Here is a 122,714-nt window from a genome sequence, read left to right as displayed (position 1 = left end):
ATCCCATACACGTGCTAACAGGCCCTTCAGGTCTACAGTGTGTGACACCCAGGCAGGAATCCTGGCTATAATTTCCAGTTTCTTCACACGATCTTGCTCCTTTCAACAAAAAGATGGAGGTCCTGGGTCAGCCCTTCGTAAACATAGCTACTTGACCGGTGGTGGCAGGAAGAATTTCTTCCATCCCTGAGGTTCCCCTAGCTGGAGTAAGAAACAGATTGACATGAAACAGATTAACAGGAGAAAAAGTAACAAAATTTAATTAAGTACATACAGGGAAGCCATAGACATCTGTTCCACAGACAGGGTGTGGGTAAAATTGCAATATTTGCAGAATCTCTTGGCCTGGCTTTAGTGCATGTCGGTATCAACAGGGGTTTCCAAGGGGTGGAGAGAAGTAGTCTGTCTCCATCAGTGGGTGATTACGTGGGCGAGCGAGGGCTTATCTGGACCAGAGAGCTTGGTGGGAGTATTGGCTCTCTTCTACTGCAACAGGAGAGAGAGAGAGAGAGAGAGAGAGAGAGAGAGAGAGAGAGAGAGAGAGAGAGAGAGAGACACACACACACACACACACACAGGGCGACTCCTTGTATGCAATAAACGGCCTTTGAACATCATTTCTCCCTTTGCCTGATTTCGCTTTCAAAGGTGTTTTGCCCTGGGATCTCCCCTCCCTGGAGTTACGCAGGGAGAATGAGGTCTGTGTGTCATCTTGAACCAAGGAGAAGGGGTGAGGGTCTGCGACTTCAAGGGAAAGGGAAGTAATTCACAGGAATATAAAACAGGAAACGTCTGATAAAATACTTGATGGGACACAGAAACAATGCGGGGGCAGAATGGGGAATTTTAACAGACCAAAATGATACCGGGGTTCTTGTTCCCATAGTCAAAGAATGAACTTCGCAACATGATCAAGGTAGGAAAGAAAGCCAGGGAGGCTTTTATTTAGAGAGAAAGTAGGAGAAAAGAGCTCCTGGGGCATGCGGGGGGTGGGGGGACAAGAGAGTTCGCGGCCGCCTGCCCCTCCCGCCCGCTCACCGCGGGTGCCCCCCCTCGCCCAGCCCCTTCCCTGCCCCACCGTGACCACCTGCGGATGCCGGGCCTCGTCCCCCACCCCCACACGCGGTCCGGGGGCTGGGGGTGGCGGTGGGCACACCCGCCTTCAGCCTGGCATCCCCGCCCAGAGGCAGGGCCAACCCGCGGGCAGGCCGGCGGGTCCCCCACCCCGCAGGCAGGCCTTGGGCTCCCTGCGCAGCGCGGAAGCCCCTAAGCCCTGCGCTCCGATCGCCTCCACTCGCCCTCACCCGCCGGCCAGCGCCGGCCTTAGACCCCCCGTCCCCGGGCCCGGGCTGCGCTCCCGGAGGCAGCGCTTTTCCCCTCCTGGCCACGGTAGGGAGGTAGGGCAGGCCCGGCCCCACAGGAGGGGACCACCGTCCGTGGGCCCGTGGTCGCGCCCGTCTTTCGAGGGTGGTGTCCGTGGCCTCGAGCCCCGCCCCCCACCCGGGCACGGAGCGGGCCGAACGCCCCAGGCCACCGGCGGCCCTGGGCACCCTGCTGCCGCGCGTCCCGCGCTGCTCTCCCGCAACAGCAGGTGCGCTCTGCATGTGCCGGGGCGCCCGCGCGGAAGACACGCAGAGGCAGAGGAACCGGGCCGCGCGCTCACACCCTTCTCCATGCATAATGATGAAAGTATAAAGTCACCAAGAAGATATATTAAAGCACCTACTAAAAGCACCCCAAAATGCTAACAGAAAGAAAAGAAAAACTAATATAACTAAAGGGAAAGCACAGACAAGTCCATCAATCTACTTGGATATGTCAACACTTTTTTTCTCAGTAACTGACAGAACGAGTAGATAATAAACTCAGCAAAGATGCAGAAAAACTGAATGGTATCCACCAACTAGATCTAGTTAACACTAATAGAACATTCCACTCCACAACAACAGAATTTTCAGGAGCATTAACATACTGATCACATAGATCACAAAACTGAACTAAATTTCAAAGAATTAAAATCATACAAAATATGTTTGTTCTCTGACCGTAGTGCATTAAATTACAAATCAGTAATACAAAGATATGTAGAAAATCCCCAATCCCTTGAAAATTAAATAACTTAATAACAGGTGAGTTATTTACAATAGCCAAGAAATGGAAGCAACCTAAGTGTCCCTCAGTAGATGAATGGATAAAGAAGATGTGGTGCATATACACAATGGAATATTATTCAGCCATAGGAAAAAAACGAATCCTACCATTTGCAACAACATGGACGGAGCTAGAGGGTATTACGCTCAGTGAAATAAGCCAGGCGGAGAAAGACAAGCACCGAATGATTTCACTCGTGTGGAGCATAAGAACAAAGCAAAAACTGAAGGAACAGAACAGCCGCAGACGCACAGAACCCAAGAATGGACTGACAGTTACCAAAGGGAAAGGGACTCGGGAGGGTGGGTGGGGAGGGAGGGAGGGACAAGGGGAATGAGGGGCATCAGGGTCAGCACACATAAGGCAGGGAGGGCGCGGGGAGGGCGGTACAACACGGAGACAAGTAGTGACTCTACAGCGTCTCACTACGCGGATCGTCAGTGACTGTAATGGGGTGTGGGGGGGTATTGCATAATGGGAGGAGTCTAGTAACCACATTGTTGCTCATGTGATTGTGGATTAAGGACACCTAAATAAATTAATTGATTAATTTTTTAAAAAACTAACGCGTCGGTCATCTCGTGAAAAATCAGTATATCGAAGAAAGTGACAGCCCGCGCCTGACGGCCCTCGCGGCCAATGAGCGCGCAGGTCGCCCGCAGGCCCGCCTCCGACTGACGGCACTCGTGGCCAGTAAGCAAGGCGGCGCCGCGGAGCAGGCAGCCATTGGGCGAGCGCGCGGAACCAGTGAGCCCGGCGGCTGCTGAGTAGCTGCAGGCGCCGCCGCCGCCACATTCAAGAGTCGGTGGCCTCGCGAGCGCCGTAGGCAGAGGCAGCTCCCGCGGCTCCGTCCATGCTCCGAGCCGCCGTCCCGTCCGCGCAGCGGGCCCCGCGGAGACCGCGTGAGGGTGGTGGACCCGCGCTGTGCTCGGCTGCGCCTTCCTCCCGGCGGACCTGCGGCCGAGCGTCCCGGGCGGGCCCCGCTTCAGGGGTGAAGGCGACAGCGACGGCTCTGCGGGCCGGAAGGTAGGTGGCCGCGGGGCGCGGCGGGGCCCGGACGGGGCGCGGGGACCTGTGCCTCGGCCTGCGGGCGCGGGGGAGCCGGTGAGGGTGCGGCCGTGCGAGGGCTCGGCGGGCGGCGCGGGTGGTGGGTCCTCGCTGGGCCCGGCCGGGGGCCGCGCCGCCGCCCTGCCGCCGCCGCCCGGGACGGGGGTCCGGGGGCCGCGCAGGCGGGAGGCCGGAGGGCGTCCTGCCGCGTGTGGAGGTTCTCGGCGGCGGCCTCGAGGGCGAGGGCCGGGCGAGCTGAGGCGCCCGGCGGGACCCGCGGCGGGGCGGCGGGGGTCGGGCGGCCGGGGGCCGCGCCTTCGGAATTAGAAGTGTTTCCCGAGGTGCCTGTCGTCCTTGCTTTGCCGTCGGGGATTCCCGGGTCAGTGTCCCTGCCGGTCCCTGGTGTGTTCAGGTTTTGTTTCTTCCTGGCTCAGCCGTGGGAGGTTGCGTTTTTCTCGAAAGTTGACCATTTCTCGAAAGTTATCCAGTTTCTTTCCATACAATTTTTCAGAGTATTCTCTCATAATTCTTCATATTTCTGTGGTGTCTGTCAGTTCTGATTTTTCCTTTCTCATTTCTGATTCTGTTCATGTGCGTTGACTCTCTTTTTTTCTTGGTAAGTCTGGCTAGGGGTTTACTATTTTGTTTATTTTCTCGAAGAACCAGCTCCTGCTTTCATTGATTCTAAATAGTTTTATTCTTCTCTATTTTATTTATTTCTGCTCTACTCTTTATTATGTCCCTCCCTCTACTGACTTTGGGCCTCAAGTTTTCTTCTTTGTCTAGTTTGGTTAATTGTGAGTTTAGAGTGTTCATATGGGATTGTCCTTCTTTCCTGAGGTAGGCCTGTGGTGCAGTATACTTCCCTCTCAGCGGTGTCTTTGCTGCATCCCACAGATTTTGCGTTGTTGAATTATTGTTGTCATTTCTCGCCATCTATTGCTTGATCTCTGTTTTTATTTGGTCATTGAGCCAGTGGTTATTTAGGAGCATGTTGTTAAGCCTCTACGTGATTGTAGGCTTTTCCGTCGTCTGTGTGTAATTTAATTCTAGTTTCATACCCTTGTGGTCTGAGAAGCTGGTTCATACATTTTCAGTCCTTTTGAATTTACTGAGGCTCTTTTTGTGGCCTCGTATATGATCTGTTCTTGAAAATGTGCCATGTGCCCTTGAGAAGAATGTGTATCCTTCTGCTTTTGAGTGGAGAGTTCTGTAGATGTCTGTCAGGTCCATCTGTTCCAATGTGTTGTTCAGTGCCTCTGTCTCCTTACTTATTTTCTGTCTGGTTGATCTGTTCTTTGGAGTGAGTGGAGTGTTGAAGTCTGCTAAAATGAATGCATTGATTCTGTTTTCCCTTTTAATTCTGTTTGTATTTGTTTCACATATGTAGGTGCTCCTGTGTTGGGTGCATAGATATTTATAATGCTTATATCCTCTTGTTGGATTGACCCCTTTATCATTATGTGGTGTCTGTCTTTGTCTCTTGTGACTTTCTTTGTTTTAAAGTCTATTTTGTCTAATACAAGTAGTGCAACACCTGCTTTTTCCTCCCTATTAGTTGCATGAAATATCTTTTTCCATCCCTTGACTTTTAGTCTTTGTACGTCCTTGGGTTTGAAGTGAGTCGTCTCTTGTAGGCAGCATATAGATGGGTCTTGTTTTTTCATCCATTCAGTGCCTCTGTGTCTTTTGATTGGTGCATTCAGACCATTTACACTTAGGGTGATGATCAATAGGTATGTCTTTATTGCCACTGCAGGCTTTAGGTTCGTGGTGACCAAAGGTTCAAGGGTGCCTTATCTTCCTTACTATCTAAGAATCTAACTTAACTCAGTTAAGTATGCTATTACAAACAATCTAAAGGAGGCTGTTTTTTTAATTTTCCCTCCTCATTCTTTATATATTAGGTGTCATATTCTGTACTCTTTGTCTATCCCCTTTTGTTACTTCTGGTGACAGCTATTTAATGTTAGGAACACTTCCATCTGTAGCAGTCCCTCGAAAATACACTGTAGAGATGGTTGGTGGGAGCTAAATTCTCTCAGCTTTTGCTTATCTAGAAATTGTTTAATCCCTCCTTCAAATTTAAATGATAATCTTTTTTTCCCAATTTTTTATTAAGTTGTTATTATGATTATTTTTTGGTATCAAGCTTCAGTTACATGAGCAACATTATGTTTACTAGACTCCCCCCATCACCAAGTCCCCCCCACATACCCAATTACAGTCAGTGTCCATCAGCGTAGTAAGATGCTATAGAATCCCTACTTGTCTTCTCTGTGTTGTACAGTACAGCCCTCCCTGTGGCCCCCCTATGTTATGTCTGCTAATAGTAATGCCCCTTTTCTTCCACTGATCCCTCCCTTCCCACCCATCCTCCCCAGTCCCTTTCCCTTTGGTAACTGTTAGTCCATTCTTGGGTTCTGCGAGTCTGCTGCTGTTTTGTTCCTTCATTTTTTTGCTTTGTGCTTATGCTCCACACGAGTGAAATCATTTGGTACTTGTCTTTCTCTGCCTGGCTTATTTCACTGAGCATAATACCCTCTAGCTCCGTGTATGTTGTTGCAAATGGTAGGATTTTCTTCTTCTTCTGGCTGTATAATATTCCATTGCGTATATGTACCACATCTTCTTTATCCATTCATCTACTGAGGGACACTTAGGTTGCTTCCATTCCTTGGCTATTGTAAATTGTGCTGCGATAAACAAGGGTGCATATGTCTTGTTCAAAGTGGGCTGCTGCATTCTTAGGGTAAATTCCTAGGAGTGGAATTCCGGGGTCAATGGTATTTCTATTTGGAGATTTTTGAGGAACCTCCATACTGCTTTCCACAGTGGTTGAACTAATTTACATTCCCACCAGCAGTGTAACACGGTTTCCCTTTCTGCACATCCTCGCCAACATTTGTTGTTTGTCTTTTGGATGGTGGTCATCCTTACTGGTATGAGGTGATGTATCATTGTGGTTTTAATTTGCATTTCTCTGATGATTAGCGATGCGGAGCATCTTTTCATGTGCCTGTAGGCCGTCTGAATTTCTTCTTTGGAGAAGTGTCTGTTCTAATCCTGTGCCCATTTTCTAAATGGATTACTTGCTTTTTGTCTGTTGAGGTTCGTGTGGTCTTTATATATTTTGGATGTCAACCCTTTATCGGATATGTCATGTATGAACATATTGTCCCATACAGTTGGATGTCTTTTTGTTCTGTTGATGGTGTCCTTTGCTGTACAGAAGCTTTTCAGCTTGATATAGTCCCACTTGTTCATTTTTGCTTTTGTTTCCCTTGCCTGGGGAGATATGTTCATGAAGAAGTTGCTCCTGTTTCTGTCCAGGAGATTTTTTCCTATGTTTCTTTCTAAGAGTTTTATGGTTTCATGACCTACATTCAGGTCTTTGACCCATTTTGACTTTCCTTTTGTGTGTGGTATTAGACAGTGATCCAGTTTCCTTCTCTTACATGTAGCTGTCCAGTTTTGCCAACACCAGCTGTTGAAGAGGCTGTCATTTCCCCATTATAAATCCATGGCTCCTTTATCGTCTATTAGTTGACCGTATATGTTTGGGTTAATATCTGGAATCTCTATTGTGTTCCACTGGTCTGTGGGTCTGTTCTTGTGCCAGTACCAAATTGTCTTGATTGCTGTGTCTTTGTAGTAGATCTTGACTTTTTATGCAGATCTAGTAAGATTTGAAATTTTGGAAGTGACATGCCCCCGGCTTTATTCTTCCTTCTCAGGACTGCTTTGGCTATTCGGGGTCTTTTGTGGTTCCCTATAAAGTTTAGAACGATTGGTTCTGGTTCGTTGAAGAATGCTGTTGGTATTTTGATAGGGTTTGCATTTGAATCTGTAGATTGCCTTAGGTAGGATTACCATTTTGACAATATTAATTCTTCCTAGGTTACTCACAAGTATCCCAAACCTAAAGTCTTCCAAACTTAGTCCATTATCTTCCTCTGCCCACAGCTTTCTTACCGGTATCGGTACCTGTCCTCCAGCCATCCCAGGAAGAAACCCGGGAGACGGCTTCGCCTTCCATCCTGCGCATAGCGAGTCAGGCCTGGTTCCGCAGACTTTGCTCTTTCTCACGTCTGTGTCTCCTCTCAGTTCTCACCACCGCACTGGATTTCCAAGCCCTCACCGTCTCTCCCCTAAGCTGTGCAGTGGCCTCCTACTTGACCCCCAATCCTTCAGTGCCTCCCACTTAAATTCTTTCCCCTCACTACTGCTAGATGACCTACCTATAAGAAAGTGATCATATTTCGCTGCTCAAAATCCTTCTCTGACCCTGTATTGCCTACGAAATAGAGTCTGCACTTCTTAATAAGGTGCACGGGGCTCTTTGGCACCTTCTGCTTGTCCCTTCCCTAGGGTAAAAATAGCAAACTAAGAATATAGGCATTCTTCAGTGAGATCAGTTAAAGTTGCAGAAGCCAGGAGTAACTGGCCTGGAATGCTTGGGTATTCCCCAGACAAAGGAAGGTCTCTCGGCATACCCTTGTCTTTATTGTGTTTAGTAAATCGTGTCATGGTAAGACTCACTTAGCCTGCTTAAAGGCCCAGCTTATTTTTTTACCTTTACCTATATGCTGTTTCTCCTCCTCCTCCATCCCCACATCAAGTAATTTGTGGACTGGACAGTTCACTTAGCAAGCTAGCTCAGCCATCACAGCACAGTAAGACAGGAAAGATTCGATCTTAAAGCTAAGATTGCATTTCAAAACCCAGGAAGTGAAGAAGTAAGATTTTTAATGTCCTGCCAATGGGTTTCAACCCTGGGCAAGTTCGCTATGGATTCAATGTGACCAAAGAAATGACAGTAAAACATTATGGGGGTGAAAGGGCTATACCCAACTTTATTTCCACAGTGGCAGGTCAATCCCTAACATCCCGTCCAATCAGAGCGAGTCTGCATGCAGCAGGCAGGTCTCTGCCTCTGGGCCTCCCTGCCTACACAGCCATCCCACACAGCCATCCTCTGGGCCTCTGACCTCAGCACTGCCACCACTCCAGCCTCTGCTCTGCTCTCCTGCAGCATCACTGCCGTGACACTGTGTCACCCAGAGCACTGGGTGGGAGCTCTTTCTATAGAGTCAATAGCAACCTATTGCCCACATGAGTGGTGAGCTAGCCGACTAGGCCCAGGTGAAAATCCTGGCCACAGAAAGTTTCATTTTATCCACTCTTAACACAGTCTTTAGCGAACATACAGTAACTCAGCCCACCATGGAGGCAGGGAGGGCAGTCTTAACTGATATGCTGCCCAGCCAGGAAGCTGCTCTGCTGGAGGGAATCCGAGCAGGGGGAGGACTGATAAGAAACTTCATGTCTCATCTTGAGACCACTTCACAGGTCCACACCCCTAGCCCTTTGTCACATTCCTGAGAAATCCTTCCAAGGGGGAGCTCCCACCCTTTCAGTGCGCCTCCCTCTCTGAGGTAGCCCACACTCCCCTCTCTCTGAGTGTGCACTTTCTCTCCGTAAATAAAACCTTTACTCTACTTGACTGCTGCGTCTCTGCCTCTCAGTTCTTTGCTGCGGCAGGGACAAGAACCGAGGAGAATGCACAACGCCCTCCTAACAGGAGTCCCAGCCCAGGGGAGGGGTGGGGGAAGGAGAAGGCTGGGAGGGCGGGGGGAGAGGGGTGCGAGCATGGGAGCAGAGAGCTTGGGGAGTGTGGAAGGGAAGCCTGGAGGAGGAACTAGGAGGGAATGGCAGCTGGGGAGGAAAGCCGCGGAGCCTCGGTGCTGGTGAGGCAGGGACCGTGGGCGCAGACAGAGCAGGGTGAGGGCCTCCGGAATAAAACCCCTACTGAAACTCCATATTAAACAAGGAAGCAAAGTCAGTCACATTCATTCTCTAAAGTAATATAAGCATTCTTGTGTGAGATTAATTAAAACCAAACATCCAGGAGTAACTTGGCCTGAAATGTTTGAATATCCCCCACATAAGAAAAGACCGCAGCATAGCCCATGTCTTCACTGTGTCAATTAAATGAGGTTATTGTAAAATGTACCGTAGCCTGATAAAAGGCCCGACTTATTTTCTTTATCTTTACCCAGATGCTGCTTTTCTTCCTCTAGCCCTAATCAAATGATATGCAATGTAGGCAAGTAATAATGGCAAGTATGCAAAATAATCCGGAAGACTGATAAGAAACTTAGTGTCTCTTCAAAGATAAGCATTTGGGGACCATTTAGCAGGTCTGCATCCCTGGCCCTTTGTCTCTCACCTGCCTATAAATTCCCTAGACTGTGCATCACCCCAGGGCTATCTTGTCCCCTCCGGGCAGGGGCAAGCCAGGAGCTGTGTCCTCTGCTTTATCTCTAAATGAAAGCCTCGCACATGCTCTCCTACCTTGAGTGTTTGCAAAGTTCATTCTCTGAGCCTGTGAACAAGAACTCCATCATCAGCTTCTCTGAAGAGCCCGAAGACAGGGAGCCCCCAGAGCCCGTGCCTGGGTGCGGAGTAGCGCACCAGGGGCCAGAGGGCCCTGCCACCTCCCCAGCACATGCCGGGTGGGGAAGGTGCGCTGCAGCCCACAGCCGTGTGAGCCTGGTGTCCCAGCACCAGCAGCCCAGGCCGTGTTGCGCTTGGGGCCCCTGCACACACCATTTGAGGACGGACCGCTGGCCCAGTGACCACCCACCGGGCCCAGGGCTGCTGCTTTGTTTTGGGGCCCAGAAGCTCTTCTGTGTCAGGTTGAGGCTGGTGGGCCATGCGGATGACAGGTCTGACCTGTGCCACAGCCCTGCCAGGGGCCCGCCTGCCCTCCTCCTGCCCAAACCTCCCTCCCTTTGTGGCCGGGGAGCCTGAGGTCATACCTGGGACCACCGTGTAGGCAGATGGCTCTGAGCGTGCTGTGGGAAGGTCCAGGGGAAGGGGGGTGGCCTGGGTGTCCCGATTTTACCTCCTGTCTCCTGGTCACCTGAGGCTGTCAGGAGGGCCCACGTCTGCTTCCCCAGTCCCAATCTGGGGCTCCACCTGCAGCATAAGGCCTGGAGACTCTCTCCATCCTGGAACCCCCGAAGGGGGTGTTTGTGCTGATCCTGGAGCTCCCCTCCAGGCCAGGCCTCCCCTCCTGGGAGGGTGAACACATCCTGAGAGTCCTGGGAGAGCGTGTGGGGAGAATCAGAGCCAAGTGCCTCCGCTCAGCCTCCCCAGCCTTTTGTCGCAGACATCAGGCCGCTCAGCCAGGACCCAGGAGTGGGACACCAGGGGACTCACACCAGCCTGGCCTGGGGATGGGCGGCTGAGGGGCACCATGGGGGAGGACTGGGAACCCGGGAGCTTTGGGGGGTGCTCCGAGGTGTGAAGCGTGGAGAAAGTGGGCTCAGACAAAGCCCCCCAGTGGAAGGCGTGCACCTCTTGGAGGTGCTTTGAGAGACCAAGAAGTTTTTCGCAAAGGTATTTTCTGGAATGTGTGGAGCAGCTCTGTCTCATTAAGTGGGACAGTGCTAGACTGGCACCCTGCAGCCCTGGGATCTACTCGAGTACACAAGTTTCCGTGTCTGATCATAATCTATAGGTGACAGGAAGTAAGGTTCAGTTTCTGTTTGAGCAGCCCTCCCCAGTGTTGCCGAGGTGTGCCACCCTGGGGCTTGGAGCACCATGCTCCTCCTCAGCACCTTACGGGGGGAGGACAGAGGATGGAGGACAACCTGGCAGAGGTCAGGGCCCCCCTGCATCAGAGAGTTTGAGGCTGGGGTGGGGTGGGCTGGGGCACACGATGTCCGCAGGAGGGGCAGAGCTTTGAGAAGAAAGAGCAGTGTGGTGGCAATCCGTTCAGCATTTATTACATTCTGCACAGGGATGACCCCAACCCCCAGGAACTATAAACCTCAGAGACAACACCCAGAGCACACTGCGCCTGGGGGGGCTATTTCTCAGGGATGAGGGGAGGAAGTTGTACAGGGGGCTCCCCTGTAAGCAAGTCCCGGTACCCTGTGACAGTCGGCCACCCCTGCATCCTCCGATGCCTCCGCTGGGTACCAGGAGGCTGTGGTCCCTCGCAGCACTGCGCCGTGTCTATGTCCATCCCGGGAAAGGCCGGGCCTGGTGAGGACAGCCCCCACCTATTCCTGGAACCCTGTGGCTACGACTCGGTGGCTGACGGCGCCCAGGCAGGAGTTGGTGTCACGGTTGGAGGCCACCTGCCGAAGGGGAACATCCTCCACACGGTGGGGCGGCTCGCCTCTGTCCAACGGGCCACAAGCAGAGGGGACGACACAGCACGAAGGTGGCCAGGTGCACCGCAGCTACATACGGGTCCTTGAGGATACAGTGGCAGCCTGGGGAGCTGCCCGAGTCGGCCGAAGGAGGAGGTGCCAGAGCAGCTGCCCCGGCAGAGGCTCCGGATGAGCAGCGGGAGGAGGAGGAGCAGCAGGCAGACTGGGGCCCTGGGGCGCCGGGTGCCGCCTGCCCGAAGGGGAAGAAGGTCTCCTCCACATGCAGCCAGGACACCAGCAGGGCCGAGGGCCCGATGACAGCAGCTACAGGGCCACGCGGGTGAGCAGAAGAGACTGGTTATCCCGGGCTCCCCCCATTATCCTGCTTCCACCCCGTCCCCACTGCCCTCGGGGCTCCGGGCCCTGTGCGGAGGGTCCTGTCAATCACCAGCACCTGGGAGTCCCTGTCACAGAAAGGCTTCTGAGCGTCACCTACTCACAGAGGAGGAAACTGGGTCCCACAGGGGGCGGGGAACCACCCTTCAGTCTGGGACAACCGATCGGCAGTGGAGCGGGATTGCAGCCGCACCGGTTTTTAGGACGCCCCCACACCCTGCATGGCGCAAAGTTTCCTTGACACTGGGTAACAGCCCACCCCCTGCTGAACACCCCAGCCCAGAAACTCACCTGGCCCTGGCCAGTAAGTTTAAATCTTGCGGGACCTGAAGAACTTTAACAGTCCTTTTCTGCCTGCCCTCTGACCTTGGGGCTCCAGATGGTAGGACAGGCCGTAGCTGCAGGACAGAGGGACACCTGTGAGCCCCTGGAGCCACATGGCAGGGGACCCTTCTCCCAGAGCCTGCCGGCAGCTACAGCCCACACTCCACTCCTGGCAGCCTCACCACTGGTCCTCTCGCAGGATCTTCACTCTCCGGAAAAAGGACAAAAAGTGCTCCTTGGGCTCCAGGTCATACTGCCTGGCCAGGAACTTGTATGTGAGGAGCTCCACTATGAAGTCAGTGGCCTGGGGCAGAGGAAGGACAGGATGCAGACAAGGAGGGGGTGAGGAGTGGGGCACTGGGATGATCCCGGATCTCTGCTCACGGAAACCCTCCTTCCTTCCAATGCCATCTAGCCCAGCCTGTTCCCACTGTTGGGTCTCCAGCTCCTCCTCCAGGAAGGTGACCTTGATGCCACCTCATCCCCCACCTTACAAAGCCTTTAGTGTCCTGAGCTCTGTGTGTCTTAACTCTCAACACACGTTAGACCCAGGGGATGGCCAGGACAAGGTCCTGCCCAGGGGGTCTTGACTACATCCCTCACCTTTCATGGCTGGGCAATCAACTCTCTCTGTTTTATACCATCACCCTGGAAGGCAGCAAGGCGGCCAAACTACATCGGAAACAGCCCCTTAAGCCCAGAACGAGGCCAGAACGTTCCCACCCTTTCTCAAGGTGCAGGACCGCTAGTGCCCTCCAAGGGGCAGGCCTGCCCACAAAACAGCACCCGGCCCTGTCCCGGGCTCGGGGCTACCGAGAAGCAGGGACTGCACTGGGGAACTGAGGCCTCAGGTGGGAAGGCACTGCCAGCCCGCCCCCCCCCCCCTCATGTGCTTTCACTGCACCCCTGAAGGAGCAGCATCCCTCCCACTAGGGCAGGGCCTGACGGGGAGACCAGTCCTGCCCAGAATGCTGCCCCCTGGAGCCCTCAGCCCCGCCTGCCCTGGGGCCAGGATCGGGCTTTAGGTGGGCCCTTCTGGCAGTCCTCTCCAAGAAGCCCAGGTCCTGGGGTGGAGGGGAGACGCTCAGGAATGGGGGTGGCCCGGTGCTGAGAGGTCCGGGCTCACTGTGGGATCTCCCCCTCCCTAAAGCTCACCATCCAGCCCCCCTGAGCCCTGCTGGGTCACTCACGTCCTCATGATGTTCCTGGTGTTTCTCTAAGGCGTCGTACAGAATCAGTCCAAGGAATGGGGACCATGCCCTGTGCCACCGGGGTGGGGAGGTGATGAGTCCCCACCTGCCTCAGGGGTGCCCACAGAGCCTCCCCTGAACCCCACACCCGCAGCCCCCAGCTCCCTTGGACCACCCTGTGCGGCCTCACCCCCTTCCCTTCGCCCTGCTCTCCCCTCCTGGTCCCTCCCAGGGCTGGCTTTCGGCCATTCCCAGGACCTGTGGGCCCTGCACCTGTCCTCCTACTTCCCCCTGTACCCAGCTGCTCTCGCCCTCCTTCTGGTCACACCGGAGCTGGCAGTTCAGAGCTCGTGGGACCAGGAGCAGGTGCAGGGTCACCCCCACCGCCCTGACCCTGGCCGCGCCACTCTCACCTGCTTCTTCATACCCTGGGATGCCCTGGGGGACTGTGGCCATTTCCTCACCATGGCCCTCGCCTCCTGCAAGGTGCACGACACTCAGGTGCTCATGCTCCCCTCCCACGTGCCTCCCACAGCCAGACCGTGGTGGATGGATGCCTTGCCCGAGCCCCCTGGCACCTACGCTGTCCCCACCTCCACAGAGGGACTGTGACAGGCTCAGGGGACCCAGGGGAGAAGCCGACCTTGCTCAGCCACAGGCCCCAACCCTGCTGCAACCCCATGCCATCCCCAGCCCCTGACTGGGGGTCTGTCCCCTGCGTCCTCAGTGGATGCCAGGCCCCCAGTCAAGTGGAGCCAGGGAGGGAGACAGACGAGGCCCTCATGGGCCTGGGGGACCCTACTTTCCCCATCAGCTTGCCCGGCTCACCCCGCACTCCTCGAGTCTTCCCCAAATCTGTGCCACAGCACGGCAGAGGACTTGCCCCAAGGACCCCTCCCTTCCTGACCTCCAGCCCCCATTTACCTCGAGGAGCTGCTTCCTTTTAAGCCCCTTGTCCCTCTTTTTAAGTTTTCTGTAGATCCAGGAGCTCTTCCTATGGGGAGGGGAGAGGAGGAGGGACACATGAGGCCAGCAGGCGGAGAGTCTCGGGGCCGACCCCTTTTCCCGGGGATCCTAGAAGGCCCACTAGCCCGCAGGAGTCTTCCCACCACGGCCCTGAGCCCTGGGAATCCGTGGCCTGGGGAGGGGCTGCGTGTTTCCACCTGGGGCCTCCATTCCCTGCTCTCCCGGGCGCGAATCTGCTTTGGGCCAGGTCGCTGTCCTTGGGGCAGAGACCTCCTGCTGCAGAGCACAAGCTCCAGATCTCCAATGGGCTTCACCCCACACCTGACATTGCAGGGAACTGATTCCTGCAGGGGTACCCGTGGCCTAACCCACAGGGGGCCCCCAAGAGCCCGCCATCCCTGCCCCTAGACTCTGCCGCCTCCCAGGAAGTCCCAGCCCACTGAGGGACACTGCCAGACGTAGGGTGTCCCTGTCCACTCAGGTGGCCTGGTCCCGGAGACAGGACTACCCACCAGGAAACTTGTCCCCAGGTTCTCTCCAGACGACGTAGACCAGGGAACTCCAGGGCGTACATAATGGTACGGAAGGACTCGAAATTTCTGAGAGCCAGACACTCCTGGGAGGGAAGACAGAGCTGAGAGCGTGGCCTGCTTCTCTGCTCTATTCCCCCATGAACTCCTGTCCTTAAGGAGACAGACACCCAGGGAGCCTAGCACACCTGGTACCTGCTGAGCGGCCCTCCTGGGTGGAGGACTATGGCTCAACCCAAGGAAGGGGCCCAGGATGGCTGTTCCCCCCCCCCCACCCGGGGCCTGCGAGTCCAGATCCACACGCCCCTGGCAGGAGGGCCCAGGGACCATGCAGGGCAGACCGCAGGCACCCATCCTGAGAGCTGGCGAAGGAGGGGACCCTGGGGACCGTCCCATGACACACCTTGGCCACGTGTATCCAGAACTCCACCACTCGGGCCCTGTCCTGGGCCGTCGTGCTCGGACCCCCGAGGCAGGAGGAGATGACCAAATAAAACGTGGCAGCACACTGCTTGAGGACGTTAAGGATGTTGGGGGCCAGGAGCACAATGTCTTCCATCAGTGGGTGTCTCTCTACGTAGGCCTTGCATTCTCCATGTTCAACCCTACTGTACAGCTCCTGGGGATGACAAGAGGTGTCATCCAGCTGTGCCCCTGGTGCCCCTGTTCCCAGGCAGGGTCACTGATCAGAGCTGGGTCCCAGGCAGCTGGGGACGTGCTGTGAGCCTTGTGGCCGTCTGGACTTCAGACCCCGTCCACTGAGGCGCCCAGGACCGCATGCACAGGACCCCACAGTAATGGGGCACAGAGGGGCTTTGCTCACAGGCCCCCTCACTCACGTCCTCCCTGAGGCACTAGGCAGCTCTCGCCGGCCCAGTCTGGGGCATCTGCCTCCCATGCTGCCACCCCGTGGATCCCGCTCCCCACTCAGGTGCAGTTTCCCCTTAAACAACTCCACCAGGACCTTTGATGGTGTCTATGTCTCCCACGCAGTCAGATCTATGGCAGGGGCCTCTGAAGTGCGGAGGCCATAGGAGCCTGCCAGGCCAATGGCCCGAGGACCTAAGGCCCTGGCAGCACCTCCCTGAGCACCCCTCCCCTGCCCTGCCCTTCCCAGCCCGGCCAGGCCCTGCCCACCTTCCCTGTGCTCCATCCTCCTCATTGGTCTGCAAGGATCCCTAAGGGCCGGCCCTACTGTCCCCATGTGGACATTGAGGGCTTGGGGGTGAGGAGATTCTCTCAGGGCACATGGTGAGTCCGTGGGGAAGCTGGGATGTGGGCCCACATCACAGGAGTCCACGTCAGGGGAGGGCAGGTGTGGGGTAGCCCGTGACACAGGGAAGGCCCACCCCCGACCCCGAGAGCCCGCTCCGCTCACCGCACACATCAGGGTCAGCTGCTTGGCCACCAGGCGGGGAAGAAACGCCAGGATGGTCTGCTCCTCCTCCCTCGGCAAATCCCGGGTGCTCATGGAACAGGGGGTGGTGGGCTCCAGGGCCACCTCTGGCTCTTCCAGGCCCTGTGCCATTCCTGCAGGTGCCACGGGCCCCGCACCCGAGGACTCATGGGGCTCCAGCTCGGGGCCTGATACCAGTCCTGGGATGTCCCAGGGGCTCGCAGCACAGGGGTTTGTGGGCTCTGGACCTGGACCTGGCTCTGCCACGCCTGGTGCCATTCCAGCAAGTGCCCTGGGCCCCAGGCCCGAAGGCTCATGGGGCTCCAGCTCAGGGCCTGGCCCCTGGGCTGAGGCCACTGCTGGGACATCTTTCAGCTCTGCAGCGGCTGAAGCAGGTGACACCGGCCGTAGCTCCAGCACAGGGTTCTCAGGGAGCTCCTGGACGGGCTCTAGGCACGAAGGTGGCGCTCCGCGTGTCCCTGGAGCCAGCTGCATCTGCCGTGGGTCTGGAGCAGGACACAGAGAAAGGGTCACCCTGGGCCTGATTCCCCGCGCCTTACAATCACAGAAAAGCCCTCACTGCCTTGAAGGGAACCCCAGTCCGGGAAGCCCACCCTACTTGGTTCCCTGGCTGCAGCCCCTCACCTTCCAGCTCTGCCACCGTGGGCCCCCGTTGTTCCTCCTGGACCAAGTGGTGGAGTTCTTGGCCCACCACGGTGGGTGAAAGCTGGCTCGCGTTGATGATGCTGGGTACATGCTCGGGCTCCCAGGCAAGGCGCCTAGCCCATCCAATTCTGGGACTGGGGGAAGGCCAGAGGGTGGCAGAGTGAGAAGCCTGGTCTTACCCGCCACACTGCCCTCGCGGCCCACCCTTGTGTGGGCCTGTCCGCTGTGCACTCCCCTGCCTGTCCAGGCACCTGCCCCTCCCCCTTCCTGACCCTGCGTCTCTCTCCTGGGACCCCATCCTCTCCCATCCTCCCGAATAGGAAGTCCCCATTCGTCAGCCCGCCCGTGGGATCCCGAAGATGAGTGACCTGCTGGGCTCTGCTGTGCGCCCCCTGCCCCAAGGCCTACACGCCTCCTCCACCCACTTTGTGCACACAGGCAGTGCCCCCTCCTGGCCCAGTGAACGCTCACTTTCTCAGATTCTCCTCTGGCCCCTCTTCATGCCCCCCATTACATGAGGAGGCGGTGAGGGTATCGCCCGTGACGCTTCCCGGCTGTGACCTGCGGATGACGCCTGAAGTGACTGCCCGACTCCACACGGGCCAGGGTCCCAGTAGTGTGTCCGCTTCCTTCACTGTTACGCTAAGTTTCCCCAAAGGGTCTGCACAAAGTGGGTGCTGCATACCTATTGTGGCTGAAGGAAGTCCTACCCGAACCTTCCCAGGTACCGCTCCTCTGCTGTCCCCAGAGGTCCCCCCATGTGGCCACGGTGGGGACAAGGTCCCGGCACAGCCACAGGGAATTGCGAGCCTCCGTTCCAAAGGCTGCTTCCCATGTGCTTTTCCAAATGAACCAGGCTCCAGGCCACTGACAGGTGAGGCCAAAGGCTTTTCATCGGGTACAGAGAAGTGAGCCCCAAAGTGGCCCATTGGCTGGCAGTCCTTTCTCCACTGCCGGGCGCCAGGGGAGCCCCTCTAAGGCCTCTTCCGTGTTTCCCATGGGCACTCTAACAGGCTGATCGCCAGTCACCCTGCCTGTCAGAGGAGCACACTGAGGCTCAGACACATGTGGGGACACTCAGGATACACCACGGGCTGTGGGCAGAGGCCCGTCTGGGCCGAGGAGGGGCTGGATGCTCACCGGGGGAGCCGCTGGCCCGTGGCTGGCTGGTCAGCATCCTTTGCAGAGAGTAGGGGCCAAGAAACATTCCGGCTGAGGGTTGCCCCTGAAGATGACCTTGCCGTGAACAGTCCCTGCTTCTCTTTCACACGTGTGGGCTGGTCAGCGTCCTGGGGAGGGAGTTTGGCCTCGGGATTGCTCCGGCTGGTGTTCGGAGCTGGTTCCACTCGTTCCGTGCGCTTTCTCCCCTTCCTCCTCACGCCTGTCCAGGGAGCCCTGCGCCTGGGGACCTCAGTCCCATGGACAGATGGCTCAGGTTCACGCTGAGGGGGGCAGCAGAGAGATAGTCAGTGGGAAACCCAGGAACCACCAGGACAAGGGAGGTTTGCAGCTCACCCGAGAGCCCCCAGCCCTCTGGGATGCAAGCAAGGAGCGGCACGGGGTGCCCCCGGGAGCGAGGTTCCAGGCCCTCTGGAGTGGGTCTGTTGACCAATCTTGTGGGGCAACCCTGGGAGGGCCCTGGCAGGTTACCAGGCTTGGAATGGGGTCCTGGGGTGTAGGCAGCCTGCCCCAGGTCCAGGGAGATGGAGTAGGTAAATCCACCCATCAGCTCCTCCATGCTCCCCAGAGTGGAGCTCTGCAAAGCCAGAGCCTGGTAGCAGGTGAGGAGGCACCCGGGGCTGCGTGGACCTCCCCGCAGGGGGTAATGTGGAACCCAACCCCTGTCCCCGAGATCAGGCACACAGGGCCATCTGCCTAGATATCCAGTCCTGGGGGAAGGAGAGGACACCCCCCGGGCTCAGGATTAACATGTGGGTGGAAGTACCTGGTCCCAACACTCACCTCCACTACTGAGTGATGAGACCAGAGCTGTGACACTGACTGCCCCCCTGCTCCCCAGCCTTCAGTCCCCGCATGCCCCACGCCCACTGCACACACACAAGGAGCCGGGGGAAAGGTCAGCCCGGGATGGGTCACACAGTGGCCTGGTCCTGGAGGGGCCCGCTCTGGGCTGCCCTGTGTTACCTCGGGGCTCCTCGGGAGACACGGACAGAGGCGTTGGAAGTGTTCTCTCAGCCAACGCCCACAGCGAGCAGGAAGACTCTCCGTCTCGGCTTCCCTGACTCCCACGCCTTCAGAAGGCTCCGCACAACAAGACCGCATGTTGCTCTGTCGAGCGCCTCGGGTCAAGTGAGCAGGACTGGGGTCTGCGACCAGGAGCTGGGTTCCGTCCGGGTCACAATTCAGGTTCTACTGGGCGTGTCTTCAGTGACATCACTTCTTCAAGGGTCCATTTCCTGGGCCGCTCTGTGAACTCAGATACGCCCACATGCCCGTCTGGGCTCCTGACTGCCCACCCTCCTGGCCCTTGCCATGCATGAGTACACAGATCTCCACCAGATCCCTCCCCTCGCTCTTTGGCAATGACACTAGGGTCCCAGCTCCGAGGAGACAAGAGCTGAGCTCAGGCCACTTTTTGTCACCAGTTCCCTGTCCTGCTGAAGCCATAGCACCTCCCCGGAGCTGCCCAATGTCCCAGCCTGCACAGGGAGGGTCATGCCAGACATTCCTCCCTAGGGACATCCCCAGGGATACATGAATGACCCCTCCAGCTTCTGGGGGCTGGTGTCACGTGTGTGCGACGAACAGACTCAGAGATGGAGGAATGCCGACCAGGCTTGGCACGGAGCGTGGAACAGCACGCAAGTCAGGCTGGGGACTGGGCCTTGTGATCTTGGCAGGCCAGTCCCCCGCTAGGCCATGTTCAGGTGTGCACCTGGAAGGGGCAGCAAGGAGAGGGGATCCAGGTGTTGTCATCTACTGGCATCCACCTTCCAAAGGTCCAGGCTGCTCTCAAACTAGGTGCTTTTCAGACCAATCAGTAAATGGGTCAGAGTAGCACACTGGACATGAGGTCTATGCTCTGAAATGCGAGGTGGTCTACCAGGCTGCTGTGCCCTTTGTGTGTGGGGGGTGGAGGAGGGTCCAGGTACAGCACCTCGTTCATCACCTTAGGAGAGCTTGGCATGCCCACACGATAGAATTCTCGAATCTTCTCAAAGACGAAAGGCCCCTGAATTTTTGTTGGATTTATTTCCCACCTTCTGACCCGTGACTGCTCTATCAATGTGCTTAGACAGGTTGTACTTCCTGATCACTGTGTCCAATCGGCGTAGTGCCATCAATGGGATGGGCCAGTGTGACGGCTTCTGGAAGGAAAAGGAGATGAAGGTTCCTTCTGACTAAGTGACAGCCTAAGTCAGGAGGTCTGATATGCCTCTGAGATAGTTTTGTCTCCTTGCCGGCTGAAAGCTGACTGCCCTGCTGGTCTTTACTCACAGGAAGAGAACAAAGAGCATTTTCGTGACCAATACTTACACACTGGGTGCTTGGGGACCAAGTGATGAAGCCCCATGTGCAGCAATAACTGCAATCTGAGACACTCCGATCACGGTGACCATCATGCACTGTCATCTCCAAGAATTGTCCGTTTTCTGAGTAGGCCACGTGGGTGACTTCAATAAGGGTCTGTGGAAATCACCACCCCGACATCTTCCAAGTCCTTGGTGGTCACTCCAGTCTGTAAGCTCTCCTGGAAGGCAGTACTACTTTCAACATGTACTTTGGAGGGAGTTCTAGAGGCTTGTGCTTGACCCGCCACACAGCAGGCACTCCTGGCCGGCACAGTCCCCTGTGGCTAGCAAGGAGGAAGCCGGGAGCTCTGCGTCCCTGACAGCTCGGTCCTGTGGCCTCTGACACTGAGGGAGCGGCACTGCGGGCACTTGGTCGGGGTGAGGGGGTGCTGCTCCTGATACCAAGACCCGGTCCTCGTCCCTGAGGTCAAATCACAAAACACAGTGACAAGCTTTTGAGGAAAGGAAAGAATAGTTTGTTGACTTGCTAGTAAATGAGGGAGTGGCAGGCTCCTGCCTTAGAGAACCACCGTCCTCCTGACACGCGAGCGGTCAGGGCTTTTCGAGGGGAAATCGTGGTAGAGAGGCTGGGGTGCAGACACATGAAGTAGCAGCCTGCAAGGGTCCAAGCAGATATTCCTGTGCTGATTCACTAGCGTTTTGTTTTTCTTTTCTGCTCCGCCTCAGTCCCCTGGGACAGAATGGTTTTTGAGTCCCTTTCTTAGTGAACTTTACTGGCCTTAATTCTCTCTCATCCCGCTCATATCTATTTTTCTGCCTAACACTCCCAAGACTGACCAGCCTCTCTGTAAACATCCCATACACGTGCTAACAGGCCCTTCAGGTCTACAGTGTGTGACACCCAGGCAGGAATCCTGGCTATAATTTCCAGTTTCTTCACACGATCTTGCTCCTTTCAACAAAAAGATGGAGGTCCTGGGTCAGCCCTTCGTAAACATAGCTACTTGACCGGTGGTGGCAGGAAGAATTTCTTCCATCCCTGAGGTTCCCCTAGCTGGAGTAAGAAACAGATTGACATGAAACAGATTAACAGGAGAAAAAGTAACAAAATTTAATTAAGTACATACAGGGAAGCCATAGACATCTGTTCCACAGACAGGGTGTGGGTAAAATTGCAATATTTGCAGAATCTCTTGGCCTGGCTTTAGTGCATGTCGGTATCAACAGGGGTTTCCAAGGGGTGGAGAGAAGTAGTCTGTCTCCATCAGTGGGTGATTACGTGGGCGAGCGAGGGCTTATCTGGACCAGAGAGCTTGGTGGGAGTATTGGCTCTCTTCTACTGCAACAGGAGAGAGAGAGAGAGAGAGAGAGAGAGAGAGAGAGAGAGAGAGAGAGAGAGAGAGAGAGAGACACACACACACACACAGGGCGACTCCTTGTATGCAATAAACGGCCTTTGAACATCATTTCTCCCTTTGCCTGATTTCGCTTTCAAAGGTGTTTTGCCCTGGGATCTCCCCTCCCTGGAGTTACGCAGGGAGAATGAGGTCTGTGTGTCATCTTGAACCAAGGAGAAGGGGTGAGGGTCTGCGACTTCAAGGGAAAGGGAAGTAATTCACAGGAATATAAAACAGGAAACGTCTGATAAAATACTTGATGGGACACAGAAACAATGCGGGGGCAGAATGGGGAATTTTAACAGACCAAAATGATACCGGGGTTCTTGTTCCCATAGTCAAAGAATGAACTTCGCAACATGATCAAGGTAGGAAAGAAAGCCAGGGAGGCTTTTATTTAGAGAGAAAGTAGGAGAAAAGAGCTCCTGGGGCATGCGGGGGGTGGGGGGACAAGAGAGTTCGCGGCCGCCTGCCCCTCCCGCCCGCTCACCGCGGGTGCCCCCCCTCGCCCAGCCCCTTCCCTGCCCCACCGTGACCACCTGCGGATGCCGGGCCTCGTCCCCCACCCCCACACGCGGTCCGGGGGCTGGGGGTGGCGGTGGGCACACCCGCCTTCAGCCTGGCATCCCCGCCCAGAGGCAGGGCCAACCCGCGGGCAGGCCGGCGGGTCCCCCACCCCGCAGGCAGGCCTTGGGCTCCCTGCGCAGCGCGGAAGCCCCTAAGCCCTGCGCTCCGATCGCCTCCACTCGCCCTCACCCGCCGGCCAGCGCCGGCCTTAGACCCCCCGTCCCCGGGCCCGGGCTGCGCTCCCGGAGGCAGCGCTTTTCCCCTCCTGGCCACGGTAGGGAGGTAGGGCAGGCCCGGCCCCACAGGAGGGGACCACCGTCCGTGGGCCCGTGGTCGCGCCCGTCTTTCGAGGGTGGTGTCCGTGGCCTCGAGCCCCGCCCCCCACCCGGGCACGGAGCGGGCCGAACGCCCCAGGCCACCGGCGGCCCTGGGCACCCTGCTGCCGCGCGTCCCGCGCTGCTCTCCCGCAACAGCAGGTGCGCTCTGCATGTGCCGGGGCGCCCGCGCGGAAGACACGCAGAGGCAGAGGAACCGGGCCGCGCGCTCACACCCTTCTCCATGCATAATGATGAAAGTATAAAGTCACCAAGAAGATATATTAAAGCACCTACTAAAAGCACCCCAAAATGCTAACAGAAAGAAAAGAAAAACTAATATAACTAAAGGGAAAGCACAGACAAGTCCATCAATCTACTTGGATATGTCAACACTTTTTTTCTCAGTAACTGACAGAACGAGTAGATAATAAACTCAGCAAAGATGCAGAAAAACTGAATGGTATCCACCAACTAGATCTAGTTAACACTAATAGAACATTCCACTCCACAACAACAGAATTTTCAGGAGCATTAACATACTGATCACATAGATCACAAAACTGAACTAAATTTCAAAGAATTAAAATCATACAAAATATGTTTGTTCTCTGACCGTAGTGCATTAAATTACAAATCAGTAATACAAAGATATGTAGAAAATCCCCAATCCCTTGAAAATTAAATAACTTAATAACAGGTGAGTTATTTACAATAGCCAAGAAATGGAAGCAACCTAAGTGTCCCTCAGTAGATGAATGGATAAAGAAGATGTGGTGCATATACACAATGGAATATTATTCAGCCATAGGAAAAAAACGAATCCTACCATTTGCAACAACATGGACGGAGCTAGAGGGTATTACGCTCAGTGAAATAAGCCAGGCGGAGAAAGACAAGCACCGAATGATTTCACTCGTGTGGAGCATAAGAACAAAGCAAAAACTGAAGGAACAGAACAGCCGCAGACGCACAGAACCCAAGAATGGACTGACAGTTACCAAAGGGAAAGGGACTCGGGAGGGTGGGTGGGGAGGGAGGGAGGGACAAGGGGAATGAGGGGCATCAGGGTCAGCACACATAAGGCAGGGAGGGCGCGGGGAGGGCGGTACAACACGGAGACAAGTAGTGACTCTACAGCGTCTCACTACGCGGATCGTCAGTGACTGTAATGGGGTGTGGGGGGGTATTGCATAATGGGAGGAGTCTAGTAACCACATTGTTGCTCATGTGATTGTGGATTAAGGACACCTAAATAAATTAATTGATTAATTTTTTAAAAAACTAACGCGTCGGTCATCTCGTGAAAAATCAGTATATCGAAGAAAGTGACAGCCCGCGCCTGACGGCCCTCGCGGCCAATGAGCGCGCAGGTCGCCCGCAGGCCCGCCTCCGACTGACGGCACTCGTGGCCAGTAAGCAAGGCGGCGCCGCGGAGCAGGCAGCCATTGGGCGAGCGCGCGGAACCAGTGAGCCCGGCGGCTGCTGAGTAGCTGCAGGCGCCGCCGCCGCCACATTCAAGAGTCGGTGGCCTCGCGAGCGCCGTAGGCAGAGGCAGCTCCCGCGGCTCCGTCCATGCTCCGAGCCGCCGTCCCGTCCGCGCAGCGGGCCCCGCGGAGACCGCGTGAGGGTGGTGGACCCGCGCTGTGCTCGGCTGCGCCTTCCTCCCGGCGGACCTGCGGCCGAGCGTCCCGGGCGGGCCCCGCTTCAGGGGTGAAGGCGACAGCGACGGCTCTGCGGGCCGGAAGGTAGGTGGCCGCGGGGCGCGGCGGGGCCCGGACGGGGCGCGGGGACCTGTGCCTCGGCCTGCGGGCGCGGGGGAGCCGGTGAGGGTGCGGCCGTGCGAGGGCTCGGCGGGCGGCGCGGGTGGTGGGTCCTCGCTGGGCCCGGCCGGGGGCCGCGCCGCTGCCCTGCCGCCGCCGCCCGGGACGGGGGTCCGGGGGCCGCGCAGGCGGGAGGCCGGAGGGCGTCCTGCCGCGTGTGGAGGTTCTCGGCGGCGGCCTCGAGGGCGAGGGCCGGGCGAGCTGAGGCGCCCGGCGGGACCCGCGGCGGGGCGGCGGGGGTCGGGCGGCCGGGGGCCGCGCCTTCGGAATTAGAAGTGTTTCCCGAGGTGCCTGTCGTCCTTGCTTTGCCGTCGGGGATTCCCGGGTCAGTGTCCCTGCCGGTCCCTGGTGTGTTCAGGTTTTGTTTCTTCCTGGCTCAGCCGTGGGAGGTTGCGTTTTTCTCGAAAGTTGACCATTTCTCGAAAGTTATCCAGTTTCTTTCCATACAATTTTTCAGAGTATTCTCTCATAATTCTTCATATTTCTGTGGTGTCTGTCAGTTCTGATTTTTCCTTTCTCATTTCTGATTCTGTTCATGTGCGTTGACTCTCTTTTTTTCTTGGTAAGTCTGGCTAGGGGTTTACTATTTTGTTTATTTTCTCGAAGAACCAGCTCCTGCTTTCATTGATTCTAAATAGTTTTATTCTTCTCTATTTTATTTATTTCTGCTCTACTCTTTATTATGTCCCTCCCTCTACTGACTTTGGGCCTCAAGTTTTCTTCTTTGTCTAGTTTGGTTAATTGTGAGTTTAGAGTGTTCATATGGGATTGTCCTTCTTTCCTGAGGTAGGCCTGTGGTGCAGTATACTTCCCTCTCAGCGGTGTCTTTGCTGCATCCCACAGATTTTGCGTTGTTGAATTATTGTTGTCATTTCTCGCCATCTATTGCTTGATCTCTGTTTTTATTTGGTCATTGAGCCAGTGGTTATTTAGGAGCATGTTGTTAAGCCTCTACGTGATTGTAGGCTTTTCCGTCGTCTGTGTGTAATTTAATTCTAGTTTCATACCCTTGTGGTCTGAGAAGCTGGTTCATACATTTTCAGTCCTTTTGAATTTACTGAGGCTCTTTTTGTGGCCTCGTATATGATCTGTTCTTGAAAATGTGCCATGTGCCCTTGAGAAGAATGTGTATCCTTCTGCTTTTGAGTGGAGAGTTCTGTAGATGTCTGTCAGGTCCATCTGTTCCAATGTGTTGTTCAGTGCCTCTGTCTCCTTACTTATTTTCTGTCTGGTTGATCTGTTCTTTGGAGTGAGTGGAGTGTTGAAGTCTGCTAAAATGAATGCATTGATTCTGTTTTCCCTTTTAATTCTGTTTGTATTTGTTTCACATATGTAGGTGCTCCTGTGTTGGGTGCATAGATATTTATAATGCTTATATCCTCTTGTTGGATTGACCCCTTTATCATTATGTGGTGTCTGTCTTTGTCTCTTGTGACTTTCTTTGTTTTAAAGTCTATTTTGTCTAATACAAGTAGTGCAACACCTGCTTTTTCCTCCCTATTAGTTGCATGAAATATCTTTTTCCATCCCTTGACTTTTAGTCTTTGTACGTCCTTGGGTTTGAAGTGAGTCGTCTCTTGTAGGCAGCATATAGATGGGTCTTGTTTTTTCATCCATTCAGTGCCTCTGTGTCTTTTGATTGGTGCATTCAGACCATTTACACTTAGGGTGATGATCAATAGGTATGTCTTTATTGCCACTGCAGGCTTTAGGTTCGTGGTGACCAAAGGTTCAAGGGTGCCTTATCTTCCTTACTATCTAAGAATCTAACTTAACTCAGTTAAGTATGCTATTACAAACAATCTAAAGGAGGCTGTTTTTTTAATTTTCCCTCCTCATTCTTTATATATTAGGTGTCATATTCTGTACTCTTTGTCTATCCCCTTTTGTTACTTCTGGTGACAGCTATTTAATGTTAGGAACACTTCCATCTGTAGCAGTCCCTCGAAAATACACTGTAGAGATGGTTGGTGGGAGCTAAATTCTCTCAGCTTTTGCTTATCTAGAAATTGTTTAATCCCTCCTTCAAATTTAAATGATAATCTTTTTTTCCCAATTTTTTATTAAGTTGTTATTATGATTATTTTTTGGTATCAAGCTTCAGTTACATGAGCAACATTATGTTTACTAGACTCCCCCCATCACCAAGTCCCCCCCACATACCCAATTACAGTCAGTGTCCATCAGCGTAGTAAGATGCTATAGAATCCCTACTTGTCTTCTCTGTGTTGTACAGTACAGCCCTCCCTGTGGCCCCCCTATGTTATGTCTGCTAATAGTAATGCCCCTTTTCTTCCACTGATCCCTCCCTTCCCACCCATCCTCCCCAGTCCCTTTCCCTTTGGTAACTGTTAGTCCATTCTTGGGTTCTGCGAGTCTGCTGCTGTTTTGTTCCTTCATTTTTTTGCTTTGTGCTTATGCTCCACACGAGTGAAATCATTTGGTACTTGTCTTTCTCTGCCTGGCTTATTTCACTGAGCATAATACCCTCTAGCTCCGTGTATGTTGTTGCAAATGGTAGGATTTTCTTCTTCTTCTGGCTGTATAATATTCCATTGCGTATATGTACCACATCTTCTTTATCCATTCATCTACTGAGGGACACTTAGGTTGCTTCCATTCCTTGGCTATTGTAAATTGTGCTGCGATAAACAAGGGTGCATATGTCTTGTTCAAAGTGGGCTGCTGCATTCTTAGGGTAAATTCCTAGGAGTGGAATTCCGGGGTCAATGGTATTTCTATTTGGAGATTTTTGAGGAACCTCCATACTGCTTTCCACAGTGGTTGAACTAATTTACATTCCCACCAGCAGTGTAAGACGGTTTCCCTTTCTGCACATCCTCGCCAACATTTGTTGTTTGTCTTTTGGATGGTGGTCATCCTTACTGGTATGAGGTGATGTATCATTGTGGTTTTAATTTGCATTTCTCTGATGATTAGCGATGCGGAGCATCTTTTCATGTGCCTGTAGGCCGTCTGAATTTCTTCTTTGGAGAAGTGTCTGTTCTAATCCTGTGCCCATTTTCTAAATGGATTACTTGCTTTTTGTCTGTTGAGGTTCGTGTGGTCTTTATATATTTTGGATGTCAACCCTTTATCGGATATGTCATGTATGAACATATTGTCCCATACAGTTGGATGTCTTTTTGTTCTGTTGATGGTGTCCTTTGCTGTACAGAAGCTTTTCAGCTTGATATAGTCCCACTTGTTCATTTTTGCTTTTGTTTCCCTTGCCTGGGGAGATATGTTCATGAAGAAGTTGCTCCTGTTTCTGTCCAGGAGATTTTTTCCTATGTTTCTTTCTAAGAGTTTTATGGTTTCATGACCTACATTCAGGTCTTTGACCCATTTTGACTTTCCTTTTGTGTGTGGTATTAGACAGTGATCCAGTTTCCTTCTCTTACATGTAGCTGTCCAGTTTTGCCAACACCAGCTGTTGAAGAGGCTGTCATTTCCCCATTATAAATCCATGGCTCCTTTATCGTCTATTAGTTGACCGTATATGTTTGGGTTAATATCTGGAATCTCTATTGTGTTCCACTGGTCTGTGGGTCTGTTCTTGTGCCAGTACCAAATTGTCTTGATTGCTGTGTCTTTGTAGTAGATCTTGACTTTTTATGCAGATCTAGTAAGATTTGAAATTTTGGAAGTGACATGCCCCCGGCTTTATTCTTCCTTCTCAGGACTGCTTTGGCTATTCGGGGTCTTTTGTGGTTCCCTATAAAGTTTAGAACGATTGGTTCTGGTTCGTTGAAGAATGCTGTTGGTATTTTGATAGGGTTTGCATTTGAATCTGTAGATTGCCTTAGGTAGGATTACCATTTTGACAATATTAATTCTTCCTAGGTTACTCACAAGTATCCCAAACCTAAAGTCTTCCAAACTTAGTCCATTATCTTCCTCTGCCCACAGCTTTCTTACCGGTATCGGTACCTGTCCTCCAGCCATCCCAGGAAGAAACCCGGGAGACGGCTTCGCCTTCCATCCTGCGCATAGCGAGTCAGGCCTGGTTCCGCAGACTTTGCTCTTTCTCACGTCTGTGTCTCCTCTCAGTTCTCACCACCGCACTGGATTTCCAAGCCCTCACCGTCTCTCCCCTAAGCTGTGCAGTGGCCTCCTACTTGACCCCCAATCCTTCAGTGCCTCCCACTTAAATTCTTTCCCCTCACTACTGCTAGATGACCTACCTATAAGAAAGTGATCATATTTCGCTGCTCAAAATCCTTCTCTGACCCTGTATTGCCTACGAAATAGAGTCTGCACTTCTTAATAAGGTGCACGGGGCTCTTTGGCACCTTCTGCTTGTCCCTTCCCTAGGGTAAAAATAGCAAACTAAGAATATAGGCATTCTTCAGTGAGATCAGTTAAAGTTGCAGAAGCCAGGAGTAACTGGCCTGGAATGCTTGGGTATTCCCCAGACAAAGGAAGGTCTCTCGGCATACCCTTGTCTTTATTGTGTTTAGTAAATCGTGTCATGGTAAGACTCACTTAGCCTGCTTAAAGGCCCAGCTTATTTTTTTACCTTTACCTATATGCTGTTTCTCCTCCTCCTCCATCCCCACATCAAGTAATTTGTGGACTGGACAGTTCACTTAGCAAGCTAGCTCAGCCATCACAGCACAGTAAGACAGGAAAGATTCGATCTTAAAGCTAAGATTGCATTTCAAAACCCAGGAAGTGAAGAAGTAAGATTTTTAATGTCCTGCCAATGGGTTTCAACCCTGGGCAAGTTCGCTATGGATTCAATGTGACCAAAGAAATGACAGTAAAACATTATGGGGGTGAAAGGGCTATACCCAACTTTATTTCCACAGTGGCAGGTCAATCCCTAACATCCCGTCCAATCAGAGCGAGTCTGCATGCAGCAGGCAGGTCTCTGCCTCTGGGCCTCCCTGCCTACACAGCCATCCCACACAGCCATCCTCTGGGCCTCTGACCTCAGCACTGCCACCACTCCAGCCTCTGCTCTGCTCTCCTGCAGCATCACTGCCGTGACACTGTGTCACCCAGAGCACTGGGTGGGAGCTCTTTCTATAGAGTCAATAGCAACCTATTGCCCACATGAGTGGTGAGCTAGCCGACTAGGCCCAGGTGAAAATCCTGGCCACAGAAAGTTTCATTTTATCCACTCTTAACACAGTCTTTAGCGAACATACAGTAACTCAGCCCACCATGGAGGCAGGGAGGGCAGTCTTAACTGATATGCTGCCCAGCCAGGAAGCTGCTCTGCTGGAGGGAATCCGAGCAGGGGGAGGACTGATAAGAAACTTCATGTCTCATCTTGAGACCACTTCACAGGTCCACACCCCTAGCCCTTTGTCACATTCCTGAGAAATCCTTCCAAGGGGGAGCTCCCACCCTTTCAGTGCGCCTCCCTCTCTGAGGTAGCCCACACTCCCCTCTCTCTGAGTGTGCACTTTCTCTCCGTAAATAAAACCTTTACTCTACTTGACTGCTGCGTCTCTGCCTCTCAGTTCTTTGCTGCGGCAGGGACAAGAACCGAGGAGAATGCACAACGCCCTCCTAACAGGAGTCCCAGCCCAGGGGAGGGGTGGGGGAAGGAGAAGGCTGGGAGGGCGGGGGGAGAGGGGTGCGAGCATGGGAGCAGAGAGCTTGGGGAGTGTGGAAGGGAAGCCTGGAGGAGGAACTAGGAGGGAATGGCAGCTGGGGAGGAAAGCCGCGGAGCCTCGGTGCTGGTGAGGCAGGGACCGTGGGCGCAGACAGAGCAGGGTGAGGGCCTCCGGAATAAAACCCCTACTGAAACTCCATATTAAACAAGGAAGCAAAGTCAGTCACATTCATTCTCTAAAGTAATATAAGCATTCTTGTGTGAGATTAATTAAAACCAAACATCCAGGAGTAACTTGGCCTGAAATGTTTGAATATCCCCCACATAAGAAAAGACCGCAGCATAGCCCATGTCTTCACTGTGTCAATTAAATGAGGTTATTGTAAAATGTACCGTAGCCTGATAAAAGGCCCGACTTATTTTCTTTATCTTTACCCAGATGCTGCTTTTCTTCCTCTAGCCCTAATCAAATGATATGCAATGTAGGCAAGTAATAATGGCAAGTATGCAAAATAATCCGGAAGACTGATAAGAAACTTAGTGTCTCTTCAAAGATAAGCATTTGGGGACCATTTAGCAGGTCTGCATCCCTGGCCCTTTGTCTCTCACCTGCCTATAAATTCCCTAGACTGTGCATCACCCCAGGGCTATCTTGTCCCCTCCGGGCAGGGGCAAGCCAGGAGCTGTGTCCTCTGCTTTATCTCTAAATGAAAGCCTCGCACATGCTCTCCTACCTTGAGTGTTTGCAAAGTTCATTCTCTGAGCCTGTGAACAAGAACTCCATCATCAGCTTCTCTGAAGAGCCCGAAGACAGGGAGCCCCCAGAGCCCGTGCCTGGGTGCGGAGTAGCGCACCAGGGGCCAGAGGGCCCTGCCACCTCCCCAGCACATGCCGGGTGGGGAAGGTGCGCTGCAGCCCACAGCCGTGTGAGCCTGGTGTCCCAGCACCAGCAGCCCAGGCCGTGTTGCGCTTGGGGCCCCTGCACACACCATTTGAGGACGGACCGCTGGCCCAGTGACCACCCACCAGGCCCAGGGCTGCTGCTTTGTTTTGGGGCCCAGAAGCTCTTCTGTGTCAGGTTGAGGCTGGTGGGCCATGCGGATGACAGGTCTGACCTGTGCCACAGCCCTGCCAGGGGCCCGCCTGCCCTCCTCCTGCCCAAACCTACCTCCCTTTGTGGCCGGGGAGCCTGAGGTCATACCTGGGACCACCGTGTAGGCAGATGGCTCTGAGCGTGCTGTGGGAAAGTCCAGGGGAAGGAGGGTGGCCTGGGTGTCCCGATTTTACCTCCTGTCTCCTGGTCACCTGAGGCTGTCAGGAGGGCCCACGTCTGCTTCCCCAGTCCCAATCTGGGGCTCCACCTGCAGCATAAGGCCTGGAGACTCTCTCCATCCTGGAACCCCCCAAGGGGGTGTTTGTGCTGATCCTGGAGCTCCCCTCCAGGCCAGGCCTCCCCTCCTGGGAGGGTGAACACATCCTGAGAGTCCTGGGAGGAGCGTGTGGGGAGAATCAGAGCCAAGTGCCTCCGCTTAGCCTCCCCAGCCTTTTGTCGCAGACATCAGGCCGCTCAGCCAGGACCCAGGAGCGGGACACCAGGGGACTCACACCAGCCTGGCCTGGGGATGGGCGGCTGAGGGGCACCATGGGGGAGGACTGGGAACCCGGGAGCTTTGGGGGGTGCTCTGAGGTGTGAAGCGTGGAGAAAGTGGGCTCAGACAAAGCCCCCCAGTGGAAGGCGTGCACCCCTTGGAGGTGCTTTGAGAGACCAAGAAGTTTTTCGCAAAGGTATTTTCTGGAATGTGTGGAGCAGCTCTGTCTCATTAAGTGGGACAGTGCTAGACTGGCACCCTGCAGCCCTGGGATCTACTCGAGTACACAAGTTTCCGTGTCTGATCATAATCTATAGGTGACAGGAAGTAAGGTTCAGTTTCTGTTTGAGCAGCCCTCCCCAGTGTTGCCGAGGTGTCCCACCCTGGGGCTTGGAGCACCATGCTCCTCCTCAGCACCTTACGGGGGGAGGACAGAGGATGGAGGACAACCTGGCAGAGGTCAGGGCCCCCCTGCATCAGAGAGTTTGAGGCTGGGGTGGGGTGGGCTGGGGCACACGATGTCCGCAGGAGGGGCAGAGCTTTGAGAAGAAAGAGCAGTGTGGTGGCAATCCGTTCAGCATTTATTACATTCTGCACAGGGATGACCCCAACCCCCAGGAACCATAAACCTCAGAGACAACACCCAGAGCACACTGCGCCTGGGGGGGCTATTTCTCAGGGATGAGGGGAGGAAGTTGTACAGGGGGCTCCCCTGTAAGCAAGTCCCGGTACCCTGTGACAGTCGGCCACCCCTGCATCCTCCGATGCCTCCGCTGGGTACCAGGAGGCTGTGGTCCCTCGCAGCACTGCGCCGTGTCTATGTCCATCCCGGGAAAGGCCGGGCCTGGTGAGGACAGCCCCCACCTATTCCTGGAACCCTGTGGCTACGACTCGGTGGCTGACGGCGCCCAGGCAGGAGTTGGTGTCACGGTGGGAGGCCACCTGCCGAAGGGGAACATCCTCCACACGGTGGGGCGGCTCGCCTCTGTCCAACGGGCCACAAGCAGAGGGGACGACACAGCACGAAGGTGGCCAGGTGCACCGCAGCTACATACGGGTCCTTGAGGATACAGTGGCAGCCTGGGGAGCTGCCCGAGTCGGCCGAAGGAGGAGGTGCCAGAGCAGCTGCCCCGGCAGAGGCTCCGGATGAGCAGCGGGAGGAGGAGGAGCAGCAGGCAGACTGGGGCCCTGGGGCGCCGGGTGCCGCCTGCCCGAAGGGGAAGAAGGTCTCCTCCACATGCAGCCAGGACACCAGCAGGGCCGAGCGCCCGATGACAGTAGCTACAGGGCCACGCGGGTGAGCAGAAGAGACTGCTTATCCCGGGTTCCCCCCATTATCCTGCTTCCACCCCGTCCCCACTGCCCTCGGGGCTCCGGGCCCTGTGCGGAGGGTCCTGTCAATCACGAGCACCTGGGAGTCCCTGTCAAAGAAAGGCTTCTGAGCGTCACCTACTCACAGAGGAGGAAACTGAGTCCCACAGGGGGCGGGGAACCACCCTTCAGTCTGGCACAACCGATCGGCAGTGGAGCGGGATTGCAGCCGCACCGGTCTTTAGGACGCCCCACACCCTGCATGGCGCAAAGTTTCCTTGACGCTGGGGAACAGCCCACCCCCTGCTGAACACCCCAGCCCAGAAACTCACCTGGCCCTGGCCCATAAGTTTAAATCTTGCGGGACCTGAAGAACTGTAACAGTCCTTTTCTGCCTGCCCTCTGACCTGGGGGCTCCAGATGGTAGGACAGGCCGTAGCTGCAGGACAGAGGGACACCTGTGAGCCCCTGGAGCCCCATGGCCGGGGGCCCTTCCCCCAGAGCCTGCCGGCAGCTACAGCCCACACCCCACTCCTGGCAGCCTCACCTCTGCTCTTCACCCAGGAGCTCCACTGTGTGGAAAAAGAACAGGAAGTGCTCCTTGGGCTCCAGGTCATACTGCCTGGCCAGGAACTTGTATGTGAGGAGCTCCTCTAGGAAGTCAGTGGCCTGGGGCAGAGGAAGGACAGGATGCAGATGAGGAGGGGGTGAGGAGTGGGGCACTGGGATGGTCCCGGATCTTTGCTCACGGAAACCCTCCTTCCTTCCAATGCCATCTAGCCCAGCCTGTTCCCACTGTTGGGTCTCCAGCTCCTCCTCCAGGAAGGCGGCCTTGATGCCATCCCATCCCCCACCTTACAAAGCCTTTAGTGTCCTGAGCTCTGTGTGTCTTAACTCTCTCAACACACGTTAGACCCAAGGCATGGCCCGGACTAGGTCCTGCCCAGGGTGTCTTGACTACATCCCTCACCTTTCATGGCTGGGCACTCAACTCTCTCTATTTTATGCCATCACCCTGGAAGGCAGCAAGGCGGCCAAAGTACATCGGAAACAGCCCCCTGAGCCCAGATCGAGGCCGAAACGTCCCCACCCTTTCTCAAGGTGGAGGACCGCCAGGGCCCTCCAAGGGGCAGGCCTGCCCAGAAACAGCACCCGGGCCTGGCCCGGGCTCGGGGCAACCAAGAAGCGGGGACTGCTCTGGGGAGCTGAGGCATCAGGCGGGAAGGCACTGCCAGCCCGCCCCCCCCCCCTCATGTGCTTCCTGCCCTGAAGGAGCAGCACCCCTCCCACTGGGCAGGGCCTGAGGGAGAGACCAGTCCTGCCCAGAATGTGTCCCCTGGAGCCCTCAGCGCCACCTGCACTGGGGCCAGGACCGGGGCTTAGGTGGGTCCTTCTGGCAGTCCTCTCCAAGAAGCCCAGGTCCTGGGGTGGAGGGGAGACGCTCAGGAATGGGGGTGGCCCGGTGCTGAGAGGTCCGGGCTCACTGGGGGATCTCCCCTCCCTAAAGCTCACCATCCAGCCCCCCTGAGCCCTGCTGGGTCACTCACGTCCTCATGATGTTCCTGGTGTTTCTCTAAGGCGTCGTACAGAATCAGTCCAAGGAATGGGACCATGCCCTGTGCCACCGGGGTGGGGAGGTGATGAGTCCCCACCTGCCTCAGGGGTGCCCACAGAGCCTCCCCTGAACCCCACACCCGCAGCCCCCAGCTCCCTTGGACCACCCTGTGCGGCCTCACCCCCTCCCTTCGCCCTGCTCTCCCCTCCTGGTCCCTCCCAGGGCTGGCTTTCGGCCATTCCCAGGACCTGTGGGCCCTGCACCTGTCCTCCTACTTCCCCCTGTACCCAGCTGCTCTCGCCCTCCTTCTGGTCACACCGGAGCTGGCAGTTCAGAGCTGGTGGGACCAGGAGCAGGTGCAGGGTCACCCCCACCGCCCTGACCCTGGCCGCGCCACTCTCACCTGCTTCTTCATACCCTGGGATGCCCTGGGGGACTGTGGCCATTTCCTCACCATGGCCCTCGCCTCCTGCAAGGTGCACGACACTCAGGTGCTCATGCTCCCCTCCCACGTGCCTCCCACAGCCAGACCGTGGTGGATGGATGCCTTGCCCGAGCCCCCTGGCACCTACGCTGTCCCCACCTCCACAGAGGGACTGTGACAGGCTCAGGGGACCCAGGGGAGAAGCCGACCTTGCTCAGCCACAGGCCCCAACCCTGCTGCAACCCCATGCCATCCCCAGCCCTGACTGGGGGTCTGTCCCCTGCGTCCTCAGTGGATGCCAGGCCCCCAGTCAAGTGGAGCCAGGGAGGGAGACAGACGAGGCCCTCATGGGCCTGGGGGACCCTACTTTCCCCATCAGCTTGCCCGGCTCACCCCGCACTCCTCGAGTCTTCCCCAAATCTGTGCCACAGCACGGCAGAGGACTTGCCCCAAGGACCCCTCCCTTCCTGACCTCCAGCCCCCATTTACCTCGAGGAGCTGCTTCCTTTTAAGCCCCTTGTCCCTCTTTTTAAGTTTTCTGTAGATCCAGGAGCTCTTCCTATGGGGAGGGGAGAGGAGGAGGGACACATGAGGCCAGCAGGCGGAGAGTCTCGGGGCCGACCCCTTTTCCCGGGGATCCTAGAAGGCCCACTAGCCCGCAGGAGTCTTCCCACCACGGCCCTGAGCCCTGGGAATCCGTGGCCTGGGGAGGGGCTGCGTGTTTCCACCTGGGGCCTCCATTCCCTGCTCTCCCGGGCGCGAATCTGCTTTGGGCCAGGTCGCTGTCCTTGGGGCAGAGACCTCCTGCTGCAGAGCACAAGCTCCAGATCTCCAATGGGCTTCACCCCACACCTGACATTGCAGGGAACTGATTCCTGCAGGGGTACCCGTGGCCTAACCCACAGGGGGCCCCAAGAGCCCGCCATCCCTGCCCCTAGACTCTGCCGCCTCCCAGGAAGTCCCAGCCCACTGAGGGACACTGCCAGACGTAGGGTGTCCCTGTCCACTCAGGTGGCCTGGTCCCGGAGACAGGACTACCCACCAGGAAACTTGTCCCCAGGTTCTCTCCAGACGACGTAGACCAGGGAACTCCAGGGCGTACATAATGGTACGGAAGGACTCGAAATTTCTGAGAGCCAGACACTCCTGGGAGGGAAGACAGAGCTGAGAGCGTGGCCTGCTTCTCTGCTCTATTCCCCCATGAACTCCTGTCCTTAAGGAGACAGACACCCAGGGAGCCTAGCACACCTGGTACCTGCTGAGCGGCCCTCCTGGGTGGAGGACTATGGCTCAACCCAAGAAAGGGGCCCAGGATGGCTGTTCCCCCCCCCCCCCCCGGGGCCTGCGAGTCCAGATCCACACGCCCCTGGCAGGAGGGCCCAGGGACCATGCAGGGCAGACCGCAGGCACCCATCCTGAGAGCTGGCGAAGGAGGGGACCCTGGGGACCGTCCCATGACACACCTTGGCCACGTGTATCCAGAACTCCACCACTCGGGCCCTGTCCTGGGCCGTCGTGCTCGGACCCCCGAGGCAGGAGGAGATGACCAAATAAAACGTGGCAGCACACTGCTTGAGGACGTTAAGGATGTTGGGGGCCAGGAGCACAATGTCTTCCATCAGTGGGTGTCTCTCTACGTAGGCCTTGCATTCTCCATGTTCAACCCTACTGTACAGCTCCTGGGGATGACAAGAGGTGTCATCCAGCTGTGCCCCTGGTGCCCCTGTTCCCAGGCAGGGTCACTGATCAGAGCTGGGTCCCAGGCAGCTGGGGACGTGCTGTGAGCCTTGTGGCCGTCTGGACTTCAGACCCCGTCCACTGAGGCGCCCAGGACCGCATGCACAGGACCCCACAGTAATGGGGCACAGAGGGGCTTTGCTCACAGGCCCCCTCACTCACGTCCTCCCTGAGGCACTAGGCAGCTCTCGCCGGCCCAGTCTGGGGCATCTGCCTCCCATGCTGCCACCCCGTGGATCCCGCTCCCCACTCAGGTGCAGTTTCCCCTTAAACAACTCCACCAGGACCTTTGATGGTGTCTATGTCTCCCACGCAGTCAGATCTATGGCAGGGGCCTCTGAAGTGCGGAGGCCATAGGAGCCTGCCAGGCCAATGGCCCGAGGACCTAAGGCCCTGGCAGCACCTCCCTGAGCACCCCTCCCCTGCCCTGCCCCTCCCAGCCCGGCCAGGCCCTGCCCACCTTCCCTGTGCTCCATCCTCCTCATTGGTCTGCAAGGATCCCTAAGGGCCGGCCCTACTGTCCCCATGTGGACATTGAGGGCTTGGGGGTGAGGAGATTCTCTCAGGGCACATGGTGAGTCCGTGGGGAAGCTGGGATGTGGGCCCACATCACAGGAGTCCACGTCAGGGGAGGGCAGGTGTGGGGTAGCCCGTGACACAGGGAAGGCCCACCCCCGACCCCGAGAGCCCGCTCCGCTCACCGCACACATCAGGGTCAGCTGCTTGGCCACCAGGCGGGGAAGAAACGCCAGGATGGTCTGCTCCTCCTCCCTCGGCAAATCCCGGGTGCTCATGGAACAGGGGGTGGTGGGCTCCAGGGCCACCTCTGGCTCTTCCAGGCCCTGTGCCATTCCTGCAGGTGCCACGGGCCCCGCACCCGAGGACTCATGGGGCTCCAGCTCGGGGCCTGATACCAGTCCTGGGATGTCCCAGGGGCTCGCAGCACAGGGGTTTGTGGGCTCTGGACCTGGACCTGGCTCTGCCACGCCTGGTGCCATTCCAGCAAGTGCCCTGGGCCCCAGGCCCGAAGGCTCATGGGGCTCCAGCTCAGGGCCTGGCCCCTGGGCTGAGGCCACTGCTGGGACATCTTTCAGCTCTGCAGCGGCTGAAGCAGGTGACACCGGCCGTAGCTCCAGCACAGGGTTCTCAGGGAGCTCCTGGACGGGCTCTAGGCACGAAGGTGGCGCTCCGCGTGTCCCTGGAGCCAGCTGCATCTGCCGTGGGTCTGGAGCAGGACACAGAGAAAGGGTCACCCTGGGCCTGATTCCCCGCGCCTTACAATCACAGAAAAGCCCTCACTGCCTTGAAGGGAACCCCAGTCCGGGAAGCCCACCCTACTTGGTTCCCTGGCTGCAGCCCCTCACCTTCCAGCTCTGCCACCGTGGGCCCCCGTTGTTCCTCCTGGACCAAGTGGTGGAGTTCTTGGCCCACCACGGTGGGTGAAAGCTGGCTCGCGTTGATGATGCTGGGTACATGCTCGGGCTCCCAGGCAAGGCGCCTAGCCCATCCAATTCTGGGACTGGGGGAAGGCCAGAGGGTGGCAGAGTGAGAAGCCTGGTCTTACCCGCCACACTGCCCTCGCGGCCCACCCTTGTGTGGGCCTGTCCGCTGTGCACTCCCCTGCCTGTCCAGGCACCTGCCCCTCCCCCTTCCTGACCCTGCGTCTCTCTCCTGGGACCCCATCCTCTCCCATCCTCCCGAATAGGAAGTCCCCATTCGTCAGCCCGCCCGTGGGATCCCGAAGATGAGTGACCTGCTGGGCTCTGCTGTGCGCCCCCTGCCCCAAGGCCTACACGCCTCCTCCACCCACTTTGTGCACACAGGCAGTGCCCCCTCCTGGCCCAGTGAACGCTCACTTTCTCAGATTCTCCTCTGGCCCCTCTTCATGCCCCCCATTACATGAGGAGGCGGTGAGGGTATCGCCCGTGACGCTTCCCGGCTGTGACCTGCGGATGACGCCTGAAGTGACTGCCCGACTCCACACGGGCCAGGGTCCCAGTAGTGTGTCCGCTTCCTTCACTGTTACGCTAAGTTTCCCCAAAGGGTCTGCACAAAGTGGGTGCTGCATACCTATTGTGGCTGAAGGAAGTCCTACCCGAACCTTCCCAGGTACCGCTCCTCTGCTGTCCCCAGAGGTCCCCCCATGTGGCCACGGTGGGGACAAGGTCCCGGCACAGCCACAGGGAATTGCGAGCCTCCGTTCCAAAGGCTGCTTCCCATGTGCTTTTCCAAATGAACCAGGCTCCAGGCCACTGACAGGTGAGGCCAAAGGCTTTTCATCGGGTACAGAGAAGTGAGCCCCAAAGTGGCCCATTGGCTGGCAGTCCTTTCTCCACTGCCGGGCGCCAGGGGAGCCCCTCTAAGGCCTCTTCCGTGTTTCCCATGGGCACTCTAACAGGCTGATCGCCAGTCACCCTGCCTGTCAGAGGAGCACACTGAGGCTCAGACACATGTGGGGACACTCAGGATACACCACGGGCTGTGGGCAGAGGCCCGTCTGGGCCGAGGAGGGGCTGGATGCTCACCGGGGGAGCCGCTGGCCCGTGGCTGGCTGGTCAGCATCCTTTGCAGAGAGTAGGGGCCAAGAAGCATTCCGGCTGAGGGTTGCCCCTGAAGATGACCTTGCCGTGAACAGTCCCTGCTTCTCTTTCACACGTGTGGGCTGGTCAGCGTCCTGGGGAGGGAGTTTGGCCTCGGGATTGCTCCGGCTGGTGTTCGGAGCTGGTTCCACTCGTTCCGTGCGCTTTCTCCCCTTCCTCCTCACGCCTCTCCAGGGAGCCCTGCGCCTGGGGACCTCAGTCCCATGGACAGATGGCTCAGGTTCACGCTGAGGGGGGCAGCAGGGAGATAGTCAGTGGGAAACCCAGGAACCACCAGGACAAGGGAGGTTTGCAGCTCACCCGAGAGCCCCCAGCCCTCTGGGATGCAAGCAAGGAGCGGCACGGGGTGCCCCCGGGAGCGAGGTTCCAGGCCCTCTGGAGTGGGTCTGTTGACCAATCTTGTGGGGCAACCCTGGGAGGGCCCTGGCAGGTTACCAGGCTTGGAATGGGGTCCTGGGGTGTAGGCAGCCTGCCCCAGGTCCAGGGAGATGGAGTAGGTAAATCCACCCATCAGCTCCTCCATGCTCCCCAGAGTGGAGCTCTGCAAAGCCAGAGCCTGGTAGCAGGTGAGGAGGCACCCGGGGCTGCGTGGACCTCCCCGCAGGGGGTAATGTGGAACCCAACCCCTGTCCCCGAGATCAGGCACACAGGGCCATCTGCCTAGATATCCAGTCCTGGGGGAAGGAGAGGACACCCCCCGGGCTCAGGATTAACATGTGGGTGGAAGTACCTGGTCCCAACACTCACCTCCACTACTGAGTGATGAGACCAGAGCTGTGACACTGACTGCCCCCCTGCTCCCCAGCCTTCAGTCCCCGCATGCCCCACGCCCACTGCACACACACAAGGAGCCGGGGGAAAGGTCAGCCCGGGATGGGTCACACAGTGGCCTGGTCCTGGAGGGGCCCGCTCTGGGCTGCCCTGTGTTACCTCGGGGCTCCTCGGGAGACACGGACAGAGGCGTTGGAAGTGTTCTCTCAGCCAACGCCCACAGCGAGCAGGAAGACTCTCCGTCTCGGCTTCCCTGACTCCCACGCCTTCAGAAGGCTCCGCACAACAAGACCGCATGTTGCTCTGTCGAGCGCCTCGGGTCAAGTGAGCAGGACTGGGGTCTGCGACCAGGAGCTGGGTTCCGTCCGGGTCACAATTCAGGTTCTACTGGGCGTGTCTTCAGTGACATCACTTCTTCAAGGGTCCATTTCCTGGGCCGCTCTGTGAACTCAGATACGCCCACATGCCCGTCTGGGCTCCTGACTGCCCACCCTCCTGGCCCTTGCCATGCATGAGTACACAGATCTCCACCAGATCCCTCCCCTCGCTCTTTGGCAATGACACTAGGGTCCCAGCTCCGAGGAGACAAGAGCTGAGCTCAGGCCACTTTTTGTCACCAGTTCCCTGTCCTGCTGAAGCCATAGCACCTCCCCGGAGCTGCCCAATGTCCCAGCCTGCACAGGGAGGGTCATGCCAGACATTCCTCCCTAGGGACATCCCCAGGGATACATGAATGACCCCTCCAGCTTCTGGGGGCTGGTGTCACGTGTGTGCGACGAACAGACTCAGAGATGGAGGAATGCCGACCAGGCTTGGCACGGAGCGTGGAACAGCACGCAAGTCAGGCTGGGGACTGGGCCTTGTGATCTTGGCAGGCCAGTCCCCCGCTAGGCCATGTTCAGGTGTGCACCTGGAAGGGGCAGCAAGGAGAGGGGATCCAGGTGTTGTCATCTACTGGCATCCACCTTCCAAAGGTCCAGGCTGCTCTCAAACTAGGTGCTTTTCAGACCAATCAGTAAATGGGTCAGAGTAGCACACTGGACATGAGGTCTATGCTCTGAAATGCGAGGTGGTCTACCAGGCTGCTGTGCCCTTTGTGTGTGGGGGGTGGAGGAGGGTCCAGGTACAGCACCTCGTTCATCACCTTAGGAGAGCTTGGCATGCCCACACGATAGAATTCTCGAATCTTCTCAAAGACGAAAGGCCCCTGAATTTTTGTTGGATTTATTTCCCACCTTCTGACCCGTGACTGCTCTATCAATGTGCTTAGACAGGTTGTACTTCCTGATCACTGTGTCCAATCGGCGTAGTGCCATCAATGGGATGGGCCAGTGTGACGGCTTCTGGAAGGAAAAGGAGATGAAGGTTCCTTCTGACTAAGTGACAGCCTAAGTCAGGAGGTCTGATATGCCTCTGAGATAGTTTTGTCTCCTTGCCGGCTGAAAGCTGACTGCCCTGCTGGTCTTTACTCACAGGAAGAGAACAAAGAGCATTTTCGTGACCAATACTTACACACTGGGTGCTTGGGGACCAAGTGATGAAGCCCCATGTGCAGCAATAACTGCAATCTGAGACACTCCGATCACGGTGACCATCATGCACTGTCATCTCCAAGAATTGTCCGTTTTCTGAGTAGGCCACGTGGGTGACTTCAATAAGGGTCTGTGGAAATCACCACCCCGACATCTTCCAAGTCCTTGGTGGTCACTCCAGTCTGTAAGCTCTCCTGGAAGGCAGTACTACTTTCAACATGTACTTTGGAGGGAGTTCTAGAGGCTTGTGCTTGACCCGCCACACAGCAGGCACTCCTGGCCGGCACAGTCCCCTGTGGCTAGCAAGGAGGAAGCCGGGAGCTCTGCGTCCCTGACAGCTCGGTCCTGTGGCCTCTGACACTGAGGGAGCGGCACTGCGGGCACTTGGTCGGGGTGAGGGGGTGCTGCTCCTGATACCAAGACCCGGTCCTCGTCCCTGAGGTCAAATCACAAAACACAGTGACAAGCTTTTGAGGAAAGGAAAGAATAGTTTGTTGACTTGCTAGTAAATGAGGGAGTGGCAGGCTCCTGCCTTAGAGAACCACCGTCCTCCTGACACGCGAGCGGTCAGGGCTTTTCGAGGGGAAATCGTGGTAGAGAGGCTGGGGTGCAGACACATGAAGTAGCAGCCTGCAAGGGTCCAAGCAGATATTCCTGTGCTGATTCACTAGCGTTTTGTTTTTCTTTTCTGCTCCGCCTCAGTCCCCTGGGACAGAATGGTTTTTGAGTCCCTTTCTTAGTGAACTTTACTGGCCTTAATTCTCTCTCATCCCGCTCATATCTATTTTTCTGCCTAACACTCCCAAGACTGACCAGCCTCTCTGTAAACATCCCATACACGTGCTAACAGGCCCTTCAGGTCTACAGTGTGTGACACCCAGGCAGGAATCCTGGCTATAATTTCCAGTTTCTTCACACGATCTTGCTCCTTTCAACAAAAAGATGGAGGTCCTGGGTCAGCCCTTCGTAAACATAGCTACTTGACCGGTGGTGGCAGGAAGAATTTCTTCCATCCCTGAGGTTCCCCTAGCTGGAGTAAGAAACAGATTGACATGAAACAGATTAACAGGAGAAAAAGTAACAAAATTTAATTAAGTACATACAGGGAAGCCATAGACATCTGTTCCACAGACAGGGTGTGGGTAAAATTGCAATATTTGCAGAATCTCTTGGCCTGGCTTTAGTGCATGTCGGTATCAACAGGGGTTTCCAAGGGGTGGAGAGAAGTAGTCTGTCTCCATCAGTGGGTGATTACGTGGGCGAGCGAGGGCTTATCTGGACCAGAGAGCTTGGTGGGAGTATTGGCTCTCTTCTACTGCAACAGGAGAGAGAGAGAGAGAGAGAGAGAGAGAGAGAGAGAGAGAGAGAGAGAGAGAGAGAGAGAGAGAGAGAGAGAGAGAGAGAGACACACACACACACACAGGGCGACTCCTTGTATGCAATAAACGGCCTTTGAACATCATTTCTCCCTTTGCCTGATTTCGCTTTCAAAGGTGTTTTGCCCTGGGATCTCCCCTCCCTGGAGTTACGCAGGGAGAATGAGGTCTGTGTGTCATCTTGAACCAAGGAGAAGGGGTGAGGGTCTGCGACTTCAAGGGAAAGGGAAGTAATTCACAGGAATATAAAACAGGAAACGTCTGATAAAATACTTGATGGGACACAGAAACAATGCGGGGGCAGAATGGGGAATTTTAACAGACCAAAATGATACCGGGGTTCTTGTTCCCATAGTCAAAGAATGAACTTCGCAACATGATCAAGGTAGGAAAGAAAGCCAGGGAGGCTTTTATTTAGAGAGAAAGTAGGAGAAAAGAGCTCCTGGGGCATGCGGGGGGTGGGGGGACAAGAGAGTTCGCGGCCGCCTGCCCCTCCCGCCCGCTCACCGCGGGTGCCCCCCCTCGCCCAGCCCCTTCCCTGCCCCACCGTGACCACCTGCGGATGCCGGGCCTCGTCCCCCACCCCCACACGCGGTCCGGGGGCTGGGGGTGGCGGTGGGCACACCCGCCTTCAGCCTGGCATCCCCGCCCAGAGGCAGGGCCAACCCGCGGGCAGGCCGGCGGGTCCCCCACCCCGCAGGCAGGCCTTGGGCTCCCTGCGCAGCGCGGAAGCCCCTAAGCCCTGCGCTCCGATCGCCTCCACTCGCCCTCACCCGCCGGCCAGCGCCGGCCTTAGACCCCCCGTCCCCGGGCCCGGGCTGCGCTCCCGGAGGCAGCGCTTTTCCCCTCCTGGCCACGGTAGGGAGGTAGGGCAGGCCCGGCCCCACAGGAGGGGACCACCGTCCGTGGGCCCGTGGTCGCGCCCGTCTTTCGAGGGTGGTGTCCGTGGCCTCGAGCCCCGCCCCCCACCCGGGCACGGAGCGGGCCGAACGCCCCAGGCCACCGGCGGCCCTGGGCACCCTGCTGCCGCGCGTCCCGCGCTGCTCTCCCGCAACAGCAGGTGCGCTCTGCATGTGCCGGGGCGCCCGCGCGGAAGACACGCAGAGGCAGAGGAACCGGGCCGCGCGCTCACACCCTTCTCCATGCATAATGATGAAAGTATAAAGTCACCAAGAAGATATATTAAAGCACCTACTAAAAGCACCCCAAAATGCTAACAGAAAGAAAAGAAAAACTAATATAACTAAAGGGAAAGCACAGACAAGTCCATCAATCTACTTGGATATGTCAACACTTTTTTTCTCAGTAACTGACAGAACGAGTAGATAATAAACTCAGCAAAGATGCAGAAAAACTGAATGGTATCCACCAACTAGATCTAGTTAACACTAATAGAACATTCCACTCCACAACAACAGAATTTTCAGGAGCATTAACATACTGATCACATAGATCACAAAACTGAACTAAATTTCAAAGAATTAAAATCATACAAAATATGTTTGTTCTCTGACCGTAGTGCATTAAATTACAAATCAGTAATACAAAGATATGTAGAAAATCCCCAATCCCTTGAAAATTAAATAACTTAATAACAGGTGAGTTATTTACAATAGCCAAGAAATGGAAGCAACCTAAGTGTCCCTCAGTAGATGAATGGATAAAGAAGATGTGGTGCATATACACAATGGAATATTATTCAGCCATAGGAAAAAAACGAATCCTACCATTTGCAACAACATGGACGGAGCTAGAGGGTATTACGCTCAGTGAAATAAGCCAGGCGGAGAAAGACAAGCACCGAATGATTTCACTCGTGTGGAGCATAAGAACAAAGCAAAAACTGAAGGAACAGAACAGCCGCAGACGCACAGAACCCAAGAATGGACTGACAGTTACCAAAGGGAAAGGGACTCGGGAGGGTGGGTGGGGAGGGAGGGAGGGACAAGGGGAATGAGGGGCATCAGGGTCAGCACACATAAGGCAGGGAGGGCGCGGGGAGGGCGGTACAACACGGAGACAAGTAGTGACTCTACAGCGTCTCACTACGCGGATCGTCAGTGACTGTAATGGGGTGTGGGGGGGTATTGCATAATGGGAGGAGTCTAGTAACCACATTGTTGCTCATGTGATTGTGGATTAAGGACACCTAAATAAATTAATTGATTAATTTTTTAAAAAACTAACGCGTCGGTCATCTCGTGAAAAATCAGTATATCGAAGAAAGTGACAGCCCGCGCCTGACGGCCCTCGCGGCCAATGAGCGCGCAGGTCGCCCGCAGGCCCGCCTCCGACTGACGGCACTCGTGGCCAGTAAGCAAGGCGGCGCCGCGGAGCAGGCAGCCATTGGGCGAGCGCGCGGAACCAGTGAGCCCGGCGGCTGCTGAGTAGCTGCAGGCGCCGCCGCCGCCACATTCAAGAGTCGGTGGCCTCGCGAGCGCCGTAGGCAGAGGCAGCTCCCGCGGCTCCGTCCATGCTCCGAGCCGCCGTCCCGTCCGCGCAGCGGGCCCCGCGGAGACCGCGTGAGGGTGGTGGACCCGCGCTGTGCTCGGCTGCGCCTTCCTCCCGGCGGACCTGCGGCCGAGCGTCCCGGGCGGGCCCCGCTTCAGGGGTGAAGGCGACAGCGACGGCTCTGCGGGCCGGAAGGTAGGTGGCCGCGGGGCGCGGCGGGGCCCGGACGGGGCGCGGGGACCTGTGCCTCGGCCTGCGGGCGCGGGGGAGCCGGTGAGGGTGCGGCCGTGCGAGGGCTCGGCGGGCGGCGCGGGTGGTGGGTCCTCGCTGGGCCCGGCCGGGGGCCGCGCCGCCGCCCTGCCGCCGCCGCCCGGGACGGGGGTCCGGGGGCCGCGCAGGCGGGAGGCCGGAGGGCGTCCTGCCGCGTGTGGAGGTTCTCGGCGGCGGCCTCGAGGGCGAGGGCCGGGCGAGCTGAGGCGCCCGGCGGGACCCGCGGCGGGGCGGCGGGGGTCGGGCGGCCGGGGGCCGCGCCTTCGGAATTAGAAGTGTTTCCCGAGGTGCCTGTCGTCCTTGCTTTGCCGTCGGGGATTCCCGGGTCAGTGTCCCTGCCGGTCCCTGGTGTGTTCAGGTTTTGTTTCTTCCTGGCTCAGCCGTGGGAGGTTGCGTTTTTCTCGAAAGTTGACCATTTCTCGAAAGTTATCCAGTTTCTTTCCATACAATTTTTCAGAGTATTCTCTCATAATTCTTCATATTTCTGTGGTGTCTGTCAGTTCTGATTTTTCCTTTCTCATTTCTGATTCTGTTCATGTGCGTTGACTCTCTTTTTTTCTTGGTAAGTCTGGCTAGGGGTTTACTATTTTGTTTATTTTCTCGAAGAACCAGCTCCTGCTTTCATTGATTCTAAATAGTTTTATTCTTCTCTATTTTATTTATTTCTGCTCTACTCTTTATTATGTCCCTCCCTCTACTGACTTTGGGCCTCAAGTTTTCTTCTTTGTCTAGTTTGGTTAATTGTGAGTTTAGAGTGTTCATATGGGATTGTCCTTCTTTCCTGAGGTAGGCCTGTGGTGCAGTATACTTCCCTCTCAGCGGTGTCTTTGCTGCATCCCACAGATTTTGCGTTGTTGAATTATTGTTGTCATTTCTCGCCATCTATTGCTTGATCTCTGTTTTTATTTGGTCATTGAGCCAGTGGTTATTTAGGAGCATGTTGTTAAGCCTCTACGTGATTGTAGGCTTTTCCGTCGTCTGTGTGTAATTTAATTCTAGTTTCATACCCTTGTGGTCTGAGAAGCTGGTTCATACATTTTCAGTCCTTTTGAATTTACTGAGGCTCTTTTTGTGGCCTCGTATATGATCTGTTCTTGAAAATGTGCCATGTGCCCTTGAGAAGAATGTGTATCCTTCTGCTTTTGAGTGGAGAGTTCTGTAGATGTCTGTCAGGTCCATCTGTTCCAATGTGTTGTTCAGTGCCTCTGTCTCCTTACTTATTTTCTGTCTGGTTGATCTGTTCTTTGGAGTGAGTGGAGTGTTGAAGTCTGCTAAAATGAATGCATTGATTCTGTTTTCCCTTTTAATTCTGTTTGTATTTGTTTCACATATGTAGGTGCTCCTGTGTTGGGTGCATAGATATTTATAATGCTTATATCCTCTTGTTGGATTGACCCCTTTATCATTATGTGGTGTCTGTCTTTGTCTCTTGTGACTTTCTTTGTTTTAAAGTCTATTTTGTCTAATACAAGTAGTGCAACACCTGCTTTTTCCTCCCTATTAGTTGCATGAAATATCTTTTTCCATCCCTTGACTTTTAGTCTTTGTACGTCCTTGGGTTTGAAGTGAGTCGTCTCTTGTAGGCAGCATATAGATGGGTCTTGTTTTTTCATCCATTCAGTGCCTCTGTGTCTTTTGATTGGTGCATTCAGACCATTTACACTTAGGGTGATGATCAATAGGTATGTCTTTATTGCCACTGCAGGCTTTAGGTTCGTGGTGACCAAAGGTTCAAGGGTGCCTTATCTTCCTTACTATCTAAGAATCTAACTTAACTCAGTTAAGTATGCTATTACAAACAATCTAAAGGAGGCTGTTTTTTTAATTTTCCCTCCTCATTCTTTATATATTAGGTGTCATATTCTGTACTCTTTGTCTATCCCCTTTTGTTACTTCTGGTGACAGCTATTTAATGTTAGGAACACTTCCATCTGTAGCAGTCCCTCGAAAATACACTGTAGAGATGGTTGGTGGGAGCTAAATTCTCTCAGCTTTTGCTTATCTAGAAATTGTTTAATCCCTCCTTCAAATTTAAATGATAATCTTTTTTTCCCAATTTTTTATTAAGTTGTTATTATGATTATTTTTTGGTATCAAGCTTCAGTTACATGAGCAACATTATGTTTACTAGACTCCCCCCATCACCAAGTCCCCCCCACATACCCAATTACAGTCAGTGTCCATCAGCGTAGTAAGATGCTATAGAATCCCTACTTGTCTTCTCTGTGTTGTACAGTACAGCCCTCCCTGTGGCCCCCCTATGTTATGTCTGCTAATAGTAATGCCCCTTTTCTTCCACTGATCCCTCCCTTCCCACCCATCCTCCCCAGTCCCTTTCCCTTTGGTAACTGTTAGTCCATTCTTGGGTTCTGCGAGTCTGCTGCTGTTTTGTTCCTTCATTTTTTTGCTTTGTGCTTATGCTCCACACGAGTGAAATCATTTGGTACTTGTCTTTCTCTGCCTGGCTTATTTCACTGAGCATAATACCCTCTAGCTCCGTGTATGTTGTTGCAAATGGTAGGATTTTCTTCTTCTTCTGGCTGTATAATATTCCATTGCGTATATGTACCACATCTTCTTTATCCATTCATCTACTGAGGGACACTTAGGTTGCTTCCATTCCTTGGCTATTGTAAATTGTGCTGCGATAAACAAGGGTGCATATGTCTTGTTCAAAGTGGGCTGCTGCATTCTTAGGGTAAATTCCTAGGAGTGGAATTCCGGGGTCAATGGTATTTCTATTTGGAGATTTTTGAGGAACCTCCATACTGCTTTCCACAGTGGTTGAACTAATTTACATTCCCACCAGCAGTGTAAGACGGTTTCCCTTTCTGCACATCCTCGCCAACATTTGTTGTTTGTCTTTTGGATGGTGGTCATCCTTACTGGTATGAGGTGATGTATCATTGTGGTTTTAATTTGCATTTCTCTGATGATTAGCGATGCGGAGCATCTTTTCATGTGCCTGTAGGCCGTCTGAATTTCTTCTTTGGAGAAGTGTCTGTTCTAATCCTGTGCCCATTTTCTAAATGGATTACTTGCTTTTTGTCTGTTGAGGTTCGTGTGGTCTTTATATATTTTGGATGTCAACCCTTTATCGGATATGTCATGTATGAACATATTGTCCCATACAGTTGGATGTCTTTTTGTTCTGTTGATGGTGTCCTTTGCTGTACAGAAGCTTTTCAGCTTGATATAGTCCCACTTGTTCATTTTTGCTTTTGTTTCCCTTGCCTGGGGAGATATGTTCATGAAGAAGTTGCTCCTGTTTCTGTCCAGGAGATTTTTTCCTATGTTTCTTTCTAAGAGTTTTATGGTTTCATGACCTACATTCAGGTCTTTGACCCATTTTGACTTTCCTTTTGTGTGTGGTATTAGACAGTGATCCAGTTTCCTTCTCTTACATGTAGCTGTCCAGTTTTGCCAACACCAGCTGTTGAAGAGGCTGTCATTTCCCCATTATAAATCCATGGCTCCTTTATCGTCTATTAGTTGACCGTATATGTTTGGGTTAATATCTGGAATCTCTATTGTGTTCCACTGGTCTGTGGGTCTGTTCTTGTGCCAGTACCAAATTGTCTTGATTGCTGTGTCTTTGTAGTAGATCTTGACTTTTTATGCAGATCTAGTAAGATTTGAAATTTTGGAAGTGACATGCCCCCGGCTTTATTCTTCCTTCTCAGGACTGCTTTGGCTATTCGGGGTCTTTTGTGGTTCCCTATAAAGTTTAGAACGATTGGTTCTGGTTCGTTGAAGAATGCTGTTGGTATTTTGATAGGGTTTGCATTTGAATCTGTAGATTGCCTTAGGTAGGATTACCATTTTGACAATATTAATTCTTCCTAGGTTACTCACAAGTATCCCAAACCTAAAGTCTTCCAAACTTAGTCCATTATCTTCCTCTGCCCACAGCTTTCTTACCGGTATCGGTACCTGTCCTCCAGCCATCCCAGGAAGAAACCCGGGAGACGGCTTCGCCTTCCATCCTGCGCATAGCGAGTCAGGCCTGGTTCCGCAGACTTTGCTCTTTCTCACGTCTGTGTCTCCTCTCAGTTCTCACCACCGCACTGGATTTCCAAGCCCTCACCGTCTCTCCCCTAAGCTGTGCAGTGGCCTCCTACTTGACCCCCAATCCTTCAGTGCCTCCCACTTAAATTCTTTCCCCTCACTACTGCTAGATGACCTACCTATAAGAAAGTGATCATATTTCGCTGCTCAAAATCCTTCTCTGACCCTGTATTGCCTACGAAATAGAGTCTGCACTTCTTAATAAGGTGCACGGGGCTCTTTGGCACCTTCTGCTTGTCCCTTCCCTAGGGTAAAAATAGCAAACTAAGAATATAGGCATTCTTCAGTGAGATCAGTTAAAGTTGCAGAAGCCAGGAGTAACTGGCCTGGAATGCTTGGGTATTCCCCAGACAAAGGAAGGTCTCTCGGCATACCCTTGTCTTTATTGTGTTTAGTAAATCGTGTCCTGGTAAGACTCACTTAGCCTGCTTAAAGGCCCAGCTTATTTTTTTACCTTTACCTATATGCTGTTTCTCCTCCTCCTCCATCCCCACATCAAGTAATTTGTGGACTGGACAGTTCACTTAGCAAGCTAGCTCAGCCATCACAGCACAGTAAGACAGGAAAGATTCGATCTTAAAGCTAAGATTGCATTTCAAAACCCAGGAAGTGAAGAAGTAAGATTTTTAATGTCCTGCCAATGGGTTTCAACCCTGGGCAAGTTCGCTATGGATTCAATGTGACCAAAGAAATGACAGTAAAACATTATGGGGGTGAAAGGGCTATACCCAACTTTATTTCCACAGTGGCAGGTCAATCCCTAACATCCCGTCCAATCAGAGCGAGTCTGCATGCAGCAGGCAGGTCTCTGCCTCTGGGCCTCCCTGCCTACACAGCCATCCCACACAGCCATCCTCTGGGCCTCTGACCTCAGCACTGCCACCACTCCAGCCTCTGCTCTGCTCTCCTGCAGCATCACTGCCGTGACACTGTGTCACCCAGAGCACTGGGTGGGAGCTCTTTCTATAGAGTCAATAGCAACCTATTGCCCACATGAGTGGTGAGCTAGCCGACTAGGCCCAGGTGAAAATCCTGGCCACAGAAAGTTTCATTTTATCCACTCTTAACACAGTCTTTAGCGAACATACAGTAACTCAGCCCACCATGGAGGCAGGGAGGGCAGTCTTAACTGATATGCTGCCCAGCCAGGAAGCTGCTCTGCTGGAGGGAATCCGAGCAGGGGGAGGACTGATAAGAAACTTCATGTCTCATCTTGAGACCACTTCACAGGTCCACACCCCTAGCCCTTTGTCACATTCCTGAGAAATCCTTCCAAGGGGGAGCTCCCACCCTTTCAGTGCGCCTCCCTCTCTGAGGTAGCCCACACTCCCCTCTCTCTGAGTGTGCACTTTCTCTCCGTAAATAAAACCTTTACTCTACTTGACTGCTGCGTCTCTGCCTCTCAGTTCTTTGCTGCGGCAGGGACAAGAACCGAGGAGAATGCACAACGCCCTCCTAACAGGAGTCCCAGCCCAGGGGAGGGGTGGGGGAAGGAGAAGGCTGGGAGGGCGGGGGGAGAGGGGTGCGAGCATGGGAGCAGAGAGCTTGGGGAGTGTGGAAGGGAAGCCTGGAGGAGGAACTAGGAGGGAATGGCAGCTGGGGAGGAAAGCCGCGGAGCCTCGGTGCTGGTGAGGCAGGGACCGTGGGCGCAGACAGAGCAGGGTGAGGGCCTCCGGAATAAAACCCCTACTGAAACTCCATATTAAACAAGGAAGCAAAGTCAGTCACATTCATTCTCTAAAGTAATATAAGCATTCTTGTGTGAGATTAATTAAAACCAAACATCCAGGAGTAACTTGGCCTGAAATGTTTGAATATCCCCCACATAAGAAAAGACCGCAGCATAGCCCATGTCTTCACTGTGTCAATTAAATGAGGTTATTGTAAAATGTACCGTAGCCTGATAAAAGGCCCGACTTATTTTCTTTATCTTTACCCAGATGCTGCTTTTCTTCCTCTAGCCCTAATCAAATGATATGCAATGTAGGCAAGTAATAATGGCAAGTATGCAAAATAATCCGGAAGACTGATAAGAAACTTAGTGTCTCTTCAAAGATAAGCATTTGGGGACCATTTAGCAGGTCTGCATCCCTGGCCCTTTGTCTCTCACCTGCCTATAAATTCCCTAGACTGTGCATCACCCCAGGGCTATCTTGTCCCCTCCGGGCAGGGGCAAGCCAGGAGCTGTGTCCTCTGCTTTATCTCTAAATGAAAGCCTCGCACATGCTCTCCTACCTTGAGTGTTTGCAAAGTTCATTCTCTGAGCCTGTGAACAAGAACTCCATCATCAGCTTCTCTGAAGAGCCCGAAGACAGGGAGCCCCCAGAGCCCGTGCCTGGGTGCGGAGTAGCGCACCAGGGGCCAGAGGGCCCTGCCACCTCCCCAGCACATGCCGGGTGGGGAAGGTGCGCTGCAGCCCACAGCCGTGTGAGCCTGGTGTCCCAGCACCAGCAGCCCAGGCCGTGTTGCGCTTGGGGCCCCTGCACACACCATTTGAGGACGGACCGCTGGCCCAGTGACCACCCACCGGGCCCAGGGCTGCTGCTTTGTTTTGGGGCCCAGAAGCTCTTCTGTGTCAGGTTGAGGCTGGTGGGCCATGCGGATGACAGGTCTGACCTGTGCCACAGCCCTGCCAGGGGCCCGCCTGCCCTCCTCCTGCCCAAACCTCCCTCCCTTTGTGGCCGGGGAGCCTGAGGTCATACCTGGGACCACCGTGTAGGCAGATGGCTCTGAGCGTGCTGTGGGAAGGTCCAGGGGAAGGGGGGTGGCCTGGGTGTCCCGATTTTACCTCCTGTCTCCTGGTCACCTGAGGCTGTCAGGAGGGCCCACGTCTGCTTCCCCAGTCCCAATCTGGGGCTCCACCTGCAGCATAAGGCCTGGAGACTCTCTCCATCCTGGAACCCCCCAAGGGGGTGTTTGTGCTGATCCTGGAGCTCCCCTCCAGGCCAGGCCTCCCCTCCTGGGAGGGTGAACACATCCTGAGAGTCCTGGGAGAGCGTGTGGGGAGAATCAGAGCCAAGTGCCTCCGCTCAGCCTCCCCAGCCTTTTGTCGCAGACATCAGGCCGCTCAGCCAGGACCCAGGAGTGGGACACCAGGGGACTCACACCAGCCTGGCCTGGGGATGGGCGGCTGAGGGGCACCATGGGGGAGGACTGGGAACCCGGGAGCTTTGGGGGGTGCTCCGAGGTGTGAAGCGTGGAGAAAGTGGGCTCAGACAAAGCCCCCCAGTGGAAGGCGTGCACCTCTTGGAGGTGCTTTGAGAGACCAAGAAGTTTTTCGCAAAGGTATTTTCTGGAATGTGTGGAGCAGCTCTGTCTCATTAAGTGGGACAGTGCTAGACTGGCACCCTGCAGCCCTGGGATCTACTCGAGTACACAAGTTTCCGTGTCTGATCATAATCTATAGGTGACAGGAAGTAAGGTTCAGTTTCTGTTTGAGCAGCCCTCCCCAGTGTTGCCGAGGTGTGCCACCCTGGGGCTTGGAGCACCATGCTCCTCCTCAGCACCTTACGGGGGGAGGACAGAGGATGGAGGACAACCTGGCAGAGGTCAGGGCCCCCCTGCATCAGAGAGTTTGAGGCTGGGGTGGGGTGGGCTGGGGCACACGATGTCCGCAGGAGGGGCAGAGCTTTGAGAAGAAAGAGCAGTGTGGTGGCAATCCGTTCAGCATTTATTACATTCTGCACAGGGATGACCCCAACCCCCAGGAACCATAAACCTCAGAGACAACACCCAGAGCACACTGCGCCTGGGGGGGCTATTTCTCAGGGATGAGGGGAGGAAGTTGTACAGGGGGCTCCCCTGTAAGCAAGTCCCGGTACCCTGTGACAGTCGGCCACCCCTGCATCCTCCGATGCCTCCGCTGGGTACCAGGAGGCTGTGGTCCCTCGCAGCACTGCGCCGTGTCTATGTCCATCCCGGGAAAGGCCGGGCCTGGTGAGGACAGCCCCCACCTATTCCTGGAACCCTGTGGCTACGACTCGGTGGCTGACGGCGCCCAGGCAGGAGTTGGTGTCACGGTTGGAGGCCACCTGCCGAAGGGGAACATCCTCCACACGGTGGGGCGGCTCGCCTCTGTCCAACGGGCCACAAGCAGAGGGGACGACACAGCACGAAGGTGGCCAGGTGCACCGCAGCTACATACGGGTCCTTGAGGATACAGTGGCAGCCTGGGGAGCTGCCCGAGTCGGCCGAAGGAGGAGGTGCCAGAGCAGCTGCCCCGGCAGAGGCTCCGGATGAGCAGCGGGAGGAGGAGGAGCAGCAGGCAGACTGGGGCCCTGGGGCGCCGGGTGCCGCCTGCCCGAAGGGGAAGAAGGTCTCCTCCACATGCAGCCAGGACACCAGCAGGGCCGAGCGCCCGATGACAGTAGCTACAGGGCCACGCGGGTGAGCAGAAGAGACTGCTTATCCCGGGTTCCCCCCATTATCCTGCTTCCACCCCGTCCCCACTGCCCTCGGGGCTCCGGGCCCTGTGCGGAGGGTCCTGTCAATCACGAGCACCTGGGAGTCCCTGTCAAAGAAAGGCTTCTGAGCGTCACCTACTCACAGAGGAGGAAACTGAGTCCCACAGGGGGCGGGGAACCACCCTTCAGTCTGGCACAACCGATCGGCAGTGGAGCGGGATTGCAGCCGCACCGGTCTTTAGGACGCCCCACACCCTGCATGGCGCAAAGTTTCCTTGACGCTGGGGAACAGCCCACCCCCTGCTGAACACCCCAGCCCAGAAACTCACCTGGCCCTGGCCCATAAGTTTAAATCTTGCGGGACCTGAAGAACTGTAACAGTCCTTTTCTGCCTGCCCTCTGACCTGGGGGCTCCAGATGGTAGGACAGGCCGTAGCTGCAGGACAGAGGGACACCTGTGAGCCCCTGGAGCCCCATGGCCGGGGGCCCTTCCCCCAGAGCCTGCCGGCAGCTACAGCCCACACCCCACTCCTGGCAGCCTCACCTCTGCTCTTCACCCAGGAGCTCCACTGTGTGGAAAAAGAACAGGAAGTGCTCCTTGGGCTCCAGGTCATACTGCCTGGCCAGGAACTTGTATGTGAGGAGCTCCTCTAGGAAGTCAGTGGCCTGGGGCAGAGGAAGGACAGGATGCAGATGAGGAGGGGGTGAGGAGTGGGGCACTGGGATGGTCCCGGATCTTTGCTCACGGAAACCCTCCTTCCTTCCAATGCCATCTAGCCCAGCCTGTTCCCACTGTTGGGTCTCCAGCTCCTCCTCCAGGAAGGCGGCCTTGATGCCATCCCATCCCCCACCTTACAAAGCCTTTAGTGTCCTGAGCTCTGTGTGTCTTAACTCTCTCAACACACGTTAGACCCAAGGCATGGCCCGGACTAGGTCCTGCCCAGGGTGTCTTGACTACATCCCTCACCTTTCATGGCTGGGCACTCAACTCTCTCTATTTTATGCCATCACCCTGGAAGGCAGCAAGGCGGCCAAAGTACATCGGAAACAGCCCCCTGAGCCCAGATCGAGGCCGAAACGTCCCCACCCTTTCTCAAGGTGGAGGACCGCCAGGGCCCTCCAAGGGGCAGGCCTGCCCAGAAACAGCACCCGGGCCTGGCCCGGGCTCGGGGCAACCAAGAAGCGGGGACTGCTCTGGGGAGCTGAGGCATCAGGCGGGAAGGCACTGCCAGCCCGCCCCCCCCCCCCCCGTGCTTCCTGCCCTGAAGGAGCAGCACCCCTCCCACTGGGCAGGGCCTGAGGGAGAGACCAGTCCTGCCCAGAATGTGTCCCCTGGAGCCCTCAGCGCCACCTGCACTGGGGCCAGGACCGGGGCTTAGGTGGGTCCTTCTGGCAGTCCTCTCCAAGAAGCCCAGGTCCTGGGGTGGAGGGGAGACGCTCAGGAATGGGGGTGGCCCGGTGCTGAGAGGTCCGGGCTCACTGGGGGATCTCCCCTCCCTAAAGCTCACCATCCAGCCCCCCTGAGCCCTGCTGGGTCACTCACGTCCTCATGATGTTCCTGGTGTTTCTCTAAGGCGTCGTACAGAATCAGTCCAAGGAATGGGACCATGCCCTGTGCCACCGGGGTGGGGAGGTGATGAGTCCCCACCTGCCTCAGGGGTGCCCACAGAGCCTCCCCTGAACCCCACACCCGCAGCCCCCAGCTCCCTTGGACCACCCTGTGCGGCCTCACCCCCTCCCTTCGCCCTGCTCTCCCCTCCTGGTCCCTCCCAGGGCTGGCTTTCGGCCATTCCCAGGACCTGTGGGCCCTGCACCTGTCCTCCTACTTCCCCCTGTACCCAGCTGCTCTCGCCCTCCTTCTGGTCACACCGGAGCTGGCAGTTCAGAGCTGGTGGGACCAGGAGCAGGTGCAGGGTCACCCCCACCGCCCTGACCCTGGCCGCGCCACTCTCACCTGCTTCTTCATACCCTGGGATGCCCTGGGGGACTGTGGCCATTTCCTCACCATGGCCCTCGCCTCCTGCAAGGTGCACGACACTCAGGTGCTCATGCTCCCCTCCCACGTGCCTCCCACAGCCAGACCGTGGTGGATGGATGCCTTGCCCGAGCCCCCTGGCACCTACGCTGTCCCCACCTCCACAGAGGGACTGTGACAGGCTCAGGGGACCCAGGGGAGAAGCCGACCTTGCTCAGCCACAGGCCCCAACCCTGCTGCAACCCCATGCCATCCCCAGCCCTGACTGGGGGTCTGTCCCCTGCGTCCTCAGTGGATGCCAGGCCCCCAGTCAAGTGGAGCCAGGGAGGGAGACAGACGAGGCCCTCATGGGCCTGGGGGACCCTACTTTCCCCATCAGCTTGCCCGGCTCACCCCGCACTCCTCGAGTCTTCCCCAAATCTGTGCCACAGCACGGCAGAGGACTTGCCCCAAGGACCCCTCCCTTCCTGACCTCCAGCCCCCATTTACCTCGAGGAGCTGCTTCCTTTTAAGCCCCTTGTCCCTCTTTTTAAGTTTTCTGTAGATCCAGGAGCTCTTCCTATGGGGAGGGGAGAGGAGGAGGGACACATGAGGCCAGCAGGCGGAGAGTCTCGGGGCCGACCCCTTTTCCCGGGGATCCTAGAAGGCCCACTAGCCCGCAGGAGTCTTCCCACCACGGCCCTGAGCCCTGGGAATCCGTGGCCTGGGGAGGGGCTGCGTGTTTCCACCTGGGGCCTCCATTCCCTGCTCTCCCGGGCGCGAATCTGCTTTGGGCCAGGTCGCTGTCCTTGGGGCAGAGACCTCCTGCTGCAGAGCACAAGCTCCAGATCTCCAATGGGCTTCACCCCACACCTGACATTGCAGGGAACTGATTCCTGCAGGGGTACCCGTGGCCTAACCCACAGGGGGCCCCAAGAGCCCGCCATCCCTGCCCCTAGACTCTGCCGCCTCCCAGGAAGTCCCAGCCCACTGAGGGACACTGCCAGACGTAGGGTGTCCCTGTCCACTCAGGTGGCCTGGTCCCGGAGACAGGACTACCCACCAGGAAACTTGTCCCCAGGTTCTCTCCAGACGACGTAGACCAGGGAACTCCAGGGCGTACATAATGGTACGGAAGGACTCGAAATTTCTGAGAGCCAGACACTCCTGGGAGGGAAGACAGAGCTGAGAGCGTGGCCTGCTTCTCTGCTCTATTCCCCCATGAACTCCTGTCCTTAAGGAGACAGACACCCAGGGAGCCTAGCACACCTGGTACCTGCTGAGCGGCCCTCCTGGGTGGAGGACTATGGCTCAACCCAAGAAAGGGGCCCAGGATGGCTGTTCCCCCCCCCCCCCCCGGGGCCTGCGAGTCCAGATCCACACGCCCCTGGCAGGAGGGCCCAGGGACCATGCAGGGCAGACCGCAGGCACCCATCCTGAGAGCTGGCGAAGGAGGGGACCCTGGGGACCGTCCCATGACACACCTTGGCCACGTGTATCCAGAACTCCACCACTCGGGCCCTGTCCTGGGCCGTCGTGCTCGGACCCCCGAGGCAGGAGGAGATGACCAAATAAAACGTGGCAGCACACTGCTTGAGGACGTTAAGGATGTTGGGGGCCAGGAGCACAATGTCTTCCATCAGTGGGTGTCTCTCTACGTAGGCCTTGCATTCTCCATGTTCAACCCTACTGTACAGCTCCTGGGGATGACAAGAGGTGTCATCCAGCTGTGCCCCTGGTGCCCCTGTTCCCAGGCAGGGTCACTGATCAGAGCTGGGTCCCAGGCAGCTGGGGACGTGCTGTGAGCCTTGTGGCCGTCTGGACTTCAGACCCCGTCCACTGAGGCGCCCAGGACCGCATGCACAGGACCCCACAGTAATGGGGCACAGAGGGGCTTTGCTCACAGGCCCCCTCACTCACGTCCTCCCTGAGGCACTAGGCAGCTCTCGCCGGCCCAGTCTGGGGCATCTGCCTCCCATGCTGCCACCCCGTGGATCCCGCTCCCCACTCAGGTGCAGTTTCCCCTTAAACAACTCCACCAGGACCTTTGATGGTGTCTATGTCTCCCACGCAGTCAGATCTATGGCAGGGGCCTCTGAAGTGCGGAGGCCATAGGAGCCTGCCAGGCCAATGGCCCGAGGACCTAAGGCCCTGGCAGCACCTCCCTGAGCACCCCTCCCCTGCCCTGCCCTTCCCAGCCCGGCCAGGCCCTGCCCACCTTCCCTGTGCTCCATCCTCCTCATTGGTCTGCAAGGATCCCTAAGGGCCGGCCCTACTGTCCCCATGTGGACATTGAGGGCTTGGGGGTGAGGAGATTCTCTCAGGGCACATGGTGAGTCCGTGGGGAAGCTGGGATGTGGGCCCACATCACAGGAGTCCACGTCAGGGGAGGGCAGGTGTGGGGTAGCCCGTGACACAGGGAAGGCCCACCCCCGACCCCGAGAGCCCGCTCCGCTCACCGCACACATCAGGGTCAGCTGCTTGGCCACCAGGCGGGGAAGAAACGCCAGGATGGTCTGCTCCTCCTCCCTCGGCAAATCCCGGGTGCTCATGGAACAGGGGGTGGTGGGCTCCAGGGCCACCTCTGGCTCTTCCAGGCCCTGTGCCATTCCTGCAGGTGCCACGGGCCCCGCACCCGAGGACTCATGGGGCTCCAGCTCGGGGCCTGATACCAGTCCTGGGATGTCCCAGGGGCTCGCAGCACAGGGGTTTGTGGGCTCTGGACCTGGACCTGGCTCTGCCACGCCTGGTGCCATTCCAGCAAGTGCCCTGGGCCCCAGGCCCGAAGGCTCATGGGGCTCCAGCTCAGGGCCTGGCCCCTGGGCTGAGGCCACTGCTGGGACATCTTTCAGCTCTGCAGCGGCTGAAGCAGGTGACACCGGCCGTAGCTCCAGCACAGGGTTCTCAGGGAGCTCCTGGACGGGCTCTAGGCACGAAGGTGGCGCTCCGCGTGTCCCTGGAGCCAGCTGCATCTGCCGTGGGTCTGGAGCAGGACACAGAGAAAGGGTCACCCTGGGCCTGATTCCCCGCGCCTTACAATCACAGAAAAGCCCTCACTGCCTTGAAGGGAACCCCAGTCCGGGAAGCCCACCCTACTTGGTTCCCTGGCTGCAGCCCCTCACCTTCCAGCTCTGCCACCGTGGGCCCCCGTTGTTCCTCCTGGACCAAGTGGTGGAGTTCTTGGCCCACCACGGTGGGTGAAAGCTGGCTCGCGTTGATGATGCTGGGTACATGCTCGGGCTCCCAGGCAAGGCGCCTAGCCCATCCAATTCTGGGACTGGGGGAAGGCCAGAGGGTGGCAGAGTGAGAAGCCTGGTCTTACCCGCCACACTGCCCTCGCGGCCCACCCTTGTGTGGGCCTGTCCGCTGTGCACTCCCCTGCCTGTCCAGGCACCTGCCCCTCCCCCTTCCTGACCCTGCGTCTCTCTCCTGGGACCCCATCCTCTCCCATCCTCCCGAATAGGAAGTCCCCATTCGTCAGCCCGCCCGTGGGATCCCGAAGATGAGTGACCTGCTGGGCTCTGCTGTGCGCCCCCTGCCCCAAGGCCTACACGCCTCCTCCACCCACTTTGTGCACACAGGCAGTGCCCCCTCCTGGCCCAGTGAACGCTCACTTTCTCAGATTCTCCTCTGGCCCCTCTTCATGCCCCCCATTACATGAGGAGGCGGTGAGGGTATCGCCCGTGACGCTTCCCGGCTGTGACCTGCGGATGACGCCTGAAGTGACTGCCCGACTCCACACGGGCCAGGGTCCCAGTAGTGTGTCCGCTTCCTTCACTGTTACGCTAAGTTTCCCCAAAGGGTCTGCACAAAGTGGGTGCTGCATACCTATTGTGGCTGAAGGAAGTCCTACCCGAACCTTCCCAGGTACCGCTCCTCTGCTGTCCCCAGAGGTCCCCCCATGTGGCCACGGTGGGGACAAGGTCCCGGCACAGCCACAGGGAATTGCGAGCCTCCGTTCCAAAGGCTGCTTCCCATGTGCTTTTCCAAATGAACCAGGCTCCAGGCCACTGACAGGTGAGGCCAAAGGCTTTTCATCGGGTACAGAGAAGTGAGCCCCAAAGTGGCCCATTGGCTGGCAGTCCTTTCTCCACTGCCGGGCGCCAGGGGAGCCCCTCTAAGGCCTCTTCCGTGTTTCCCATGGGCACTCTAACAGGCTGATCGCCAGTCACCCTGCCTGTCAGAGGAGCACACTGAGGCTCAGACACATGTGGGGACACTCAGGATACACCACGGGCTGTGGGCAGAGGCCCGTCTGGGCCGAGGAGGGGCTGGATGCTCACCGGGGGAGCCGCTGGCCCGTGGCTGGCTGGTCAGCATCCTTTGCAGAGAGTAGGGGCCAAGAAACATTCCGGCTGAGGGTTGCCCCTGAAGATGACCTTGCCGTGAACAGTCCCTGCTTCTCTTTCACACGTGTGGGCTGGTCAGCGTCCTGGGGAGGGAGTTTGGCCTCGGGATTGCTCCGGCTGGTGTTCGGAGCTGGTTCCACTCGTTCCGTGCGCTTTCTCCCCTTCCTCCTCACGCCTGTCCAGGGAGCCCTGCGCCTGGGGACCTCAGTCCCATGGACAGATGGCTCAGGTTCACGCTGAGGGGGGCAGCAGAGAGATAGTCAGTGGGAAACCCAGGAACCACCAGGACAAGGGAGGTTTGCAGCTCACCCGAGAGCCCCCAGCCCTCTGGGATGCAAGCAAGGAGCGGCACGGGGTGCCCCCGGGAGCGAGGTTCCAGGCCCTCTGGAGTGGGTCTGTTGACCAATCTTGTGGGGCAACCCTGGGAGGGCCCTGGCAGGTTACCAGGCTTGGAATGGGGTCCTGGGGTGTAGGCAGCCTGCCCCAGGTCCAGGGAGATGGAGTAGGTAAATCCACCCATCAGCTCCTCCATGCTCCCCAGAGTGGAGCTCTGCAAAGCCAGAGCCTGGTAGCAGGTGAGGAGGCACCCGGGGCTGCGTGGACCTCCCCGCAGGGGGTAATGTGGAACCCAACCCCTGTCCCCGAGATCAGGCACACAGGGCCATCTGCCTAGATATCCAGTCCTGGGGGAAGGAGAGGACACCCCCCGGGCTCAGGATTAACATGTGGGTGGAAGTACCTGGTCCCAACACTCACCTCCACTACTGAGTGATGAGACCAGAGCTGTGACACTGACTGCCCCCCTGCTCCCCAGCCTTCAGTCCCCGCATGCCCCACGCCCACTGCACACACACAAGGAGCCGGGGGAAAGGTCAGCCCGGGATGGGTCACACAGTGGCCTGGTCCTGGAGGGGCCCGCTCTGGGCTGCCCTGTGTTACCTCGGGGCTCCTCGGGAGACACGGACAGAGGCGTTGGAAGTGTTCTCTCAGCCAACGCCCACAGCGAGCAGGAAGACTCTCCGTCTCGGCTTCCCTGACTCCCACGCCTTCAGAAGGCTCCGCACAACAAGACCGCATGTTGCTCTGTCGAGCGCCTCGGGTCAAGTGAGCAGGACTGGGGTCTGCGACCAGGAGCTGGGTTCCGTCCGGGTCACAATTCAGGTTCTACTGGGCGTGTCTTCAGTGACATCACTTCTTCAAGGGTCCATTTCCTGGGCCGCTCTGTGAACTCAGATACGCCCACATGCCCGTCTGGGCTCCTGACTGCCCACCCTCCTGGCCCTTGCCATGCATGAGTACACAGATCTCCACCAGATCCCTCCCCTCGCTCTTTGGCAATGACACTAGGGTCCCAGCTCCGAGGAGACAAGAGCTGAGCTCAGGCCACTTTTTGTCACCAGTTCCCTGTCCTGCTGAAGCCATAGCACCTCCCCGGAGCTGCCCAATGTCCCAGCCTGCACAGGGAGGGTCATGCCAGACATTCCTCCCTAGGGACATCCCCAGGGATACATGAATGACCCCTCCAGCTTCTGGGGGCTGGTGTCACGTGTGTGCGACGAACAGACTCAGAGATGGAGGAATGCCGACCAGGCTTGGCACGGAGCGTGGAACAGCACGCAAGTCAGGCTGGGGACTGGGCCTTGTGATCTTGGCAGGCCAGTCCCCCGCTAGGCCATGTTCAGGTGTGCACCTGGAAGGGGCAGCAAGGAGAGGGGATCCAGGTGTTGTCATCTACTGGCATCCACCTTCCAAAGGTCCAGGCTGCTCTCAAACTAGGTGCTTTTCAGACCAATCAGTAAATGGGTCAGAGTAGCACACTGGACATGAGGTCTATGCTCTGAAATGCGAGGTGGTCTACCAGGCTGCTGTGCCCTTTGTGTGTGGGGGGTGGAGGAGGGTCCAGGTACAGCACCTCGTTCATCACCTTAGGAGAGCTTGGCATGCCCACACGATAGAATTCTCGAATCTTCTCAAAGACGAAAGGCCCCTGAATTTTTGTTGGATTTATTTCCCACCTTCTGACCCGTGACTGCTCTATCAATGTGCTTAGACAGGTTGTACTTCCTGATCACTGTGTCCAATCGGCGTAGTGCCATCAATGGGATGGGCCAGTGTGACGGCTTCTGGAAGGAAAAGGAGATGAAGGTTCCTTCTGACTAAGTGACAGCCTAAGTCAGGAGGTCTGATATGCCTCTGAGATAGTTTTGTCTCCTTGCCGGCTGAAAGCTGACTGCCCTGCTGGTCTTTACTCACAGGAAGAGAACAAAGAGCATTTTCGTGACCAATACTTACACACTGGGTGCTTGGGGACCAAGTGATGAAGCCCCATGTGCAGCAATAACTGCAATCTGAGACACTCCGATCACGGTGACCATCATGCACTGTCATCTCCAAGAATTGTCCGTTTTCTGAGTAGGCCACGTGGGTGACTTCAATAAGGGTCTGTGGAAATCACCACCCCGACATCTTCCAAGTCCTTGGTGGTCACTCCAGTCTGTAAGCTCTCCTGGAAGGCAGTACTACTTTCAACATGTACTTTGGAGGGAGTTCTAGAGGCTTGTGCTTGACCCGCCACACAGCAGGCACTCCTGGCCGGCACAGTCCCCTGTGGCTAGCAAGGAGGAAGCCGGGAGCTCTGCGTCCCTGACAGCTCGGTCCTGTGGCCTCTGACACTGAGGGAGCGGCACTGCGGGCACTTGGTCGGGGTGAGGGGGTGCTGCTCCTGATACCAAGACCCGGTCCTCGTCCCTGAGGTCAAATCACAAAACACAGTGACAAGCTTTTGAGGAAAGGAAAGAATAGTTTGTTGACTTGCTAGTAAATGAGGGAGTGGCAGGCTCCTGCCTTAGAGAACCACCGTCCTCCTGACACGCGAGCGGTCAGGGCTTTTCGAGGGGAAATCGTGGTAGAGAGGCTGGGGTGCAGACACATGAAGTAGCAGCCTGCAAGGGTCCAAGCAGATATTCCTGTGCTGATTCACTAGCGTTTTGTTTTTCTTTTCTGCTCCGCCTCAGTCCCCTGGGACAGAATGGTTTTTGAGTCCCTTTCTTAGTGAACTTTACTGGCCTTAATTCTCTCTCATCCCGCTCATATCTATTTTTCTGCCTAACACTCCCAAGACTGACCAGCCTCTCTGTAAACATCCCATACACGTGCTAACAGGCCCTTCAGGTCTACAGTGTGTGACACCCAGGCAGGAATCCTGGCTATAATTTCCAGTTTCTTCACACGATCTTGCTCCTTTCAACAAAAAGATGGAGGTCCTGGGTCAGCCCTTCGTAAACATAGCTACTTGACCGGTGGTGGCAGGAAGAATTTCTTCCATCCCTGAGGTTCCCCTAGCTGGAGTAAGAAACAGATTGACATGAAACAGATTAACAGGAGAAAAAGTAACAAAATTTAATTAAGTACATACAGGGAAGCCATAGACATCTGTTCCACAGACAGGGTGTGGGTAAAATTGCAATATTTGCAGAATCTCTTGGCCTGGCTTTAGTGCATGTCGGTATCAACAGGGGTTTCCAAGGGGTGGAGAGAAGTAGTCTGTCTCCATCAGTGGGTGATTACGTGGGCGAGCGAGGGCTTATCTGGACCAGAGAGCTTGGTGGGAGTATTGGCTCTCTTCTACTGCAACAGGAGAGAGAGAGAGAGAGAGAGAGAGAGAGAGAGAGAGAGAGAGAGAGAGAGAGAGAGAGAGAGAGACACACACACACACACACACAGGGCGACTCCTTGTATGCAATAAACGGCCTTTGAACATCATTTCTCCCTTTGCCTGATTTCGCTTTCAAAGGTGTTTTGCCCTGGGATCTCCCCTCCCTGGAGTTACGCAGGGAGAATGAGGTCTGTGTGTCATCTTGAACCAAGGAGAAGGGGTGAGGGTCTGCGACTTCAAGGGAAAGGGAAGTAATTCACAGGAATATAAAACAGGAAACGTCTGATAAAATACTTGATGGGACACAGAAACAATGCGGGGGCAGAATGGGGAATTTTAACAGACCAAAATGATACCGGGGTTCTTGTTCCCATAGTCAAAGAATGAACTTCGCAACATGATCAAGGTAGGAAAGAAAGCCAGGGAGGCTTTTATTTAGAGAGAAAGTAGGAGAAAAGAGCTCCTGGGGCATGCGGGGGGTGGGGGGACAAGAGAGTTCGCGGCCGCCTGCCCCTCCCGCCCGCTCACCGCGGGTGCCCCCCCTCGCCCAGCCCCTTCCCTGCCCCACCGTGACCACCTGCGGATGCCGGGCCTCGTCCCCCACCCCCACACGCGGTCCGGGGGCTGGGGGTGGCGGTGGGCACACCCGCCTTCAGCCTGGCATCCCCGCCCAGAGGCAGGGCCAACCCGCGGGCAGGCCGGCGGGTCCCCCACCCCGCAGGCAGGCCTTGGGCTCCCTGCGCAGCGCGGAAGCCCCTAAGCCCTGCGCTCCGATCGCCTCCACTCGCCCTCACCCGCCGGCCAGCGCCGGCCTTAGACCCCCCGTCCCCGGGCCCGGGCTGCGCTCCCGGAGGCAGCGCTTTTCCCCTCCTGGCCACGGTAGGGAGGTAGGGCAGGCCCGGCCCCACAGGAGGGGACCACCGTCCGTGGGCCCGTGGTCGCGCCCGTCTTTCGAGGGTGGTGTCCGTGGCCTCGAGCCCCGCCCCCCACCCGGGCACGGAGCGGGCCGAACGCCCCAGGCCACCGGCGGCCCTGGGCACCCTGCTGCCGCGCGTCCCGCGCTGCTCTCCCGCAACAGCAGGTGCGCTCTGCATGTGCCGGGGCGCCCGCGCGGAAGACACGCAGAGGCAGAGGAACCGGGCCGCGCGCTCACACCCTTCTCCATGCATAATGATGAAAGTATAAAGTCACCAAGAAGATATATTAAAGCACCTACTAAAAGCACCCCAAAATGCTAACAGAAAGAAAAGAAAAACTAATATAACTAAAGGGAAAGCACAGACAAGTCCATCAATCTACTTGGATATGTCAACACTTTTTTTCTCAGTAACTGACAGAACGAGTAGATAATAAACTCAGCAAAGATGCAGAAAAACTGAATGGTATCCACCAACTAGATCTAGTTAACACTAATAGAACATTCCACTCCACAACAACAGAATTTTCAGGAGCATTAACATACTGATCACATAGATCACAAAACTGAACTAAATTTCAAAGAATTAAAATCATACAAAATATGTTTGTTCTCTGACCGTAGTGCATTAAATTACAAATCAGTAATACAAAGATATGTAGAAAATCCCCAATCCCTTGAAAATTAAATAACTTAATAACAGGTGAGTTATTTACAATAGCCAAGAAATGGAAGCAACCTAAGTGTCCCTCAGTAGATGAATGGATAAAGAAGATGTGGTGCATATACACAATGGAATATTATTCAGCCATAGGAAAAAAACGAATCCTACCATTTGCAACAACATGGACGGAGCTAGAGGGTATTACGCTCAGTGAAATAAGCCAGGCGGAGAAAGACAAGCACCGAATGATTTCACTCGTGTGGAGCATAAGAACAAAGCAAAAACTGAAGGAACAGAACAGCCGCAGACGCACAGAACCCAAGAATGGACTGACAGTTACCAAAGGGAAAGGGACTCGGGAGGGTGGGTGGGGAGGGAGGGAGGGACAAGGGGAATGAGGGGCATCAGGGTCAGCACACATAAGGCAGGGAGGGCGCGGGGAGGGCGGTACAACACGGAGACAAGTAGTGACTCTACAGCGTCTCACTACGCGGATCGTCAGTGACTGTAATGGGGTGTGGGGGGGTATTGCATAATGGGAGGAGTCTAGTAACCACATTGTTGCTCATGTGATTGTGGATTAAGGACACCTAAATAAATTAATTGATTAATTTTTTAAAAAACTAACGCGTCGGTCATCTCGTGAAAAATCAGTATATCGAAGAAAGTGACAGCCCGCGCCTGACGGCCCTCGCGGCCAATGAGCGCGCAGGTCGCCCGCAGGCCCGCCTCCGACTGACGGCACTCGTGGCCAGTAAGCAAGGCGGCGCCGCGGAGCAGGCAGCCATTGGGCGAGCGCGCGGAACCAGTGAGCCCGGCGGCTGCTGAGTAGCTGCAGGCGCCGCCGCCGCCACATTCAAGAGTCGGTGGCCTCGCGAGCGCCGTAGGCAGAGGCAGCTCCCGCGGCTCCGTCCATGCTCCGGGCCGCCGTCCCGTCCGCGCAGCGGGCCCCGCGGAGACCGCGTGAGGGTGGTGGACCCGCGCTGTGCTCGGCTGCGCCTTCCTCCCGGCGGACCTGCGGCCGAGCGTCCCGGGCGGGCCCCGCTTCAGGGGTGAAGGCGACAGCGACGGCTCTGCGGGCCGGAAGGTAGGTGGCCGCGGGGCGCGGCGGGGCCCGGACGGGGCGCGGGGACCTGTGCCTCGGCCTGCGGGCGCGGGGGAGCCGGTGAGGGTGCGGCCGTGCGAGGGCTCGGCGGGCGGCGCGGGTGGTGGGTCCTCGCTGGGCCCGGCCGGGGGCCGCGCCGCCGCCCTGCCGCCGCCGCCCGGGACGGGGGTCCGGGGGCCGCGCAGGCGGGAGGCCGGAGGGCGTCCTGCCGCGTGTGGAGGTTCTCGGCGGCGGCCTCGAGGGCGAGGGCCGGGCGAGCTGAGGCGCCCGGCGGGACCCGCGGCGGGGCGGCGGGGGTCGGGCGGCCGGGGGCCGCGCCTTCGGAATTAGAAGTGTTTCCCGAGGTGCCTGTCGTCCTTGCTTTGCCGTCGGGGATTCCCGGGTCAGTGTCCCTGCCGGTCCCTGGTGTGTTCAGGTTTTGTTTCTTCCTGGCTCAGCCGTGGGAGGTTGCGTTTTTCTCGAAAGTTGACCATTTCTCGAAAGTTATCCAGTTTCTTTCCATACAATTTTTCAGAGTATTCTCTCATAATTCTTCATATTTCTGTGGTGTCTGTCAGTTCTGATTTTTCCTTTCTCATTTCTGATTCTGTTCATGTGCGTTGACTCTCTTTTTTTCTTGGTAAGTCTGGCTAGGGGTTTACTATTTTGTTTATTTTCTCGAAGAACCAGCTCCTGCTTTCATTGATTCTAAATAGTTTTATTCTTCTCTATTTTATTTATTTCTGCTCTACTCTTTATTATGTCCCTCCCTCTACTGACTTTGGGCCTCAAGTTTTCTTCTTTGTCTAGTTTGGTTAATTGTGAGTTTAGAGTGTTCATATGGGATTGTCCTTCTTTCCTGAGGTAGGCCTGTGGTGCAGTATACTTCCCTCTCAGCGGTGTCTTTGCTGCATCCCACAGATTTTGCGTTGTTGAATTATTGTTGTCATTTCTCGCCATCTATTGCTTGATCTCTGTTTTTATTTGGTCATTGAGCCAGTGGTTATTTAGGAGCATGTTGTTAAGCCTCTACGTGATTGTAGGCTTTTCCGTCGTCTGTGTGTAATTTAATTCTAGTTTCATACCCTTGTGGTCTGAGAAGCTGGTTCATACATTTTCAGTCCTTTTGAATTTACTGAGGCTCTTTTTGTGGCCTCGTATATGATCTGTTCTTGAAAATGTGCCATGTGCCCTTGAGAAGAATGTGTATCCTTCTGCTTTTGAGTGGAGAGTTCTGTAGATGTCTGTCGGGTCCATCTGTTCCAATGTGTTGTTCAGTGCCTCTGTCTCCTTACTTATTTTCTGTCTGGTTGATCTGTTCTTTGGAGTGAGTGGAGTGTTGAAGTCTGCTAAAATGAATGCATTGATTCTGTTTTCCCTTTTAATTCTGTTTGTATTTGTTTCACATATGTAGGTGCTCCTGTGTTGGGTGCATAGATATTTATAATGCTTATATCCTCTTGTTGGATTGACCCCTTTATCATTATGTGGTGTCTGTCTTTGTCTCTTGTGACTTTCTTTGTTTTAAAGTCTATTTTGTCTAATACAAGTAGTGCAACACCTGCTTTTTCCTCCCTATTAGTTGCATGAAATATCTTTTTCCATCCCTTGACTTTTAGTCTTTGTACGTCCTTGGGTTTGAAGTGAGTCGTCTCTTGTAGGCAGCATATAGATGGGTCTTGTTTTTTCATCCATTCAGTGCCTCTGTGTCTTTTGATTGGTGCATTCAGACCATTTACACTTAGGGTGATGATCAATAGGTATGTCTTTATTGCCACTGCAGGCTTTAGGTTCGTGGTGACCAAAGGTTCAAGGGTGCCTTATCTTCCTTACTATCTAAGAATCTAACTTAACTCAGTTAAGTATGCTATTACAAACAATCTAAAGGAGGCTGTTTTTTTAATTTTCCCTCCTCATTCTTTATATATTAGGTGTCATATTCTGTACTCTTTGTCTATCCCCTTTTGTTACTTCTGGTGACAGCTATTTAATGTTAGGAACACTTCCATCTGTAGCAGTCCCTCGAAAATACACTGTAGAGATGGTTGGTGGGAGCTAAATTCTCTCAGCTTTTGCTTATCTAGAAATTGTTTAATCCCTCCTTCAAATTTAAATGATAATCTTTTTTTCCCAATTTTTTATTAAGTTGTTATTATGATTATTTTTTGGTATCAAGCTTCAGTTACATGAGCAACATTATGTTTACTAGACTCCCCCCATCACCAAGTCCCCCCCACATACCCAATTACAGTCAGTGTCCATCAGCGTAGTAAGATGCTATAGAATCCCTACTTGTCTTCTCTGTGTTGTACAGTACAGCCCTCCCTGTGGCCCCCCTATGTTATGTCTGCTAATAGTAATGCCCCTTTTCTTCCACTGATCCCTCCCTTCCCACCCATCCTCCCCAGTCCCTTTCCCTTTGGTAACTGTTAGTCCATTCTTGGGTTCTGCGAGTCTGCTGCTGTTTTGTTCCTTCATTTTTTTGCTTTGTGCTTATGCTCCACACGAGTGAAATCATTTGGTACTTGTCTTTCTCTGCCTGGCTTATTTCACTGAGCATAATACCCTCTAGCTCCGTGTATGTTGTTGCAAATGGTAGGATTTTCTTCTTCTTCTGGCTGTATAATATTCCATTGCGTATATGTACCACATCTTCTTTATCCATTCATCTACTGAGGGACACTTAGGTTGCTTCCATTCCTTGGCTATTGTAAATTGTGCTGCGATAAACAAGGGTGCATATGTCTTGTTCAAAGTGGGCTGCTGCATTCTTAGGGTAAATTCCTAGGAGTGGAATTCCGGGGTCAATGGTATTTCTATTTGGAGATTTTTGAGGAACCTCCATACTGCTTTCCACAGTGGTTGAACTAATTTACATTCCCACCAGCAGTGTAAGACGGTTTCCCTTTCTGCACATCCTCGCCAACATTTGTTGTTTGTCTTTTGGATGGTGGTCATCCTTACTGGTATGAGGTGATGTATCATTGTGGTTTTAATTTGCATTTCTCTGATGATTAGCGATGCGGAGCATCTTTTCATGTGCCTGTAGGCCGTCTGAATTTCTTCTTTGGAGAAGTGTCTGTTCTAATCCTGTGCCCATTTTCTAAATGGATTACTTGCTTTTTGTCTGTTGAGGTTCGTGTGGTCTTTATATATTTTGGATGTCAACCCTTTATCGGATATGTCATGTATGAACATATTGTCCCATACAGTTGGATGTCTTTTTGTTCTGTTGATGGTGTCCTTTGCTGTACAGAAGCTTTTCAGCTTGATATAGTCCCACTTGTTCATTTTTGCTTTTGTTTCCCTTGCCTGGGGAGATATGTTCATGAAGAAGTTGCTCCTGTTTCTGTCCAGGAGATTTTTTCCTATGTTTCTTTCTAAGAGTTTTATGGTTTCATGACCTACATTCAGGTCTTTGACCCATTTTGACTTTCCTTTTGTGTGTGGTATTAGACAGTGATCCAGTTTCCTTCTCTTACATGTAGCTGTCCAGTTTTGCCAACACCAGCTGTTGAAGAGGCTGTCATTTCCCCATTATAAATCCATGGCTCCTTTATCGTCTATTAGTTGACCGTATATGTTTGGGTTAATATCTGGAATCTCTATTGTGTTCCACTGGTCTGTGGGTCTGTTCTTGTGCCAGTACCAAATTGTCTTGATTGCTGTGTCTTTGTAGTAGATCTTGACTTTTTATGCAGATCTAGTAAGATTTGAAATTTTGGAAGTGACATGCCCCCGGCTTTATTCTTCCTTCTCAGGACTGCTTTGGCTATTCGGGGTCTTTTGTGGTTCCCTATAAAGTTTAGAACGATTGGTTCTGGTTCGTTGAAGAATGCTGTTGGTATTTTGATAGGGTTTGCATTTGAATCTGTAGATTGCCTTAGGTAGGATTACCATTTTGACAATATTAATTCTTCCTAGGTTACTCACAAGTATCCCAAACCTAAAGTCTTCCAAACTTAGTCCATTATCTTCCTCTGCCCACAGCTTTCTTACCGGTATCGGTACCTGTCCTCCAGCCATCCCAGGAAGAAACCCGGGAGACGGCTTCGCCTTCCATCCTGCGCATAGCGAGTCAGGCCTGGTTCCGCAGACTTTGCTCTTTCTCACGTCTGTGTCTCCTCTCAGTTCTCACCACCGCACTGGATTTCCAAGCCCTCACCGTCTCTCCCCTAAGCTGTGCAGTGGCCTCCTACTTGACCCCCAATCCTTCAGTGCCTCCCACTTAAATTCTTTCCCCTCACTACTGCTAGATGACCTACCTATAAGAAAGTGATCATATTTCGCTGCTCAAAATCCTTCTCTGACCCTGTATTGCCTACGAAATAGAGTCTGCACTTCTTAATAAGGTGCACGGGGCTCTTTGGCACCTTCTGCTTGTCCCTTCCCTAGGGTAAAAATAGCAAACTAAGAATATAGGCATTCTTCAGTGAGATCAGTTAAAGTTGCAGAAGCCAGGAGTAACTGGCCTGGAATGCTTGGGTATTCCCCAGACAAAGGAAGGTCTCTCGGCATACCCTTGTCTTTATTGTGTTTAGTAAATCGTGTCCTGGTAAGACTCACTTAGCCTGCTTAAAGGCCCAGCTTATTTTTTTACCTTTACCTATATGCTGTTTCTCCTCCTCCTCCATCCCCACATCAAGTAATTTGTGGACTGGACAGTTCACTTAGCAAGCTAGCTCAGCCATCACAGCACAGTAAGACAGGAAAGATTCGATCTTAAAGCTAAGATTGCATTTCAAAACCCAGGAAGTGAAGAAGTAAGATTTTTAATGTCCTGCCAATGGGTTTCAACCCTGGGCAAGTTCGCTATGGATTCAATGTGACCAAAGAAATGACAGTAAAACATTATGGGGGTGAAAGGGCTATACCCAACTTTATTTCCACAGTGGCAGGTCAATCCCTAACATCCCGTCCAATCAGAGCGAGTCTGCATGCAGCAGGCAGGTCTCTGCCTCTGGGCCTCCCTGCCTACACAGCCATCCCACACAGCCATCCTCTGGGCCTCTGACCTCAGCACTGCCACCACTCCAGCCTCTGCTCTGCTCTCCTGCAGCATCACTGCCGTGACACTGTGTCACCCAGAGCACTGGGTGGGAGCTCTTTCTATAGAGTCAATAGCAACCTATTGCCCACATGAGTGGTGAGCTAGCCGACTAGGCCCAGGTGAAAATCCTGGCCACAGAAAGTTTCATTTTATCCACTCTTAACACAGTCTTTAGCGAACATACAGTAACTCAGCCCACCATGGAGGCAGGGAGGGCAGTCTTAACTGATATGCTGCCCAGCCAGGAAGCTGCTCTGCTGGAGGGAATCCGAGCAGGGGGAGGACTGATAAGAAACTTCATGTCTCATCTTGAGACCACTTCACAGGTCCACACCCCTAGCCCTTTGTCACATTCCTGAGAAATCCTTCCAAGGGGGAGCTCCCACCCTTTCAGTGCGCCTCCCTCTCTGAGGTAGCCCACACTCCCCTCTCTCTGAGTGTGCACTTTCTCTCCGTAAATAAAACCTTTACTCTACTTGACTGCTGCGTCTCTGCCTCTCAGTTCTTTGCTGCGGCAGGGACAAGAACCGAGGAGAATGCACAACGCCCTCCTAACAGGAGTCCCAGCCCAGGGGAGGGGTGGGGGAAGGAGAAGGCTGGGAGGGCGGGGGGAGAGGGGTGCGAGCATGGGAGCAGAGAGCTTGGGGAGTGTGGAAGGGAAGCCTGGAGGAGGAACTAGGAGGGAATGGCAGCTGGGGAGGAAAGCCGCGGAGCCTCGGTGCTGGTGAGGCAGGGACCGTGGGCGCAGACAGAGCAGGGTGAGGGCCTCCGGAATAAAACCCCTACTGAAACTCCATATTAAACAAGGAAGCAAAGTCAGTCACATTCATTCTCTAAAGTAATATAAGCATTCTTGTGTGAGATTAATTAAAACCAAACATCCAGGAGTAACTTGGCCTGAAATGTTTGAATATCCCCCACATAAGAAAAGACCGCAGCATAGCCCATGTCTTCACTGTGTCAATTAAATGAGGTTATTGTAAAATGTACCGTAGCCTGATAAAAGGCCCGACTTATTTTCTTTATCTTTACCCAGATGCTGCTTTTCTTCCTCTAGCCCTAATCAAATGATATGCAATGTAGGCAAGTAATAATGGCAAGTATGCAAAATAATCCGGAAGACTGATAAGAAACTTAGTGTCTCTTCAAAGATAAGCATTTGGGGACCATTTAGCAGGTCTGCATCCCTGGCCCTTTGTCTCTCACCTGCCTATAAATTCCCTAGACTGTGCATCACCCCAGGGCTATCTTGTCCCCTCCGGGCAGGGGCAAGCCAGGAGCTGTGTCCTCTGCTTTATCTCTAAATGAAAGCCTCGCACATGCTCTCCTACCTTGAGTGTTTGCAAAGTTCATTCTCTGAGCCTGTGAACAAGAACTCCATCATCAGCTTCTCTGAAGAGCCCGAAGACAGGGAGCCCCCAGAGCCCGTGCCTGGGTGCGGAGTAGCGCACCAGGGGCCAGAGGGCCCTGCCACCTCCCCAGCACATGCCGGGTGGGGAAGGTGCGCTGCAGCCCACAGCCGTGTGAGCCTGGTGTCCCAGCACCAGCAGCCCAGGCCGTGTTGCGCTTGGGGCCCCTGCACACACCATTTGAGGACGGACCGCTGGCCCAGTGACCACCCAGCAGGCCCAGGGCTGCTGCTTTGTTTTGGGGCCCAGAAGCTCTTCTGTGTCAGGTTGAGGCTGGTGGGCCATGCGGATGACAGGTCTGACCTGTGCCACAGCCCTGCCAGGGGCCCGCCTGCCCTCCTCCTGCCCAAACCTACCTCCCTTTGTGGCCGGGGAGCCTGAGGTCATACCTGGGACCACCGTGTAGGCAGATGGCTCTGAGCGTGCTGTGGGAAAGTCCAGGGGAAGGAGGGTGGCCTGGGTGTCCCGATTTTACCTCCTGTCTCCTGGTCACCTGAGGCTGTCAGGAGGGCCCACGTCTGCTTCCCCAGTCCCAATCTGGGGCTCCACCTGCAGCATAAGGCCTGGAGACTCTCTCCATCCTGGAACCCCCCAAGGGGGTGTTTGTGCTGATCCTGGAGCTCCCCTCCAGGCCAGGCCTCCCCTCCTGGGAGGGTGAACACATCCTGAGAGTCCTGGGGGAGCGTGTGGGGAGAATCAGAGCCAAGTGCCTCCGCTCAGCCTCCCCAGCCTTTTGTCGCAGACATCAGGCCGCTCAGCCAGGACCCAGGAGCGGGACACCAGGGGACTCACACCAGCCTGGCCTGGGGATGGGCGGCTGAGGGGCCCCATGGGGGAGGACTGGGAACCCGGGAGCTTTGGGGGGTGCTCTGAGGTGTGAAGCGTGGAGAAAGTGGGCTCAGACAAAGCCCCCCAGTGGAAGGCGTGCACCCCTTGGAGGTGCTTTGAGAGACCAAGAAGTTTTTCGCAAAGGTATTTTCTGGAATGTGTGGAGCAGCTCTGTCTCATTAAGTGGGACAGTGCTAGACTGGCACCCTGCAGCCCTGGGATCTACTCGAGTACACAAGTTTCCGTGTCTGATCATAATGTATAGGTGACAGGAAGTAAGGTTCACTTTCTGTTTGAGCAGCCCTCCCCAGTGTTGCCGAGGTGTCCCACCCTGGGGCTTGGAGCACCATGCTCCTCCTCAGCACCTTACTGAGGGGAGGACAGAGGATGGAGGACAACCTGGCAGAGGTCAGGGCCCCCCTGCATCAGAGAGTTTGAGGCTGGGGTGGGGTGGGCTGGGGCACACGATGTCCGCAGGAGGGGCAGAGCTTTGAGAAGAAAGAGCAGTGTGGTGGCAATCCGTTCAGCATTTATTACATTCTGCACAGGGATGACCCCAACCCCCAGGAACCATAAACCTCAGAGACAACACCCAGAGCACACTGCGCCTGGGGGGGCTATTTCTCAGGGATGAGGGGAGGAAGTTGTACAGGGGGCTCCCCTGTAAGCAAGTCCCGGTACCCTGTGACAGTCGGCCACCCCTGCATCCTCGGATGCCTCCGCTGGGCATCAGGAGGCCGTGGTCCCTCGCAGCACTGCGCCGTGTCTATGTCCATCCCGGGAAAGGCCGGGCCTGGTGAGGACAGCGCCCACCTATTCCTGGAACCCTGTGGCTACGACTCGGTGGCTGACGGCGCCCAGGCAGGAGTTGGTGTCACGGCGGGAGGCCACCTGCACGAAGGGGAACATCCTCCACACGGTGGGGTGGCTCGCCTCTGTCCAACGGGCCACAAGCAGAGGGGACGACACAGCACGAAGGTGGCCAGGTGCGCCGCAGCTACATACGGGTTGTTGAGGATGCAGCGGCAGCCTGGGGAGCTGCCCGAGTCGGCCGACGGAGGAGGTGCCAGAGCAGCTGCCCCGGCAGAGGCTCGGGATGAGCAGCGGGAGGAGGAGGAGCAGCAGGCAGACTGGGGTCCTGGGGTGCCAGGTGCCGCCTGCCCGAAGGGGAAGAAGCTCTCCTCCACATGCAGCCAGGACACCAGCAGGGCCGAGGGCCCGATGACAGCAGCTACAGGGCCACGCGGGTGAGCAGAAGAGACTGGTTATCCCGGGCTCCCCCCATTATCCTGCTTCCACCCCGTCCCCACTGCCCTCTGGGCTCCGGGCCCTGTGCGGAGGGTCCTGTCAATCACCAGCACCTGGGAGTCCCTGTCACAGAAAGGCTTCTGAGCGTCACCTACTCACAGAGGAGGAAACTGGGTCCCACAGGGGGCGGGGAACCACCCTTCAGTCTGGGACAACCGATCGGCAGTGGAGCGGGATTGCAGCCGCACCGGTCTTTAGGACGCTCCCACACCCTGCATGGCGCAAAGTTTCCTTGACACTGGGGAACAGCCCACCCCCTGCTGAACACCCCAGCCCAGAAACTCACCTGGCCCTGGCCAGTAAGTTTAAATCTTGCGGGACCTGAAGAACTTTAACAGTCCTTTTCTGCCTGCCCTCTGACCTTGGGGCTCCAGATGGTAGGACAGGCCGTAGCTGCAGGACAGAGGGACACCTGTGAGCCCCTGGAGCCACATGGCAGGGGACCCTTCTCCCAGAGCCTGCCGGCAGCTACAGCCCACACTCCACTCCTGGCAGCCTCACCACTGGTCCTCTCGCAGGATCTTCACTCTCCGGAAAAAGGACAAAAAGTGCTCCTTGGGCTCCAGGTCATACTGCCTGGCCAGGAACTTGTATGTGAGGAGCTCCACTATGAAGTCAGTGGCCTGGGGCAGAGGAAGGACAGGATGCAGACAAGGAGGGGGTGAGGAGTGGGGCACTGGGATGATCCCGGATCTCTGCTCACGGAAACCCTCCTTCCTTCCAATGCCATCTAGCCCAGCCTGTTCCCACTGTTGGGTCTCCAGCTCCTCCTCCAGGAAGGTGACCTTGATGCCACCTCATCCCCCACCTTACAAAGCCTTTAGTGTCCTGAGCTCTGTGTGTCTTAACTCTCAACACACGTTAGACCCAGGGGATGGCCAGGACAAGGTCCTGCCCAGGGGGTCTTGACTACATCCCTCACCTTTCATGGCTGGGCAATCAACTTTCTGTTTTATACCATCACCCTGGAAGGCAGCAAGGCGGCCAAACTACATCGGAAACAGCCCCTTAAGCCCAGAACGAGGCCAGAACGTTCCCACCCTTTCTCAAGGTGCAGGACCGCTAGTGCCCTCCAAGGGGCAGGCCTGCCCACAAAGAGCACCCGGCCCTGTCCCGGGCTCGGGGCTACCGAGAAGCAGGGACTGCACTGGGGAACTGAGGCCTCAGGTGGGAAGGCACTGCCAGCCCCCCGATGTGCTTCCTGCACTGAAGGAGCAGCATCCCTCCCCTAGGGCAGGGCCTGACGGGGAGACCAGTCCTGCCCAGATGCTGCCCCCTGGAGCCCTCAGCCCCGCCTGCCCTGGGGCCAGGATCGGGCTTTAGGTGGGCCCTTCTGGCAGTCCTCTCCAAGAAGCCCAGGTCCTGGGGTGGGGGTGGGGGCCTCACGAGAGGGGTGGCTGGTGCTGAGAGGTCCGGGCTCACTGGGGACTCTCTCCTCGCTAAACCCCACCATTCTGCCCTCCTGAGCCCTGCTGGGTCACTCACGTCCACATGATGTTCCTGTTGTTTCTGTAAGGCGTCGTACAGGATCAGTGCGAGCGGCGGGACCATGCCCTGTGCCACCGGGGTGGGGAGGTGATGAGTCCCCGCCTGCCTCAGGGGCGCCCACTGAGCCTCTCCTGAACCCCATACCCGCCACCCCCAGCTCCCTTGGATCACCCTGTGCGGCCTCCCCCCTTCCCTTCGCCCTGCTCTCCCCTCCTGGTCCCTCCCAGGGCTGGCTTTTGGCCATTCCCAGGCCCTGTGGGCCCTGCACCTGTCCTCCAACTTCCCCCTGTACCCAGCTGCTCTCGCCCTCCTTCTGGTCACACCAGAACTGGCAGTTCAGAGCTGGTGGGACCAGGAGCAGGTGCAGGGTCACCCCCACCGCCCTGACCCTGGCCACGCCACTCTCACCTGCTTGTTCATATGCTGTAATGCCCTGGGGGACTGCTGCCATTTCCTCACCATGGCCCTCGCCTCCTGCAAGGTGCACGACACTCAGGTGCTCCTGCTCCCCTCCCACGTGCCTCCCACAGCCAGACCGTGGTGGATGGATGCCCTGCCCGAGCCCCCTGGCACCTACGCTGTCCCCACCTCCAGCAGGCTCTCAGCCCAGAGCGACCCCGGCTCCAGCACACACTCATACTCATGTGGGTCCTTGGGCCATGGCCACCGCCCTGAGAGGGTCAGGGGAGGTCCCTCTGCCTTCCAGGGTGCCCTGAGCACTCACTGTCACCCGGCTATCAGCACGGCTCCCCTCACATGACCAGGTGGGGTAGGCACAAAGCTGAAGCCCATCTTGTGCTCCCTGGACCCTGCTCACCTGGGAGGCCTGCCCCCCAGGCTGATGGCAACCCTCCATGTGCACATGAGGAGCCTGAGGGTACAGAGGGGCCGTGACAGGCTCAGGGGACCCAGGGGAGAAGCCGACCTTGCTCAGACACACGCCCCAACCCTGCTGCAAATGCCACACCAGCCCCAGCCCTGACCGGGGGTCTGTCCCCTGGGTCCTCACTGGATGCCAGGCCCGCAGTGAAGTAGAGCCAGGGAGGGAGACAGACGAGGCCCTTATGGGCCTGGGGGACCCTACTTTCCCCGTCACCTTCCCCTGCTCACCCTACACTCCTCGAGTCTTTCCCAAAGCTGTGCCACAGCGCGGCAGAGGACTTGCCCAAAGGACCCCTCCCTTCCAGACTTCCAGCCCCCATTTACCTTGATGAGCTGTTTCCTTTTAAGTCTGTTGTTCCTCTTTCTAAGTTTTTTGTAGATCCAGGAGCTCTTCCTACGGGGAGGGGAGAGGAGGAGGGATACATGCGGCCAGCAGGCGGAGAGTCTCGGGGCCGACCCCTTTTCCCGGGGATCCTAGAAGGCCCACTAGCCCACAGGAGGCTTTCCACCATGGCCCTGAGCCCTGGGAATCCGTGGCCTGGGGAGGGGGCTGCGTGTTTCCACCCAGGGCCTCCATTCCCTTCTCTCCCAGGGGCGAATCTGCTTTGGGCAAGGTCGCTGTCCTTGGGGCAGAGACCTCCTGCTGCAGAGCACAAGCTCCAGATCTCCAATGGGCTTCACCCCACAGCTGACATTGGAGGAAACTGATTCCTGCAGGGGTACCCATGGCCTAACCCACAGGGGGCCCCAAGAGCCCACCATCCCCGCCCTTATGGCTCTTCTGCCTCCCAGGAAGTCCCAGCCCACTGAGGGACACTGCAAGATGTAGGGGTATCCCTGTCTACTCAGGTGCCCTGGTCCCAGGGACAGGACTACCCACCAGGACACATGTCCCCAGGTGCTCTCCAGGCGACGTACAGGAGGGTGCTGCAGGGCAAAGTTGATGGCACGGAAGGACTCAAAGTTTCTGAGAGCCAGACACTTCTGGGAGGGAAGACAGAGCTGAGAGCTTGTCCTGCTTCTCTGCTCTATCCCCCCATGAACTCCTGTCCTTAAGGAGACAGACACCCGGGGAGCCCAGCACACCTGGTACCTGCTGAGCAGCCCTCCTGGGTGGAGGACTGTGCCTCAACCCAAGGAAGGGTCCAGGGATGGCTGTCCCACCCCCGGGGCCTGCGAGTCCAGGTCCGCACGCCCCTGGCAGGAGGGCCCAGGGACCATGCAGGGTAGACCGCAGGCACCCATCCTGAGAGCTGGCCAAGGAGGGGACCCCGGGGGCCGTCCCATGACAGACCTTGGCCACCTGTATCCAGAACTCCACCACTCGGGCCCTGTCCTGGGCCCTCGTGCTCGGGCCCCCGAGGCAGGAGGAGATGACCAAATGAAATGTTGTACCAAAGTGCTTGAGGACGTTAACAATGTTGGGGGCCAGGAGCACAATGGCTTCCCTCCGTGGTTGTCTCTCTACGTAGACCTTGCATTCTTCATATTCAACCCTACTGTACAGCTCCTGGGGATGACAAGAGGTGTCATCCAGCTGTGCCCCTGGTGCCCCTGTTCCCAGGCAGGGTCACTGGTCAGAGCTGGGTCCCAGGCAGCTGGGGACGTGCTGTGAGCCTTGTGGCCGTCTGGACTTCAGACCCCGTCCACTGAGGCGCCCAGGACCGCATGCACAGGACCCCACAGTAATGGGGCACAGAGGGGTTTGCTCACAGGCCCCCTCACTCACATCCTCCCTGAGGCACAAGGCAGCTCACGCCTGCCCGGCCTGGGGCATCTGCCTCCCATTCTGCCATCCCCTGGATCCCGCTGCCCACTCAGGTGCAGTTTCCCCTTAAACAACTCCACCAGGACCTTTGTTGGTGTCTGTGTCTCCCACGCAGTCAGATCCATGGCAGGGGCCTCTGAAGTGCGGTAGCCATAGGAGCCTGCCAGGCCAATGGCCCGAGGACCTAAGGCCCTGGCAGCACCTCCCTGAGCACCCCTCCCCTGCCCTGCCCCTCCCAGCCCGGCCAGGCCCTGCCCACCTTCCCTCTGCTCCTCATTGGTCTGCAGGGATCCCTAAGGGCCGGCCCTACTGTCCCCATGTGGACATTGAGGGCTTGGGGGTGAGGAGAGTCTCTCAGGGAACATGGTGAGTCCGTGGGGAAGCTGGGATGTGGGCCCACATCACAGGAGTCCACGTCAGGGGAGGGCAGGTGTGGGGTAGCCCGTGACACAGGGAAGGCCCACCCCCGACCCCGAGAGCCCGCTCCGCTCACCGCACACATCAGGGTCAGCTGCTCGGCCACCAGGCGTGGAGCAAACGCCAGGATGGTCAGCTCCCCCTCCCTCGGCAAATCCCGGGTGCTCATGGTACAGGGGCTGGTGGGCTCCAGGACCACCTGTGGCTCGGCCCGGCCCTGTGCCATTCCTGCAGGTGCCATGGGCCCCGTGCCCAAGGACTCATGGGGCTCCAGTTCGGGGTCTGAGACCACTCCTGTAATGTCCCAGGGGCTCGCAGCACTGGGGCTGGTGGGCTCTGGATCTGGACCTGGCTCTGCCACGCCTGGTGCCATTCTAGCGAGTGCCCTGGGCCCCAGGCCCGAAGGCTCATGGGGCTCCCGTTCAGGGCCTGGCCCCTGGGCTGAGGCCTCTGCTGGGACATCCTCAAGCTCTGCAGGGGCTGAAGTAGGTGACACTGGCCGTCGTTCCAGCACAGGGGTCTCAGGGAGCTCCTGGACGGGCTCTAGCCATGAAGTCGGCCCTCCCCGTGTCTCTGGAGCCAGGTGCATCTGATGTAGGTCTGGAGCAGGACACAGAGAAATGGTCACCCTGGGCCTGATTTTCCGCGCCTTATAATCACAGAAGAACCCACACTGCCTTGAAGGGAACCCCAGTCCGGGAAGCCCACCCTACATGGTCCTCTGGCTGCAGCCCCTCACCTTCCAACTCTGCCACCATGGGCCCCACGTGCTCCTCCTGGACCAAGTGGTGGAGGACTTGACCCACCAGGGTGGATGAAAGCTGGCTTGCATCGATGGCGCAGGGCACATGCTCGGGCTCCCAGGCAAGGCGCCTAGCCCATCCAATCCTGGGGCTGGGGTAAGGCCGGGGGGTGGCAGAGTGAGAAGCCTGCTCCTTCCATCCACACTGCCCTCCGGGTCCACCCTTGTGTGGGCCTGGCAACTGTGCCCTCCCCTGCCTGTCCAGGCACCTGCCCGTCCTCCTTCCTGACCCTGCATGTCTGTCCTGGGACCCCATCCTCTCCCATCCTCCCGAATAGGAAGTCCCCAGTTGTCAGGCCGCCCATGGGATTCCAAAGATGACTGACCTGCTAGGCTCTGCTGTGGGCTCCTGGGGCTCCAGCTCAGGTCCTGCCATGGGGGCTGAGGCCACTGCTGGGACATCCTCTGGCTCTGCAGGGGCTGATGCAGGTGACACCATCCGTCGCTCCAGCACAGGGGTCTCAGGGAGCTCCTGGACGGGCTCTAGCCACCATGCCGGCCCTCCCTGTGTCTGTGGAGCCAGCTGCATCTGCTGTGGGTCTGAAGTAGGACACAGAGAGAGGGTCACCCTGGGCCTGATTCCCCGTGCCTTACAGTGACAGAAGATCCCACACTGCCTTGAAGGGAACCCCAGTCCGGAAAGCCCACCCTACATGGTCCTCTGGCTGCAGCCCCTCACCTTTCAGCTCTGCCACCGTGGGCCCCAGGTGTTCCTCCTGGACCAAGTGGTGGAGGAGTTGGCCCTCCAGGGTGGATGAAAGCTGGCTGGCATCTATGATGCTGGGCACACGCTCGGGCTCCCAGGCAAGGCGCCTAGCCTGTCCCATCCTGCAGCTGGGGTAAGGCCTGGGGGTGGCAGAGTGAGAAGCCTGGTCCTTCCAGCCACACTGCCCTCCGGGTCCGCCCTTGTGTGGGCCTGGCCGGTGTGCACTCCGCTGCCTGTCCAGGCACCTGCCCCTCCCCCTTCCTGACCCTGCGCGTCTGTCCTGGGACCCCATCCTCTCCCATCCTCCCGAATAGGAAGTCCCCAGTCGTCAGCCCGCCCATGGGAATCCAAAGATGAGTGACCTGCTGGGCTCTGCTGTGCGCCCCCTGCCCCAAGGCCTACACGCCTCCTCTACCCATTTTGTGCACACAGGCAGTGCCCCCTCCTGGCCCAGTGAACGCTCACTTTCTCAGATCCTCCTCTGGCCCCTTGTCATGCCCCCCATTACATGAGGAGGCGGTGAGGGTATCGCCCGTGATGCTTCCCGGCTGTGACCTGCGGATGACGCCTGAAGTGACTGCCTGACTCCACACGGGACGGGGTCCCAGTACTGTGTCTGTTTCCTTCACTCAGTTATGCTAAGTGTCCCCAAAGGGTCTGCACAAAGTGGGTGCTGCATACCTATTGTGGCTGAAGGAAGTCCTACCCGAACCTTCCCAGGTACCCCTCTGCTGTCCCCAGAGGTCCCTCTTGTGGCCATGATGAGGACAAGGACCGGGCACAGCCACAGGGAATCGTGAGCCTCCATTCCAAAAGGCTGCTTCCCATGTGCTTTTCCACATGAGCCAGGCTCCAGGCCACTGATGGGTGAGGCCTTAGGCTTTTCATCCGGTAAAGAGAAGTAAGCTCCGAAGTGGCCTGGCTTGGTCGGCTGTCCTTTCTGCACTGCCAGACACCAGGGGAGCCCCTCTAAGCTCCTCCCGTGTTACCCATGGGCACCCTAACAGGCTGATCGCCAACCACCCTGCCTGTCAGAGGAGCATGCTGAGGCTCAGACACGTGGGGACACTCAAGACACACCGCGGGCTGTGGTCAGAGGCCCGACGGTGCCGAAGAGCGGGTAGGTGCTCACCACGGGAGCCGTTGGCCCGTGGGTGGCTTGTCAGCGTCCTCAGGAGGGAGGGTGGCCTCAGGAGCGCTCCGGCTGGTGTTTGGAGCTGGTTCCACTCGTCCCGTGAGCTTTCTCCCCTTCCTCCTCATTCCTGTCCAGGGAGCCCTGCGCTTGGGGACCTCAGTCCCATGGACAGATGGCTCAGGTTCACGCTGAGGGGAGCAGCAGAGAGATAGTCAGTGGGAAACCCAGGAACCACCAGGACAATGGAGGTTTGCAGCTCACCCGGGAGCCCCCAGCCCCATGGGATGCAAGCAAGGAGAGGCATGGGGTGTCCCCGGGAGCGAGGTTCCAGGCTCTCTGGAGTGGGTCTGTTGACCAATCTCATGGGGCAGCCCTGTGAGGGCCCTGGCAGATTACCAGGCTTGTAATGGGGTCCTGGGGTGTAGGCAGCCTGCCCCAGGTCCAGGGAGATGGAGTAGGTAAATCCACCCATCAGCTCCTCCATGCTCCCCAGGGTGGAGCTCTGCATAGCCAGAGCCTGGTAGCGGGTGAGGAGGCACCCGGGGCTGCGTGGACCTCCCTGCAGGGGGCAGTGTGGAACCCAAACCCTGCCCCCGAGATCAGGCACACAGGGCCATCTGCTTAGACATCCAGTCCCTGAGGGAAGAATAGGACACCACCCGGTCTCAGGATTAACATGTGGGTGGAAGTACCTGGTCCCAGCACTCACCTCCAGTATTGAGTGATGAGACCAGAGCTGTGACACTGACTGCCCCCCTCCTCCCCAGCCTGCAGTCCCCCCATGCCCCACACCCACCGCACACACACAAGGAGCCGGGGAAAGGTCAGCCCGGGATGGGTCACACAGTGGCCTGGTCCTGGAGGGGCCCGCTCTGGGCTGCCCTGTGTTACCTCGGGGCTCCTCGGGAGACACGGACAGAGGCGTTGGAAGTGTTCTCTCAGCCAACGCCCACAGCGAGCAGGAAGACTCTCCGTCTCGGCTTCCCTGACTCCCACGCCTTCAGAAGGCTCCACACAACAAGACCGCATGTTGCTCTGTCGAGCGCCTCCGGTCAAGTGAGCAGGACTGGGGTCTGCGACCAGGAGCTGGGTTCTGTCCGGGTCACAATTCAGGTTCTACTGGGCGTGTCTTCAGTGACATCACTTCTTCAAGGGTGCATTTCCTGGGCTGCTCCCTGAATTCAGACTCGCCCACATGCCCGTCTGGGCTTCTGACTGCCCACCCTCCTGGCCCTTGCCATGCATGAGTACACAGATCTACACCAGAGCCCTCCGTTTGCTGTTTGACAATGACACCAAGGTCCCAGCTCTGAGGAGACAAGAGCTGAGCTCAGGCCGCTTTTTTCACCAGTTCCCTGTCCTGCTGAAGCCACAGCACCTCCCAGGAGCTGCCCAATGTCCCAACCTGCACAGGGAGGGTCATGCCAGATATTCCTCCCTAGGGACATCCCCAGGGATACATGGATGACACCTCCAGCTCCTGGGGGCTGCTATCATGTGTGTCTGATGCACAGACTCAGAGATGGAAGAATGCCAGCCAGGCTTGGCACAGAGCGTGGAACAGCACACAAGTCAGTCCGGGTCCGGGCCTTGTGATCTTGGGAAGTCAGTCTCATGCTAGGTCGTTTTCAGGTTTGCACCTTGAAGGGGTGGCAATGAGAGGAGATCCAGGTGTTGCCATCTACTGGCATCCACCTTCCACAGTTCCAGGCTGCTCATAAACTAGGTGCTTTTCACACCAATCAGTAAATGGGTCAGAGTAGCACACTGGAAATGAAGTCTATGCTGCCTGTGAAATCTGAGGTTGTCCACCAGGCTGCTGTGCACTTTGTGTGTGTGGAGGGGAGGAGGGCTCAGATACAGCACCTTATTCATCACCTTAGGAGAGCTTGGCATGCCCACACGATAGACTTCTAGAAACTTCTCTAAGATGAAAGGTCCCTGAATTTTTGTTGGATTTATTTCCCACCTTCTGACACGTGACTGTGCTGTCAATATGCCTAGATGAGCTGTACTTCCCGATCACTGGGTCCAGTCAGCAGAGTGCCATCAATGGGATGGGCCAGTGTGACATCTTCTGGAAGGAAAAGGAGATGAAGGTTCCTTCTGACTAAATGACAACCTAAGTCAGGAGGTCTGATATGCCTCTGAGATAGTTTTCTCTCCTTGACGGCTGAAAGCTAACTGCCCTGCTGGTCTTTACTCACAGGAAGAGAACGGAGAGCATTTTCCTGACCAATACTTACACAATGGGTGCCTGGGGATCAAGTGATGAAGCCCCATGTGCAGCAGTAGCTGCAATTTGAGACACTCCGATTATGGTGACAATCATGCACTGTCATCTCCAAGAATTGTCCGTTTTCTGAGTAGGCCACGTGGGTGACTTCAATAAGGGTCTGTGGAAATCACCACGCCGACATCTTCCAAGGCCTTGGTGGTCACTCCAGTCTGTAAGCTCTCCTGGAAGGCAGTACTGCTTTCAATGTATACTTTACAGGGAGTTGTAGAGGCTTGTGCTTGACCCGCCACACAGCAGGCACTCCTGGCCGGCACAGTCCCCTGTGGCTAGCAAGGAGGAAGCCGGGAGCTCTGCGTCCCTGGCAGCTCGGCCCTGTGGCCTCTGACACTGAAGGAGCGGCCCTGCGGGCACTTGGTCGGGGTGCGGGGGTGCTGCTCCTGATGCCAAGACCCGCTCCTCGTCCCTGAGGTCAAATCACAAAACACAGTGACAAGGTTTTGAGGAAAGAAAAGAATAGTTTATTTACTTGCTAGCAAACGAGGGAGTGGCAGGCTCCTGCCTTAGAGAACCGCCGTCCTCCTGACACACAAGCGGTCAGGGCTTTTCCAGGGGAAATTGTGGGAGAGAGGCTGGGGTGCAGACCCATGAAGTAGCCGCTTTCAGGGGTCCACGCAGACATTCCTTCACCGATTCACTAGCTTTTTGTTTTTATTTTCTGCTTCTCCTCAGTCCCCAGGGACTGGACGCTTGGGGTTGAACAAAATCAGCTTTCAGCTTTAACTCTGACCCTCAGATGCAGAAAATCTGGAGAATAAGAAAAAACTGCCACCCCACCACACCCCCACCCATTAGTGGACAAAGTTTCTGGGGCTGTTTGAGTTCACTTCCCAGTAAATGTTAGTGTTCAGTTTTGAACAAAGATTTGATTCCCCTTTTCTTCTATTACAAATTCATTTCTACTGCATTCCCTTAAGAGCAGTCCCACACAGATCATGAAATGCCTTGAGAGAGAGTTTCTGACTTTATTCCCCGAAGATAGCCACAAGTTGAAAAGCACAGCTCTAAGCGTTTCTTGGAATATCAGTGCTGGCTGACAAGACAGGAACTGCCACCTGCCGTGCAGATTTCCAGGGGCACTTGGCTTATGTGTTCAAATACTGCAACTGTTGCTGTTAGAATCAGCAAGGGAGTGTCTCCTTGCACCTGCCTGGAGCTGGCAGCCTTGCATTTAATACTCGCATGCAGAATTTTCTCAAGAGCCCCTCCCCGACTTCTAGCACGTGAACAAGTTGGGGAAATGAGAAGATGGGACCCACAGAGGCCTTTATGTCCAGACCTACTGCCCCACTCTGTCCACAGAGGCCTCAGGAGCTGAGGGGACAGTGCTTGCAAGCCCAGGGCCTCCACCTTGCCTTCCAAGGCTGCTCCCCCTGCTGCAGCTGCTGCTGCTGGGGCTGCTACATTTGTTACCACTTTCAGAAATCTACAAGAAAAACACAAAGGCAACTTGGGCTTCACTGAAGTTTCGGTTTAGTAAACAGGTGAGGCCTTGGATGCTAGGAGTCCGCCTTTACTGGCCGTGGCCCTGACAGTCCTTCAGTGCATTCTGTAGTTTGAATATCAGAGCTCACCCTTCCTGCTGGGAACCTGTTAGTGGATGCTGTTGCCAAGTGCCTATTGCCTTGTGCAGCCAGCCTGTATGCAGCTGGCTGTGTATGGATCCCACCATGCTGCCCCCTCTCCACACAATACCCTGAGACTCTGATACCTCCTTCATGTCTTTTCTCATTCAGGTTTTTAATTCTAGCCATTCTATGCTTTTTTTCCTATCGATTACCATGTCACTCTGTGAATAGACCACAGGGATCTGCCTAATGCAGACGCACAGGGACTCATGCAAAACTTAAAAGAGGATGAAGTAGGAAGGAGAGGGATTATAGCCACTGCTGGGTTTACCTGAGGCTCTGGTTGTGAGCTTCTTTCTAATGGCTGTGTGTCCCACCCATCACAGACCCATAGGCATGAACTTCCCTGAGGCAGAGAGCTCTTCTATCCACTCTTCCAAGTGGTATTTCTTCTATATTATTCTCAGTCACTGGCCAGCTTTTATTATTGCTAAGTGTTTAAGTAAATGATCCGAGCTACAGAAAAAGCAATAGTACCAAACATCAAAAACAGTATGAGTTTTTATTAATTTTTTTTCTATTAAAAATGTATTTCAAGATATCCCTTTTGGACCTATATAAATTCAGTCTGGAGTTTTATCAGATTATTTTAAACTACCTTTTACTGGTTTGGAATTACTATTCACTTATCCAAGATATCAGACATCATTCATTGGAAGCTGCAAGTTAGGAGATCTGAATTTGAATATCAGCTGTGCCAGCAACTTGCCATAAGTCTTTGTGTAAGTTACTCCCATCTTCCCAGGCTTTTCTCTTCTCGGGGGACAATTGAAAGGATTAGACTAGAATGAACATGAAGGTTCTATTCTGACATTTTATACTAAGTTTCTGACCTTTGACATGTTTTAACTCTTATTAATAACATTCATACACTTGCATACTGCTTTATAGTTCACAAAGTACTTTCACATATATGCTCCCTTTTAAGTCTCTGCAGTGTCTGCGAGTTAAGCACATTTCAGAGAAGTGTGAAGAAGCTCAGAGAAGTCATAATTTATCCCAGATCACAGAATTTCTTATAGCAGAGCTGGATGGACTAATCTTTCTACAAGTAAAGTGATACCGTGTAAGTCACAAAGTCATGCAGTATCATTATTTAAAACCCCTCTGGATTTAAAGTCAGAGAACTAGGTTTCACTGACAGTTCTGACGCTATGACTTGGGGAAGTCACTTGACCTCCCTGTGCCTCAGTTTCCTCACCTGTAAAAAAAAGGGTTTGGACTAGCTGACTTTTGGATGGACTTCTTAAAATTCTATTTTTTTTCTTAATGGCTTTGACTGTTTCTAGGTTGATATTTTGATAGATTAATTGGAAAATGAAACTTTCCTTTAGACTGGAAGATGTTTAAAAAAGTGCACTAAGAGATCCCTCCTATTGGCTATTATTTATTATTCGTGCTCTTGGGCCACAGGCACATCAAAAGCCTTGGACTAATATTAGTGAACACCACTTCCCAACAAAACTAGTTAACTTCAGATTTCACAGAGAGGTAAATTATTTTGGTTGAGTTATGTAAAAATGTATATAGTTGCATTTTCTTAGAGGTTTTGACTTGGCAGACAACCTTACTTGGGAACCAGTGAGAGAAAACCTAATTGACCTGGAGAGGATGTTTTTGGCTCTCTCTGCAGCATGCTGAATGGTGTCTCTGCCTCTCTGATCTAGTATCTTTTTGTCCTGCATATTCCTTGCCCCGAAGTTTATAACTAGTAGGCATTTAGTTTTAAGATAAGGAAAAACCACTTGAAAATAGTGGAGGATATGATGGCGAGTGTTGGAGCAGTTAGAGGCCAAGAACAGTTTTGAATCTGTTGGTCCTTTGCCTGCCTCCCCCTCTGAGGAGAACATTGTAACTTTTGAAGCTAACAAAGCTTCAAAACATAACCAGCTTGCTGAGCTGGTGACTTAATGCACAATCGTGCTTTGTTGGGACTTTATTTGTAATAGTGCTGTTACAGCATGGGATACTGTTCAGCTCCAAACCACATTCCATTTAATAACTAGGAGTTAGTTCGCCCACTGAGTCAGCGCCACCACTAACTGATAAGCATCGCCCTTTTCCTTGGACTCTTTGGCTCTTCTGCCCCGCAAAGCATGGCACTGGCATGCTTCTTGAGAAGATTGGAGGAAGGGCAGATGGAACGATGATGACCGTCTATCTAGTTGCAGAAATGGAACTTCACCCCTAGTCTTTGTCTTTTGCTTTCCTTAAACACAAACTTACATACTTCCCAAGAGCACTGTAAGTACCATTGAAAACAAAATATTAAAAAGAAAACACATTCCCCCACCAACTACTACATCTCTTAGACACCAAGGTGATGAAAATCTATGGAGAGGTGTACAAAAGATGAGGATAAGAATGTTCACAGCAGCATTGTTTGTAATAATCAAAACTACTGAAGACAGCTCAATGTCCATTAGGAGCAGGGTAGCTTATGGTATATGCATACAATAGAAATTCAAGAAACTCCTGCTACACTGGACAACACGAAAGTCTCACAAACAGTGCTGAAAGAAGCCAGACGCAAGAGTGTGTAATGTACAAATTCACCTAACATAAACGCAAAAACTTAGAAAAATTAATCTCTAGTATTAGAAGTCAGGATAATGGTTACCTTTGGGGAGGAGTAAGGGTAAGAGATTTAGGAGAGCAAGTGGGGGACTTCTGAGGACTTTATTATTTACAGTGAGCTTTATCAAAAAATTATTTTCTTGACCTCAGTGAATAAATGGGTGTGTTCACTTTTTATAAAATTCATTCACATTTTATGTCCTCTGAATAAATTTTATACTTTGATGAAAAGTTTATTTAGAAATCATGTTAGAAATGAGAAACGGCTGTAGTTAGACTAGGTCTGAGCCCCCTAAAGGCATCTATCAATATAGTCTCACCAGCAGCCATCAAGGGCCAGTTTTATTTACCCATTAATACACGACATTGTTATTTTTTTTTTATTTTGGTATCATTAATACACGATTACATGAGCAACATTGTGGTTACTGAATTCCCCCCATTATCAAGTCCCCACCACATACCCCATTACAGTCACAGTCTATCAGAGTACACTACAGTATTTATAATCCACTTTTGATTTTAGAATAGACTGAGATTTACTGAAAAATTGCAGTGATGGTATAGAGGGTTTCCTGGATACCACTCACCCATTTTCCCCTTTTTAACACCTTATAATACAGTCATGCAGTTGTTACAATTAGGAAACCAACATTGCTACATTACGATGAACTATATTTCCACTCTTCATTCCTATTTCACTACTTTTCCCAGAAATAACCCTCTCATGTTCCAGGATCCCATTCAAAATACCATATTACACTTAGTAGTCTTGTCTCCTAAGTTCCTGTCTGGTCTGTGACAATTGTTCAATTTTTCCTTTTTTTTTTTTTTTTTTTAATTAACTTGACAGTTTGTTCAGGTATTTTCTAGAATACCCGGGTTTTCTAAGTTGTCTCAAGGTTAGCCTGGATTCACGGGTTTTTCAGGAAGAATATCAGAAATGAAGGGCCCTTCCCCTGACATCAGGGTGCGCGCTATAAACAAGGTTGATCACGGGCGGTATTAACATTCATCAGGCTCAGGCAGGCAGTATTCACCCCGCGGGCCGGGGGCCGACGGGTCGCGGGAACGAACAGCCCAGCCCGCGCACCCACCGGCCCACGCTCTCTGAGGGGCCGCGGGTGGAGCCGAAAGGGGGCGACCCAGTGGAACCCCGCGCCGTCCCGGCCGCGCACAGAGGTCGGGCCAGGCGGAGCGGCGGTCTCCCCCGCTCCCCGAGCGCTCCGCCCCGCGCCTCAGTAGTAGGCAAAGTGCCGCCGCCGCCTTCACTCGAGTCCTCGGCCGGCAGTCACAGTGCCGCGCGGTCGAGAGGCTCAGAGCCCGGAGAGCAGGAGCGGTTCCGAGGCGCCGAACCGGAGTGTGAAGGAAAAAAACACGGCCCCGCGCGGCCGCTGTCCCCACCCAGCCTCGCTCCCATTGGCTGACTGCTCAGTCAGGGGCGGGCCGGAGCCGCGGCGAAGGCAACCATTGGGCGCTCGCGCAGAGCACGGAAGTCCGGCGGCATATTCAAGAGTTAGTAGTGTCACGGACGTCGGCGCGAGAGGGAGCTCCTGCGGCACCTTCTGCGCTCCGGTCGGCCGGCCCTGTCCGCAGGAGCGGCCAGAGGAGCCGCCCCTTCTGCGCAGCGAACCGGCGGAGACCAGATGTTGATGGGCCCGCCGAGTTCTGGGCCCTCGCTGTGCTTGGCTGCGCCTTCCTCCAGGTGCGCCGGCGGCACCGACCGCGCCCCCTCAGCCTCGGATCGCCGCGCTCTCCCCTTCTCGGCTCTCCTGCGGCGGGCGGCGGCCACCATGGCCGAAGCCCTCCAGGTGGTGGAGATCCACCCGGACTTCAAGCCGCTCTCCCGGCCTGACTTCAGCCAGTCGAGGTCTGCCACCTGCAAGCCGGCGCCGTCGGGCGACGCTACCGGGAACCCCGACGTCCCCGCGGGCCTGCCTGCGGCCTCGGCGGCGGCTGAGGAGCAGCCTCGCAGCGCGTGGGGCAAGCTGTACCCCGCCGACCGCGTCGCCAAGACCATCGATGTCGAGAGCTCGGCCGAGGAGCGGCTCACGCTGCCGCAGATCTGCGGTGGATGGTCAAGAGCGGGCCTTGCTTGAAGGATGAAGGCGACAGCGACAGCTCTGCGGGGTAGATGGTCTCGGGGCGCGGCCGGACCCCGGGCGGGACGCGGGCACCCCTGGCTCCGCCTGAGGTCGCGTTGGAGCCGGTGAGGGCGCGACCGTGCAAGTTGCTCGGCGGGCAATGGGTCGCCCGTGTGGCCGGGAAGCGGCCGACGCGGGTGGTGGGCTCGTGGGCCCGGCCGGGGGTCGGGAGTCGGCGCGCCCCGCCGGAGGGGCTGCCCGGGGAGGAGGGAGGTGGAGCAAGTGCGCCGAGAGCGGCCGCCCGCGCCGCCGGCGAAGTTCGCCGGGGCAGGGGGCGCGGGGCTCACTGGATTCGCAGCTCCTCCGACCGGGACCGGGCGGTGAGGGCGGCTGCTCTTCGCCAGGCCTGGGGCCGCGCCGCCGTCCTGCCACCGCCGCTTGGGTCGCGGCCGCAGGCGGAGGGGCCGGGCCGGGCCGCGCAGACGGGGAGGCCGGTGGGCGTCTTGCTGTGTGTGGATTCTTTCGGCGGGGCGGCGGGGGAGACGCCGCCCGGAGGCAGCGCCTTTAGAATTAAAACTTTTTTCATGAGTTACCTCTCGTATTTTTTATTTGGGAATGAAGTTTCTTTACTTTGGTCTGGGAATAGCCAGTGCGTTTTCTTGTATTTAAAAAGCCCTATATTTCCGTCATAGAGGTTTGTAGCCTGCAGCTGAGTAATTTGTAACTAGCCGCAGAGATTCTGAGACAGGGACGGTGGGTGTAGTCAGCGTAGCGTGAGGGCCTCTGGGAAAAGACGCCGGCCAAAACTCCGTATTCCACACTTGAGCGCAGTCAGAGTCACGTTACTTCTCTCAATACCAAACTACTAGGAGTATAAGCGTTGTTCAGTGAGGATGAGTTAAAACTGAAAAGCCAGGAGTAACTCGGCCTGGAATGTGTGAACATCCCCCAGATAAGAAAATACCTCAGCATGGCCCATGTCTTCATTGTGTCAACTAAATGAGGCTGTTGTAAAGTTTACTTTACCCGCTAAAAGGCCCGGCTTATCTTTAACTTTGCCCGGATGCTGCTTTTCCTCCTGGAGCCCCTAATCAAGTAATGTATAACCCGGGCAATTAATACGGCAAGTAAGCCCAGTCACATAGTAAAAGGCAGGAAGGATCCCATCTTAAAGATAAGATTGCATTTTAACACCCAGGAAGTTAGTAAGATTCTTTTTTCTATTGGTATTAAGGTATTACTGATATACACCCCAATGAAGGTTTCACATGAAAAACCAATGTGGTTACTACATTCACCCATATTATCGAGTCGTCCCCCCCATACCCCATTCCAGCTGCTGTCCATCACTGTAGTAATATGCCACAGATTTACTTTTTGCCAAGAAGTAAGAGTTTTTTCTTTCATTTATTTATTTTATTAAGGTATTATTGATACATACTCATGAAGGTTTCACATGAAAAAACAATGTGGTTACTACATTCACCCTGTTATCGTGTCCTCCCCATATCCCATTTCAGTCACTGACCATCAGTGTGTAAGATGCCACAGAGTCAACTGTTTGTCTTCTCTGTGCTACACTGTCTTCCCCCTGATCCCCTCCCCCACCCCTCCCCTTTGGTAACCGCTAGTCCCTTCTTGGAGTCTGTGAGTCTGCTGCTGGTTTGTTCCTTCAGTTTTGCTAAGTTGTTATCCTCCACAAATGAGGGAAATCATTTGGCACTTGTCTTTCTCCACCTGGCTTATTTCACTGAGCATAATACCCTCCAGCTCCATCCATGTGGTTGCAAATGGTAGGATTTGTTTTCTTCTTATGGCTGAGTAGTATTCCATTGTGTATATGTACCACCTCTTCTTTATCCACTCATCTACTGATGGACACTTAGATTGCTTCCATATCTTAGCTATCTTAAGTAGTGCTGCAATAAACATATGGGTGCATATGTGTTTTTGAATCTGAGAAATTATATTCTTTTAGTAAATTCCTACAAGTGGGATTTCCAGGTCAAATGGTATTTTTATTTTTAGTTTTTTGAGGAACCTCCATATAGCTTTCCACAATGGTTGAAGTAGCTTACATTCCCACCAGCAGTGTAGGAGGGTTCCCCTTTCTCCACATCCTTGCCAGCATTTGTTGCTTAGTCTTTTTTATATTGGCCATCCTATCTGGTGTGAGGTGATATCTCATTGTGGTTTTTCTTTGCATTTCCCTGATAATCAGTGATGTGGAGCATCTTTTCATGTGCCTGTTGGTCATCTGAATTTCTTCTTTGGAGAATTTTATGTCATATCCTCCACCCATTTTTTAATTGGGTTATTCGCTTTTTGGGTGTTGAGGCATGTGAGTTCTTTGTACATTTTGGATGTTAACCTCTTGTCAGATATGTCATTTACAATATATTCTCCCACAATGTAGGATGCCTTTTTGTTCTGCTGATGGTGTCCTTTGCTGTACAGAAGCTTTTAAGTTTGATGTAGTCCCATGTGTTCATTTTTGCTTTTGTTTCCCTTGCTCGAGGAGATGCATTCAGAAACAAGTTGCTCATGTTTATATTCAGGAGATTTTTGCCTATGTTTTCTTCTAAGAGTTTTATAGTGTCATGACTTACATTCAGGTCTTTGATCCATTTTGAGTTTACTTTTGTGTATGGGGATAGACAATAATCCAGTTTCATTCTCTTGCATGGAGCTGTCCAGTTTTGCCAACACCAGTTGTTGAAGAGGCTGTCATTTCCCCCATTGTATGTCCATGGCTCCTTTATCGTATATTAATTGACCCTATATACTTGGTTTTATATCTGGGCTCTCTAGTCTGTTCCATTGGTCTATGGGTCTGTTCTTGGGCCAGTACTAAATTGTCTTGATTACTGTGGCTTTGTAGTAGAGCTTAAAGTTGGGAAGCAAGGTCCCCCCTGCTTTATTCTTACTTCTAAGAATTGCTTTGGCTATTTGGGGTCTTTTGTGGTTCCATATGAATTTTAGAACTATTTTCTCTAGGTCGTTGAAGAATGCTCTTGGTATTTTGATAGGGATTGCATTGAATCTGTAGATTACTTTAGGCAGGATGGCCATTTTGACAATATTAATTCTTCCCATCCATGAGCACAGAAGGTGATTCCATTTATTTAATTTCTCTCATAAGTGTCTTGTAGTTTTCAGGGTATAGGTATTTCACTTCCTTGGTTAGGCTTATTCCTAGGTATTTTATTCTTTTTGATGCAATTGTGAATGAAATTGTTTTCCTGATTTCCCTTTCTGTTAGTTCATCATTAGTGTATAGGAGTGCAGCAGATTTCTGTGTATTAATTTTGTATCCTGCAACATTGCTGGATTCAGATATTAGACCTAGTAGTTCTGGAGTGGAGTCTTTAGTGTTTTTTATGTACAATATCATGTCATATGCAAACAGTGACAGTTTGACTTCTTCTTTACCAATCTGGATGCTTTTTATTTCTTTGTGTTGTCTGATTGCCGTGGTGAGGACCTCCAGAACTATGTGGAATAAAAGTGGAGAGAGTGGGCATCCCTGTCTTGGTCCCAATCTTAAAGGAAAGGCTTTCAGCTTCTCGCTGTTTAAGTATGATGTTGGCTGTGGATTTGTCGTATGTGGCCTTTATTATGTTGAGGTACTTGCCCTCTATACCCATTTTGTTGGGAGTTCTTATCATGAATGGATGTTGAATTTTGTCGAATGCTTTTTCGGCATCTATGGAGATGATCGTGTGGTTTTTGTCCTTTTTATTGAAGTGGTGGATGATGTTGATGGATTTTCGAATGTTGTACCATCCTTGAATCCCTGGAATAAATCCTAATTGATCATGGTAGATGATCTTTTTGATACGTTCATCCATTGTGTCCATGGTGTGACATATTTAGGGAGCAAATTTCATGGTTAAGATTATAGAATAGGGAGTTACCAGCTGACTTTCAACTTCCAGGTTTAACCACTTAGTAGGAATGTGACCATGGGTGAGTCACCTAGCTTTTCAGTAAGCACGTCCATTTCTCCCCCTGTCAATTGGCCATCATCACAGGATCTCAATTACATAAGGTCACAGACTGTGGAAGGAGTTATCCTGGGAAGAAGGCTTGGAATACCTGGCACATCACAAGTGCTTCGTGTAGTTGGTATAAATCTATTGTATACATTCCTCTAACCTGTCTGTAAGCTCCAGAGGGCACAGAGGTAAGGGCTCATTGGCAGAATTTCCAGTACCTCCCATGTAGCCTTAGTCATTTACAAATCAATGATTATAATCAATGCAGAGCCTTGCAGCCTCTTGGACAAGGGGTGGAGAGAAAATGGCCATTCTCTCCTCCGCTTCATTCCTGGTATGTAATTGGTCTGGCATCTGCCAGGCGTCAAGGACCTACCCTTGGAGTTCCTTCTAGAAGGGGTGGGTAGAGGAAGCAGAGCACCAGCCATGGCTGGAGGAGACAGATGGTGCAGAGCCTGGCTAGCAACTAAGAAATAAAAGCCTTTCTCCCTCCCTATCCTTTGCCTTGACTGTTTTTGGTTTTGCAGTCTCATAAGGGGACTCGCCCTGGCCTGGGAACATTGTTCCCCCTGGGGCTACATCTGGTGTAGTTGGCAAGATCCGGTGAACCTGAAATCGGTCCTCATGGGTGCAGTGTTTTGGGTGGGCTGCTCCTATAGATAGATGATGGGGAGATACTCTTAGACCCCTAGAGGTGCTGAGGACTCACCTGGGGATTCCCCTGTAGATGGCAAGGATTCATCCGAAGATCCCCCCGTGAGGATGGTATCTGGAGCAAAGTGCCTTCTAGAGGAATGGGCCCCTCCCCAGAATTCGGAAAAAATGGGGATGCTGGAGGTAGTAGAGTTTGCCCTTTGTAAAATTGGGGACTCAGGAACTGATTGGCCATGAGGTGGCAGTAAAAGTGGGCTGGTTGTTTCTTGCAGCTTTGGAAAGTGTTACTAATGACAGAAATGCCCTCCAGTGACAGATGTCCAGGAAGATAAGCTGTGGGATGGTCTGAAAGGGAACAAAAGCTATTGAAAACTGAGGTCACACTGCTGAGAGATATGCTAGTGGCACAGGAGGGGGCAGCAGAAAAATGGGAGATGCAAGAAGCTGTGCACAATGTAGGTTTGTGTTCCAAAGTAGATCTCCAGGGCTGGGTGTTCAGTTCTATTTTGGAATAAACTCACCCTCCTTACTACAGCCCAAAGGGCCCTGCCTTGTCTGCCCCTTCTGCCTGCTCTGACTTCATTTCTTATCAACCTCTCCTTTCTTCACCCCTCACTGATCATGCTGACACCCATATGTGCCCGGCACTTTTCAGAGTAGGACGAACAGCAGACACCCAGCAAAATCCTGCCCTCATGCAGCTGCCGGTTGTAGTCAGGGAGGGATGGACAAACAAAGTGTATTAAGTGATGTGAATGACATCAAAAGGAAGGTAAGGGTGAGGTGGGTGGTCAGGTGGGCTTCTTGGAGGAGGCAACGTTTGATCTGAGGCTCAGAAGAGAAGGAGGAGATGGGGAAGTGGCTGTTCAGGCAGAGCGCAGCAGATGCATCGTCCCTTGGTCAGAAAAGAGCTAAATGGGCTCTAGAACAGCAAAGAGGGCAAGTTCTAGAATGAGTGCAGGCAAGTGGTGGGAGATGAGGGCAAAAAAGTCAGCAGGGGCCCTTGCAGGCCATGGGGAAAAGCCTGGGTTTTACTCCTTGGAAGGAGCCACTGTGAGAGGGTTTAACAAGGAATGATGAATCTGGGTCTGTTTAACGGGCTCTCTGTGCACAGCTGGGAGATGGACAGAAAGGGAGGCAGCCCAGTGTGGAAGCCATGGGCATGAAGACAAGCCCCTGGATACAAACACTGAGTCGTTCTGTACACCTGAAATTCATATAATGTGTCAGTTATATCTAAAAAAAATCAAAGCAAGACAAGAAAGCACCTGGATTTGGGACCTGTTTTGTAGGCAGGACTTGGCAGTTATGCTGATGGATGGATGGTGGGGTATGACAGAAGCGGAGCCATTAAGTTCAGTTTTGAGCCTAGCAGACAAGCCAAGGCGTGGTGCTTTTGCTGAGATGTGGAAACTTTGAGGAAAATCAGGGTTAGGAGGGGTGTGGTGGTGAGTTTGAGATCCAAGCAAGGGCTGTCAAGAATGTCATGGAGAAAAGAAAAACAAAAAGAAAAAGAAGAATTAAAAAGAAAAGAATGTCATGGAGGGTGTTTTTGTTTCTCCAGTTAAGTAGGCTCCTCTTTGGCAGCAAGACCTATGCACTGGCTGTTCTCTCTTGCTGTGGCGGCTGGAGGACGGTAGGGAAATGTCCTCCCCCAGATCTTCACATACGGGGCCCTTCGTAGCCTTCTGGTCTTGACTCAAATGTCATCTTTGTAGTGTTCTTCCCCAACTACCTGTCCCTCCAAATAAGGCCACCAATCCCTCCCTCCACTCCACTCCAAATAGTCCCCCATCATCCCGTTTAATTCCTGAATAGCATTTATCAGAGTTGTTACCTTTCTAGCTCCCCGAACCGTGGGCTCCAGGAGGGCAGGGGCTGTGTCATGGTCACTGATAAATCTGCAGCGCCCAGCACAGAGCCCATCGTAGACTAGACTCCACAGTGAGTGATTAAAGGAGGCCCTTTTGGACCAGACTTTGCGCACGGCTAGGAGGACCCATGAGATACAGACATCCCCCCCTCCTCGAGGGCCTCAGTCTTGCTGGAGGCAAAGAGATGTCAGCCCTGGATCCCAGAGGGAGGTCCCTTGCCCAGGGAAGGTGACGGAAGGCTTCCCGGAGGAGGTGATAGCTGCAGCTACCGAAGGAAGGAAGACAGGTTTATGTACCATGTGGAGGAGGCTTTGGGGACTGGCGAGGCACGAACAGGGATCACTCTCCCGGTTGACTGGAGACGCTCAGAGGCAGAAACTGTCTGACACTTCCTGATGACTCGCATCTTGTCCAAGGGAGACGTCTAAGAAGCCATCCTCCTTCCGCAAGGGGACAGAAATGAACGGGCAAGCGCCACGCAGCAGTCTCCACGCGCGGTAGTCCAAGCTGCGGTCTCCAGTAGGCGGCAGTAAAAGTAGGAATCTTCATTCATCTGAGTTTGCGAAGACGCGAATCAGGGACTACAGGGTCCTTGCGGCTTCCGTACGACAACACATGCGCAGAGAGCTGCCCCCAACTACCGCCGTTAAGCGGGGTCATGTGACTAACGTCCGGTTCTTCCCCGTCGTTTTTTCCGAGTATAACTTCCTGCATTCTACAGAGACGCGTACCGGGGCTTAGCGCGTTTCGAGGTCGCTGGAGGCCTGGCTTGCGGCGGCTCTGATCTGACAGTGCGACTGGAAGAGCATGGAGGGGCCCCGGGAAAGGGAGGCGCCCGCGGCGGCGCTGGCCGCTGTGCTAAAGCACAGCTTGGCGCTGCCATCCGAGAGCACCCAGGTCCGGGGCTATGACTTCAACCGCGGCGTGGACTACCGCGCGCTGCTGGAGGCCTTCGGCACCACTGGTTTCCAGGCCACCAACTTCGGGCGCGCTGTGCAGCAAGTCAACGCGATGGTGAGGCCTGGGGCGGGACTTCCAGTACCAATGCCGGACGCGGAGGGGCGGGAATTCCTCAGGCAAGGATGCGGGTCCCTCGTTGCGGGGTCTAATTGTTGGCGGGAGGTGCGGTCCACCGGGGTGGGAGACTATGTGCTGGGAAGGGAATGTTGCCCTGCAGCCGCGATATCCTTGCACAGGATGGGGCTGGGGCTGGTTTTTAGGTGGGGGGCGGGTTGTAGGTGTCAGCTGAAATCAACACGACTCTTAACGTCTTCAGAAAGAGTTTATTCGTAGTCCTGAGGACCATGGCCCAAGAGCAGCCCATCAGTGTTCTGATAAACTGCTCTAAAGCCCTTTCCTTTGGAGACATCTTACTAAATACCTTCTCTACAGCAGACCATACCTGTAGGAAGGGTACATTATTAATACATCTAGGGGTGTGGTATGGATGTTTTCAAAAATACCATTCCATAGATATTCCGATGCTGTGTGTGAGGGGAGGTAAGGATAAGGGCTGTTAAACATTTTCCTAAGAATTCTCCCAAGGACAAGAGAACCAGACCAGTTTATCTTCCCTGGGTATTAGTAGTCGTTCGTTCTTTCTTGTCGTGGTTGTGACAGTCTCATGACATAGCCGAGAAATGCTGCAGGGCATCTTTACAGCACAATATGGCTGCCCTGGGACCTGTATACAACTGGCACAGCTTTGTTTGTAGGGCCACCATGGAGAACTTCGTTATATTTCCGCATACGCAGTGTGTGAAAGTGTCCTGGAATGGGCAGAGCCTGGGACAAGACCCTGTGGTTGAGGGAGGAATTGGAGCCTAAATCGGGGCGGGGCTTTGAGCTTGCACTTGCTCTTCCCAGTGGAAGGGGAACCGGGCCTACCAAGGCAGTGCTCTCCGATTTCTGAGCTTGTGCCCTGAGATGCAGGCTGTGAACGGGGCGGAGCCTGGACCGGGGTGCGGGTTGGGGCGGAGGGGGGCGAGAGGTGGGAGTCGCGGGGGTTTTCGTTCCCTGGTTCCAGGGAGAAGTTGCCCCTTGTCTCCGAGTGGGCAGAGCTTGGGGGTGGAGTCTGCCTCAGAAAGTCTTCTGGAGCCCGTGGCCGCACGCAGCCTGGGGCGGTAGGTTCACCCTATCCTGCTGTTGCGCCTAGATAGAGAAGAAGCTGGAGCCGCTGTCACCAGATGAAGACCAGCATGCAGACCTGACCCAGAGCCGCCGCCCACTCACCGGCTGCACCATTTTTCTGGGATACACATCCAACCTCATTAGTTCAGGCATCCGTGAGACCGTCCGTTACCTTGTGCAGCACAACATGGTGGGGACCTGGTGGGGTTGTGGCCTTGGCCTTTCAGGGTCCTAATGGGCAATAAGATCACTGATCGTTTAAAAAACATAGGGAGATATGGGTTGGTGTTTTAAATTGAGGTATTCACAAATCTTAGTGTACAGCTTGATGAATTTGGCATGCATATGTTGTGTAACATGTAACAGCTCATGTAACCATCACCCAGGGCAAGATATAAGTCTAATTTTTTTCCCCATTTTTCCTATTTCACCTATCCCCCCACCCATTAGAGGTCATTTTTAAGCAGAGGAACAGCAGCAGAGCTTCCCAAAGGGTCACTGAATTGAGGTGGGGAGTTAGAGGAGTCCTGCTCTTTTTTCCTAGAGGGTAGAGCTCTTTTTCCTAGGCCAACCTCAGTGACCCCTGACTGCAGGTGGATGTCTTGGTGACCACAGCTGGAGGCGTGGAAGAGGATCTCATCAAGTGCCTGGCGCCCACATATCTGGGCGAGTTCAGCCTCCGGGGAAAGGAGCTGCGGGAGAACGGGATCAACAGGTGGTGGGCCTGAGTGGAGATGGGCAGGGGAGCTGGGCAGAGGGCTCCGAGGTCTCATACCTACATGCCTTCTGTCCCCAGGATTGGAAACCTGCTGGTGCCCAACGACAATTACTGCAAGTTTGAGGACTGGCTAATGCCCATTCTGGACCAGATGGTGCTAGAGCAGAACACGGAGGTGGGGCTGGTGCATCCTGAGGGGCCACTGTGGTGGGAGCTGGGGAGTCACTGCTGGCTGAAGTACGTGCTCTCTCCTAGGGCGTGAAGTGGACTCCTTCCAAGATGATCGCCCGGCTGGGCAAGGAGATCAACAACCCAGAGTCGGTGTATTACTGGGCCCAGAAGGTGAGGGGCCGGGTGGGAGCAAAGACAGCAGGCCGTGGCAGGTGTTACCTTGTCTGAGCAGCCACTGGGGAAACAGTATTATACTCATCCCCACTAGGCAATCTGAGGTCACGCACCCATTGAGTGTGTGGTCCTGTGATTCTGGGTCTACTCTTGGAACACCTGGCGCGTTGGGCAGTGCTTAGCAACCCCCCGGGACGTAGCAGAGTCCCCCACTCTTCAGAGACTGAGGTCCAGCAGTTGGAAAAATAACAAGAGCTGTCATTCTTAACACACTTGGTCTTAAGTGTGTTTTGTGGGTTTTCTCATATATACTATGTGCTATTACTGTTCCCATTTTACAGTCAAGGAAACTGAGGCCCAAAGAACTTAAGTACCCTGCTCAGAATCAGGCAGAGGGGAGGCGATTCCACTGGGAGGACTGGGCTTCCCTCCCTGGGCTCTGAGCTCCAGCCATTCTCCTGTCCTGTCCTCCCCCAGCACCACATCCCTGTGCTGAGCCCAGCGCTCACAGATGGCTCACTGGGGGACATGATCTTCTTCCATTCCTATAAGAACCCGGGCCTGGTCCTGGACATTGTTGAGGGTGAGGCGCTGGGGCCACAGAGGAGCAGGGGAGGAGGGCTGGCTGGGCCCACAGTCTGACCGCAGCCTTCCTCCCCAGACCTGAGGCTCATCAATACACAGGCTATCTTCGCCAAGCGCTCTGGCATGATCATCCTGGGCGGGGGTGTGGTTAAGCACCACATTGCCAATGCCAATCTCATGGTGAGTGGGGACAGCATGCCTGGTCCACAGCGGGGTGGCACTCGGGCCTGCCGTGGAGACATGCGTGTACTAGGCCTGTGCTAGAGGCCGGGGAGACCGCTGCACACTAAACAGGCCAGGACCCCTGCTCTCCAGTTGGGAAGACAGACAGCAAACAAGTGACAAGCGTATCAGGTGACAGTACCTACTATGGGCAAAACAGGAATGACAAGATGGCAAGAGACAGAGGTCGTTTCCAGAAAGGGGAAGTTCTGGGAAATGTGACCTGTAAGCAGAGGTTTTGGGGAAGTACATTGTGGTTGCCTCGAGAAGAGTTCCCAGCAGAGGGAAGAGCTGGCGCAAAGGCTCTGAGGGGCCTGAAGTAATGAAGAGCGGAGGGCCAGTGAGGCAGGACAGGAGGGGGGAAGAGGCAGGGAGGAGGCAGGCAGTCAGCAGGGCCTTGAGGGCTGTGACTCGGGTGCTCACAGATGCCCTCTGGTTGCTTTTGGGGGAACAAAAGGCAGGGTTCCCTAGAGCTACGATGGGGCCAGGACCACGGTGGCGGCCATGGGGGTTGGCGGGGAGGCGGTTTGTGGTCAGTGGCAGTTCCTGCTGAGCAGATGCACAGGGCCGATCCTACCTAGGTGCGTCTGGTGCAGTTCTGCCCAGCAAGCCCTGGACCCCTCAGCGCAGGCAGTGACGTGGGGCTAGTGCAACAGGGCTTCCTTCATCGGGGACACGCTCCTCGGCCTCTCTGGCTACAGGGTCCAGCCTGTGTGTCTGTCTACTGCAACTGGCTGACTAGCCCGCCCTGTCCCTGCCCACAGCGGAATGGGGCCGACTATGCTGTCTACATCAACACGGCCCAGGAGTTTGATGGCTCCGACTCGGGTGCCCGGCCAGATGAAGCTGTCTCCTGGGGCAAGATCCGCGTGGACGCACAGCCTGTCAAGGTGAGGGCTGGCCACCCGATGGGCGCAGGGCCCCCAGGCTGGTCCACGGCTCCTGTGGCTCACCTGGGTCCCCTCTGCAGGTCTATGCTGATGCCTCCCTGGTCTTTCCCCTGCTTGTGGCTGAAACCTTTGCCCAGAAGGCAGATGCTTTCATGCCTGAGAAGAATGAAGACTGAATGGCTGTGGCCCCAAGGAGGCCTCCCGACCCCTCTATTTATTAGCTTGCAGCCCAGCCCCTGCCCCTCCTTGATCAGCATGTCCAGAATAAATGGTCTCAGGGGACCTCTGAGTCTGTGTCCGTGTCCCGAGTGATGGTGGGTCCCCTGGCTTCAGCCTGCGCCGCCTTCAGCCTCGTAAGCCTCTTGTCGCCAGCACTGCACACTGCCCCCCATGGCGGTCAACAGGCAGGGCTCCGTGGGGTGGTAGGCCAGCGACTGCACCACACTGGGACCCACAGCCAGGGCCAGCGCCAGGGCACCCTGTGGAGCGAAGGGGTGGGGGCAGCTACCAGCGCTTCTTCAGCATCTGCCCCTAACTGCTTCCCTCACACTGCAAACCGAATCGGCTCCAGACTGAACCCCTCAGCTGCACCGTCCTTCACGTGCCCTCCCCTTCTGGGTGACTTCCAGGCTACCGTGTCCTCACGAGGTGGGCAGATCATTTCTTAGTTGCCAGAGTGAGAGCTGGCTCCCGGGCCTCAAGGCCCCTCCTCCCCATCCTCTTAGGGGACTTATGTCCCCTGCCAAGCCCCAGCTCTGACCCCACTCAGTCAGAACAATCCCTCAGCCTGACCGCCCCCACCAGGCTGAGACATGTCAGGACAGGGCTCAGAGACTGGGCCTAGAAGCCCCGGGGCTGCTCAGAGGTAGCTCAGGTTTCCTCAACTATAGTCCTGTCTCACCTGGGATCAGATGCTACCACTGGCTCCTCTGCCTCAGTGGCTCAGGTTGGCGTTGGCAGCCCTGCCTGACCCAGATCCTGCTGCAACCACTGCCGTCACAAAATGCTGTTTCCTGACTGTGCCGTACCTCTAAGCCTTAGCACATGCTGTTCCCTTTGCCAGGAATACCCTTCCTGCCTGGTCCTCTCACTCTGCCTTCTAGCCCCCAGCTCTAATAGCTCCCTCTTTCCGGCGTGGGAGTAACTGAGGTAAGGGCTGGGCGATGGCAGGGCAGGCAGCCCTGTGCGGAGCGGAGGTGGGGAGGCTCACCTCCACCAGGTCCCAGAAGAACACCTTCCCGTTCTCAGAGCAGCTGACCACATGGGTATCACGCTCAGTCAGGCAACAGTCCAGCTTGTATTCCTGGTTCTTATGGCCTGTGTACCTGGGGTTGGGAAGAGTGGGATCAGGGGTGTTGGGCCTCACCAGGGGTGGGAAACAGGCCCCAGGACTTCGAGGACTCACTCGCCCAGCAGCTCTCCCGTGTCCTTGTCAAGAAGCCGCAGTGTGGAGTCCAGGCTGGACACCAGGGTGCACTGCCCATCCCGGCTGAAGCAGATGCAGGTGATGGGGCCTGGGGGTGGGGCAGGTGGGTGAGGTTGGGGCTACTTTTGCTGCCCCCACCTTCCCGGCCTGCCCCACAGCCCTAGCCACACTCACTGCCTACGTAGTCTGAGAAGAGCTGCCCCATCCTCAGGTCATAGCGCCTCACCCTGCCGTCCACAGAGCTGCAAGAGGGGGTGGGTCCAGCAGAGTGCCCACTGGGGCCAATGGGTCCACAGGTCCAGGCAACCTCCATGTCCCTGAGTCCTACCACCCAGCCAGGGCCTGAGAGCAAGGCGGGGCCTGCCCTTCTTGTCACCTTCAGCCTCCTCCGGACTGGCCATGGAAAACACGCAGTGAAATGAATTCCAAAGTGGAATTCCAACGTACTGCCCTTGAGGCTCAGACCCAGGGTCAACTAGGAGCCACTCCATCTGCTTCTGATATGTACCAACTGTCCTCCCTTGGCCAGACCCTGGGGCGCGGGACAGCTGTGACCAAGCCAGGAGCACTTTCTACCAACAAGGAGCCTCATGGACTGAAGGCAGTCTAGGAGGGCCTCCCCAAGGAGGTGACATCCAACCTGGGACTGGAAATGTGAGCAGGAGCCAACCCACAGGCTGGGTCCCAAACTCCACCCATGGCGGGAATGGCACGCCCTTGCATCGTGGCCAACTAGGGCAGTCGTGCGTGGGAACTTTTTAAGTTGTCCCCTCCAAGTAGAATATCTATCCTATGTGGGCAAGACTTTTCCCTATTTTGCACATTGCTATATGCTCAGTAACTAAAAAAGTGGCACACAGAAAGTGCTCAGATACACTCTGAACAAGCAGAAGGGCACTGTGAGCAGAGGAAGAAGCACTGCAAAGGTCCTGGGCAAGAAGCATGCTTGGCAGATTTCAACGAAATGAGGCTGGGAATGAATAAATCTGGGAGGTCAGCAGGCACCAGACTTCCGGGCCTTGTGAGCTGAGGAGGGCAGATTTAATCTAAGCACAGAGGGCAGCTAAGGTCCCCCGTGGCACCTGGGAGGAGTGAGTTCCTGTCCCACTCACCCCGCCAGGACTTCATGGTCTGACACCTTCACGCTGGATACACCATCCCTGGCTTCGTCCAGTATCTGCACTGGCTCAGGCTTCCGAGAGCGGCAGTCCCAGCACCGGATGCTGGAATCAATAGAGCCTGTGAGGCCAGCATAAGGGTGAGCTCAGGTCGTGGAGTCAGAGGCAGTATCCTGGGTCCCCATGCCTAGGCCCCAGACTCACCAGACAGGATGACCGTGGCCTCTTCATTAAACTGCACCGTGTTCACCTTCTGAGAAACAGGAACTGCCACTCAGAGGAGGCTGGACTTTGGTGGTTTGGGATAAAGGCAGGGTTCCCAGTGCAGGTTAAAACATGGGCAAAGGCTAGGGATAGGGGAGCTGAAAAGTTCCGGGAGAACTGCAAGGACGTGACTTGGTGAACACCGGGCCTTGGGGGAGGGATCCTTGCACTGTAATGGGTGAGGGGGTTGTCCCTGTCACCATCTACCCGCTAATGCGGGTCCCCTCCTTTATCCACGCTCTAAGGAGGCTTGTTGTTTGCACTCACCCCCGCGTGGCCCCGGAACTTCCGCACGACCTGCCCCGATGCCACATCCCACAGCACCACGGCCTTGTCTCCACCGCCGGAGCAGAGGCTGCTGTTGTCAAAGGAGCTAGAGGGCAAAGGAGGGAAATTCAGCGCCGACCTCTGAGTCCGGCCTCGGCGTCCGGCTCCCGGCGTGGCCCCGGCTCACCCGGCCGCGTCCAGCACCTCGTAGCCGTGGCCACTGTACGTCCGCAGCAGCGTCCCCCGCAGCGGGTTCCACAGCTTCAGGGTCTTGTCGCTGCCGCACGTCAGGCAGTAATTGCCATCCACTGGGGAACAGCACGGAGGGATTACTGGGGAGGGGATCTCGGGAGGCGGGAGGAGGACGCCTTATGAAGGCCAAGGTGCTCACCGTTAAACCGCACGGCTCGCACCGCTCCCTGCCCGCAGTCCAGCGTCTTCACCCGTTTCTGTGGCAGGTCCGGGCCGCGCGGCTTGGGCTCAGGGAAAGCCATTGCTGCGGGGCCCCTTCCTGGCCTCCTTTTATCCTTCCGTACACAGGCTCAGCACCCACGGAACCTACGCGTGGGTGTAACCTTATCGTTGTCCCCCACAGTCTACTTCCTCTTTCTCAGTTCCGGTTCAACATCACGGCTTGTCGGAGGTAGCCGTGGAAATACTGAAACCTGCTTCTGCATCGTGGTTACTTTTCTGTTTTCAAGGATCATTTTTTGGCCTTTTCTAGTTCTCTGTCCACTCGCTGGAGGGAGTCCTGGTCGCTCCCGCTAGGAACAGAAGCGCGAGGGCTGCGGGTGTTACTCTAAAAGCCACCCTCGCGTTCCATGTCGGAAGCTGCAACTCCAGTAGTGGAAGAGGCACCACGTCCCACTCGCTATGTCCGCCAACAGTATGTCGGACCCACGGCGGCCGAACAAAGTGTTCAGGTGATGACCCCAGCATCATGGGAACAGGGCTTGGGTGTTGGGCAAGGGACCAGGGAAGCGCTTGTCCATCCCCGGGGCGGAGCGGAACTTGAGCACCTCTGACTCTCGAGTCGGCCGCAGGTACAAGCCCCCGCCGAGCGAGTGTAACCCGGCCCTGGACGACCCGACGCCGGACTACATGAACCTGCTGGGCATGATCTTCAGCATGTGCGGCCTCATGCTCAAGGTGGGCGGGGCCGAGTTTCCTTTCTCGTAGTTCCGCCTGTCAACGAGGCTTGGGAGCGGATTCGGAATGTCACTGAGCCAGCGCCCAGGGGGCTGGGCCTGAGCTTGCGCGGAGGAGGGGTTGGGGAAACGGTAGGCGTAGAAAGCCACAGCCTTGGGGAAGTCGAGGGTCTGGGTCAGGCGGGATATCAGTCTGAGGGTGGGGCCAGGCTATAAAGCAACTTGGAGGGGCTTCGTGGAGGAAGGGTGAGGTCCTTAAGTATGATGGTGGATGTCAAAGGCCAGTTTTCTTAACCTTGAGGGTCCCTGGTGGGGTCAGAGACGCAGGACAGGCAGTAGAACCAGAAACTGGGTACCTGGAGTAGACTATGGGGATGGAACTCAGGGATTCCTTGGGTGCAAGGTCCAAGCTGCACCAGGAATCAGGTGCCTGGGAATGTTCTTGTAGGAACTCATTGGTGTGCCTCTCACTGACCTAACCCACCATCCCTGTGTCTTTCGCCAGCTGAAGTGGTGCGCTTGGGTCGCCGTTTATTGCTCCTTCATCAGCTTCGCCAACTCCCGGAGCTCTGAGGACACTAAACAGATGATGAGTAGTTTCATGTGAGCCTGGGCGTGGAGAAGGCGGGACTCCTGAATGAGGGCAGGGGGACCCATGCCTGCCCATCCGGGACTGCCACCACTCTTCTGTTCCAGGCTGTCCATCTCTGCAGTGGTGATGTCATATCTGCAGAACCCTCAGCCCATGACGCCCCCCTGGTGATGTCAGCCTAGAGGAGTTACATCTTAAACCCCTCTGTCCACCGTTCTCCAGGCCTGGGCCTTGGCTGTTCAGCATATTGCACTCAGCTCCTGTCCTGGGCTTCCCTGGGTGAAGGAGTCTCAGGACCTCATTTCGTGGATGAAGGGAACCTGGTCCTTTCCCTGGGATCCCACTCCTGCTGGGCCGGAGAGGGGCATATCCAGGCCTACCCCTCCTGCCTTCCCTCCCCACCCTGCCTGCTGCTGGGGGAGATGCCGTCCATGTTTCTAGGTGTATCCACTCGTTTTCTTGTTGAAATCAGTTCTTAATAAAGTTTCGCCTTTTGGCTGTACCCTGGGACCTCTTCTGTGCATTGCAGATGCTCTTTCTGGTCGGGAAAGGGTTCCAGTTCCTCCTTTCAGTAAGGCCTCGGGTAGGGCCCCCAGTCCGGAGCCTTCTGGTGGGTCACTGGCTTGTCTACAAGCCTCGTGCCCTAAGTCAGCTGTCAGAGACAGGACAGTTATCCCTGGCGTCAGGCAACCCAGCAGATGGCCCTGCTGATTTATCAAGAGAAGTGGGGTAAAGGCAGGAAAGACTGAGTCCTCCCCCGCCTGCTCACTCCTCACTGAGGACGCCTGTATCTCCAAGCTAGAGGCCTCCCATTCTTAGCATTCCAAGGGCATTTCCTTTATCCAAAGTCTTTGTCCCCGTAGCACAGAACAGGACCCCCATCAGCCACCGCTCATAGCCAAGCGAACACTCCAGCTCGTAGGCTGACCCAGCGCTTGTAGGAAAATCTGAGACCTCTGCGCGCAAGGGAACAAAGGGGCACTAGAAGTCACACGGTGAGGCTAAAGGCATCTCTGACCCAACCGCGCCCCCAAGGTTAAGCCTCCCTGCACACCTCTGCCTCCGCTACTTCCCCTGAGCTACGGCCGCTGTCCCGTGACGCCCCCGGCTGCGCCGTAGCCACGCCCGTGTCAGCGCCCATTGGCCAGGCCGAGTTATGGGGCGGAGCGTTCTGCCAGGCGGAAGCTCCTGGGTGTGTGGAGAAGGAGCAATGAGGGCCCAAGCGCGGCCTGGTGGCGTCCGCCGCGGGGGCGCGGCGGGGCTCAGGATGATCTTCTGCGCGCTGCGGCCACCGCTCCCTCATCTCTTTTTCCTTATTTTGTTGTTGATGGCGGCGCCCGGCGCACGGGCCGCGGGATACAAGGTGAGCATTGCCGGTAAGCGGAAGCGGGAATGTACACGAGCCAGAGCGAATCCCCGAGTAGTGTCCGGAGGGTCTGTTCTGCGGGTGCCTAGTGAATTGTTGCTAATATGACAGTGTGGTCTGAATGTGTGCTTTATGTCGTTGAGAGGTCTGACTGTGTGCGTCCGAGAATGGTAACGTCGGGACCTGCCTCTGCTTCTGGGGGTCAGCCTACCTGGACTTTGCGTGCATTTAACTGTGTAATGGGGCGTGTGTGTGTGTGGGGGGGAGCAGTTGTGTGTGTGTTGGGAGACTGGTTGGGAGCTAAGACTCGAGTCGGCCCGACTCGAGTTGCAGTCTGGCTGGGTGACCTTGGGTACGTCACTGTGCCTCTCTGATCCTCACTGCTCTCCTCTGAAGATTGGAGATAAGTTTGCCCACCCTCCCCAGGTGGCTGTTTGGTATTTACATATGCTTAATAAACATCAGGTACTATTATCTCTCTGGAATGCGAATGAGAGCTGCCCTGAGGGGTTGTGCCAAGTGGGAGTTGCATCTGTGAGCACAACTGTCTGAGTGTCCTCCGTGGGATGGCCTGGCCCCATCCCTGAGTCACTCACCCCTAGATCAAGATTTATCTTGTGCCCCCACCCCAGCCTGCCTTTTAACTTTGGGACAAGTAACAGGGTGTGTGAATGTGTGTTTGGGGTCCTTGCAGACATGCCCCACCGTGCAGCCGGATATGCTCAACGTGCACCTGGTAGCTCACACACATGATGATGTGGGCTGGCTCAAGACTGTGGACCAGTACTTTTATGGCAGTGAGTAAAGGATGCAGACTGCTGTGGCCCCTCTGAGTCCTGCAAATCCTTTCCGGGTTCTGGACATTAGGGTGGGGGCAATGCCCAGCTGTGGCCCATGCCTAGGAATGTTCCCCTTGGCTCGTTACTTCCTGATTGCTTGACCCCTGTGCCCGCAGTCCATAATGACGTCCAGCACGCCGGTGTGCAGTACATCTTAGACTCAATCATCTCTGCCCTTCTGGAGGAGCCCACCCGCCGTTTCATCTACGTGGAGATTGCCTTCTTCTCCCGTTGGTGGCAGCGGCAGACAAACGCAACACAGGAAGCTGTGAGAGATCTGGTGCGCCAGGGTGAGCCTGCCTGGAGGAAGTGAAAGAGGAAGCCCAGGTCAGCTGCATGTGCAGACGGTTTGTGCATGTGGCTCCGCCTGCCTGGAATTTCCCTTAATTTGGGGAACTCCTAGGCATCCTTCAAGGTCCCACATCCTGTAGATCCTCAGGGGAGCCTGCCATGCAAGGGGCCCTGTGTACCATACCTGGCTACATTGGCCTGGGAGTGAGGCCTCTTTCCTAGGTGTGCAGGCAGGTCTTCTCATTGTCTGCATTGCCAACCCCGCCCCCACTCCTGGCTCTGACAACTGACCCGGCCTTTGCCCCTCCCGGCACAGGGCGCCTGGAGTTTGCAAATGGAGGCTGGGTGATGAATGATGAGGCAGCCACCCACTACGGAGCCATCATAGACCAGATGACACTTGGGCTGAACTTCCTGGAAAATACATTTGGCAATGACGGGAGCCCCCGCACGGCCTGGCACATTGACCCCTTTGGACACTCTCGCGAGCAGGCCTCGCTGTTCGCACAGGTGCTTTTCTGACACCTCTGGGACCCTCCATTTGCTCCAGCTCCTACCCCAGCCACTCAAGCCCCGCCCTCCCCTGCAAGCTCACGTAGATCGGGCCGGGTGCCCCGGCCTGCTGGCCCCCTGAGATACTATCCGTTGAGTGCGCTGTGAATCTCACTCCTTTTCTCCTCTGGCCTTGGCCCTGCTTTGAGCTGACTGACCGCGCTGCAGCTGGCTTCTCCCACTTCCCTGGCCCCATCCCTTTTGCTATGATCTGGGCTCCTCCCCAGGCTTGGTGGCAAGTGGCAAGCCTGCCCTGCTTTTCAGCTGGCTTCATGACTTGTGCCAAGCCCGTCACCTTTCCATGCTCTGAACCCCTTCCACCCTCAGGCTGCAGAAGAGGGAAGGCCTCCTTGAATCAGGCCCCCTTTCTGTGCAGGGGAAGGTGGAGGTGGGTAGTAGCGTGGGTTTCCCCCGTCCCCCACGCTGGGAAATGGGCTGCGGCCTCACATGTTTTAGAACTGTCTCTTCTACCTGTGCTCTGACCTGCCTCTCCCATGCTGAGGGGCCTGGGCGCTGGTTCATCCTGCCCTGTCCTGCTTTACCATCCCACTTCTCATCCTGCCGCGCTCCTAGATGGGCTTTGATGGCTTTTTCTTCGGGCGCCTGGATTATCAAGACAAGAAAACGAGGAAGGAAAAGCTGGAGATGGAGCAGGTGTGGCGGGCCAGCGCCAGCCTGAAGCCCCCTGCCGCAGACCTCTTTACCAGTAAGGGGGTGGGGTAGGGGCAGGGCGGGTCCCAAGGGCACGTGACCTGTGCAGCCACACAGGGCCCCAGGCTCAGGAGGGGCCTGGGCTTCCTACCATACTCTGCCCGCTTTGTCTTGAAATTTTTAGTAACTTGTAAACAAGGGTCTAGCATTTGCATGTTGCACTGGGGCCCCTGGAGTTCTGAAGTCCTTCCCGAGGGAGGGGCATGGCTGACTTTGACCCCAGGCACGGGTCTGGGGCCCTAGGCCACTCCCTGAGCCTGCTGCGGCCCCCCGCAGGTGTGCTTCCCAACGTTTACAACCCACCTGATAACCTGTGCTGGGACACCCTGTGCTCTGACAAGCCCTTCGTGGACGACCCGCACAGCCCTGAGTATAACGCCAAGGATCTGGTTGCTTACTTCCTGCCGTTGGCCGCTGCCCAGGTAACCCTGCTGTCCAGAATCTGCCAGACTGGTGTACATAATGCAGCGGCGGCGTGGGGGTGGGGGCTTCCCATGGCTCGGACATTCCCTAACACCTCCTCATAACCCTCAGAGGAAGGCAGTGTTCCATTCACTGTCACCACGCCCCCTGGGTTTGGGTGCATTCCTAATTAGAGAATGTAGGCCCCTGGGCTGCTGCACACCCTCGCCACGGTCATGAGAAAGTATGGCGCAGTGGTTGCACCAGACCCCACAGGGCATACTTTCAGCTGCCCAAGAGAAGTGGTTGGCCCAAGAGAATTACTCAACAGCTTGTGGGGTCCCTTGTGACACCCCCTCATGCCTCTACATCCATGCACACTCTTGGCCATATATGAACCGAGATACAGCTGTACGCGAGGTGGCCCAGGGCACTCTGACCGGAGGAATCATCCGTCCTGCCTGCAGGGCCAGCATTACCGCACTAACCACACTGTGATGACCATGGGCTCGGACTTCCAATACGAGAATGCCAACATGTGGTTCAAGAACCTCGACAAGCTCATCCAGCTGGTCAATGCCGAGGTTAAGTGTGCTCACCCCATGTGCATGTGTGTGTGTGTGTGTGTGTGTGTGTGTGTTCCTAGGCCTTTGGTCATGTGCATAGCTCTGGGTACTGTCTTGAGTTTTTGACTGCCACTGTAACAAATTACCATAAACCTAGTGGCTTAAAATGACAGAAATAATATTATCTTACAGTTGAGGTCAGAAGTCCATCACAGATCTCACTGGGCTGAAATCAAGGTGTCAGCGGGGCTGCCTTCTGGAAACTCTCAGGGAAAGCTTCGTTGCCTTGTTCAGCTTCTAGAGGCAGCCCACATCCCTTGGCTCATAGCTCCGTTCTGCCATCTTTAAAGCTGGCAATGTAGCATGTCTCTGACTCTGCTTCCGCAGGAAGGAAGACCGCCACATCTTTTACTCTCGCGCTTCTTCCACCTTTAAAGACCCTTGCGATCACATTGGGCCTGCCAGATAATCCCAGATAATCTGTTTTAGGATCAGCTGATTAGCAACTTGAATTCCCTCTGCAATTTTGATTTCTGTTTGCCATGTAACATAATGTCACAGGTTCCAGGAATCAGGACAGGGACGTCTGTGGATAGCCATTATTCTGCCTGGCGTGAATGTGTTGGTAGGGCTGCTTAGAGGGACTTCACCTGTGGCTGTGTAGGCAGGCAATCACTCTCACATCAGCACAGAACCTTGTATCTCCTCTCCCATCTAAGAGACCCCTTCCCATAAAGTCCATCCTCAGAGTCATCTCTGGGCAAAATCTCTACGTCCTCACCTTCCACTTGCTTCCAACACTGCTGTTTCACTAGAAACAGCTCTCAGCTTATTCTTACATCCCTCAAATTGTTTCCAGGCTGGTAATACTTAGTTTTGGCCGACATTGATTTCACACCTTGGCCATTGGTTTGTACTCAAAATATGTATTAAGAGAATCTGAACCAACCGGATGCATGAATATGTGCACGTGTGTGAGTATGTGTGTGCTCACCTGTGGGCCGTCCAGGAAGGTGCTGACTCCCATGGGCTCACAGGTGCACACTTCCCCACAGCAGCAGGCCAACGGGAGCCGCGTAAACGTTCTCTACTCCACACCTGCCTGTTACCTCTGGGAGCTGTACAAGGCCAACCTCACCTGGTATTTGGGGGTGCTGGGGAGCTTTGGGCTATTGGCATGCCCTGTGAGTCACGACCCTGCCCTTAGTGTCTCTGCTGCTGCAGGCCCGTGAAAGACGATGATTTCTTCCCCTATGCCGACGGCCCCCACCAGTTCTGGACGGGCTACTTTTCCAGCCGGCCAGCCCTCAAACGCTACGAGCGTCTCAGTTATAACTTCCTGCAGGTAGTTTGACGCCGGGCTCCAGTGGGAGGAGACTCAAGAGATCCTGGTAGGCCTGGTGCCCCAACATACACCCTGTTCCCTAGGTGTGCAATCAACTGGAGGCGCTAGTGGGCCCAGCGGCCAACTTGGGACCGTATGGTTCGGGAGACAGTGAACCCCTCAGTAGGTATCAGTCCAGTGAGGGTTGGAGCTGGACACCTGACCTTCGCTGCCCCCTCGAGTACCTTCCTAAAGCCTCAAAGAACCCTGCCCGCCCGCACATGACCTTTCGCATCTCTTTGGGGTCGGGCCAAGAATCCTGAGGAGACCCCACCCGGCTCACTGTCTGCTTGCAGATGAGGCGATGGCCGTACTCCAGCACCACGACGCGGTCACCGGCACCTCCCGGCAGCACGTGGCCAACGACTACGCGCGCCAGCTTGCGGCTGGCTGGGGACCCTGCGAGGTGCGCGGGGCGGACCTGGGAGGGGCGGGGCCTGTAAGGGGCGTGGCAGAAGGCGGTGGGATGGAGTCTAGAAGGGCTGGTGGGAAGAGGGGCAGAGTCAGGGGCGGGGACAAGAAAGGGGCGGGGCCATGGATGGGAAGAGAACAGCGTGGGTGTCCGCGCGAGCGCCTCTCTCTGTGCTCCTGCCCAGGTTCTCGTGAGCAACGCGCTGGCGCGGCTCAGCGGCTCTAAGGAGGACTTCGCGTTTTGCCGCGAGCTCAACATCAGTGTCTGTCCGCTCAGCCAGACTGCGAAGAGCGTGAGCCGGCCCGCGGCGGCGGCGGCGGGGGCGGGGCCCGGAGCGCCGGAGCCCGCGGGCCTGGGGGCGGAGCTCGGAGTGACAGAGCGCGTGGGGGTGGCGCCGCCTGCGGAACTGAGTTTGGAGCGTCGCTCCCGGGCAAGGTCCCCGCGACAAGATCCCCGCGACACAGCGAAGCTGGAGCTGGGCCCGGGCACCACGTGGGGGTTTGGATCGCCAAGGGGCGTGCCGTGCGTGGTGGGTGCATTTGGAGAAGGCCTGCTGTGACCAGTGCCCTGTCTGACTCGCCCTCCCCAGTTCCAGGTGGCCATTTATAACCCGCTGGGTCGACAAGTGAAGTGGATGGTGAGGCTGCCGGTCAGCAACCATGTTTTCGTCGTGAGAGACCCCAGTGGCACAATTGTGCCCAGCAATGTGAGCCGAACTGACGCATATTCTTCCCATGAATCACCCACTCCCCCCGCCCCCCAAAACTCTCCACAGTGACTTACCCCCGCCCTTGGAAGGGTTTCTGCCTTCTCCCCCATGGCCTGGCCGCCTTCCTCCCTTAGGTAACCCACCGGCACACATACCTCCCCACGCCGTGAACGCTTCCTTACAGGGACTTTCTCTTTCCCCTCTGAATGTTCCCCCTCTGTGCCCCTTATCACACCCTCTTGGCAAACCTATCCCCCCACCCCGTACTTTCCCATGACATTTTTTCCTATTTATGAATATTCTCTTAATCCTGAAAGGTCTCTTCCCATGAACCTCTTGCTTTCCTAAGAATCTACCTTTCCCACACTCCCCTGCCTCAAGGGTCTCTTCCCCCACTTAACCCCTCTCGTCTCCCCCGTCCCACAGTCCCTCCACTGACCCAGTGGGTTATTTCCTCCTTTCTCTGTCTTTAACAGAATTTCTGACACCCCCCACCCCTGCCCAACACCTAAATTTCTTCTCCCTATACCTGGACTCCTTCCCTTCCTGGAGTTCGGCTGCTTCCTGGCTGGCTGGCTCTGTATGTGTACTCACAGCCTACTGACTCGGTTTCCCTCCTGCCTTCCCTGAGGTGGTGATAATTCCCAGCTCAGACGGTCGGGAGCTGCTTTTCTCAGCCTCCGTGCCTGCCCTGGGCTTCAGCATCTACTCAGTAACCCAGGTGCCCGGCCAGAGGCCTCAGGCTCACAAGCTCCAGCCCAGAGCCCAGAAGCCCAAGCTCCGTGTCTTGGTCATCCAAAATGAGGTGAGACTCCATTCAGATCCCCTTCCTGCTCCCATAATAAATTTGAGGTGTCACGGTGTGCTGCATGGACTCTGGGGTCAGCGGGTCTCGGGCCCATGGTCTGGCATTACCAGGCCCCCATTCTGTGTCCTCACAAAGGACCACCTGCCTGTGAGCCTCAGTGTCCTTTCCTGAGGCTGTTCTGAGGGCCCAGTGTGATCATGGGTGACATTGCACAGATATGCCAGATATTTAAGGAAGAGACCGGTTTGCAGATGAAGTGAGGTATTTCAGAGACTTGAGGGAGGGAGGTGCATAGCCATGTGGTGGCAGAAGGGCCCTGGCGGGAAGGGAACAGCAGGCATAAAAGCCCTTGGGCTGGGAGGTGTTGGGTGTTCTAGGAACGCAGTGTGGCTGAAGCGGGAGGGGGAGGGGGTGCGGGTGCGGGCAGGTGACGGGTGGGGCCATGTCGGCCTTAAGGGTTGAGGGGAGGACTTTGGCTTCTACTGTGATGGAGCCCCAGGGCTGCATTAAGACTGTCGTGGGCCCTAGCACTTCTGCCTTTGTGGGGCTGTTCTTCCATAAAAAAAAGTGTGAAAAGTTACACTGCATGAGGGTGTGGTTGTAAAGAGGAATATTAACCAGACAGGCTTTATTATAATATATTAGGATGACATTCAAATTTTCTTCTGATTCTGAAATTATTTTAAAGAATAAAATATAATATTAATTTTTATTAAAAATATACATTTAAAAATTTATTGATAAAACTATCAGTTATTCATTGTTATTTCCGTGGGCCCCTCAAGGTCTGGGTCGTGGCACCCTCGAGTTCCTCTACACAGGGCAGCCCAATTTGTATCTGAGCCCCTAGGACCAGACTTAGGGTGTCACAGGCGTCCTCTGGTGGCTGCGAGGGGAACAGACCGGGGGTGAGCACAGAAGCCAGAGACTAGGAAGGGGGTCGCCGCACTAGTCCCAGTAGGCGACAGAGGTGGGAAGGAGTCAGACTGAGAAGAAGGTAGAATGTAGAGCTGATGGGATTTGCTAATAGGGCCAAGTGTGAAGAGTGTGACCGGGAGAGAAGCAAAGGGCGGACTTCAGGGTGTTCTCCTAAGAGCCAGGAAGGATGAAGCTACCACCGGCTGAATGGATGGTCATTAATGTATGTCTACCCTTTTCTGCCCAGTACATCCGGGCTAAGTTTGACCCTGACACGGGGTTCTTGATGGAGATGGAGAACCTGGAGCAGAATCTCCTTCTGCCTGTTCGCCAAGCCTTCTACTGGTGAGGGGGGACCTCCAGGCCTGGGGGGGCGGGGGAGTGGAAACAGAAATGGGGTCCCCTACCTGACTCTCACCTGCTCTGGCCCCAGGTACAACGCCAGTACAGGCAACAACCTAAGCAGCCAGGTCTCAGGTGCCTACATCTTCAGACCCAGCCAACAGGAGCCACTGCCTGTGAGCCACTGGGCTCAGACCCACCTGGTCAAGGTCCGAGGCCAGGAATGATGAATGGGCTCTTGGGGACGGGTCGTGGGTGTGTGTGTACTGGGTGAGCGTGGGGGAGGACGTACACCTCCATCAGATAAGAGGGTTAAGACCTAATTGAGGATTCCCCCACAGGGCTGATATTTATGGCTGGTTGTGACAGTCATGCTGTGGAAGCACATGCAAAGGCACTCACTGTGGTTGTTGGCGGCATGATCATACTTAGCTTTTGAAACTGCAGGTGGGGTGACCCCACTTGGCCCACGATTAGGGAGAGCCAAGTGAAGTGGAAGAGCTCACCAAATACCTGGGGTGGATATCTGAGGGTTCACACTTGGACAGGGCCTGGGTGGTTCTCGTTTAGGATGTATATCTGAGGGTGCATCTGGCTGGGAACAAAGGCTCGTGCTTGTGGGGTTTCCTGGGGTCTCTCATTGACATCTTCTCACGGTGGAAGTGGGGCAGGTAATGGCAAAACTCATATTTGACGCTATTCCCTTGAGGTGAACTTCTGCCTACTTGAGTGACTGTATTAGGACATAGTTTTGCCTGTAGTAACAGTTACCAAAACTAAGTGTGTTTAAAACAAATTAGAAGGATCTTTCCATCTAACAAAGCCTGCTGGGCCATCCAGGGCAGGTGGGGTGGCTCCACAGTCACCCAGTCCCCTTCTGTCTCATTGCTCTGCCTTACTCTACCCTCAGCTTCTACCCCATGGCTCAAGGTGGTTTCTGAAACTCCAGCCATCATAGTTGCATTTTGAGCCAGTGGGACAGGGGAAGGGGCAAGGAGTGTAGTTCACACCACTTTGATCACTTTCCACCGGGCAGCCCACGGTCACATAGCTACCAATAACCTCAGGAAAGACTGGACTACAATAGTCTTTATTCTAGGTAGTCACGTACCAAGTTAGAATCCTGCTCTAAGAAGGGGAAATGGGGTAATGGTGGGCAGTAAACATATGCCACACCTAAGAATTATGTGGCAACAACTGAGGTGGGAAGTGTGGGCATCACACCTCTGTAGGTGGGGGAGGTTCCCAATCTATTAGTGGGGTTGACTTGGATGCAGGCCTTTGTTTTGTTCACAGCAGGGGTGGGTGTTTGCAGGGCTCCCTTCTGCTCAGGTGCAGGTTCACACCTGCCTTCCACCCCCATGTGCCTGCAGACAGCCTTGGTGCAGGAGGTGCACCAGAACTTCTCGGCCTGGTGTTCCCAGGTGGTTCGCCTGTACCCAGGACAGCGGTACCTGGAGCTGGAGTGGACAGTGGGGCCAATACCTGTGGGGTGAGTGGCAGAGGCTGGGATGTGGGGGGCGGGCAAGGGGAGAGTGGAGATAGGCAAGACTCACAATCTTGCAATCCTATTGGCTGTAGTGACAACTGGGGCAAGGAGATCATCAGTCGCTTTGACACTGGAATGGACACAAAAGGGCTCTTCTACACAGACAGCAACGGCAGGGAGGTCCTGGAGAGGAGGTGGGGGTGCCTGGGGGCACTGGGCGCGGTCTGTGGTGTGTTGGGGCTTGTGCTGTGCAGGGGAAGGGGGCATTGGCTGATCCTATGAGTGGGGAAGGGAGAGGGGGAAGGGGAGTGAGGAAATGCTGAGCCAGGGAAGGGGAGCTGAACCCTGGCCTGACTGAACCCCAACCCTCCTCAGGCGGGATTATCGGCCCACGTGGGAGCTGAACCAGACTGAGCCCGTGGCAGGAAACTATTATCCAGTCAACAGCCGCATTTACATCACGGTAGCCCTTCCCGCAGCCTGCTCCCCGCCTCTTCCCGGCACCCCTCCATAGAGTTGGGGTCACCCCTCATTCTGGGCGTCTCCCACCTGTCCCTCGGCATCTCTGCCATCCCCCGCAGGGCCTGCCTGGGGCCAGGGCAGGCGGGCCTTGTCGCCGCTCACTGCCCCTCATCCCTCAGGATGGGAACGTGCAGCTGACTGTGCTCACCGACCGCTCCCAGGGGGGCAGCAGCCTGAGGGATGGCGCCCTGGAGCTCATGGTGCGTGCCGGGGCCGTCCAGCCCAGGCCCCTCCCACTGGACCCCGCCCTGGCCCCCCGCGGACCCTGGGGCAGGTTTCTCCCTAGGCGCCCCACCCCCACCACCCATTTGTGGTCCCCACTAAGCTGAGACCTCCATTTCTGTGTGAGATGTTCGCGCCACGTTTTTCCCCAGCCAGTGCCCAGTGGCCCCTCCAGGCCCCGGCTTGCCCTGGCGATGGCCCGTTTGATCCTTGCCCCCCTGGCCCTCGTCCCTTGCCTGGTCGAGAACCCACATCTGCTGGGGACCCCTTCCCCCACTCCTAACTTCCCTTGAGACCCCCACCCTAGCCCTTACCCAGTTCCTGGCCCACCCCGTCCCTTGGCCGCGCTCTCCGCAGGTGCACCGAAGGCTGCTGAAGGACGACGGACGTGGCGTCGGGGAGCCGCTGCGCGAGGACAGCTCGGGGCTGTGGGTGCGAGGGCGCCACCTCGTGCTGCTCGACAGCGCCCGGACCGCGGCCGCCGGGCACCGGCTGCAGGCGGAGAGGGCGGTGCTGGCCCCGCAGGTGGTGCTGGCCCCGGGCGGCGGCGCCCCCTACCGGCTCGAGGCGGCCCCGCGGAAGCAGGTGAGGGGCTGGGCCCGGCGGAAGGAGAAGACCCCGTTGAGGCCCGCGGCCGGCGGTATCCTAAGCTGGGCGGGGACCCGCCTCCGTCGCCCCGAAGTCCTGGGGAGGCCGCGAACGGCACCCAGCGCCGGGGCGCTCCTGCATCCCGCCGCGACGGTCCTGGCGCAGCCTCACCTCTCACCCCGCCCCTCCGCGCTTCATTCCTCGCCCCCCGAGCCTGGCACCACCCTGCGCCCGGCTAAGCCCCGCCCCTCACCGTGCGAGCCCCGCCTCCCGGCCGCCGCTAAGCCCCGTGCCCCTCGCAGTTCTCCGGGCTGCGCCGCGAGCTGCCGCCATCGGTGCGCCTGCTCACGCTGGCCCGCTGGGGCCCGGAAACGCTGTTGCTGCGCCTGGAGCACCAGTTCGCGATGGGAGAGGACCCGGTCGGCAACCTGAGCTCCCCGGTGGCCTTGGACTTGAGGGTGAGGAGGCGCAGGAGACAAGAGGGAGGCTAGAGAAGGGAGAGGGAAAGTTCGCTCCGTCCCCACTCAGCCCGGCCCCTCCACTCCCCGCAGGACCTGTTCTCCGCCTTCACCATCACCTCCCTGCAGGAGACCACGTTGGCGGCCAACCGGCTCCGGGCCAGCGCCTCCAGGCTCCAGTGGACACCGAGCAGGGGTGGGGGGCCTGGGTGGGAATGTGGGCCAGGACCCACTGTAGGGCTCAAGGGTTTGGGGATCTGATAGTCAGATCCAGGTTAGGGGTTTAAGGGTCTGAAGTGGGTCCAGCAAACCAGCGGTGGGTCTTGAGGGCTTGATGATGGAGTTCAGGGCTGCAAACAAGACTTCAGCCTCATCAAATTCTATTTCGGGGGTGGAGGGGGGTGACCTGGGGTTGGCTTGAGGGTGTGAAGGAAGTGGTCAATCAGTGAAGAGCGCTTTGGGAATCTGGGCCTGGTGTCTGGTCCTGGGGACAGATTGGGGGTGGGTGGCTGAGGGGAGCAAGCACAAGGAGGGGCTGAGGCAGGGGAAGTGTGTGCCCCTCACTCCTCCCTTCTGTCTCCCCAGGCCCCGTTCCCACACACCGCCCCTCTCCCCACCGGCTGGACCTTGCCACCATCACGCTGCAGCCCATGGAGATCCGCACCTTCCTGGCCTCGGTCCAGTGGAACGAGGATGGCTAGACCCTCTGCAGGCAGGGCGCTCTCTTCCGAGCCCCTCCTCTCGCTGCTGCTGCCACTAACAATTAAAATGCCACTACTGGGACTCAGGTCAAAATGTGACTGAGTGTGGTTTCTGTTTTTGTTTTCTGAGGTGGATGGAATTTGACAAAGGCCAGCCAACCCTAGCTGACCCTTGACACAAGGCTTTGCAGGAAAGTCACTTGCTGGCCTGAATCCCCATACCAGACTACACTGCTCATAGCGTGCTGTCCTCCGTTCCTGTTTAGCTGCTCCATCCACTCAGGCTGTGGCACAACTATCTCAAGAAGACACTGAGGGCAGGCCTGTGGCAGACCTGGGTGCAGAGAACCAGATACAAGCCAGGGCCTCCCAGACCGCCTTTGGGGAGCTGCGCCCTGAGGGCAAGGAATCTGGAAGGTCCTGGTGGAGGAGGTGGAACCAGAGGCTGGTCCCCAAACGAGGACTTGAACAGGAGGGCTGGAGCTGCGGGCCTCCTAGGAGGCAGGCAGAGAGCCTGGCATGCCCTGGTGTGCTCTGGGGTCCATTACAGAGGAAGGAGACTTGGGGATAAAGGAAGTGGAAATTACTTACCCTCCAACCGTTACCTTCTTGTGCAGGTTCCTGAAGTTGCATGGATGTTGGGGAAGACATCCCAGGCCCGTGTGGACACCAGTGCTGAGGTGCATGCGCCCCTGACTGTTGGATGCACCTCCAGAGAGTATTTCTGCTTCCCTCAGTGGAGAAGGCATGAGCTTGGGCCACCTAGGAACCCCTGGGGAGGGCACCATAGACCTACATGCCAGACGTGCCTCTTGAAAATTTTTCTGTCTCCCCTAAGAAGATGTACCAGAGAGGCCCAAGGAGGGTACCCCAGTCTAATTGCCACCATGCATGGGGTCCATTTGCTGGATGCATGTTCAAAACTTCCAAAGGCAGGCATCGTCCTGGACTGGCCAAGGAGAGTGACTGGTGGGGGTTGCCCTGTGACCTCTCTCAGTCCTGCATGGGCCTGATGGCTGGTTGTACCCCTGTAAACCTCTCTAGCCATCCTTTGGTGATGGGGACTGGGCGCAGGCTAGAAGGAGACTCAGGGTGGCACCCAGGCCAGGCTGTGGTTCTGCGTGGGGGGCCTGATATTGGATCCTCCTGGTGGCGCCTCCTGCAGATATCTGTGTTCCCATCCGAATGGGAGGCCCTGGCCCTGGCTGGACAAGTAAATCAACGGAGGGTGCCTTGGGCTCAGCTGCTATCACTTTTGGGTCCCAGTCATGGGAGCACCTTCTGAAAAGCTTCTATGACCTTTTGAGGAGGCTAGGACTGAACTCCAGTTGCTGGATGCACTCCCCACTCCACTCCCCATCTTTTTCTGTTTCCCTCTGGAGGCAGCAACCAGCTGCAGGCATCCAGGGAGGCCGAGGGAGTGTGTTCTGGGCCCAGCCGCAGTCATACGTGGGACCTATTCATTATACATGCCTTTGAAAGCCTTTTCAACTCCCTGTCTAGAGGGAGGCAACAGCCACGTGGGCTGGGGGCCAACGTGGAAGGTGTCCTGGGCCTGAGCACAGTTCCATGTAGAGCTGGGTTGCCAAACGTGCTCCTGAAAACCATTCTTACGCCCTCATGGGAGGGAGAGACTGGGATGGCCAGGGAGGCCCCGGAAGGGTGCCCCTGGCTTGGCTACAGTCCCACACGTCACTGGGGTTGCCTACTGCAAAACGTCTAAGTTGTACTTTGGAGTGTGACTCTGAGATCAGCTCCAGGACATTCAGGGAGTTCCGTCGATGGTGCCTGGGACCAGCAGCAGGCTACCTCTAGCTGCTGTGGGGCCCGTCCTGGGCCAAACAGAGGGGTCCAGGGCTGGGCACGGTGGACCTGGTCGTGGTCCCGTCAGCACTGGGTCATCTGAAGCACCTCCTGGAGATGTAGGTTCCAATTCTTCCTAGGGTGAGCGTGGGGGCGTTGGCCCTGGCCAGTCAGAGAGCTCTGACCAGAGAGGGCCTTCCAGAGGTTTCTGTCTCCCTTAGGAGGCTCGATCCTCAGGGGGCTGCAAATAAGGCCTGAGCAGTCTGGCAGGCAAGCATATGTCCTCGGTGAGATCCAGTCCTCGCCTGAACCTCC

General features: G+C 55.6%; 8 protein-coding genes across 15 annotated transcripts; 3 read left to right on the top strand and 5 right to left on the bottom strand.

Annotated features, from left to right (window-relative positions):
- Positions 1-13,502: 13,502 nt before the first annotated feature.
- Positions 13,503-18,279, bottom strand: LOC140845885 (uncharacterized). 2 transcript variants are annotated; one of them, XM_073221045.1, is made up of 7 exons: positions 17,306-18,278; positions 16,814-16,968; positions 16,151-16,674; positions 15,176-15,391; positions 14,755-14,858; positions 14,201-14,270; positions 13,503-13,755 (listed from the first exon to the last, which is right to left on the bottom strand). In XM_073221045.1, the coding sequence occupies exons 1-7, from the start codon at positions 17,761-17,763 to the stop codon at positions 13,651-13,653; spliced, it is 1,632 nt and encodes a 543-aa protein (XP_073077146.1). In that variant the 5' UTR covers positions 17,764-18,278; the 3' UTR covers positions 13,503-13,650. The 2 variants fall into 2 exon arrangements, with proteins under 2 accessions (XP_073077146.1, XP_073077145.1); XM_073221044.1 differs by lacking the exon at positions 13,503-13,755 and having other exon boundaries at positions 14,000-14,270; positions 17,306-18,279.
- Positions 18,280-32,532: 14,253 nt separating this feature from the next.
- On the bottom strand, positions 32,533-39,737 carry LOC118972360 (uncharacterized). Its single transcript, XM_073219504.1, has 14 exons — positions 39,722-39,737; positions 39,515-39,612; positions 39,140-39,441; positions 38,471-38,560; positions 37,979-38,133; positions 37,316-37,839; positions 36,341-36,556; positions 35,920-36,023; positions 35,367-35,436; positions 34,857-34,922; positions 34,446-34,514; positions 33,446-33,567; positions 33,231-33,337; positions 32,533-33,008 (listed from the first exon to the last, which is right to left on the bottom strand). Exons 1-13 carry the CDS (start codon positions 39,735-39,737, stop codon positions 33,250-33,252), a joined length of 1,920 nt encoding a protein of 639 aa, XP_073075605.1. The 3' UTR covers positions 32,533-33,008; positions 33,231-33,249.
- A 13,582-nt stretch (positions 39,738-53,319) lies between these two features.
- Positions 53,320-60,627, bottom strand: LOC140845656 (uncharacterized). The gene is made up of 11 exons (XM_073220343.1): positions 59,654-60,627; positions 59,162-59,316; positions 58,499-59,022; positions 57,524-57,739; positions 57,103-57,206; positions 56,550-56,619; positions 56,040-56,105; positions 55,629-55,697; positions 54,630-54,751; positions 54,415-54,521; positions 53,320-54,192 (listed from the first exon to the last, which is right to left on the bottom strand). The coding sequence occupies exons 1-10, from the start codon at positions 60,109-60,111 to the stop codon at positions 54,434-54,436; spliced, it is 1,872 nt and encodes a 623-aa protein (XP_073076444.1). The 5' UTR covers positions 60,112-60,627; the 3' UTR covers positions 53,320-54,192; positions 54,415-54,433.
- Positions 60,628-74,511: 13,884 nt separating this feature from the next.
- LOC140845655 (uncharacterized) lies at positions 74,512-84,756 on the bottom strand. Its single transcript, XM_073220342.1, has 15 exons — positions 83,392-84,756; positions 82,498-82,688; positions 81,831-81,920; positions 81,339-81,505; positions 80,986-81,199; positions 80,597-80,751; positions 79,934-80,457; positions 78,967-79,182; positions 78,553-78,656; positions 77,997-78,066; positions 77,199-77,264; positions 76,788-76,856; positions 75,804-75,925; positions 75,589-75,695; positions 74,512-75,225 (listed from the first exon to the last, which is right to left on the bottom strand). Exons 1-14 carry the CDS (start codon positions 83,527-83,529, stop codon positions 75,608-75,610), a joined length of 2,214 nt encoding a protein of 737 aa, XP_073076443.1. The 5' UTR covers positions 83,530-84,756; the 3' UTR covers positions 74,512-75,225; positions 75,589-75,607.
- Positions 84,757-98,251: 13,495 nt separating this feature from the next.
- On the top strand, positions 98,252-102,795 carry LOC140845652 (deoxyhypusine synthase). Of its 2 annotated transcripts, none has more exons than XM_073220337.1 (9): positions 98,252-98,625; positions 99,767-99,931; positions 100,335-100,456; positions 100,538-100,634; positions 100,715-100,801; positions 101,282-101,387; positions 101,466-101,569; positions 102,313-102,501; positions 102,582-102,795. In XM_073220337.1, exons 1-9 carry the CDS (start codon positions 98,419-98,421, stop codon positions 102,675-102,677), a joined length of 1,173 nt encoding a protein of 390 aa, XP_073076438.1. In that variant the 5' UTR covers positions 98,252-98,418; the 3' UTR covers positions 102,678-102,795. The 2 variants fall into 2 exon arrangements, with proteins under 2 accessions (XP_073076438.1, XP_073076439.1); XM_073220338.1 differs by having other exon boundaries at positions 98,256-98,625; positions 102,376-102,501.
- Positions 102,683-106,197, bottom strand: LOC140845653 (WD repeat domain-containing protein 83). Its single transcript, XM_073220339.1, has 9 exons — positions 105,968-106,197; positions 105,764-105,884; positions 105,577-105,682; positions 105,250-105,298; positions 105,040-105,166; positions 104,102-104,169; positions 103,907-104,015; positions 103,712-103,826; positions 102,683-102,980 (listed from the first exon to the last, which is right to left on the bottom strand). The coding sequence occupies exons 1-9, from the start codon at positions 106,068-106,070 to the stop codon at positions 102,831-102,833; spliced, it is 948 nt and encodes a 315-aa protein (XP_073076440.1). The 5' UTR covers positions 106,071-106,197; the 3' UTR covers positions 102,683-102,830.
- Positions 105,659-107,818, top strand: LOC140845654 (PAT complex subunit Asterix). Of its 2 annotated transcripts, XM_073220340.1 has the most exons (5): positions 105,659-105,798; positions 106,301-106,499; positions 106,620-106,725; positions 107,230-107,327; positions 107,421-107,818. In XM_073220340.1, the coding sequence occupies exons 2-5, from the start codon at positions 106,450-106,452 to the stop codon at positions 107,485-107,487; spliced, it is 321 nt and encodes a 106-aa protein (XP_073076441.1). In that variant the 5' UTR covers positions 105,659-105,798; positions 106,301-106,449; the 3' UTR covers positions 107,488-107,818. The 2 variants fall into 2 exon arrangements, with proteins under 2 accessions (XP_073076441.1, XP_073076442.1); XM_073220341.1 differs by lacking the exon at positions 106,620-106,725.
- Positions 107,819-108,481: 663 nt separating this feature from the next.
- Positions 108,482-121,930, top strand: LOC108389546 (lysosomal alpha-mannosidase). 5 transcript variants are annotated; one of them, XM_073220324.1, is made up of 24 exons: positions 108,483-108,679; positions 109,377-109,479; positions 109,638-109,811; positions 110,129-110,322; positions 110,938-111,070; positions 111,352-111,497; positions 111,945-112,061; positions 113,102-113,184; positions 113,268-113,388; positions 113,472-113,550; positions 113,724-113,833; positions 114,024-114,131; positions 114,429-114,545; positions 115,180-115,353; positions 116,522-116,619; positions 116,708-116,825; positions 117,990-118,108; positions 118,198-118,299; positions 118,481-118,568; positions 118,747-118,827; positions 119,207-119,434; positions 119,740-119,895; positions 119,989-120,091; positions 120,481-120,695. In XM_073220324.1, exons 1-24 carry the CDS (start codon positions 108,527-108,529, stop codon positions 120,594-120,596), a joined length of 3,021 nt encoding a protein of 1,006 aa, XP_073076425.1. In that variant the 5' UTR covers positions 108,483-108,526; the 3' UTR covers positions 120,597-120,695. The 5 variants fall into 5 exon arrangements, with proteins under 5 accessions (XP_073076423.1, XP_073076425.1, XP_073076424.1 ...); XM_073220323.1 differs by having other exon boundaries at positions 113,099-113,184; XM_073220321.1 differs by having other exon boundaries at positions 113,081-113,184.
- The last annotated feature ends 784 nt before the right edge of the window (positions 121,931-122,714 follow it).

The sequence above is a fragment of the Manis javanica genome, chromosome 13 (genome assembly GCF_040802235.1).
Source record: "Manis javanica isolate MJ-LG chromosome 13, MJ_LKY, whole genome shotgun sequence".
Taxonomy (NCBI): Eukaryota; Metazoa; Chordata; class Mammalia; order Pholidota; family Manidae; genus Manis; species Manis javanica.
This window is presented reverse-complemented; position numbering and strand designations above follow the sequence as displayed.

Bases quoted from the DNA above. Each gene is read 5' to 3' on its own strand.
- LOC140845885 (XM_073221044.1), bottom strand. From the start codon at position 17,763: ATGGGCCACTTTGGGGCTCACTTCTCTGTACCCGATGAAAAGCCTTTG. The intron at 15,392-16,150 runs GTGAGCGGAGCG...TGTCATCCCCAG, and splicing joins AGCTGACCCTGATGTGTGCG to GAGCTGTACAGTAGGGTTGA. The intron at 14,271-14,754 runs GTGGGTAGTCCT...CCCTCCCCATAG, and splicing joins ACCTGGGGACAAGTTTCCTG to GAAGAGCTCCTGGATCTACA.
- LOC118972360 (XM_073219504.1), bottom strand. The intron at 34,515-34,856 runs GTGAGAGTGGCG...CCGGTGGCACAG, and splicing joins CCCAGGGTATGAAGAAGCAG to GGCATGGTCCCATTCCTTGG. The intron at 33,338-33,445 runs GTGAGGCTGCCA...TCTGTCCTGCAG, and splicing joins CTCCTGGGTGAAGAGCAGAG to CTACGGCCTGTCCTACCATC.
- LOC140845656 (XM_073220343.1), bottom strand. From the start codon at position 60,111: ATGGGCCACTTTGGGGCTCACTTCTCTGTACCCGATGAAAAGCCTTTG. The intron at 59,023-59,161 runs GTGAGGGGCTGC...GTCCTGCTCCAG, and splicing joins CACGGTGGCAGAGCTGGAAG to ACCCACGGCAGATGCAGCTG. The intron at 57,740-58,498 runs GTGAGCGGAGCG...TGTCATCCCCAG, and splicing joins AGCTGACCCTGATGTGTGCG to GAGCTGTACAGTAGGGTTGA.
- LOC140845655 (XM_073220342.1), bottom strand. From the start codon at position 83,529: ATGCGGTCTTGTTGTGTGGAGCCTTCTGAAGGCGTGGGAGTCAGGGAA. The intron at 81,506-81,830 runs GTGAGCGTTCAC...TGCCACCCCCAG, and splicing joins CCAGAGGAGGATCTGAGAAA to GCCTTACCCCAGCTGCAGGA. The intron at 79,183-79,933 runs GTGAGCGGAGCG...TGTCATCCCCAG, and splicing joins AGCTGACCCTGATGTGTGCG to GAGCTGTACAGTAGGGTTGA.
- LOC140845652 (XM_073220337.1), top strand. From the start codon at position 98,419: ATGGAGGGGCCCCGGGAAAGGGAGGCGCCCGCGGCGGCGCTGGCCGCT. The intron at 100,457-100,537 runs GTGGTGGGCCTG...TTCTGTCCCCAG, and splicing joins CGGGAGAACGGGATCAACAG to GATTGGAAACCTGCTGGTGC. The intron at 101,388-101,465 runs GTGAGGCGCTGG...CTTCCTCCCCAG, and splicing joins GGTCCTGGACATTGTTGAGG to ACCTGAGGCTCATCAATACA.
- LOC140845653 (XM_073220339.1), bottom strand. From the start codon at position 106,070: ATGGCTTTCCCTGAGCCCAAGCCGCGCGGCCCGGACCTGCCACAGAAA. The intron at 105,683-105,763 runs GTGAGCCGGGGC...TTTGCCCTCTAG, and splicing joins GAGGTGCTGGACGCGGCCGG to CTCCTTTGACAACAGCAGCC. The intron at 102,981-103,711 runs GTGAGCCTCCCC...TTCGCTCCACAG, and splicing joins TCTTCTGGGACCTGGTGGAG to GGTGCCCTGGCGCTGGCCCT.
- LOC140845654 (XM_073220340.1), top strand. From the start codon at position 106,450: ATGTCCGCCAACAGTATGTCGGACCCACGGCGGCCGAACAAAGTGTTC. The intron at 106,500-106,619 runs GTGATGACCCCA...AGTCGGCCGCAG, and splicing joins CGGCCGAACAAAGTGTTCAG to GTACAAGCCCCCGCCGAGCG. The intron at 107,328-107,420 runs GTGAGCCTGGGC...CTTCTGTTCCAG, and splicing joins CAGATGATGAGTAGTTTCAT to GCTGTCCATCTCTGCAGTGG.
- LOC108389546 (XM_073220322.1), top strand. From the start codon at position 108,527: ATGAGGGCCCAAGCGCGGCCTGGTGGCGTCCGCCGCGGGGGCGCGGCG. The intron at 118,569-118,746 runs GTAGCCCTTCCC...CTCATCCCTCAG, and splicing joins ACAGCCGCATTTACATCACG to GATGGGAACGTGCAGCTGAC. The intron at 119,435-119,739 runs GTGAGGGGCTGG...TGCCCCTCGCAG, and splicing joins AGGCGGCCCCGCGGAAGCAG to TTCTCCGGGCTGCGCCGCGA.